This window comes from Monodelphis domestica, chromosome 3, assembly GCF_027887165.1.
Source record: "Monodelphis domestica isolate mMonDom1 chromosome 3, mMonDom1.pri, whole genome shotgun sequence".
NCBI classification, from domain to species: domain Eukaryota; kingdom Metazoa; phylum Chordata; class Mammalia; order Didelphimorphia; family Didelphidae; genus Monodelphis; species Monodelphis domestica.
This window is the reverse complement of record NC_077229.1, coordinates 454876341-454998236: the sequence shown is the minus strand read 5'-3', so window position 1 is coordinate 454998236 and position 121896 is coordinate 454876341. Positions and strand designations below refer to the sequence as shown.

General features: G+C 35.9%; 1 protein-coding gene and 2 long non-coding RNA genes across 3 annotated transcripts; 1 reads left to right on the top strand and 2 right to left on the bottom strand.

The window, feature by feature from the left end:
• Positions 1–389: 389 nt before the first annotated feature.
• Positions 390–40135, top strand: EMB (embigin). Its single transcript, XM_007487385.3, has 9 exons — positions 390–637; positions 12742–12864; positions 22806–22992; positions 23171–23259; positions 28896–29023; positions 33816–34095; positions 34711–34744; positions 37107–37199; positions 37934–40135. Exons 1-8 carry the CDS (start codon positions 544–546, stop codon positions 37195–37197), a joined length of 1026 nt encoding a protein of 341 aa, XP_007487447.1. The 5' UTR covers positions 390–543; the 3' UTR covers positions 37198–37199; positions 37934–40135.
• A 7720-nt stretch (positions 40136–47855) lies between these two features.
• Positions 47856–108367, bottom strand: LOC103101453 (uncharacterized). The gene is made up of 4 exons (XR_008917877.1): positions 108147–108367; positions 106200–106392; positions 105408–105463; positions 47856–48000 (listed from the first exon to the last, which is right to left on the bottom strand). It is a non-coding gene; the product is annotated as an uncharacterized LOC103101453 (long non-coding RNA).
• LOC130458510 (uncharacterized) lies at positions 87245–100722 on the bottom strand. The gene is made up of 3 exons (XR_008917878.1): positions 100568–100722; positions 89233–89325; positions 87245–87468 (listed from the first exon to the last, which is right to left on the bottom strand). It is a non-coding gene; the product is annotated as an uncharacterized LOC130458510 (long non-coding RNA).
• Positions 108368–121896: the final 13529 nt, after the last annotated feature.

Here is a 121896-nt window from a genome sequence, read left to right as displayed (position 1 = left end):
ACTCTTGGAGAGAAAGAAAAAAAAAATTCTTCCTCTGGGCGTTATCAAAATAATTAGGTGCAAGTTGTTTAGGCAGCTTTAGCACCTTCCCAGGACTTCGTTTTTTGGACATGTAAGGCCATTTTTGCTTTGCTTAGCCTTAAGTCCTTCTAGCTAAGATCTGCAGAGGAAATGGTTGGGTAAGACGTTGAAGCAGCGTAGCCACAGATCGCCGCCAAAGATAAGCCAGCTTGAGCAGCAGAGATGAATAATTGATAGAGGCAACATGTACTATTCAAAACTGTCCTGGGGTTAGGGGGTGGGGGTGGGAAAGGAGGTTTTTCTGGAGGAGGAGGAAATTGCCCCTCCCATCTAGCTTTTCTCTAAGCTACTCCCTCTCCCCACCCACATCTACACTTCCTCCTTAGTCAAACTGCGGAGTCCGTCCCGTAGGTGGGTACCCGGGCACTAGCGAGCGACAACCTTCTGTCCAGTAGGACCTGCTGAAGTGAACAGTGCCTTCAGGGCTCATCGAGGGTACTCTGCAGTGAGTTAACCAGCACCATGCGCTCCTCTCCGGAGGTTCTCTGGGCCCCTCTGTCTCTCAGTTTCCTCCTGTACGTGGCTGGTCCGTGCTTTTCTGAAGGCACTACCACAGGTAAAAAAAAAAAAAGACATCTTCTCTGCAGCATCTTTGAGGTTCTTGTTTTTCCCCAGGGTGGAGACAGCCTGAGAAAGTCAAGGTAGGGTAGAAATAATAGGGAGTGCTGCGTTGCTGACCAGAAACGCAGCTCGTCTGTTCCGCTTAGCATCCCCAGAGGGAAGTAAGCGCCCAGTCCAGGAAAGGAAGAAAGTTGTGGGGAAGAAAGCGGGAGTGGAAATCGGGGATGCCCAGGCCAAGGTGGGTGGAGAACTAGGATTTACGTCGCTTTCCTATTGGCTCGTGAGTCGGTTACTGAGTTGAAGGAGAAAATGGGAAAACATGGTGTCTCAGCTCTGGTATCGCCACATCCTTTCCTTGGTAAATCCAGAACTCTTTTTGAAGTCTGGGTTTTAAGTAGGTTTATCTTTGTTTTAAGGACCCACGTGCGGGTGGAGACGCCTAGGGAAATTGAAAGCAGTGATAACCTCTGAGAGCTCCTTTCCCCTCAGGTCGCCTCCCTCTCTCGCTATTGATTAGAGGACTTAAATAACAGCTCCTTTCTTCTTCCTGGCAGGTGCACCTGCTTGAGGAAGGTGCTTCCACTGTCTTTTCAGAGTTGAATTTTAGACTCCAGAAAAGGGAGACTCATGAGTTCCCAAGAAACACTGGCCTATGCTTTTCCCTTTCTGGGTTAAAAAAATTGTTTTTTCTTTGGGTGTCCTGGAAACTTGGAGAGAGCAGGCATTTGTACATGTAAAGGTGTCCTGTCCAAATCCAACATTTGTTTTTTTAAATAATCTTAACATCACCCGATACTATTACGTTAAAATGAGCAGGCAATAAGTTCCTGGTTTTGGTATCCCCAGAGTCTTGAAAAAAAAAAAGTATACCTAATAGAAGAATATTTTTATATAAAGAACAAAACTATTACAAAATTGTAAATACTACAGAACCAAAGACCTCTTTAAAAAAGAAATCTTAGCATATTCTATATTTGTAACAAGCATTAGAGTATGTTTAATCTTTTTGGCCACAAAACATTAAATAACTAGCATCCATTTGAATTTGGGTCCCACTTTTAGTTTAGGTGTGTTTTTACTATGCCTTTGTTACCAATCCCATTCTTCTACCCTCTTTCTTGTACCCCATTTTGATTGTTAACAGTTTGAAGTTTTTATCCCCTCCTCCCCCAAAATATCCTCTGTCATCCCCTTTCCAGAATAATAACTTTTAGTTCTGAGTGTGACAAACTACCCCCTGGAATCAGTCAAAAGAATGTATCTAATCACCATTTTATTGAAAATTTAAACTAAAGTAAATGTCTAGGGAAACAATGGAGGAAAGGAAATACCCAGTGTAGGGAAGTTGCAGGGCTGAGACCCTTGGCTCTATGAAACTATCCCCTTGACTTCCCTCTCCTACCTTATAGGTGAAATTAAAGTAGAATAAAAGAAAGGCTTGAAGAAAAATAGAATTACAATATGACAATAATAACCCTAGTAGAACTGTGGAGTTTGGGGGGATACTGGATCCACTGCTCCTTTCTTTGAACTGAGAGAGAGAGAGAGAGAGTTACCAACACTTTCAGGTCTCTTTTTCTATTTCCTCCTTGGTTGAAGACCCTAAAAAAAGGGACTGGGGTGGTTTGCGATAAATTAATCATATTTCTGATTTCATAGTGGATACTTGGGGATTATTGGCTTGATAAGAACAAGGAACATATAGTTAGAAGATTTCATATTGCTTCATGCTTTATTTTCTTCAGTCATCAGTTTCCTTATTCATAAAAGAAGTAATGAAGTTGATTTCAGTATTGCCTCTGAAAATATTCTTATGTTTCTGATAGGCAAAGACAAGGAGGGAATAATAAGAAGGTAGATAAGAATGGGGAAAAAAGGAAGTGGAAGAAGAAAATTTTTACATTTGAAATAAATAAAGGTTTTTGATAAGAAAATATTTGCAGATGTTAAAAATTTGCCCTAGAAGAGCAATGGTCAGTGACTGGGAATATTAAATGTTCCATGGATCTTTGCTGAGGTAGTGCTGTTACAATCCTAAAGATAGATGGGATGGGCATCTTTGTACCATAAGTGTTCTCTGTCATACAGTAGGCACTTACTAAATAATCGTTGCCTACTTTTCTTGGGATTAGGTTTTCTTGCCTAGGTTATTTTTTTAAGACCTTCTGCCACTCAGCTCTCTGAGCCCAATAACCTTTCCTAAATTCCCATTCTATTTTTTTTAAACCCTTGATCCCAAGGCAGAAGAGCAGTAAGAGCTAGGCAATGAGGATTAAGTGACTTGCTCAGGTTCACACAGCTAGGAAGTATCTCAGGCTAGATTTAAACCCAGGACTTCCCATCTCTAGGGTTGGTTGTCTATCCCCTGAGCCACCTACCTGCCCAGTTCCCATTGTATTTTAATAGTGGTCTGTCCCACAGAAGAACTGAATATGGGTTTTGACCCAGTTGGGAACTTCTGAAGCTTTCTGTGTTGTCAGTTCAACCACTTGCCAATTTATTTTTGCCACTAAGCTAGCTGCCTTTTTTCTTGGTCTTATTTCAGGCATTCTAAATAGCTTCTCAAGATCTCCAGGGTACTACTTAAGTTCCATGTGTGAATTGTGTGCTGAGATACTGGGATAAGACAGTGAGTGGCAGGCCAGTGCAGAGTGACCGCTTTGTTATCAGAAATATACTTTAGACTGAATTAGAGGCAGTTGATAAAGGTAGCTTGTGCAGTGGCTAGTTTACTAGGTGTGAAGTCAGGAAGATTCATACATGGCATCAGGCACTTACTGGTTGGGTGACCTCAGCAAGTTTGTCTGAATCAGTTTCCTCATCTGCAAAAAGGAATAACAATAGCATCTGCCTCTTGGTATAAGGAAAACAAATTCTTAAAAGAAAATGTGCAAAGCTGATTTCTATAGAAATTCACAGGCCAATGGGAAAATATTTATAATTTCAGTACAGTTTTTTATTTATTTCTGTGTTATACAGTAAGCATTTGCTAAATATCATTGTCTATCATTGGGATTAGGTTTTCTCATGTAAGCTGCTTTTTCTTCTGAAAATGAGCAAATGAGCAAAATTTGTAAAGTGCTTAGAATGGGTATCTTACACATAGATATTTAATTAATTAAAATGCTTCTTCTAGCTTGAGTATTATATCTGATAATATATATATATATTATATATGTGAGTTCAATTGAACATGGTCAGACTTCAAGGTTTGCCATCCACAGGAGATATAACACACACATAATTTATTGCTTTCTGAGAGGAAAATAAAACCCATTTTAGGAAGAAAGATCCAAGATTTTATCTACAGATACTAGGTGAGTAGCCTTTCCCCTCTTTAGTCTTTGTAATATACCATCTCATCCTACATCAATCAGTATCTAATGTGGCAATTAGGTGTTGAAGTTGATAAAGTAGTAGGCCCTATTATGAAGACTTGAATTCAAATTTGACCATAGACACTCACTAGTTAGTAGTGACCCTAGACAAGTGAATTAATTTCTGTTTGCCTCAGTTTCCTCAATTGTAAAATTGGGATAATCATAGCACCTCCTAGGGTTGTTGTGAGGATCAAATGAGATCATATTTTAAAAGTGCTTAACACTGGCTCTCAATGCTCATTTCCTTCCTTCCTTCCTTCTCATCAGCCTTCCTTCTCATCATTCATAAAGAATATCAGATCTTTAAAGTTTGGCCACCTCTGGCCAAACATCATCTTTGATGATTTCAAAACCAACCTTTGGAACAACATTCTGTTAATTCACTATTGCTATACTCAGGAAGTGTTTCCAGTTAATTTTGCTTTAAGAAAACGAATGCATGGGGGTCTAGGTGGCTGGGTGGATAGAGAGCCAGGCCCAGAGACAGGAGGTCCTGGGTTCAAATCTCACCGCAGACACTTCCTAGCTTTGTGACTCTGGGTAAATCGCTTAACTCCAATTGCCAACCCTTACTATTCTTCTGCCTTGGAACCAATACTTGGTATGGAATCTAATATTCAAGGTAAGAACTTTAAAAAAAAAGAGAAAACAGAACAAAAAACTTACCTGTGATTTCATTGGCATTACATTTTTTCAGTGAGGCATTTTCTCTTAGTTTATTTGAATACATTCCTACAAATTATAGCCTTAGATAGTTGCCTAGAGGTTAATTTGACTTGCCCATTGACTCACCAGCCTGAAGGTACTAGTTTCCTGTCCACTACTCCACACTGCCTGTACTTAATGATTTAAATAATAAAAATGCTATATGGGAGAATTGAGTTATCCTCTCACTTGTTGGAACTTATTTGGACCCTCAAGGCATAACTGCTTTGGCAGCTTCCCTATGGGGACTAAGAGAGAAGTCAAAATGAAAGAGTTTTGAAAGTGAGTCAGAGAGGAGACACCTGGGAAAACATTCCCAAAATGAACTAAACTTGCCCTTGGTATTGCTTACTCTTTCCAACTTAAACCAAAGGCATTGTCAACTTTCTGGCAAGTCTAGATACTCACATAGTGGAAAATTCTTGTCTTCCCTCATGGCTTTAACCATAAGTGCTATTTTCCCCACCAATGTGCTTCAGTTCTCTCTCCTGCTATTATTGTCAACCCTAAAGTTCTCTCTTTTTTTCCAAAGTAAATTTTATTGATAACTTCTACTATAGTAGTTATTTCTGGAAATATTCCTCTTTCTTCAATACCCACCAAAGTAAATTGTCTGTGGTAATAATAGAAAACAATCACAGTTAATGATTCAATAACTAGCTGATATTTTACACATCATTTGACCTACTATTTCCTCTCCTTTGCTCTATGAGGAAAGAAGTTTGCTTGGCCATCTATCCTCTGATATGGCACTGATCTTTTAGAAATTTAAGAGTTGGGCTTCCTTCTAGAGATCTCATTTGTATTATTGTAGTCATTGTGTTTATTCTTTCTTCCCTTTTATTTCACTCTGCCTCTATTCATGCAAATGTTCCTATATTTCTCTGACTCTCTCATTCATTTTTTCTTCCTAAATAATTGTATATTCCATCATATTCATATATTTGACAGCATTTTCTGCCATTACTCATTTGCTGAGCATCTATTTTATTTCTTTGTTACCACAAAGAATTTTACATTTTCTTTTGAAATAGGAAAATTACATTTTCTTTGTATTCACAAAGAAATAACTGGAACAATTTCTTAAAAAGATGTTTTTAAAGTTTAGAAAGATGCTAAGGGAGAAAAATTGTTTAATATAATGACTTAAACTTCTACATCAACAGCAAGCATATTCAACTTCAGTTCCTTCTATTTCTAGAATACATAGAAAAGTTGGATAAGACATTTCCTCTACGAATGGGGTTTATTTTCCTTTTAAATGCATTTCTCAAGGTCACACATTACTTGCTTTTGTAATTATTAAAAGGCTATAGTTTCTTTATATGCCATACTCAAATGTAGCAATACTAGCATTCTCCAATGTCTTTTATATGTGAAGATAATAAAATGATTTAGATCTAGAAGGGACCTTAAAGTTCATTTAATCCTTTTCTTTATGAAGGAGGAGGTCTGAAGAGGTTAAGGTGACTTGTTCAGTATTAAGAAACATGAGGTCCTCAAGGACAGAGACTAATTCATTTTTTATTTGTGTCCTCAATACCTAGCATCAGCTGTGGGACAGTAGCATAAATGCTTGCTATTTGATAGATAGAATTAGGAAGAAGAGTGTTATAGTAGAAATATGAATGAAAAGTTAAACTATAGGAGAATAATCTCAAGATATAACTTCATGTATAGAAAGAAACAGCCTCTCCAAATCTTGTATTTTTTTTCTATAAAGGTAAGAAAATATTACCTTCACTGTCTACCATAATAGCCCCAGAAAGATTAACTGTAATAATGTATGTAAAATTGACCCTGCTAACCTGTAAAGAACCATATAGATACAGTATAAGGGATTTTTTTTTTTGAGGGGATGGGACAGAGGAGTCTGGAAGCCAGGCTCTCTAGTTGGGAGCTATCCAACGTGAAAGCACCAACTGAAGTATAAGGATGAATCATTCTTACTTTCTTATTCAGTGCTTTACATACCCAATGACTTGCAAGATGATGATAATGGTTTAAGTGAAACTTGAAACTTCTTTTTGTGTGTTTACTTAGGTAGCAATTGATAGCAAAGATCATACACTGAAAGAATCTTCTCAGAATTGCGACATATAGCAGAAATTCAAGTCAGTAAAGGCATGATTTAAGCTTTTGATATTTTCCCTAAAGCAATAAACATATCAAATGAGTTTTTCCATTAATTAAGAATCTAAACACAGGAGTGATTAGTTCATATTCACAAAACATCCATCCTGGCACACAAAAAAAGATGTTTTAGGAACACAAAATATTTGGTAAATATTAAGCATAGTGAAATCTAAATGGGAAAATTTTGATATACATTAATGGTAATTAAAAAAAAAACTTCTCCAATGTCTGTCAAAAGGTCAGATTAATGCATTAAAATATCTAGAAAACTCTTACTTGGTCTTTTGTGTAGAGATTTTACAAAAAAGTGTTGGAACACAAAATCTAGGACATACCTAATTTATAAGGAAAAAACATGATTTGTGAATTTACTTATTTTATTGGGGGCTATTAGGGATGGAAAACTAGGCTTATGTTTTCAAAATTACCCCACCTTATTTCGTCCTGATATATTGTTTAAGTGAAAACACATCTCAGTTATTTACTAGGTATTAGGACAGCCTAGAATTCCCTCTAGATATGATGGGAAATATCTTTGCATTGGCTGAGGGAGTTAGTCCTATTGTATGGAGCTTTAAAAAACAAGCAAGTCTGGCAAAAGGCAGGAAGGTGTGGACACATTTTATGAGCTGAGTCAGAAAGGATTAGTACCACAAGGGAAACTTGAGAAATGAGAAAGAAAAAATAGGACTGAGCTGTGGTAGAGGAGGTAATGATTGAGGATGGCCAGGTCATAACCCCAATAAAAATCTAAAAGCAGAATATTTAGGCTGATACCACCAGTTATCCCCATCTCATCAAGGATTGAGAGAAATTCCAAGAATAGGTCTACTCTCTCCACAGATTTCCCCTTCTTAATATCTGTCTATTAAAAGATATAATAGTTTATGTTTCTTTCCACATGTTTCTGGTAACATGAATTTTGACTCAATATTAAAGGTCATAGAGGTTAAACTAAAGGTGGATATAAGTGTAAATTATGTCAAAGAGCCCAGTTACCCTTCAAATTGTGGAGATTCAACACTTACCTACACCCCTTTTTAGGCCCCCAAGACATCCTTTGGATATTAAAGGTGAAAAGTTTAATCTTAAGACTGAAACTACAACATGCTTCTTTTTCACCTTCCCCCATTAGGATGGAGACAAATTCTTTATCTGTGAACATGCCTCTTAAAATAATGTAGCAGAGAAAAGTGGACATACCCACTGTGAGCCATTCTAAACATCTCTTTACTCCTGGTGTCCTGCCTCTTATCCAGAGTAAGGTCAGGATGTTTTAATCAATGAGGCTTGAGAAAGGGACCTCAGAAAGAGCATAAATTGGAGTACAGGAAGGAAGTAAGGACCTTTTCCTTGCAATCCCAGATTAAATAGCTGTACAGTCATAGTCTGGCCAACTTTGGGGATTGGTGGGGAAATGGGGGAGGGATGAGGAGGAGGAGAGGTGAAGCTGAAGGTCACATGGTGTCTGATGTCTCCTTTTACTTTGGCCCACTTTTTATCATTTAATAAATAATTATGAATTAAGTTATGGTCTCCAGGGCATTTAAAGCATAACAAAATGTTACTGATTTTCCTAACTGGGGGCTCAGAGCAATTGTTAATTGTTCTCAATTTTTCACTTAAAAACATCCCTAAAGCAGCCATGGGTGGAATATTATGGACCTAGAAGATATAAAACAAGCTAGTTATTGTATCACTGTTACTTTAGTTAGTTTTTGGGGGGGTTTTTTTTGGTGTGCTTTCATTGTTGCCCTTTAAAAGATTTACCATGCCCAGACTTTCCAGCCAAGAGTTTTTTTTCTCTTAAAGTGAAAATGAGGTCTCAAAGGATTGATTTCTAATCCAATAAGTGTGATCATTAGACAGGAACTAAAGTAATCTTCCCTGAGTTCTAAAGTTTCTTTTTTTTAAAATATAATTTAGTTTATTGAACAATGTTGAAGGACTAAACTAGGCACAACCTCTTTGAAAAATCAAAATAGCTAAGTTTTTTAAATTAACGTTTATTTATTTAATTAATTCATAATATTTTTTCATGCCTACATGATTCATGTTCTTTCCTACCCTCTTCCCATCCCCTCCTTTAGCCAATGAGCAATTCCACTGGGTTTTACCTGTATCATTGATCAAGACCTATTTCCATATTATTAATCAAAATAGCTAGTTTTTGGCAGAGTTAGTGTAAGGATTTAATAATACCTACCTTGTCATTTTGAAATATTTAACTCAGCTAGAGTTTCTTGGTAGTCAGCTTACATCTGCTTGATTCCCTTACCAATTTCTGTTAATGTCAGCATCAGCATCAGCCAAGGTCTTTCATGAAGCAACCTTATGCCAATTGTAGTCTCTTTAAAAGGAATAATGTTTACTTTATCATTAATTTGAAGAAATATTCACATTTGTGGATTATGTTCATAAAGTATTTAAAATTTCATAAACACAATGGTTATCTTTGAATTCTCTCATTTTAACATTATAGCAGCTTTCCTATAAGGCAAATTACAGTTCTTACAAAAATTGAGCTCAGGTGAAATTGTCACTCTCTTTGAACTGTTGCTGAAGATGAGGATGAAGATGAATTTTCTTCCTTTTCCTACTCCTGCTTTTTGGGTACACTATTTCTAGTGAGTCAGTTTTCTTTTGGTTTTCAGGAATGCCATTTTGCCACACAGTTCTAAGTACATCCTAAATTGTCATAGCAAAGAAAACCTTGGACCAGGAACTTCTCAGTCATTGCTTTTTTTTTTAATGGGTTTATTCATACCATTCTTTTAAAAAAATCACCCTATCTCCCTTATGTGCCCCCTTCTACCTAACAGAGGACCATCCCATATAAGAAATTATATTTTGAAAGAAAATAAAAGAAAATAGAAAGGAGACCAAAAAAGCAACAAAACAAATACATTGAAAAAATTAAAAAAATATATATTCATTGTGCAACACCAATGTACCTCTCACCTTCTCTAGTGGGGAGGGAGGGGAAAGTGGAAGATACCTGGGAATTTTAATGTAGCAAACAAATAAATTTAAAGATTTTTTTTAAAAAAAGAGGTGGGTTGAGACTGTCCTCTCATCTTTTCAAGTCATACTTGATCTTTATAATTTTTCTATATTCATTTTTTATTTGGCGTGGTAGTATGTATTCTTTCCATTTACATTATTATAGTAATTGTTTATATTATATTGTTTGCTGTGCTTATTTCACTCTGTATTAAATGATAGACCATTTTTTTTCTGTATTCATCACATGCATCATTTGTGCCAAAATTGTATTTTCTCTGAAGCTTTGTTTCCACATCCTTTGTATTTCAATCTCTTCTCCTGGGTTTGTGTCTTGAGCTTCCCTGCCACCATGATAACTGTTTATAGGGAATTTTTTGTTGTTGTTATTCATTCTTCAAGTCTACTTCTTGACTTCTGACTTCATATTAAGCCTAGGCTTTGCATCATTTCTGGTGGGAAGGACAAGGTTGGCCCTCTTGCATCTTTCTTGGGCATTGAATATCGTATTATTCAAAGATTTATTTCAGACTAGCTTGCTTTTCTTGGACTGAATTTTGCCATACTGTAAGAAAATTTTCCCATAAAGATAACTCATCCTGGGAGATTGCATCAGCATTGATATTTCCAACTCATAAGCATTTTCAGTATTCTCTAATTAGGGAACTAGAGGATGGAACAAAGAACTCCACCCAGAACCTTCATTTAAAGAAGGCTCCCAAGCTTGCCATCTCTTTGTTTATGATCAGTTCATACCCCTTAGACTTGAGTCTATTATTCTCTTCTTTCCTACTGTTTCTCTCCACTCTTAATTTGTGTTTTATCTTCCTCCATCAGAGTGAATGATTCTTGAGGTCAGGGACTTTTTTCTTTTTTTAAATTTGTATTCCTAGCATTTAGCACATATTAGCTTAGCACACAGTAGATACATACATATTTATTGCTAGCTGATGGGTCTTCAGGGACAGACTGGAGACCTTTAAATGTTCAGTGCTTCTGATCTGATTCAGGACAATATCTGATTGTTGTTTTTTGTGGTTGAGTTCTTCATTACAGTTTCTGATCTGAGTTTTGGTCTGAGCAAGAGTAAACTATTGGTAGACTGTTATCCTGTCAGCCAAAAAGCTGAAAAGCTCTCTTGGTTCAGAATAGGAGAATTGTATACTCCCTTTTGGTTTTGGATTCCTCCTCTGGTAATGTGTATCTTTTAAATGTCAGAACAAATTCACAATTCTACCTCTTCCTTCCCCCTTCTTCTTCTGGTTCATTGTTCTTCCTTCCCTCTTCATTTTTTGGGGATCATTCCAACATAATCGACTCACATCCATACTCTATTTAAAAACTCCTTTTAACTGTTCAACTGTTAAGGGTAAATTTGGGTTGAGACTGAATATAAATTTAGTTGGTTGCCAGGGATTTAATTTCTAAATCCCAATGAAGCACTCACGTCAGAATGGAATTTTATGGTGGCTTATTTACAATAGAAGGAAGAAATTGAGAGAGAGAGAGAGAGAGAGAGAGAGAGAGAGAGAGAGAGAGAGAGAGAGAGAGAGAGAGAGAGAGAGAGAGAGAGAGAGAGAGAGAGAGAGAGAGAGAGAGAGAGAGAGAGAGAGAGAGAGAGAGAGAGAGAGAGAGAGAGAGAGAGAGAGAAAAGAATTTAAACTGCTCCAGCTCAGGCTAAGCCAAGCAGGAGTTCAAAGGCTTTGGCCAAAGGGACCTCCCCAGAAAGTCAAGGGAAAGGGGAGTCAGTCTTATCACTCACCACGTGACTGACTCAAGGAAGCTGTCTGAGTTGCTCCTCAAAGCTCAAGTTCCAGGGTCAACTGGCGCCCAACTCTCCCCACAGGAAGTGACATGAAATACAAAGGCGGTTCTCTACATCACTTCCCGCATCTCACATGTGCCAATGGTGGCTCAAGCTTGGCTTAGGACAGCCCAAAGGACAGTCAGTTGTTTCTGATTTGTCACTTGCTAGCACATGCCAGTGTGGTATGGATGTATACATTCCTGGGTGATAGACCAAGCAAAATGGAGAAAATCTAAAATTCACAATAATAATGATAAAATTCTTAGGAATTACATGTACCTTCCTACATAGGAATATAAACAATTTAACCTTGTTCAGTCTCTTATAATTACTCTTTCATAGTTACCTTTTTATGCTTCTTTTCCGTCTTGAGTTTGAATGCCAAATTTTCTATTCTACTGGTCTTTTCATCAGGAATGTTTGGAAGTCTTCTATTTTGTTAAAATTAAAGTGTTCTATTAAGTATTCTTTTTTCCTCCCTAAAGGATTACACTTAGTTTTATAGGTGATTCTTGGTTACAATCCTAGTTCCTTTGCCTTCCAGAGAACCATATGGCAAGCCCAAGGCAACTGTTAAATTTTTGGTTTGAGAATTTGCACCTGGGAAATAGGCAAATGCAACAAATCTCAGCTTGGTACACTTTTTTGTTGGTTGTCTAGACTTCAGAAAGTGATGAAGAAAATGTTAATAAAGATCAAACTTAAAAGTAAATGAATTTTTTAAAAAAGTTTCAGTTGTTAAACATTTACCACTAAAGCCTTAGTGAAAATAAAAGAAATAGTTACTTGGAGTTCTAGGAAAAAAGTATTTAGGGGTCTAATTTAATATAAGCTGCATACCATTTTTAAAGGAAAATAATTCATTTAAAATATTAATTTTAAGCATAAATTAGACCAAAAACCCAGCCAGAAAAACATTTATTTTTTATCATTATGTCTTCATTTTCATAGCGTATTAAATAATATCTTGTATATTGTGTTACAAATCAGTTTTTCATAGAATTAGCTGGTGCATGCTAACAAGATATATAAAAATTAACAAAATTACATTTTTCATTTTTCTAATAGATGCAGATTTCACAACTGAAATTCCCACTGAAGAAACCATAAGCATGGACAAGGAAAATGTGACAAGTTCAACTGGATTTTACCCAGAACTGATCTCTATGGAGGCAAGCCTCCTTGTAATGGGTAAATATATATAGTGTTTAATCCACTTGGAATTGGTCAAATGAAATACACATCTAAATTATTTTCTAATCTTGCTGAATTTATATTTTTCAACATCCTTAGTATCCATTGTGACATTATACTTTTTTTTCTTATAAAATTCTTAAGTTTATTTACAGGTGAGGTTTTTATAATTGTTCATAATCTTAAGTGGAGAGGAAAAGAAATTTAGTTATTTTCAATTAAAACTCTAAGTGTCTTGTATCCTTCCATGAAGACCTTCACTATTACAAGGAAATTAACCTTTGCAATAATAACTGGCCCCATGTTTTTCTAGAGGAAATGACTAAAATTATGAGCCATATTTTTACCCTGGCAAAATGGTTGTATTTTGTCCAAGTGCATTTTTGCAAAGTTGATTTTCTGTTCTATACACATGACCACATGAATTTTATAAATCCATCGAAGCATTCCGTGAATAGATTGGCAAAAAATCATAATAACAACCAGAATTTATATAATGCTTTAATTTTGTAAATAACTTTCTATAGAGGATGTCCCAAAAGCCTTGTATTATTTTTCTTAATTAATTACAATCTTAAATTATTTATTTAACTAAATATTTAATTAATATATTATTATAAAAGATGTATTTAAACTATTAAAGATAGGTTAAAATTGCCCTTAGACTTTTGGGATACTATATTAACTCATTTGGTTCTCATGACAAAGTAGTTTCTATTATTGCTCCCATTTTACAGATAAGAAAACTAAGGCACAGATAAAATTAATTGACTTGACTAGGAGTCACACCATTAGTAAGTGTCTGTGGCAGGATTTTAAAGTTACATTGTTCTTATTCAAGTCCATGCATTGTACCATATAAAGAGTTTAGAGAATCCAGAGAGTAAACTTTGGAACTTTAAAAGACTCTTTCAACCTTCAGAATCCTCCCTCACATCCTCCCTCCCTTCCTCCTGCTATGTCTACCATCTTATTATAAGTCTTTTATAAAAGCTTGTTGACTTAATTGTTCAGGAATAATTCTTATAATAGCATTTCTTAGTTCTTGAACCGTAAGAATAATTATGATTTAAGAGATCTTAGTACATTAAAAATAGCCATTTTTAATATCTGATACATTCAAATAGTATGATACATTTTTGTTTTGTTTGTTTTGTTTTGAAGTTACTTCCAGTTGATTTAAGACTATATAGTTAGGCACATTTTCAAACTCTTTATTATACTTTTGTTTGAATGTATTTAATAGGCATTGGAGACTTTTTTTCTGATATTACTGGTATTTTTACTCTGGTTTCTCGATGTCATATGTACAATACTATTAGATAAGAGCTACTTATTCTAAATTTCCTATCTTGGCATTTGGTCCAACCATTTCTTTGCTTTTCTACCTGTTTGATAAACTTTTAGTGTCTACTTATCACTTTCAGGATGAATTCTACAAATCTAAAACTGGGAAGCCCTTTTATAACCTGCTGCCTATCCATCTTTCCAGTATTTTTACATTTAATACCTACTCCAGACTTTGCATTCCAATGACACTAACCTTCTTGCTGTTCTTCACAAGGCACTCTATCTCTGGTTTCTAGCATTTTCACTGGTTGTACCTTACATCTAAAACACTTCCTTCTCATCTCTACTTCCTGACTTCTGTGATTTCTTTCAAGTCTCAGTTAAACTTCCACCTTGAAAAGAATCCTTTCCTGAGCCAGCTTAATCCTAGTGCCTTCTTCTCTTGATTATCTCCAGTATACCTGTATATAACTTCTTTGCCTATTGCTGTATGCACACAATTGTTTGCATGCTTTTTCCCCTCCCCATTAGACTGAGAATTCCTTTCTTAGTGCCTAATAAGGTACCTGACACACAACCGATTCTTGGTTAATATTTATTGCTTGGCCATTGTTTGTTGTATGATAGTCCTTTACTTTAAAGTTGTTTTGCTTTTACTTTATCTCCCCTCCTTTCCCTCTTTTACCTTTCTGGCCATTTGTCAGTTGGTCCTTTAGGCCAAAACATTTTTGAGAGTTTCAGACAAATATATCAACCTTCAGAATTTTTGATCCCCAAAAGCGGTACTAGCTCTTTCCACACTTCACCTATTGATATAACTAGTGCATCAAATTGAGACTGAAGTGTCAAATGGATGGGATATGCCAGATCCAGAATTCAGCCAGTCTGACAGGCCTGATAAATTAAGTAGCCCTGAGGTACCTATGGTACTCTGTATCTAAGCAAGCAAAGGGTCAAGTCCAACAATGTCAGGGAGAGTCCATTGTAGATCTAAGCAAGCTAGAGATCTGGCAGCCAGATAGTTAAGGTAACAGTGTTCAGGGATCAAGGAGCCACTTGAAATAATCTAGCCAACAAGAGATTAGGAGATAGGTAAGGGTCTAAATTACAGGAATGTTAGAGCTATAGATGAAATAGAGCTTGAGAGTGAATGAACAAAGAGCTTCGTGAAGCAAAGATGCCTTTTGTACTTCCTCTCCCCTGCCAGAACTAGAGTCACAGTGGTGTGAGTAGAGCCTTCAGATAGAGGCAGGCACATGCATCCTATCTGGAATAGGGGAATGAGGAGCAGGGAACAAAGCAGCTAGCAAAGAAAATTACAGCTGCAGTTTAAGCAAGTTTGTGTTGAGGATTATGAATTCATAGGTCTCCTTTCTCTTTATTACTATTACTATTTTTAAACCTTTACTTCTGTTTTAGAATCTGCACTGTATATTGGTTCCAAGGCAGAAGAGTGGTAAGGGCTAGGCAATGGAAGTTTGCCCAGAGCCACACAGCTAGGAAGTGTCTGAGGTCAGATCTGAACCCAAGACTTCCCATCCCTAGGCTTGATTCTCAGTCTCCTCAGCCACCTAGTTTTCTCCATTATTATTTTTTAATTGGTCCATACCTTGATTTGAATGCCCTAAGACCAGTGGCTTCTATAATCTGTATATGCATGTATTGATTCAATCAATATTTGTCAAATGACAATGAATAGATGTATGAATCTGTACATGGGATAAAATCCATGCCACTTAGTTTATCCCCACTTCTAGTAGAAGCTACTAGGCTCTTCTGACACTGACTCCTGTGGCTCAATCCTTTTTGTGTTTATGAGGGGAATATGATCATCAACATCAAGAACCACTAGACAGTATCCACATAGTTTTCTGTCAGAATTCCAGTAGAAGAACAAAGATTAAAGAAAAGACATGATGTGATGATGAGATGAGAGAGTCAAGAGAAAAATAATTATAGGCTATTTAGATCCTGGTCAAATGAAAGTGGGTGCTCTGTTGATATTCAGTACCCTTTATTCATTTGTCCTGAGAAAAGAGGTTGAATTTAAAAAGGTAGGGCTTCTGTGGGAAAAGGCAGGAGCGGACAGTGCCCAAACTCAACTTAATGTACACTACACAGTTTAAACACTGGAGTGTGTTAGTGGGGTGATTTTTGTATCAGTTTAGTGTACCTTTCAGTTCATAAAATCATTTGAAAACAGTAGTGGCATGCCTACATCATGGCCAAGGCAATGTGTCTAACAAAAGCAGCAGCTTCCCTTTAACTGATGATACCGTAGGATTTGAAATACTATTCTATTCCATTCTTTTTGTTTTGGAACAATGATTGTGCAAGAATTGGGCTATTATTCATTGCCATTTGCTAACAATTACTATTCAACTGTTGAAAATAAGAGTAGAAATATATTATTAAAACATAAGTCGACACGTTTACCACTTTGTCTGTCCCCAAGATGACAAAACACTTGCATCTGAAATCAATTTTCAAAATGGAGAAATAACAGAGTAAATGTTTTAAATCTATTACATGTATAAATGGAGGAAAACAGTGAGCCAAGAGCCTTCTCTTAGCAGGAACTAAGGCTTAAAACTTCACTTGAATAGTTATAAGGCAACCAGATTTTCTCAATATTTACTAAATGCCTCTGAAAAGTTCCCATTTTGCAAATGTAGTTTCAATCACTTAAAGCCCTCCAGATTTTCTTTCATTGTTAAAGCTAAATGGATGCCTGCTTGAAAAAAGACTGTCTTTCTACTATGTTTCCTTTGCTATTATTTCCATGCATTCTAGGCACATATTATAAATAGATGCTTCTGTAAATATCATATTTATGTGCTTTGATAACACACAGATTATACATATATACACAACACATATCTTAATACTTACACATGTACCAATATGGAGGTAATGTGCCTCCAATTTATTTTTTTTGGTCATCTCTCCCAGAAAATAAATATTTCAGGTTCATGGTGCTTGATGGGTCCATACTTCTGAAATTATAGCTTTCAAGCCTTCACTGATTTGTTTAATAATAACAAGCATATTAAGGTTTACAATACACCTTACAAATATCCCATTTTTCTCTTCACAGTGAACTTGGGAGATAAGTGCTACTATCCTTCTCACTTTTCACATAAGGAAACTGAAGCATAGTCACATTAAGTGAATTGCTCAGATTTCTACAGCTAGTAACCTGAGGCTTGATTTGAACTCAGGTTTTCCTCTCTCCACAGCTGGTATTGTTCAACCTAGTTGCTTCATATGAGATTGGGACCATTTTTCTTTTTCATATAACTACAAGGCTAATTTTGTCAAGCCAATCATTAGACTTTAGAAGTGTCCCATCAGCTGACTCCATTCATTGATGAATGCTCTCTTATTCCATCAAATGAAGGAAGAATTACTTCAATTTGATTAGCAACCAATATTGACCCCCACTATTATGTTATCAAGTTAGTCAGGAAACTCATATTCTCTAAGGAACATTTTGTCTTGTTTTGTTTTTGTTTTAGGAAAACTCAAATTGGTTGGAGACTTCCTCTGATCCATCTCCTTTGCATACATATATTACAAGTCATGGATATGTGTATTTGCAAGTATGTAAACACATGCATATGTATGCCCTTACTGTATTAGTTTGATTAGCCAAATCTACACTATGTTGATGGATGATGAAGTTCTGGTGAAGATAAGACATTTTCCACTCCATGCAGCTGCCCAGCCTTGGTGATTAAAGCTGCAGAATAGTGGATCATAACAAATCAAGCCAAGTCAAGGAGCATTTATTAAGTGCCAGGCACTGTGCATTAAAAAAAAGACAAGATACCATCACTTCTCTGAAGGAGTGCTTGTCTAGGGGGAACAGAATTCAAAACACTATGTACAAACAAGGTAAATTGGAGCTAATATTAGAGGGAAGATATTTGGATTTAAGTGAATCAGGAAAGTCTTCTTATAGAAGATAAGCCTTTAGCTAAGACGTAAGGGAAGCCAGGGAAGTGAGAAGGTCCAAGCGTTCTGGGTATAAGGGTTAGACAGTGAAAAAATATGGAGTCAGAAGATAGAGTATCATGATATAAAACTATTATCACTGGGACCAGTGTGCCTGCATCACAGAGTATGTAGAAAGGAGTTAAAGTATAAGAAAACTGGAAAAGTAGAAGAGTACCAGGTTGTGAAGTTTGTGTTAAAAGATGAAAGTGGATTTAATATTTGATCCTGGAAAAAATAAGAAGCCATTGGTTTTTATGGATTTGGTTGAGGAGGGAAGGGAAACATGGTCAGACCTATGATTTAGGAAGGTAAAATTGACAATTTAGTGGAGGACATACTGGAGTAGGGAGAGACTTGAATCAGGAATAACAACTTAAAGGCTATTGTAGAAGTTTAGTCATGAGGCAATGATGGCCAATATCAGTGTAGTGACAGTATGCAGAGAAGGAAGGGGGTATATATATATAATAGATGCTACAAAGATGAAAAGAGTAGGATTTATCATCTGATTGGATAAGGAGTGAGAATATATATAATTTAAATATTTTGTATCTGAGGCAGGAAGGAATTACAGTTTTGCTTATCATTATTAATATCAAAGATTTACATTTCTTCTGAAAAATCTTTTTTCTAAACTTAAATTCTAACTCAAATGGACATTTTCATAGACGTTGTAAAACAGAAAAAAGCACATGAAATTGCAGATTGTTTGGGTATATTTTACTTTTATTTTAAAGCATATAATTTAATAGGAAAGCTTTAAAAGATGCTCTGCTTATATGTCCCTCAACTTCTCACTAAATTAAAAACGGAGCAAAACAAAACCTTTTCCACAGTTTTTCATTATCAAACAAAACAAATGCCTGTATTGACCATGTTCCAAAATGTGTATCTGTGTTATTCTGCATCTTAAGTCCAAAATCTCACTGTCAGGAGAAACATAGCATGCTTCATCACTGGTACTCTGGAACTGTGGCTGTTTGTTGCATTGGTAATATTTCTAAGTATTTAGAAGTTTTTTTGTCTTTATGCTATTTTTGTTATTAATGTGAATTGTTTTTCTGGTTCTGCTCTCTAATTCTGCATCAGTTCATAAAAGTCTTCCAGGTTTGCTTCTCTTCATTTCTTATTATACTATAATATACCATTATATTCATAAATCATATTTAGTTTAGTCTTTCTACAGCCATTCCAAGCCCTTTTTCTTATTGATTCATTGGGTTTTTTATTTCCAAATTTTACAAATAACCATTCCTAATCATAGAACCTTTTCTTCTTTCAGTCTTAGATTCATACTTCTTGAATGTTTGATTTCCTTGTCACACTAATAACCTTGTTTTTCCAGGGGTGCTTGACTGAGTATTGCATTATGCAGAATAATGTAATTCCTTTAAAGAGGATGGACATGATCAGAGTTAGAATGTTCCAGATACAGGGAAATTGTTGTTGGAGAAAAATTAGAAGTATATTTTTTAATCTTCCTTCAGAATATCACCCAAAAGTTAATTTCCTAGTGGAATAAATAAAGGAGAGAATTTGGAAAGGAAGCTTGAGAAGAGAGATGATGGTGGAATCAATGTTTTTTTAACTTGCTGGCATCCCCTTTCCTATTGCTTTTGATGAACAGATGTTTAGTGTTCTATTTAATTTTTTGCAAGTTGCCTAATAGCAGTGCCTTCTATGCCTCTAGAAAAAATGTATCCTTTACCTTGAATTCTGCCCCCAACTTTTACTTTTCTAAATTCTATTCATCCTTCAAGGCTCAGCTTAAATCCCATATCCTAGGGGGTCAAGTCTGTGCTCATTATTCTCTCAGAATTATTATAGCAACACTGATAGCAATAATAGCTGACATATTTTATGCACATTATCCAAATGGATCCTCAGAATGACATGGTAAGGTAAGACATTGATGTATCGTCAGCCCCATTTTACATGCAAGGAAACTAAGCTTCCAGGAGGTTCTGAAATTTGTCCAAGGTTTCCTAGTCATCATGAAACTGAAGCAGGATTTAAAACTGTCTTTTCACTTCAATATAGGACTTTTTATTGCATCACACACTTCTTTTTTAGAAGTGATTTACCTTTTTCAGCTCTTATATGATTTTGTGGCTAATTTGTAGTACTAAATTTAACATAATTATAATTTAAATTATTCAATAATTCAGGTTTCATAGTTTTATTTTTCAGCTAGATTGTAAAATTTTTTAAGGTATTTCCATTTATATCCATAACCCAATACTTAGCACAGAGTAAATGTTCAAAATTTTCTTTGGCTTGTATTCCTGCTAGGCAGAAGTCAGATGAATTGATTTTTTGCATCCTTCAGATTATTCAAACCTTCCTTTAAGACAGGTTAAGTGCCAGTTCCTCTAAGCAGCCTTTGCCAATTCATGCAGTTGTTAATGTGCTCTTCTTGAAATAACTTTGTATTATTCTATATATATTTTGTCCATATATATTGATTATTTCCCAGTGACGTGTAAGCTACTTGAAAACAAGACTAGTATCATTTTTCCTCCCTCCCATCCCCATATCCAATTATCAGGTCTTAACTTTAATGTTGGTTAAATTTAATCGAGACCATAAATGATGGATGGCAATACAAAAAGGAGCAAAGGATATTGCAGGTGTCCTGAAATATTTAATGGTATTCAAAATTATTTCAACCTGTACTGCATTCAAACAAACAAACAAACAAACAAACAAAAACAAACCTTTATCTTCCAGGGCAGTGGGGCTCAGTGTATTAAGAGTCAGGCCTGAAGATGAGAGATCCTGGGTTCAAATCTGGCCTCAGATACTTCCTAACTGTGTGACCCTGGGCAAGTCACTTAACTCCCATTGCCTAACCCTTAATACCCTTCTGAGTTGGAACCAATACTTAGTATTCCCAAAAGGGAGCAAAGGATATTTCAGGTGTCCTAGAATATTTAATGGTATAAAAAACCATTTCTACCTGAACTACATTTTTTTAAACCCTTAACTTCCTTCTTAGAATCAATTCTAAGTATTGGTTCTAATGCAGAAGAGCAATAAGAAGCAGGCAATTGGGGTTAAGTGCCTTGCCCAGGGTCACACAGTTAGGAAGTATTTGAAATCATGTTTGAACTCAGGACCTCCTGTCTCTTGGCCTGGCTCTTTACTCGTTGAGCCATTTAGCAGCACCCCCTGCACTACATTTTCAGTTGATCATAATTTTATAAAACTTTTCCTTAGTTTTTGAAAATTTCTAGACTCCATTATTCTATATTCAAAGGCTTTCTGCTTTAAATCAGGAAATTTAACTCAGCTGTTTTTGAATTGTACAAGCAATTATTTCAAGCATTTGCCCACAAAGCATTTCAGACTATAGTGCATATTTTTTTCAAACTTTACACCTGGTTGCTTCTCAGAAAAGCATTTTTTTTACTTTCAAAAATTTTAAATGTAATTACAAGTGATGGCATAATAAACCATTGGACAAAAGTTAGTTGCTGTTGAGCTTTTTCATACATCTTGCCGTTGTTTGTTAATTTGTTGGGGGGGGGAATCAAAAGTGTTTTAGAGTATTGAGGCTCTTATAGATAATTATGGGAAGTCTCAGGAAGCTATGTAAGAACAAGTTATGTCATTGCTAGTAGGATACCCTTTGGACCTGACTTTTACAATAAGGATGGGAATTTAATGAATAATAGGAACTCTTGGTTGAGGACACTCCATTATCCAGTTGACAAGTCAGCTGTCTTGCTAGGTGTCCACACTCTGTCATAGAAGGACTTTAAACCCTGATCTTCCTAATTCTGAGGGAAACTTTCCAATTACTCCTCCATCCATCTTCTCTTTAGTAATAGTGACCATAAAAATGAATTCTTATATAGCTCCATTTAAGCTTTCTGTTTCAAACTTCAGAGTATAAAGTAATAACTGACTTTTTAAAAAATCACATTTACAAAGCACTTTTCATATATTATTTCACTTAAGTTTCCCAACAACTCTATTAAGGTGTTAAAGGGGGTATTATTATCTTCATTTTACAAATAAAATTAATAAATATTATAAAAATAGACTTCTTTAACTTCTAAAGCACTACTTTATACTAAAATGTTTATGCTACTCTATTAACAAATTTTGAAACCACTCTTCTACAATCAGAGATATTTATCAGAACACCTTATGTTTGTTAAATATTAAGCTATGGATATGAATATAAATACAATAAATACAAATACAAATAACAGGAATACAAAGCAGGGGCAGCCACGTGGCACAATGGATAGTGTACAAATTTATTTCCAGATACTTAGTAACTCTGTGACCCTGAGCAAGTAATTTAGCCCCATTCACCACAATTTCCTCTTCTCTAAAATGAGCTAGAGAAAATGTCATATCACTTTAGTATCTCTGCCAGGAAAACCAATCAGAAATGATTGAAAATGACTGAACAAGGATGACAACAAAAAATCATAGTCCTTATCTTCAAAGAGCTTATCACCTACTTGAGAATGCATAAGTACAATTGAATTATGTAATATATCTATGTATTCTATTAATATTTTCCTTTGGATTTGACAAAATAAAGTGAATCAAACAAAATTATACTAAATATTTTGAACCTACTACAAATGTTTAATTCTTAATATTTAGTCTTCATCTCTTTTAATTAATAGGAACATCTGATGTACCAGTGGAAAAAAATGTGACTGTAGGAAACCCTGCTAACATAGAACTAAAATGTAACTTCAGTACCACCCAGAAACCACATTCAATGTATGCGGTTTGGAAAAAAGGAAATGACGTGATCAATAGAACAAGTAACGTCCAAGTAATTGACAATGTCTTGCAAACTTACATCAGGTAAGCAATGCATAAATTTGACTTTTTATTCCTATGAGCATGAGTTAGTTGAATATTAATTCTTTCCTTAGAGTATTTTTATATTGATCAAGATTGTTTTATTCAGTGCCTAAATCTTTTCATTTTTCATTCTTAAAATATATAAATGCACAAACATAATAACTTAAATTCTTTCTAGGTTGATGATCACTGAGAGAATGCATTTGGGAAGCTACTCTTGTATTATTGAAGAAGCAAATGTACAAAAGGGCATATTTAACCTTGAAGGTCAGTACTGAGAACTTAACAATGTCAATATTATGGTTTCTGAATTATAAGTTGCATTTCTAATGAATAAACACTGCAATCAACAATTTGACATATAAACAAAACATTTATATATGTATCTACATGTATAAGCAAATATTTGGGTATAGATCACAAATAATGCATTTATATATGAATATCTATCTACCATGTAGGGTATGAGTATGACACAAACTGACTAAAGGGCTTGCCTTGGAGTCTAGATTACCTAGATTCAACTTCCATTTTTGACATATCCTGTCTATATAAAAATAGACAAGTCATTAAGCTTCTTAGAACACTAAGAACTTTTGATCTATTATTAAATTTGAACACTTGTATTGATGGAATTTTCACACCAATAATTCTTTATAGCAAGTATATTTTTGTATCTTTTTTTCAAAAAATGTGCAACGTAGGAAAATTGAGATCTTGCTCATCCAACAGCTCTCAGGCAAGCCCATTTCTAGAGCCTCCAGACCTCATGAACATTTTCCCTATTTCTACAATACTTGTTAAAATAAGAATCACTTGTCAAAGGAAGTTTCTGAGATATAGAATTTTCCTGGTAAAAATAAGTATTATGAGTGATGTATTTTCATAACTAGACCATAATATCATGAAAATAACATTGTCTAGGTTAGACTAGCTATAAAAAAAGCCTTAACTAGTAAAGGCTTTTGTTTCATTTTCAGTTACATAGCAAATTGAGAGAGAATTTCTTTCCATTTCCTTCAAGTTCTGAGTAAGTAACCACAACTCATTGCTTTTTGATGATCATGACTAAAAATAGAGCTCTACTATACTCATTTCTCTTTATCATCCTACCACCTACACATTCAGGCTGTTTTTCATTTTATACTTGTTAGTAGCCTACTTTTAAGTACTCTAAATTAATTTGTGTAGAGTATATCTCCAAGTACCCAAATTCTTACCTTCAATTTTTTTCCCTTTTCCCTTCCACTTTTACCCTTCTCCTTCCATTTAGAATTTTGTTAGACACACAGCATGTTTCCAATACATAGATGTTTTTTGATGGATATACTAACTTGGATCACTTGTTCAAATCACACATTTCATGGATTAAACAATAAGTTCAAGTCAAGAGATAAATAAAACAAAGGCTTAGAAAGTATTTAGAAACAATCTATTTTTTCTTATTTAGGCTTGTTCTAATGAAAGAGTCCCATTTTTCAAAGAAGAAATATTGCTTTGACAGTGCTACTTTCTAACTCATGATGTAACATAATTCAAGGCAATATTTTTCTTAATTGCTAATTCATTCCCCTTTAAATCTTTCATTTTCTCCTTCTAGTACTTTCATTATTATGTTTTTCTACAAGTTTTGTGTATTCATATATTTCTTTATATATGTATATGTTTGTATATATGTATATAGGAATACATATTTGTATGTGTGTATGAATCAGTAGGTACCATTTAATTAATTTTCAACTTTGATTTGCAAATTTTTTGGGGGGGATAAAAGGATACCTGAGTTTTAGCAATGTTCCTTTTTTTCCTTTCTAGAATTTAGATGGAGACATTTCAAATGGACTTATTCATTTTTAATATGCTTTTAACTTGAATACAACTTTAAGCATACCCTTTATCCTGGAGGTATTTGTGAATTTAATAAAAGTGTTCTCTAGCTCTTCTTTCCTAAGAGAGAATTCTGCCCTACAATTCATTTGAAAATGAATATTGCCTGAAGAAACAGTTAATTTCATCAGAATACAATTTAAAAGCTTTCACAGAATGATCCATATTGCAGTTATTTAAGCAGACCTTCAAGGCAAAAATATTTTATAATTACTCAGTCTTCCCATTACTTCACACTCATTAGATGTGGTTCTTCATTTCTCTGAAGAAGAGGTCGTAATGTCTTTTGCTGGAAGAGTTGGGCTTGGGACATAGCTGAAAGTCTACTTAAGCTTTGGTTTTAAATAGGACAAAGGAAGTCTCTACTGAGTGCTAAGTCCAATACCAGTGCACAAGGCTGAACCCTTGGAGCAATTCAGCAACAATGTCATTGTCTCTGTGTGCAAGACAGAGATGATTTATTATTATGAGATTACAAAATGGCCTCTTTGTAGCTGATGAGTATGATGCCAAAAAAGTTGCTGCCTTTTGGCATTTGGCTGTCAGCAGAGTATTTGGATGCCAGAAAGTGAACGATAACCAAAGTGTACATTCTGAACCTGCAGCTGCTAATGAGTCAAGGGATGACTTTTAGATCAAAAGGTGCCATGTACTTTCTGGATGAGGATGTAGGCTCCCCTGTACACCCTATTCAAAAACAGGGAGCATTGTGACCCAACACTTTTATCTCCATTAAATACATCATAATTGCAGATGCTTTGAGATTCATCCTGATGCTGGCCTTATGCATACTTGACCTTTAAATACCTAGTCTTGGTTTCTTAAAAATAAATTAAAACCTACTACTTTGACCCATAGTCTCTAGAGAATTTCATTGCCAGTTCCAGATCAGCCACATTGTTCACTTGGATCATGAAGCTGCTTCCAGGGTTAGTTTGACAGGTTGCCCCCATCTTCAAGACTAATCATTTCTTTTTAGCTGATGGACAGTCAATTGCAGAAGAAAATTAAGCTGAGCCTACACAAATACCTTTCTCATAAGTGAGTCAGGGCAATTATGTAAGAGAAATATCTTTCTCCATTGCATGCCACAATATGTTCCCTTTTAATTAAATAAAATTTAGCCTTCATAGAAGGTACATGTTGCTCTTCTTTGTTTTTTTTTTTTTGGTCATGAGAGATGTTCAAAATTGGTCTATATTGGGTTTTTTTCTTGTTCTATGGTCGTATTGAGACCCACTCAGCTTTTGTCATGCTGACTCCCTTTTATTGCAATGGACCTGTCATGTATGGAGTGCCTTGATTTGGAAAGGTCTCATTTAAAGTGGAAACATACTAGCTATTGTGAAAATGTCACCAGAATAAGCTTTTTTCAGCCAACTTCTTGTTCAGCCTCCTGTATAGAGAATGTTCAATAAATCCAGATTAACAAATGAGTTTTTCTTGTCTGCTAAATAATTAATTGTCATGGCAATCTTTTTGGATTCACTTCCTAATCCTGATGTTATTGTGGAAAGAGCATTGGATTTGGAGGCAAAGGACCTGTATTAGATTCCTGGCCCCACTAATTACTCTCTCTCTGACCTTGGGCAAGTCACTTAGCTTCTCTGGGTCTCATTTTCCTTAACTGAAAAATGAGAGTATTGCACTGAATGTCCTCAAATGTTTTTTTACATGTTGAAAAGATTTTAAATAATTGTTTTCTGACATTTTGCAATCTATGTTTTCTTCCCTTCCCAAGATGGTAATTCAATATGTCATACAGGTGTTATCATGTAATATATATTTCCGTGTTCATCATGTTATGAAAGAAGTCACATATTGCTTACCTGAGAGAAAAAATTCATGGTGGAAATAAGGTGAAGAATGGTATACTTTAATTTGTATTCAGGTTCCATTAGTTCCTTCTTTGGTAGTGGATTTCAAAAGTCTCTTACAGATCCTCCTAAGTCTCTGATCCTATGATGTTATGATTGATTCTTTTCATTGCTCCCTGAACTGAAAGTGCAAGCTCAGCACTCAGTTCTGGGCCCTCCGGTCTGTGATTTTCTTCCCTTCTTTCACATTAGGATCTTCACTGAGATGGATGTGCACATTGGCTTTTTTACACTAAATCTTATTTCTTCTGTTCTGTGACACAGAAAGTTGCTCTAAATGCCTCTTTACTTTGGTAAGAAAAACATTGTGACAAGAGAGCTAATAAAGTCCTTTTTACCCTAAATACTGCTTGATTCATTTCAGTTTCGTATCTCGAGCCACCAGTGTTTTGTGTTTTTCTTCTAATATGGATCCTTCCAGAAGAAAGAGAGAAAGAGAGAGAGAGAGAGAGAAAAAGAGAGAGAGAGAGAGAGAGAGAGAGAGAGAGAAAAAGAGAGAGAGAAAAAGAGAGAGAGAGAGAGAGAGAGAGAGAGAGAGAGAGAGAGAGAGAGAGAGAGAGAGAGAGAGAGAGAGAGAGAGAGAGATTCTTAAAAATTATACCTTCATACCTTCTGGGAACTAACAAAACCAAATTATATGGTGTGGTCACATCAGGGTTCCACATTCTTGATATAGGCACATTAAAGAATAGGGAATTATATTAGAAGGAACTATCATAGTTATAGTTGTTTCTTCTTTGTGAAACCCTATCACTAGCTATTTCCTCTGTATTCCTTAAAAACCATTGTACAACCCACTACATAAATCTCATCCTAGTGGGACACATAAATACAGACACATTGTGAAGACTACTGACTCCTTAGAGTCCTGCTGATTTCATCTGGCTATTTATTCTCTATCTAGTAGTATGCTGGAGTCATTTCATCTTGAGGGTCAGGTGTTTACATTTTCATTGTGATCCTTTACACCTTCAAAATAGATAGTTGCTACAAATCAAGGCTTGATTTATTGTTTTGCTGATTTCTTGAACTTATGAAAATGATAGAGGAGATGTTAACAGTGGAAATTAAACATAAAAGAGTTTTCTAGTTATTGTCACCCTCCCCGTAAAGGCAACTGTCAACATCCCTGTTTCAGACTTGTTATCAGACAGCTTGGAGGTATTAGGGATGGATTTAGAAACCTTGGTTGCATTGTAATCTGATCATTTTGAAAAATTCCTAATGTACAAACTCTTGACTCTCCATTTCTTTCATTTTTTAAATTTTTAAAAAAATTACCATTAATTTGACACAAGCACTTGCCTATTCAAAGAATATAAAAAGGAGTGTTTTGTATATTTCAAATTTAATCCAGTAGATCTAAGTCTCTGTGACCTCTTCTGGACTTCCCTTTTCTCCCTTCTGTGTATTTCTGATGATTCACATAAGTTCTTTTCCTTCTTACTCTTTTTTACCATCTTATTATAAATTTACCTCTGTTCCCTCCCAATTCTTTCTCCACCCAAAAATCTTATGTTAAAACAAGTAAGGATAGTTATGCATACATACAATCTTCACGTGGTTTTATAAATTTATGCCTCATTCTGCACCAGCACCTTTTAGTTAAAAAATAGGAAGCATTATCATCAGATTAAAAGTGTTTGGCCACTTCATTAGTCATTGTTCTTAAATTTCCATTATTTTTGATATACAGTGCTTACTAATGTTGTTGCAGAATTGGGTTTTATTGAGTCTTTTTTTTTAAGACAATGGGGGGTAAGTGACTTGCCCAGGGTCACACAGCTAGGAAGTGTCAGAGGCTGAATTTGAATCCAGAACCTCCCATCTCTGAGCCTGACTCTCAATTCATTGAGCCACCCAGCTGCCCCCTATTGAGTCTTTTCTGATCAACATTGATGAGATTTATGAACTTAACTGAAATATTCAGTTAAACTGAAATAGATGAGCATTTTATCTCTTCTGACATTGTGCTACTAACTGCAGGGAAATAAATAGCAACTAATATCACATTATAAATCATTACTCAATTAGAAATGTGAGGAAATAACTTTTTAAAGAAATATTTTAAAATACTTAAATTTGTATTTTATTTAAATTTATTTTTATTAATTGTGCATTTCTCTTATTTTTCCTTAGTTCCTGTAGTTTATACAAAAGAAAAACCATTGGTGAATTATGAACGGGATTCTGTTGTTTTGTACTGTAACACTAAAACATATGTCCCTTCAGAGTGGATCTGGTATTCTAGTAATGGAAGTGAAAAGGTAAGATTTAATTTTTCTAATGAAAGAAAAAAATAAATGAAAGTTTTTATTGCATTGATAATAATAAACCCAAGACTTTAGGTTCATTCAAACTCCTGAAAGTGTCCTGTTATTCACTGTTAGTATCCTTAGAAAACACAAATGGTATTGAGGATAAATATGCTGTCATCTGCCTAGTCATAATTCAGAAATCACTCTTAATAAGGCATAAAACTGACTTTAAAATTAGTGATTTATTTAATCTCTTAGAAAGGAGAGCACAATTCATTTTCTTTTGCATTTTTAATTGATGATCTGGAGAAATATTTCCTTGAGGAAAGAGTCCTTATTCCCAAGTTGATAAGGTAGTGTGCATAGTGGATACAAAATTAGCCTCTAAATCAAGAAGACCCGTATTCAGGTCCTCTCTCTGACTCATATTGGCTCTGGGAGGTTGGATAAGTGATCCCTCAGTGCAGCAGGTATTCACAGATCTAACACAATGAGATCTAGAGCTGTGACACATCTTCATTGAGAGAGAGAGATTCCTCAATGAGAGTTCCCAACTACAACAAAATACAGTTCAAAATAAATCAACCTTTGAAAGGAAACACTTACTCTGTGAAGATTGGATTTAGCTATCTCCTGATTATAACAATGAAGATACTTAGCTCTTCCTTTATAGTGAAGCTAGAATTGTAATCCACAATCTGTTTTTAGATTTTAATCCCCAAAAGGTGATAACTCAGTATTTTAAGTACATCTACCCATTTTAACTACAAAAAGGTGTTAAGTAACTACAAAAGGTGAACTAACAAAAAAAAGGTGTTAAGTAACCCAAAAAGGGATAATATAACCAAAGGAGGTGTGAACTAAAGAGTGGGCAGTTCTGGAGAAAAGCGTCTGCTGTGATTGGTAGATGTGAAATTTAAGGGAGGTGACATAAGAGAAAAAGATTTTTAAAAAGAGTACCAGAGGCCAGAAGAATATATATTCTATTTGAGGAGATCAAAGAGCTCTCTGACTCGGAGGAGAGACTGGAAGACAGACACTTGAGGAGTGACCAGTGACTGGAAGACAGGCACCCAGACTTCTTTCCATTTAGAGGGTCAGCCTTGGTGAGTGAAAGGCTGATTTAGTAACCCCACCTTTCTGGAGGCATGAAGCCTCCAGGAAAGGCCCATTATCTTGAAACTCTCTTCCCCTGGCTGGGACTTAGAAATTTTAACTGATGTCAGTGGAAGCCAGAGCTCTATCTCTCCCCTTTTCTCTCTTCCTTAATATTTCCCTCTATTGTAAACAAACTACCACAAATTCCATTTACTTTAGTAATTCATTTTGGGATTTAGAAATTAAATTCCTGGTGACCACCTATATAAGTATTCAGAGTCCAACCACAATTAAATGTAACAAGACTTTTCCTTTTCCCTGGCTCACTATCATTGTAGTATAGGGGAATGAGGTAGGGAGGGAATAAGTGCTTACTATGAGCCAGTATTGTGCCAAGTAACTCTTGTGATCTTCACAAGCTTGGGAGAGAGGTACTATTATTAACTCCACTCTTTGGATAAAGAAACCGACAGACACACATTAGTATATATTTGAGGATAGATTTTAACTATGGTCTTTTTTTCCTCTTTATTTCATTAAAATTTTCCCAATGTCATGTAGATAAAATTTTTAAGAATCATTTTTTGAAATTTTGCAAATGATATTCTCTTCCTTCTCCCTTCTCCTCTCCCTTCTCTGAGATGACAGGCAATATAATATAGATTAACTAAGGCTGACTTGATATCACTCAGATTGGTTGGAAAAGAAAAACATCAGATTTTCATAAATTGTTTTAAATTTAATCTACACATGCATTTTATCTGCTTAAGTCAGATGTGTAGACTTTACTAGCCAAATAGGGCTAGATGTTCTAGGGGTGGCAGGTGTCCAAGGGAAGACAAAGAAAATCAATTCCCAGTAACTGAGAAGCAATCCAGAAGAGTGAATTGTCCCAATTGCTGAATATAAAGACAGATAATTAATAAGATTCATCAAAGCATCGCCACATTGTTTCATAATAGCAGTAAAGTAGATTATGTCACCATTGTGTTCTCTTTCCTCTGTTGCTGTAACACCTAACTGAGGAGTGAGAATAAATTTCTGTCAAAGGCAAGTGGATTTGTCAGATCATAATATTGCCTTACAGCTGTGCTGAGTTTCCACATCAACCCAAGCAAGACTGATCCTGCTTCAGGTCCTTGAGGGTGAGAGATGGGACTCCAATCTATTAGAAGAGAAAGTGCTCAGTGACAAATTGAAAATTTGGTACCAATACAATTATTTTGGTAGAGTGCTTTAGGTGTGAATTTAGGGTATCATATCTCCTTAACTTTGCTACTAATGCACCAAAATAGAAAAGTAACAACCATAAAATATTTACATCAATAAACATTTATTTGAATGATTTTGATTGAATGACAGGGTTTCCCTAACATTTAAACTGTTATGATCAAGTTCCCAGGTATTTGTACACATGATATGAAAGAGAGATGGACATTGCCTGGTGCCTAATATATACATGTATTCTTTCTAGATAATGGCTTTTTCTATTGTGGTTTCAATATATTGTAGATCAGCATAAGAAATTAAATAGGAATTTTTGGGGAGCTCTGCAGAAGCCGCAGACAACAAATGAAGGCCAGTAGATGACATAGAAAAAGTTTTGAACCTCAGAAATGCATAAAATATATGTAAAGTATTGCCTAATATCAACATATTTAATGTTTTGACACCAGTGATATACAAATTTTATTTTTTCTAGTTAAAATAAGTAAATCTCAAAATTTGCACAAAGAACATAAAAGCCAAATACTAGAAATGTTATCATTGACCTACATATAGCCTATGACAAAATACTTAATTCAAATTTTACAATAAAGTTCCCCCATAAAAGAAAAAGAAAAATTCAGACTTCATCTCTAGTAAAATGGGAGAGGCAAAAATTTTTACATGGATTTTCCAGATCATAGGGGCATCACACCCCTGACACCCATGATTTGAAAGGGATATCTTTACTTTAAAAATTATTGTTTGAATGTAAAGCAAAGAGTAATATAAAGCAATTATATTGTGTTTTTAATATGATCAAGAATATACTTATAGTTCTATCTAGTTCCAAGACAAGCCTTCTTGGAGAGTCCCTCAGATGACTCATGGCTGACAAGAGGGCATGAGTTTGAGTAATCTGTTCTCAGATCATACAGAGCAGGCCATTTTGTCTTAATCAGATCTTAAGAAAATATTTTTAATTGAGATTTCAATTTAAGTCATGACATATAGTAAGATAAAAGTTGTCAGTAAAATAATTTATATTATATTAAGTAAATGGCTTAGATAATATCTGAATATGAGATCCCTTAAGAAACTAAACAGAACATAGGGAATATTAAGAAATTAATAATCATTAAAAATCTAGAAAAAGGAAAGGATCAGATTTAAGTGCACCAACATACTGATTCTCAAGATGATATCCCATCTCCTTTCTGTTCCCACTCTACCAGTGAATGCTAAAGAAATCGCATTTACTTGCTGAAGGAGAGTTCTTCTATTAGGAGAGGCAGTGGATTTTCCCCTTTCAGAAGCATACTTAGAGGGACTGACCAAAAGTTTTCAGATGCTGCTCTTGTGTGCTAGGATCACATTTTTCTATTTTAAAAATACTAAAGAGCATAGACCTGCTTCTAAATTCTACAACATTTCCATTTTCCCATAATAATCATAGGATCCTAAATTTTAAAATTGTCTACTACGAAGGGTTTTAAATGTGTGATCTCTGAAGTTTATGTATGTATATGTATATATATATATTTCACTACAATTAGTTTTTTTGGTAATATTTTCATATTTTGTTTTATCCACTTGAAATATTCATTCTGAAAAGAGGTTCATAGGCATCATCAAGCTGATGAAGGAATCCATAATAAAAATCAGATTAGGAATCTCTGATCTAATCCAAACTCTTATTTTACACTATAGAAATAGAAGGTGAAAGATGAGATCTCCTTGTTGATGCTTCAAAACCCAAGAGACCATTGTCTATAGCAATGAAGTATTAAGTGCCTACCATGTTCAGTGCACTGTACTAGGAATTTGTTTTATTCTAGAGGTGATAGGAAGCCACCTAACATGATCAGATCTGTACTTGAGCAAAATTACTTTGGCAGCAGGATGAATGAAGAGGGATGACACAGGACAATCCAATGGTGAGGCTATTGCAGTAGTCGAGTTGTGATGTGGGTCAGAACTAAGGTGATAGTTTGATGAATGGAGAGAAGGGGTCAGATACAAAGGATATTTTGAAGATAGAAAGTATAAGACTTAATGATTAATTAGACATATGGGTGAAGAGAGAATTTGAAGTCCAGAACAATGCCTAAATTGTGAATCTGTGAAACTTCCTTCAACAGTATCATTTTTTAAAACTTTTTCTATGACACATTTTCTTTAAGAATACCTTGCTTATATAGCATATAAATAGATATATTTCTTTAGAGACATTGTGACAAAAGTGATAGAGCTGAATTTGGAATCAGGAGGATTTGTATGCTATTGGATCTGTCCACTTAGCTCCCAAGGTCCTAGACCAATCTCTAAATCAATAAGTGCAGAGCAGGTACCTATCTGCTTTGGTAGAGGAAGTTCACCACTGGAAATCCCTTCACAAAGATGAAATTGTGGGTCCAATTTAAAAACAATCATCCAAACCAAAAAATTCCAACCACATAATTTTTATACATGTGATTTTAATGTCTTCTCATCTTAGGTTCCCATTGACATTGATGTGAAAGACAAATATGAAATCCTACCATCTACACTTAATGAAACAAAGATAAAGATAAAGCATCTTAAAGCGACAGAGAGTGGATTGTACTGGTGCCATGCCATATTCCCTCTAGGAGAAAGTGAAGGAAAGCAGTTCCTAAAAGTGCTAACCTACCTGGTGCCACTCAAACCATTTCTTGCCGTAACTGCTGAAGTTATAATTTTAGTAACTGGCATTTTTCTCTATGAGCATTACACCAAAAAGAAACAGATGCCCTCAGGTAAGAATGTTATTCCAAAATTCTTCATTATGATGCAATAGCACAGTTCCATACTAGCAGTTACTGGTATTCCCTACCAATAAAGTTGATGCTCATCTTTTGTCCATATTAACCTGTTTAGTATACATTAGTTTTGTAGCATACTTTCTTTTCCTTAGGTGGCCCTGCTTTTCCTTAGGTGAGCTCCATTCATCATATGATATATAAAAATATATTCAATAGAATATTAATGAATTCTGTAATAATCCTTAGTATAATGTTTCAAAACAAAAATAATCATTCTTCAGTCTACTGATGTTACATATTTTTGATTAAATAAGACTAAGAAGAATCAAGAATTTTCATGTCATGTTTCCTTTTTAGATGTAGCATATAATCATGAATCTAAAGAGTTAATGAGAAACAAAATTTTGAATATCAAATGTTTTACTACTTTTTGTTGGAAAATAAAAAAAGATCACATCAGAACTCTTTATTAAATTTGTAAATTGAAAAATTAACTGTTAACTCTCCTTACTTTCTTTGAGGGAAATGCATTAAGAGAAAACTGATCATGCATTATCATTAAAAAATCAGTAAAATAATCTTGATTAAAATTATCCTTTTTCAACACAGAAGATGGAAAAGATTTTGAACAATCCGAGCGTCTGTAAGTATTTCTTTGTTTTGCTAATTTATACTTGCATAGTTTAATATGAAATTATAAGAAAAGATGTAATTTAGAAAAAGTGTGAATATTTAATGTGACTTTTCTTCACAAGAATTTCTTCACCAAAAGTTTAACCTATAAGTGACATATTGAAATTATTAGTCAGGTCAACTCATGAAACAAATAAGAATGCAAAATAGACATGAACAGAACCATAGGTCCAAATATTTACTCATACTCCTTTTCTTAATAAACAAAGAAATTTTCATATGTGCTAGTTCATTTTTACTTTACAAATTTTAGTCAATATAAGTAAAAGGTCCACAACAACTCTAAAATTGTAAAAATTATATCAAGGGGTATAAAATCTAAGAATCAAGAAAAGATTGAATTTGAATCATTCTTTTAAGAATGATTCAGATGATAGCATTATAATATTATATTAGTAATTTTCCTGTTTTTCTCAAAATAATTGTTTTAGTGAATCTGTAGACATTAAGTTCATACTGGCCATTACATATCATTAGTAACATAGTAAATGTTTATCGTTTGTACCAAAGATGTCTTCACAACACTATAATGTCTAGTTGATTCAATCAATTCAAATTGATGTGTTTTGAGTTGCCTGGAGTTAATCTACTTAACTCCAAGATGTTCATACTTATTTAGTAGTTATGCCTATTAACTCATCATCTAGTCTAGCTATGGCAAACCTTTTGAGAGTTTGAGTGCTCAGAGGGCAATTTTTTTTTCAATTCTTAACTCAATTGCTTGCTATTTTTTAATTGAAAAACTTTAAATTTTATTTAATTAATTTAGAATATTTTTCCATGGTTACATGATTCATGTTCTTTCCTTCCCCTCTTCCACTCCAACCCATAGCCGATGCGCAATTCCACTGGATTTTATATGTATCATTGATCAAGACCTATTTCCATATTATTGATAATTGCACTGTGTTGATCCTTTAGAGGCTACATCCCCAATCATATCCCCATCAACCCATGTGATCAAGCAGTTGTTTTTCTTCTGTGTTTCTACTCCCACAGTTCTTCCTTTAGATATGGATAGTGTTCTTTCTCATAAGTCCCTCAGAATTGTCCTGGGTCATTGCATTGCTGCTAGTAGAGAAGTCCATTACATCCAATATACCACAGTGTATCAGTCTCTGTGTACAATGTTCTCCTGGTTCTGCTCCTTTCACTCTGCATCAATTCCTGGAGTTCACATGGAATTCCTCCAGTTCATTATTTCTTTTAGTATAATATTATTCCATCACCAACAGATATCACAATTTGTTCAGCCATTCCCCAATTGAAGGGTATCCCTTCATTTCCAATTTTTTGCCACCACAAATAGCATGACTATAAATATTTTTGTACAAGTCTTTTTCCTTATGACCCAGAAGGCAAATTTAAGCTGTCTGTGAGCCCCCACATTACCTGAGAGAGCTGCTTTGGGCAGCTGGACAGAGGGGTGGGTCATGCAAAAAATGGCCTTGGGTTCTGGGAAGAGGGGGAGGAAGGGGAATAGAACAGTTCCCAGAGTGCAGGCTCTGCGTGTGCCATGTCTTTGCAAGCTGATCTAGATAGTATTTTTTTGGGAAAATTTCATTTAATTAATTAATTAATTAAGAATATTTTTCTCTAGACAGTCTTAAGGAACTCATCTCCTCCATACTTAGGAGAGAGCATTAATTATAGTTATATTCTTATCCTCAGAATGGACATAGGATAAACATCTCCAGAAAATCCCTGCTACTTTTTCCTATTGTATATACTAGCTTTGAAAGATAAATAATTTCCACTTGCAGGAATTCTGAGGCTACATAGTGTTTGGAGTATATTTTACTTCATAAGTGAGGATATCAAACTTACTGGAATAACCCCAAATACATATCTGTTGGTTTCTCCACTGATATACCCATAACATACTTCTTTCTTGATGATATTTAATCTATGGCACTTTGGAAAACAATTCCACTCTGAGACTAAGAGAGGAGGGCCATTGAGAACAACTTCTCTATATGTGCTTCATAAAATTGAATAACTTCATGGTAGTCATTGGACAGAAACAAAATGTTCTGTTTCATTTGGCCAAATGAATTACATTGAATACTACCCTTCTGATATTGAGCATCACTATGAACTTAATCTGGTCCTCAGTAAACAAAAAAGTCAATAAGCTATTACAAGAAGCTTCTTCTATTCCATGGTAGAAGCAGTAGTTTTTGGAAATATCAGTTATGCTTTAATGATATCTATAGGTTATTTAAAAATATCCTGATGTGATAATTAATCCTACTATACTTAGAGTAAGCACATGGTGATTGTCTTTCTTTTTGTGTTTATATATCATACAGAAAATCTGAAGATCACAATGGGGTACAAAAAGATGAGCACAGAACCAGACACAGAAAGAGTGAAGCCAGTGTGAATTTCTGCTCCAATTAAAGGTACAATAAGCTTCTATCTATACCATGGTTAGTGTGGACATATGAGTCTTTTTTGCCTCATAAAAAAAGCCTAGAATTTTATAATATACTTTTGTATTTTTGACACAAATTATAGAGGGGAAACAAATTTTAGACAAAAATCTAAATAAATAAAGATTCCTATTTTCATAGAAGAGAATATAGCTCTTCCTGAAAAATGAATTATGGCCTAGCTCTGTGATTCTGGACCACTCACTTATCCTTAATCGCCTAGTCCTTTACTGTTCTTCCTTAGAATGGACACCGAGTATTTATTCTAGGATAGAAGGTATGGTTTAAAATTTTAAAAAGTGAATCAAAGTGTGTTACAATGCTGACATTGTTCTGCAATCTTTTCAGATTAATCTTCTTATGCTCCAATTTTTCTGTTGCTTTTTCAAGTTGTGACACATTCACATTCTCTGTAATATAAACTTCTTTTTCCTCTTTATAAATTTTTTTTGGTATTGGGAGCAATGCAAAATTCATTTTGAAAACTTTTTTTCACCACTTTTTCTCTAGTTTCTTTACTGATTATATTCTGCTTATATTTTCTTTCATATGTGAATTTAGTCTAGGAATTTCATTTGGGCAAATTTCTTGGCTTCTAGCATCTTAAAGCACTGTATAATCAATGTTATAGAATCATTGTAGTAACACTACTTGTCAAAGAAAATGTCATATTAATCATACTTAAAATGCTTTATTTAATTCAGGAAATTTCAAGCCAACAAAAGAAAAATTATTTAATAATGAAGAATCCTGGGAAGCTGTGTTCACAGATGCACATTCCAAGTTTGTTTATGCTTTCTCTCAAGGTTATACGGTTTTTCTTGTTGTTGCTTTAAAAAATTAGATACTATGCAATAGAAAAATGACACCATCCCTGTGTTTGATAAATTATTTTATAAATAGTGTATACTTATTCCAGAGTTGCAGACATTTTCATGCTGTGATTATTTCACATTATTAGTGAAAAGCAAAAGTATTATTACTCTTTGGATTTGCACGTATTAACACTTTTTAAAAAAATAATGTTGGTCAGCAGGGTTTCCCTCAGCCTTATGAAAATCTTGGCTTTTTGCTCGTTTTCAAAGAACACATAGAACAGATACCAGCAAAAATCTTTAATATATATTTGTGCATTAAATAAATAAAAAACCAAAGATATCATTAAAGGGAATGCCTTTGCCATGTATCTTAATAAAATTTTTAAATATTTTGAAAAGATAATAAAATATAGAATGCCTATTTAGAAAAATATGATTTAAAGGGTCACACAATGAAAATTTATTTTCAGTTGAGAAAAAGAGGCAGCATGTCATATTGGACAGAAAACTAACCTTGAAGCCAGGACAGGGTTCAACTCTGATGAAGAGTGTCTCTGGGATCCAAGTTCCCCAACTTCTCAGTGGTTGAGGCAACATTTTAAGGCCAAAAGTTGCATAGAAAGTGCCAACATCCATTGGTAGAGTTTAGTTAATTGAGAGTTTTCTATGCTAGTGAAATCACATGGTCCCTATTCCCTTCCCTAACTGGGAAAGCAATGCTTTCTTCTTTCTAAAAGATCATAGACTATTTCCTTTTAAAAATACCTTTTTACCTGTAATCTTAGTACAAACAAATATGGAAACAAATCAATTAAATGTCTATCATGTCACTCTAAAATTAAGGTCAATATCTGTCATTTTCCGTCTCTCACCTTCTCACTTTGGATCACATTGTTCCCAAGTTTTAATGTGGAGGCATTTGAAACTCAAAGACCATCATTTTGGACCTACTAGAACCATTTAGACCCAGAGATTTTGGACTTCATATGTGACTAGCCTGGACTGCTCTTTGGATAGATATTAGATTTGTTATGTAGCATCTCTATCAGAGATGACTGCTCCGATATATCTTTTAATATGTGATTTCCCCACATCCCTGACTTGCTCCAAAGGACTGAGACTGTACACATTGTATGTATTTGCTACATCTCACACAGTGGAATATCGGGCTAGTTCCCCAGGTATTATTTTTTTTCCCCAGCCTACATGAGCTTTAAAATTTCAGTTACTAATCTAAATAGTTATTCAGTCTATCAATAAACATTTATTAAGTGCCTCCTTTGTTCTAGACACTGTGTTAATACAAAGATAAGAGACAAAAGTCTCTGCCCCCAAGGAGCTAAGAAAATATTTGTTATATATTCAATATACCTCTGTACAGTTCCTTTGGCTGACAGATGTTATGGCATCCATAGTGAACCAGTGTACTTTTAAGGGCATAAAGTAGTTCATTTCTTTGCTTCCTTAAAAAGAATTCTTCTTTTAAAAGTGCTTCCTTAAAAAAACAAAACAAAACTTTTTGTTGTTTTTTTGTTGGTTGACATGTTTTTGTTAAAGATATTATTGGTATTGTTTTACATATATATCTCCAAATATTTACCTATTCTATATACTCCAAATCAAACGGAAGATGAATTTACATGTCATTAATATAAGGGTCTTTGATTTTAATATGTTATGTTTGAGTAACATTTCATTTTGCTTATTTTTTACTCTTTGTATGTTACATATGTCTTGTCTAGTTGTTTCTGACAACAAAAATGTCAGTTCCTCTCTTTTTAAATGTATTGTAGTTAAAACATTATAATTCTTAGACCTTCATAGCAATACAGTTTGGATTTTGTTCTGTTATTTAGCCTTAAACACTCTTAAAACTAAAATAATTCTCCAGAGACAGTCTTTTATCAGTCACTCAATAAGTATCAGTTAATGATTGCACATGTAAAATCTATATCAAATTCCTACTGTCTCAGGAAGGGGAGAAAGGCGGGAGGGAGGGGAAGAAGTTGGCAAAATGTTAGAAAACAAATGTGGAAAATAGTTTTTACATGTAATTGGAAAAAATAAAATCTAACTGAAAGAAAAAAATTGTCAAATGCTTACTGTGTGCTGGGTAAATAACTTGAATCTGTTAAGCAGGAGGAGAATACTTCTTCTACTTAGTTTATTTAGCTCCCAAATGGTGGCATGCATACATTTCATCTATTCCTGGCAATATGTTTAACATGACAAAGAAAGAAGGGAAGGTATATATCTGACCTTGACTTTGTCATGGCCACAACTCTTTTCTCCTCTTTGGTTTCTCCCAAATATGAGCACTGCAAAGCTGAATTAGGAGCTCAAAGGAGCTCTTTGGTGATGATGGCAGAGGTACTAAGTATTTTATTCTGCCATTGTAGAATGAGGGAGGTGGACAGCAGACATGGATAATTCCACCCATCACTCAGACCCTCTATACCAGCTTGAAAATGTATCAAATGTTGCTTTGGTTGACTTCAACTGGCAAAACTACTTTAGTGTAATGTTTGCCGGAAGACTAATATATTTTGTATGTCTCATTGCTACCTTGCTTGATCCTAATGTTTCTTTTAAATGAGAATATAGTACATGAAAATTACCTAGATGAAATCCAAGGCAAGATATTTTGTAATCATAATAGCCACTTGTATTTTTGTAGCACCATAAGGTTTGCAAAGCATTTTCCTCACAATATCCCCATGAGGTCATAGAGCAAGAATTATCATCCCCATTTTACAACTAAGGAATTGAGACTCTGATACTTCTCATGATAATGAATGGGAAGTGAATGGGAAGCAAAATTTGAATCCAAGCCTCATTTAAATTGCTATCCATGCTGAAACATAAATTCTTTAGAATAAATGTGTTTAAAGATCCTGAATATTTGACCTCCTCGTACCTCAATGCTGGTAGTATTGTCATATTAGAAGGTCAGCAATTTACAAAAACATGCATAGATACACACAAATGCCAATATTAATTTCTAGGGAAAAATAGAGGAAATGGTGATGTTTTGGTAATCAAATTGTGGAAATTATTAATGAATACACATAGACTAAATCAATGTTTTTAAAAGTTTATTTATATTAGTGAACAAAGAAATCGTGACAGTCCTGACTCGAAATGCTTGTTCATTATAGTCATACATGGCAGATGAACATTGTGGGATGAAAGTGCCACCTCTCTACAATGCTCCACTTCCCAACCCGGAGCCTCACAGCCAAAGGCACTGCATTTATGTGGTTTGGAAGTACCGTGGTGCTGAATAGACTTGGTTTTCTTCCAACACAACTGATCAGTTGTATCCGTTTTGTTCAAAGAACCTATCAATTGTTATTTCACAGCAAAAACTTAGGCGAGCTAGCTGTTTGAATGGACTACTTCATTAAGTCCAAGTGAGTGATGTGTTTAGTAGTCATACGATGATATAGTTTAGAACATTTTTGGCTCTGCAAGTTAATAACTGGTGTGCACTCTCTCATTTGTTTATGCTGTGCTCTTCCCTTATTCCTTTTACTTATATCTATTTCGTGTGAAATAATTTGCAAGGAAGAAAAATTGCTGTTCTATAGAGTCTAAAATATTCATCCAGTAAATTGATTTTTAAAAAGTAGCATTGCTTTGTATAACTTCCTTCCTCTCCTGGAAAAAGCTCTTTGGTTAAATTCATGGATTAATAGAACACATTTTTTGAATAATAAAGCAAAGTTTGCAGGTTTTTTCAGAGTGCTCAGACAGGCTACATTTTAAGGACAACAGAAATGATCTTAACTGGCCAAGCTCTTGGACAAGCTAAATGGATTGACTAATGAGGGACTGAGCTAGCCAAATGATTCTAGTGTTTAAGCTGCTCTATGACGTTGTTATACACTTGGGAAAAATACATGAAATTTGTCATGCTAACAGTGGACTGTCTCAATGAAATAAATAAAGCCTCATTAAGTTTGTCAGTGGCATGCTTCCTAAAATCTCTAAAGGCATTCATTTTTAGGGTAATATACAAATTCAATGGAGACTCATTGATTTCTCTTAATTGGAAGGGATCTCTGTGAGATTTAGAGAAAAGTCTGAACTACAAAATATTTTCAAAGAGAAATGCTGGTTGTACTACTTATAAGAATGAATACATAATGAAAATTAGTAATTAAGCAGAACTCCTACAAACTTCCTTTAATGACCACATAAGAATTCTTCCTGATTGGCCCTTTGTATATGTGGATAGTCCAAAGTGTTTAAAAGAGTTGAGGCATCCTATTATCCTTTCCTAAATCTCTTTAATCTCTTCATTTATTTCAGAATCCCATTTTTTCCCTCGCAGAGAATGCAAACATTAACTTCTGGCTGAATCATGTTTTAATTATTACAAGTTCCCAATCTGTTTCACTTAGTGAGACTTGTGTAGACTGTGTACAGTGGTATTGTGTGTTCAAATAGGTAGTGTCGTGATCAATTTTGTGCTTGGGCCTTGGCTTAAGACACAATACAGATGGCTACTTTTGAAAATTTGGACTTAGAGAAAATTAGAATAAGCTAGTAGAATTTTCTGTTCTTGGTCAAACTCCTTAAAAATATAAACAAGATACCCAACTCTCAGTTCTCTTGGCAGATTCTGGTTCTTCATTTGAGAGTCACTGTGTGTGTATTTCCATGTAGATATTTACTGTCCAATTCTCTTATTTTTATTCATAGGATGATGAATAATTCTTTTATTAAATAATCAAGCAAAGAACCACTTATCTCAAAAGGGAAGCAGACACATTAATTGTAATAATTTCATGGCATAGTATCTTGTGAAGAGTAGGAACACAATAAGCATTTTTCCAAGGACTTGGACCTGGAAGAGACTATACCAATCCCAGCAGTCTGATTTTACAGTTTGGGTAACTTAAGATGTAAGACATTTACCCAAAGCCACAGAAAGCAAGTACCTGAACCTGAATGAGAATTCACATCTTCTTAATACCAAATTCAGCACAGAATTTTACCTGAATGAATACGTTTTTCTGTCACCATTAAGCCATGCCACTTAATATCTTTGTGATGGTAAGTGTGGAAGAGGCATAAAGAAAGAGAAGATTTACAAGACAAGCTAAGCTTGCAACACAAGAGTAAAGGACCTCAATTGTCAATCAAGGTGAAGATTCCAAAAACAGAATGTTCCCAGGAAAGGCAGTTAGAGCCTAGGCAGAGCAGATGAACTGAAAAACTTCTTCCCTGGGGTTTTCTGACAAAGGGAGTGACTGGGGTGGCTCTGATGGAGTGGTGGAGAAGAAGCTGGGATTTCTAGCTTTGAACTATTTCTCTTGGTTTTGGAGAGAGACTTCCTTGGCTTCTGGCTGAAGGGGGAAGAAACTGAGAACTGATCCCTGTTAGCTTCTGTCCCAGGCTGAAGGACCTTTGGGGGGGGAGGGCTTCTGGAATTAATCTGAGAAGAAATTAACTTTTGTTGGTGGCTTTGTGTAATTGGAAGAAGAAAGAAGATTTAACAGTTGTCTTCCATCTCTCCGACTGTCTCTGAGTCACAGCTGTGACAGGACTGACATTTTCCATAATCCTCCTAATTCTCCTTGTAGATTAGGGACAAACTTCATCCCTCTCACCTCAATCCCCATCCTGTTGTTCCCAATAAACTCCCTTACTTGAGAAAGGAAGAGTGAAGAACATTTCTCTGAAATCTCAGTTCCCCTGAGTTACTTAGAAGGTGGCTGACTAAGACTGGGGGAGGAGTAAGGGAGGCAGAAGGGTGTGGGTGGAAACTGGGAGGTGAAGGGTGGTATCTAGGGAGGAGGAGGTTAGGAAAAATATTGATCTATTAGCCATCAGCAGTGATCAATAGGCAACCCCAGAGTAACCCCTCTAGCAGCATCTCTCTCTCTATCTCTCAGAAGTACTTCTATCTCCATTTACAACTAGGCACCCTCAGGTTCCCCTAGCTACTCTCTAATCTCAAGCCAGAGTATAGCATTTACTGCAACCAGAAATAGTTCTACACAGATTATCTTTCTATTACATGAGCCATATAATGTTTTTAAGCCTAAACTTTCTAATCTCTAAAGTGAGGGTATTCCAGCTCTGAATCTATGATTTATTGTTATGAAACATTAAAGGAAATTATTAGTTCCCTTTTGAATCTTTTCTCCTGAATCATAATGAAACAGTTATCAATACGGGCATTTGGAATGATAAAGGGATCCATTCTTAACAGCTTTTATAAAGTGGCTAATTACCAAGATACTGCCAAATGTGGCTGTTACCTGTCTTGTGGGTTTTTGTTGAGTGACCTAAGGATTTGAATTTAAATATAAAATAAGCCAATATGTACTATTTGAAGTAATCTAAAAGGCAGGAACTATTTAATATATGACTTTCCTTTAGGAATATTAACAAGTTAGTATTTGCAATGCATTTAACCACATTGCAAGAATCCTGGGTCATCTTTATATTTTCATATCTCTTTGGCATGGAAACAGTATGAAATAGTTTACAGAATGATTAACATTTAAAAACTTGCTTGCTCATTCTGGAGAGGCAGACCATGGAAATGAACAGCCATATATATTTTTTTCTTTTAATACTCTGTATCACAAGCTAAAAATCCTAACAAATGGTTAGTAAAAATAAATTCTAGTAGTCTCCCACTGCATAATAAGACACTGGTTTCTGTTTCCTTCTTTGCTTTAAGTTTTAACCAAGCCTTGTCAGCTCTGGGAAGGGGGAGGGAAAAGAAGAGGGAAAGAAAACGAATCATGTAAATATGGAAAAATATTAAAAAAAATAAAAATTTTAAATGAAAAAAGTTTCACCAAGTCAAAGACTAGTCAAGAAAATATCATTTTAAAAATTACCTTCAGCAAACAACAAGAAGACTCACTTTTTTCCTGTCTAAAAGCCAAAGGGAAAGTAATAAAAATATGTTTAAGGCTTTTGTGAAAAAACAGTTGTTTAGAGTGTTATATGTTATATTTATTATTTGTAAGCCTTTTTATGACTATGGAAGTTTTAAAATATTTCCTCAAATGTGATGAAACTGATGATGTATGTAATTTATATCCAAATGCTTACTGACTGGGGGGGGGGAGGTAGAATTTGGAGCCCAAAATTAAAAAAGATAATAAAAGTCAAGAATTGTTTTTACATGTAATTGAAAGAAAATAAAATATTTTAAAAAGAAAAAAAATGTGTTGCAACTCAGAATAATTGCCTTTATCTTCTCTGACTTGCCGCCATGTACATATGCAATAGTTCATCAACTCCTTACTGTATTGTAAAAAGAGCACAGACTATAGCAGTATCAATATTTATCTTTTTCAATAACATTTAATAAAATTAATATGCATAAAGTAGAAAATGGAGAAATCAAATTAATAATTACATTAAATAAAACTTTAGTACCATATATCCACTATTTAGTGAAATTTAAATTTGTTTATGTTTTGGAATATATTCATGATTTTTTCCCCTAAATTTTTATTCTTCATGAATGCTCAAGAGTGGATGTAGAAATTCAATGGCAAACCACATTGTTATTTTGTTCCAAAAATGTGTTGTATAATTTCTTTGATACAAGCATACATTCTAATTTCTACCAATTCCTTCTCCCCCCAAGATTTCATCCTAGAATTCTTAGAAATAATCCTAAAAGGTACAGAGTTTACTTAATGGTTATAACATATACCCATAAATAAACTGTGAAATAGTCTCCATAAGATGAGGCTACTTAGATATAGAAAATTCATTGTAAAATTAAAGATGCATAATTTTTCTCTCTTCAAAGCTTTTATGTAAGGAATCACAAAACTTGGGAGTTTTATAAAATTACCTAAAATTAATTTATATTTCAGAGAATTTTCTTTGGTGATCCAGGTAGACATGTTCTTGGTAACTATGAAAATGAATAACAGAAAATGGATTACATTTTGTCCTGTTTTAATTTTTGTCTTTAATTTTTAAATTTTTTTAAAAAATGGAACTTTTTTCATACTGAGTGATTTTTTTATGTCAAAGGTTTTTTGTAAATAATTTGGATTTTCTTGATAAAAGTGAAAACTTTCTTTGTTACGTAGAAATCATTCTCTACATTACCTATGTAAAACCATCAGAGCTTCAGAATAGATGTTACTGAAAGAGAATATTTTATTCTTGAAAGAGTAATATTAAAGCATGTGCCTTACAAGAAGGTTTTTTAGCAGAATTATGGTGAACTATGTAATTGGCTTACTTTTATCCATTCCCTCTTCCTCAAAAATAATTGTTAAAGTTTGTAGATCAGTGGCAGTCAGCTTTACATTTCATCCAGAAGGTCATGACGTTTTGGTTGGTCTGATGTCAAGGGGATCCATTCCCTCATCATAGACTAAACTGTCCCCAAGTGGTGATCGTCAGCAACAGATTAACCTAAGGAGCAAACAGAATCACTTGTCCCACAGAGGCTTTGTTATAAGTTTGTTTCTGATCACAAAGGAAATAAGACCATAATCTGATCATTTAATTGGCCAGCCCAGAGATCAAGCTAATGATTTGACTTTTCCTATGCTGTCTTTGCTTTGTGTCAACTGTCTGTGACAAAACTGGCTTAGAAAGAGGTGGGTTTTTTGGGGGGGGGGGTGTCGGTTGTTTTGTTTTTAAGTTTGGGGACTTGATAATCTAAAGCTTTCAGAAATAAGCAAACATCAAAATTTAAATAGAAATTAATAAAAATTTAAACCCTTAAATTTTGCTCACCACATACATTTATGACTACACATATTCAATTAGACAATTAAATGCAATTTAATACATAAAAGTTTATTTCATTGATTAGATACCTTATTCTTGTTCTTCTGATCATATGCTGTTCAATATCTCCAACACTGAAATTTAATTCAAAAGCATATGATATACAAGGTACTGTGTTAGAATTTGGCAATGAAAAGATAAAGAGACAGCTCCTCCCCTCAAGGAGCTTATGCTGTTTTGAAGGCAAACACATGCAGAAGCAATTAAAAGATATGTACAAAGTAATTTATTTGAGAAAGACACGAGTGTGTAGTATAAAGGACAGTTTTAAAACTTTGTGTTTCAGATTGAGCAATAGTATATTGAGGTAGAATGGGGGAGAGAGCACAAAGGGTATACTAGTGCCAGAAAAAAATGATTGCAAAATAAGGTAACCATATCTCAGAATTCACACGGATTTTGAGAGGATTCCCAAGGGAAATACACTGTTAGGTCCTTCTCAGTAGCAATGGCAATTATTTGATTATCAAATCCTTATTGAGAATTGGAAAGTGGATGAAGATTTTGAAGCAGGTGAGGTATTATATCTCCATTTCTTCCTGATCAGAGTCCTGAGGTGTTGAAGTAGTCCCAAAAGGGGAAGATAGTAAAATTGAAACAGATAAAGCAGATAAATCCCTGCCAGCATTTTTAGGGAACAGACCTGGCTTCCCTCCCCCCAGGAGGTCCAGCTATTTATGCAGGCAGCAGACCAGACTCTGCTTAGCTTGGGGATACAAAGGAATTTCAGGAATATCAAAGAGGTCTCCATGGAATGTAAGATAACACTTAGTAAACTAGGGATAAGTGTATTACTGTACCAGTAAACGTTAACAACCCTTGGATAATCTAAATATTGTCTAACTACACATACCTGTGTTTTGTGATAAGGTTTGTTTGATTGTCAAACGGAACCTCTTTATGAAAGAGATTAACTTTGTATCTTGTAATCTATTTAAGTTATCCTATAATGTCAGTCTGATGCAGCTTCCACTAGGGAAGTCTGTCCCAGCTGGTAGATTCTTCATTTGTTCTTTATTAATAAATCACGGTTCCAATAATTGAAATTCTGGGTGCTTGGACTCACTTTGTGAAGTGCACAACTTCAGTGTGGTGGTCAATTTTCAACCCGACCAGTTTTGCTCTGGGGTCCTTCCACGGTACTTTCATTGTAGTCTTCTCTAAGTTAATTTAAAAAAAAAATAGGGAGAGAATACTGTATAAAAAGGATTACTGTATTTTAAAATCCATTAAGAGCTAGCAGCTATGTGAAAGATTGATCCAAATCACTAATAATAAGAAAAAAGCAAAGGAAAATAACTTTCGAGGTTCCACATAATTTTTAGTATACTGGCCAGGGTCTAAAAAGTTAGATATAGTCAGTGTTGGAGAGGTTGTGGTAAGGTAGGGGGTTAGGGGTGTGAAATGAGTTCAACCATTCTAGAAATCAATTTGGAATTGTGCTAAGAAAAAGACAAACTTGTCCATTACTGTACTTTTCTTCTGATTAGTTATACTGGCAGGTATGTAAACCAAATAGCTCAGCGATGAAAAGGTTCACTATGCACCTAAGTATTCACAGTAGCATTTTCTACAGCAGCAAGGAAGTAAAAACAATAGATGTCTGATGATTGGGAAACTGCAAAACACACTATGGACATATATATATATATAATATAATATTATTGCATTATATATTATATGAGTTACATATATGAAAAATATGAATACAGAGAAATTGATGTCATGAATAGATGCAAAAATATAGTAAACAAAAATGTACACAATGATTATCACAAGGTAATTGGAACAAAAATTGAAGTATGTAATTATAATGATCAAACTTGTCCCAGAAGGAGAGATGAGAAAATATATGTTCCTTACTTTTTTTGTGAGGTAAGGGGACTACATACAGAAGGGGAATATTGTATGTATTGTCAGTCTTGGTTGATGTATTGATGATTGCCTTTAAAAAAACTTTGCCACTCTTTCTTAGTTTCTTCCTTCCTTCCTTCCTTCCTTCCTTCCTTCCTTCCTTCCTTCCTTCCTTCCTTCCTTCCTTCCTTCCTTCCTTCCTTCCTTCCTTCCTTCCTTCCTTCCTTCCTTCCTTCCTTCCTTCCTTCCTTCCTTCCTTCCTTTCTTCTATTTTTAAACAAAGGATGGCTCTCTGAAGATAGGAGATGAATATATATATATATATATATACATACATATGTATATATATATATATGAGAAGTGAAAAAAGAAATATAGGTAAAAGTGAAAAGTCTCAATAATAATATCTAGTATCTGTCAGGACACAATAAATGTCAGATTAAGAGAAATAAAATTACACTATAAAAATAAAGGATATTGTATCATTTATTTGAGGTATAACATTATTACATAGAGAAGATGAAAACACTGAAGGAAGTGGATTTTTGTAATACACTAGAGAGCTTAGAAGAAATAAGTCTTCATAGATGTGCAGGGAAACTGAATTAGGAAATAGCGCATTAGTATTTTTTTTCTAATAGGACAGCAGAAATGGCTGTAGAATTTTTTTCTCCCTCTCATTAAGTGAAGAAGACATCAGTGAAAGATATGTAGCTAAAATCACAGTTTTAGAAATTCAAAAGAAATTTTAAAATCTTAAATCCCCAAATCTGTGTAGGTTCAGGTTGAAAGGTATAGGTGAAATGAGTCTGAAGAGGGAGAAACAAGAGAAGCAGGGTGGTTGACTATGGCAGGTGTATCTATATATGAAAATAAACATCCACATGTTATACATATTCTTGTCTTTCCTTTTGTAGCTAGTGGTTTCTAAATGGAGAAGTAAATATTGGTGTGAATCTGAGCCAGCATCTTCCCCAAATTCAGACCACTGATGTATTTAGTGTCTATAATTCATTTATTAACCTACAACACAAAACCCAATATAGATGTAGCTTTAATTTAGAATGTTTTTATAAATTAAATACATATTCATGTATTTGCATATAAAATGTACATGTACACAACACAAATTGGATTATTTAATACATATAACATTTATACAGATACATTCATTGTCGAGTGTAGAAGATATGGTCTATTAATCAAGGGGTAAGTTAATTTTTTGCAGGAGAAGAAGGTATCTAGATATATTTATGTGATCTAGTATCATGTTTTGCTTATAATAGACTTAGCCAGATGACAGGCATCTCAATTAAAAAAAAACCTTATTATATGTTATTTTTTCCAACATTTATGATCAGGTTTCTTGAGCAGGGCCATTTCTTTAGTTATAGTCTTCAGGGAATTAATTCAAGGAATTAATACAAATTTTCTACTGTTGCTTCTGCAACAAGAGATATGATATCTATTTTTATGGAGAATTAAGAATGAATATCACAGTGCAATGGAGAGACACAGTGGATGTGAGCTGCTGAAAAACATTTATTGAATGAGAAACATTAAAGATATGAAGAAATTAAATGACTTGAAAGAAGATCAGTTGGTCACTTGAGGAAAGTTTAAGACATCTGGTGAACTCCATTTGTAGTGTATTGATAGGAGACAAGTGTTTTAGGTGACTAAGGGAAGGGTTGTGATTTATATCACTAGAGAAAAAAGGCTCAAAACTGAGATCACAATTGAAATTACATTTTAAAAATTAATGTAGCATTTATTTAATGTCTTCTGAATGCAAGGAACTATGGATTCAAAGTCAAAAATAAAAGACCCCCACCTTGAAGGAGCTTACATAGTCTTAGAGATTTTTCTATAGCTCAAAGATGATTTTGAAAGATTATGTGATCTGTTTTGGATTATTTTTTACCACATATACAAGCTTACCAATGGGGAAAAATAAATAAAAATGGTCCAATTGATAATATGCCTCAATGACATTTTGCATAAGTGAATATTGATTCCAACAACTTTCTTTAAAGTAAATGTTGATTAAAATTCAAAATTCTGGCCTGAAAATGAGCTACTCCCTCAAGGTTTCTGTATGAAATGGCTGATTTCTGAATAATACCAGTGGTCCTACATTAAGTCTTTACCTGGGGTTTCTTTCTTTCCTTTACAAGTTCATAATTGCCAACAATACTGATTTGACTCCTACTGAGTAAAGTCAAAATGAAGATTGGATAGAAATATATTAAACAGGGGGCAAGTAGGTGGCTCAATGGATTGAGAGTCATACCTACAGACAGAGGTCCTGGGTTCCAATTTGACCTCAGATACTTCCTAGCTAGATGACCCTGGGCAAGTCACTTAACCCCTATTGCCTACATATCTGTTACTGCTCTTCTGCCTTAGAACCAATACATGGTATTGGTTCTAAGACAGAAGGTAAAGGTGTTTTTAAGGAATATATTAAACTTGTAGAGAGCAATGAAAATGTGTTAATATTGTCTTTATTGTGATAAAAGATGCTTTTAAAATATCTAGTTTTTAGTGATGCTATACTAAGCCCAATATAAAAGATGTCAGTTATTAGACCCAGACCTACTCTCTCTTTAAGTAGGTAAAGAGAAGAAAGTCAAAAACATTCATTTTTAAATTCCTCCTGGGAGATTAAATCCTCTTTTCCTTCCTATCCTTTCTCTGCTCTCTCTTTCCTCTTCCTCTGGCAGTCCCTCCCTTTAGGATTAAATGGACATCAGAGAATTTGACTTTAAATCCTCCTACCCTCCCTGATAACTACATTGTGACCCTGAACAAACCATTTAGCCTCCTTAAGTCTTCGTTTTCTCATCTCCAAAATGAGGCAGCTGGATGGTATGGCTTCTTTATCCTATCCAAATCACTGATCTTGTGGTGACTCAAAGGTGGCACTCCATCTGCTATGGAAGACCTCTCTTCCAAAGACTGTTTTCCTTGCCAAAATTATATGTCCATGAGATTTTAATGAGCACATGGGCACTAAAGACCCTTATTTGGTGTACAGGAAGAAGGAATGTCCATTTCAATGACTGACAGCTGTCAGAGTGAGATGACTCAAATTACAAACAGTAAAAGACAAGAATGATATCAAGTTACTGAAAGATATGTGGACACACACACACTCACACATATATAGACATCAGATATGTATGCATATATATATATATACACACACATATACAAATTCTGCTTTTTTCTTTGCTTAATTCCCTGCCATTAGCAATTACTTTGGTTTCCCTTCTGAATATATGTATATATGCACATATACAGCACAAATTGGTATAGCACATATATATGCATGTATTTGTAGACATGTGCACACACACACACATATATCTATGACAGATAAATAGATAAAACACAATGAGTTAAGTACCATACATACACAAAGGATCAGGAGCTGCCCCATCACTTCTACTCACTTTCCTAGTTTCTTCAGTGATGGGTTGATACCTGCAAAGTTGCCCTCCCCTGCAATCAGGTTCTGCCCTTGAGCCAGAAGGGTAGCCCTGTCCTTGGAGAATCAAGGATCATCTGCTGGTATCTACCTGACAGGAGCTGACCAACTGGCTTAGCTTGTTTGCCACAGCTGAGGTCTCTCATAAAATCATGGAACTGGGAAGGTAATCACCAATCAGGAGGGGATGGTTTCAGGCAGAGGAGTCAATGAGCTGGTGAAGAGGAGAATCTGGAGAGAGAATCCAAGGGGGAATGAGGTGCTCACTCACAAACTCCTTCCAATGATCACAGTGGCCCCTTTCTTTTTAGATAATGTTCCTTAGACCCTTCAGATGAATCGCCATTCCAACAAGTTGCCACTTTGGCCACTCATCTAATTTCAAAAGATCTGAAGTTTGCTCATCTTTCCTGTCCCTTCCCTTAACTGCAGGGCTTTCTCTGAAAGTGCTCATTCTTTTTTATTTGTGTCCCTACCATTGTGCCCATGGAGTGTGCTTTAATTAATACAATGATAGGTTTCAAAAGATTCATCAGAACTCTCTCAGGATAGCTCTCACTGAACACTTCTCAGCCCAAATGATAGTTATTAAAAAGGCAGACCATCCCAGTGTAACTGCTTTCAGCTCCTATGATGGCTGTTAAAAGCATGAGTGACAACATAGCAGAATGGTTATTGCGAAAACCAAGATGATGTTTCAAAATTTCCTCTTTTCATGAACTTAAAAACCCTGTGTTTATGATGTTCTTTTAAATTTGTTTTTCATCTGACTTTCTCAGGTAAAATGCAGATTGGATTTGGAGTCCAAGGAATTGCATTAAAATTCCATAACTCTCAGCGACTATGTATATGAATTTGGGCATGCATTTTTACTTCTATGGGGCTCAGTTTCCTCAATCAAAATGAGGAGGTTGAACTAGATGACTTATAAAGTCTCTGGAAGCTCAGCCTGATTCTGTGATATCTGACAGCTATCAGCAGGGTAAGTATTACACAAAATTGTATTTGGGGAATGTTTTCCTTCTGATAATTTCAGTCATGTTGTCCATTATTTTTCATCATTTTTATTTTCCATTCACTTCTAATTTTATTTTCACTGTGTTCAAAGAAAAAGACGAGACTTAAGATTAAAATGCCAAAATAAGAGTGCTTTTGGCCAAAACACTCAGGAAATTTGGCCTCACTGTGTGGCCTTAAAATTTATTTTGGATCTCCCTTCCCATCTTTCATCCCATAGAAGACATAGTTCAAAAGTATGTGTTCTTAAGGAGTGTTTAGGTGCTAACCAAGAGCGATAGACTGCATTTATCTCCTCTCCAATGATCAGGGTACATGGAACCAGCCTTTGTGCATCAGCACACAAACTCTTGATTGGTGCCCACAGCACCACTTTTGGCATCAAGCAACCCCCATCAGACAGCTCCTGGGCATAATTCCAGTTATAGTAGAGGAGCAGAGTATGGCAGAAGGAGGCAATTACTCACTCTGTGTCTAGTAAGCTATATTTGCTAGTGCCTTCTTGGAAATAGAGGAAGAAAATCAATCTCAAATGAAGCTTTTTATTCAAGTTTTTTTTTAAGTTGCTCTTTCTCTTGCAGACCACCAAGACCCAGTGTAATTTTCTGGGTTGAGTATTTTAGCAAATACTCACAATACTTAGTACTAAGTACTAAGTAACTATTCTGTGCTAGAGACTTTGCTGGAGTTTGTGTGGAAAATAAAGCACTAACAAAGAGTAAGTGTAAAATATGTAGGGGATCAATACTAAGCAATTTGGTGGAAGCATTTGGGATACATGGAAAGATTTAATGTAGAAGAAGGCCCTTTATCAATCAATCAATCATATTTATTAAGTATTTATGATATATCAAGAACTGTGCTGAGCCCTGAGAATGCAAAGAACAAATAAGAGTTCCTGACCTCCAGAAGCATACATCCAAATGAAGGAGATAACTTGTATCTAAATATGTACAATATGGCACTCATAGAATAGTTGGGATATAGCCTGAGAGGAGAAAGTACTAGAAACTATGGGGAATTGGGAGGAATTGGGAAAGATTTCCTACAGAAATCTGCATTTGAGCTGAGCACTAAAGGAAGGAAGTGATTCTATGAGGCAAACGAGAGCAAGGAGTCTTCCAAACATTAACTAAGACAAAAAACACCAAATGGGAAATGGACATTCATTATGTATGAGTAATAGCAAATAGGCCATTATAGAAGAATGATAGAATAGCATGGAAGGGCGTAATATATAAGAAGATTGAGGAGCTAGGGAGGAGCCAGGTTATGAAGTTTTCAGTGTCAAACAGAGGAGTTTGTACTTAATCCTAGAGGTAATAGGAGTGAATTTCCTGAAAAGAAGCATAATCACATAGGTAGATGTGTAGACGGTGGTCTGCAATGGAGAGAAACTTGTGTAATGGAGTCCAGCTTTGAAGGGAAGTAGGGATACTAAGAGATAAAGACAGTACTTTCTAGTCATGGGAAATAGCCTGCATGGAGGGAAGGAATGAGAGAGGGAATATTATCTCTGAGGGACCTGGAATGGCAGGCTGTGAAGGGATCTAAATGCCAAAGAATTCTTAACTTTATCCACGCTATTCTTATAATTCTTAACAGTATCCTAGATTCCCTATTGGGAATCCTAAGAATTCTTTAAGCTGAGTTATAGCATGGTAATACCTGTGATTAATGAAATACCAATAGGATATCTTTTGAGAAATGGCCAAGAGGAAGTTAGTAATGTGAGAGTGAAGCTAAGGAGAGAGATCAGAACTGGATATATATAGATCTGTAAATTGAAAGCTGTCTTAAATTCTCTTAGAAGTAAATACTTTTTGGGGGGATGGACAAGAGATGCTCATTTATAAGGTCTTTGTTTTACACTTTTTGTAAATTAGAGTGTCAAAGGAGAGGCATGGTGATGTAGTAGACAGAGCATTATCCTTTGGTCCAGGAAATCTGGATTTAAGTTTTACTCCTGTCAAAAGTTAGCCATGTAAACTTGGGCAAATTATTTAACTTTTGAATACTAAAGGAAACTTTAAATTAACAACAAAAGGGAGATAAAGTTTCCATGCATTGGGAGAGGAAGTTTCCTCACCTGGGCATTCCCTAAACCTAAACTGGACATTACAGGTCCAGTGTCTATTGCTATAGTGTCAAATGTGAATCAGATATTTAGATATATGTTTCCTATTTTATTTTCTGAAAAGAAATGTTTCTTCTGGGAACTGTAAGACTTTGGACTAAAATAGAATTTCCAATATTAGACCTGAATGAGCCAATTATATTACTCATCCAAAATGTCCTTACATATTCTATCTTTCTGCCTTTGCTTAGTCAATTTTCCATGCCTATGATATACTTGGACTTTTTCACCTTCTGGAATTCTAGCCATCCTTCAAGGTCCTGCACAAATGTTATTTATTCCTTGAAGTCTTCCTTGACCTTTCCTTCACTACATCAGAAGATACCTTCTTTCAATTCCCTATGAGCATATCCCCTCTCTTGTGGCACGTAACTGAAGGTAGACATTTCCATCTTTGGGGGCAGTCTCAAGAGTATAAAAGGTTTAGAGATGCTGGGTCCTTGAGTTAGAAATAAGTGGCAGCAGGAAGAGTGTTTTCCAACTATACTCTTCTTGGTGAAAATGAACATTTGTATGAGGATAAACCTGCATTGCAAAGAGAGTTGGGTCTACAGAGGATTTTTAGACAGTGCAGAACTAATATAAAGCTGAAATATCAATTCAGCATTCTCACAAACTACTTTATTTTTGATTATTTTAATTCTCAACTTTTACAAGTTGTATAACAGTAGTTTTTAAGTTTCCAGGTCTTGTTTTGAGTCTTTGCTAATGTGAGATTTGAATTTCTTGTATCGGTCTTTTATTTTAGGTGAAGAAAATAAATTGCTGTTCTGTCGCTATTCTATATTGTACATTTAATGTTTCTATGTCCCTTCTCTCATTTGGGAAAGAAACTAGACGTGATAAAACTAAGCTTTAATTTGGTGGCATCCCATTGCTGGGATTTGAACATAGACCTTCTGACTCCAAAGCTAACTCTCACTGTCTCTCTCTGTCTCTGTTTCTCTCTAAGTCTGTCTCTCTGTCTCTCTGTGTCTTTCTCTCTGTGTCTATCTCTCTGTCTCTGTCTCTCAACCCCTTACCTTTCATCTTAGAATTGATATTAATTATCAGTTCTAAGGCAGAAGAGTGGTAGGGACTCAGCAATTGGTGTTAAGGGTCACATAGCTAGGAAGACAAATCTTTTTTGGAAAAACTTTGGGAATCCATAAGGTTGTGATTGAGGCATTCTGTAGAAGCTCTGAGGGTGGGCCAAAGGATGAGCTGGTATTCTTGTGTTCCAAGAAATCGCCTACTTAAATGTATACAATTTTGCCATGAGAAAGTTACCCACCAGTTGGTGAATCTTTTTGGCCATAGAAGCTCATGAAAACTATCTAATGTGTATGGTAGTAGAGGGAGAGATAACACAAATAAGGAACCATGAACCCTGATAGTAGGGCCTATGGGCCATGACATTTTTTTTAAAGCACTTCAATTGCATTAAAAATATACTTCTGGGGGCAGCTGGGTGGCCCAGTGGATTGAGAGTCAGACCTTAGAGACAGGAGGTTTTGAGTTCAAATCTGGCTCAGCCACTTATTAGTTGTGTGACTTTGGGCAAGTCACTTAACCCCCTTTGCCTAACCCTTACCATTTTTCTGCATTAAAAGTGGAAGATAAGCTTTAAAAAACAACAACAAGAACAACAACAACAACAACACAGAACCATATTTCCACCTTGTCTTCAAAGACAAATTCCTTTAGGAGAGATGCTTCCTTTGCAGCTTAACAACCCATTTTGCAAAAATCACCTCCTACCAATTTACTTGTTTGCATATTCAGAGGGCAATAAATATTTGTTTTATATAAACGGATTCCAAATCCAATAAACACTCCAGGCAAGTCCTTCTGTGCCCAAGAACAATAGGCTTTTATCTTGATGAGGTTGTAGTGTTCCCTAAAGCTCATTAAAAGTAAGTCTATCTGTTCATCATATCTATGGAGCTATGCACACTCAGGCCATGGAAACTCACTGACTAATCTCTGTCCTCATTAGTCACTGTCAGAGGAATTACTGATGCCATGTAATATTCACTGCTTTAATGCAGACTCTGGGCAAAGCTTTCCTCCATCAAACAGCAAGGGAAGCTGGGCTCCCTCTTAGAAATGGGGTTTCTACTTATTTAGTACAAATCTCTGTCCAGTGAGAGGCCAGGATATGGCACAGAAAGGAACAAGAACTGACAGTCACCCTCAGAAAGAGGACTCCAGGAGAGGGAGGGGGGTGTGGAAGCATTCCCTGGGGTAGGACTAGCTTCCTTGTAGTTTTCAGATTAATCATTATGACCCCACACATTCTTGACATTATGTGGTTCTTTTTCAACTGGAAGGGGCACATTATGCTGGGTCTCTGGGCAGATTTTAAGATCAAAATTCAGGAGAGGTGACTGAGGAAGAGAGGAAAAGAAGGCAACCAAATGATTTCTGATGGACTAAAGTGCTAGCAGAGGATTGTTTTTCATTTTTCATTTATTTTTCTATTTAACAAAAATTCCCATCTCCCCCATTGTAAAGAGAGAAAGAAAAAGACATTTCTAATAAGTGTGCATACACAATGAAAATAATGTTTGACATTGGCCATGCCAAAAAAAAATCTCAGTCTCAACCCTGAATCGATCACGGATCACCTCTCTGTATGGAAGTTGGTAGCCTATTTATTGATGAGTCCTCTGAAATCAGCGCTGGTCATCCCATTCATTGATCCATGCTCTTAAGTCTTTCAGAATTGTTTGTCTTTACAATATTCTTTTCCTTCTTCTTTTCGTTCTGTTCATTTCACTCGGTAGTGGTTCATCCAAGTCTTCCCAGGTCTCTATGAAAATGTCCACTCCATAATTTCTCACCTCACAATAGTATTTCATTATATTTGTAGCTGGCATAGAATTTCCAAACTGATGTCATATGCTTAGTATCAAGTTCAAGTCTGTGAACTTTAAAATTATTCCACACTATTTAGACAGTAGGGGAAGATAAAGTTATAATCTCCTGATTGAACAATGAAGGTACCTAGTTCTCACCTTATAGTGAAGCTAGAACTCTAAGCTAAGTCTATTTTTAGACCTTAATACAAAAAGATGTTAAGTACCTATAAAGGTTAAATTAATCACAAAAAGGTCAAGTAACTAATAAAAGGTGAACTTAACAAAGAAGTGTGAAGTAAGTCAAAAATCTAATCAAAGAAGGTGAGAACTAAAGAATGGGCAGTCCTGGAGAAAAGCATCTGCTGTGATTGGTAGACGTGAAAATTTAGGGGAGGTGACACAAGAGAAAAGATCTTTAAAAAGAGGTCTATATGAGCAGCCTGGGGTTTCAGTTCAGGTGTGGAACTCAGCCTGGAGGAGCTCCCTCAGACAGCTTCCTTTAGACAGTCTTGTTGTGACTTGGGTAAGACTGATTTCCTTTCCCTTGGACTCAGGGAGGCTGGTCAAGGCTTTTAACTCCTGCCTGGCTGAGCCAGAGCAGTTTAAATTAACTCTTTCCTCTTTCTCTCTCTTCTCCTTAATTCCTTCTCTCTCTGTTAATTAAAATCACCATAATTTCCAGCTGACTTGGGTATTTTATTATTTGGGATTTTCCCTGGTGACCAAATTAATTTAGATTTTTAAGTCACAATGTTAAAATTATTTTTACAAGTCAATGAATGGATAGAGAAGATTGCACAGTTACTTGGGCAGAGATGTGCTGGAGACAGATAAATGTGTTTGCTGAAGTCAATTGATTTTTTTTAATTGTGAGCATTTAGATCATAATTCAAGAAATGCTACAAATCAAGTATGGATTTATTGTTTTATTGGTTGCCTAAATTTGAGAAATCATGGGGGAAATTTTAATGTATATTAAACTTAAAAATAGGTCATGATTACATTTTCTCAGTTAATTGTCAAACATTTACCAGTACTTTCTTGCATGTGAGGTGTGATTTGAGAGATATGAGGAATATTCCTTTATCTGAGGTGACTGTATTACTTTATAGAGTGCTAAGAGTCAGGAAGATCTGAGTTCAAATCTAGCTTCACAAACTTACTAGTTGTGCCACTTAACCTCTGTTTTGGTTTCTTCAGTTGTTAAATGGAGTAACAACATCTCCTACCACTGAGGTTCTTGGGGGTTCTTAATGATAATCAGATTGCATTATATTTGTAAAGTACTATAGTGTGTGGCCTGAAGCAGAAAATGAATATTTGCTTGTTTCATTCCTTCCTCTATCATCTTCCCCTAAATTGTCATCCTATCTAATTTAATAAATGTTAATTAACTGAATCATGGGGAAGAGAAAACACATTGGATTTAGTCCCCACACTAACATTATGTAACCATAGACAGGGAGATTCACTCTCTGAATCTTCAGTTTATTCATCTGCAAAATGAGAAGCTTGGATTACTATAAGATTTCTGAATACTCAGAGAATTTTTGGCCTTCAGCTTTGCAAGCATTGGAGATACCTGAGGTTTTTCTTGATGTTTTCTGTCCCAAAGTTCCAAGATTCTAATTCACTGACTGCTGATCTATACAACTCCATGAATCTGAAGAATCCAAGTTGAACCTATTACTGAGGGAACCCTTCCAAGCAACTAGGAATCAGAGAAATTAATCTCTTAGGAGGACCATCTCTCCAGAGCTGGCCTGAAAACAAGCCTCATTTCAGAATCTCTAAGGGAATGCTTCCAAGCTATATGGCTAAACTAGGACTCAAGATAAAATTTACTAATTAAATGGGTATTTGGAGGAGGTTACTGAGAACAAGGAAACTTTGTGTTATTTAATTGCTGTGCATTATTCTATTACTCTTATTTTAGTGTTTCCTGGTAGTTATATTTGCCTGTAAGAGGTATATGCCCAAATTCCTTTCATTTATTTTTCAAGGAATAGGGACATTCTTCTTAAAACTTTTGATAAAATAAATGCCCATCTTGTGGTAGCATTAACCTTGTAAAGATTAAAATTAATATTCAATAACTAAGTATTATTTTTTAAAGTTTTAATAATAATAACTAAAGTAAAAGAAATGCCTAAAACAAGCTGGTCTCAAAAGAAGAGAGAAAGAGAGGGAGGAGCCACAGAATTTATAACCAATACATGAAGACACAACCATGGACAAAGGGGAAAGGATTCTAGGCAACACAGAAAGGAATTTGGGGTAATGTAGTTTTAGGGGTTCAAGAATTTCTAACTATACAACCTCATCTGACCAAACTCAACATCACAGAATGATAATGTTAAGAGAAGATTGTGGGACCTTCCTCCTGGTAGGATTAGTTATTTGTTATCTCCCCCAGCTAACTGTACATGGGAGGATTTCCCTGATGTCCTTTTCTTGATATCTGTGTGAAACATGTGAAACATAAAGCTCCTCACTCAATCAGTACATTATGAACTCTCTCATGTCCTTTAATATGTAACTGAATGTATTATCTGTAGTCTCTTTAATGAAGTTTGAGCTCCTTTGGGGATGTATGAGATTATGACTGCTTAACGAAGTTTATGCAACTTTTATGACATTGAAGGAATCCCAGTATTATGAATCTTTCTTCTTCTTCTTCTTTCTCCTTCTTCTCCTTCTTCTTCTCCTCCTCCTCCTCCTTCTTCTTCTTCTTCTTCTTCTTCTTCTTCTTCTTCTTCTTCTTCTTCTTCTTCTTCTTCTTCTTCTTCTTCTTCTTCTTCTTCTTCTTCTCTAATTCTTCTTCTTCTAATTCTTCTAATTCTTCTTCTTCTAATTCTTCTTCTTCTAATTCTTCTTCTTCTAATTCTTCTTCTTCTTCTTCTAATTCTTCTTCTTCTTCTTCTTCCTCCTCCTCCTCCTCCTCCTCCTCCTCTTCCTCCTTCCTCCTCCTCTTCCTCCTTCCTCCTCCTCCTCCTCCTTCTTCTTCTTCTTCCTTCTTCTTCTTCTTCTTCTTCTTCTTCTTCTTCTTCTTCTTCTTCTTCTTCTTCTTCTTCTTCTTCTTCTTCTTCTTCTAATTCTTCTAATTCTTCTTCTTCTTCTAATTCTTCTTCTTCTTCTTCTTCTTCTTCTTCTTCTTCTTCTTCTTCTTCTTCTTCTTCTTCTTCTTCTTCTAATTCTTCTTCTTCTTCTTCTTCTAATTCTTCTTCTTCTTCTTCTTCTTCTTCTTCCTTCTTCTTCTTCTTCTTCTTCTTCTTCTTCTTCTTCTTCTTCTTCTGCTTCTGCTTCTGCTTCTTCTTTTTTGGTGATACTCATGGCAATATACATTATTTTCTGCAGTTTCCAATGCCTGGGAAATATTGTATTGTGGAGTACATTTGTTTCCAGGTAAAAGTCTAAGTCCCTTGATTTATAATCCCAAATGTTTACTCACTTGGATTTCTCTGACTGTGAGTCACTGAGAGATGTTTGTCACTCATTTGACCTTAAGAAATTCTGTCAAGCTTTAGATAAGTAATGAGGAGCACAACTCAGTTCACTCATTTTTTTTAAATGAATTTCCTTTTAAACTCAATTCAGCTCTGTTTCTGTAATTGTGCTTCTACTATGACAACATTGGGCTGTAAAAGCCTATATGAGGAGAATAGTTAGGACAGCATTTTAGTTTTTATTATATTATTCAAATCTAGCTTTTTATGACCCGATATTGCTTAATCCAGTATGTGAAATGGGGGGTCACATAGATCCACAGAGCCAGAGATTGCTGAAAGGAATGTTTGAATCTCAGCTGGTTTTTTTGAGGGTACACTTTTTTGGAGGGTTTGGTAAATAGCTTGTATTTTGGCTTTGTCCAAATGTTATTGAGTATTTATACTTAATTGCTCATGTATATATGTCTGGCAACATCTACAAACCACCTTTTTGGCCCATGTTTAGATCTCTTAGTTTGAAGCCTTCTTTGAACTCTATATAATGTGAGATTTAACAGAGATTTATTTGAAGGGAGCCACACTTTTTCTGGTTCTCCCTTTGCCAGATCCAGGTCCTTGACCAGTATGTATCAATGGTGATTTTTTTTGTCTTTCATTGAACCATAAAGCAATTTGTAGAATTACTAATTAGGCATTTTTGTATTTCATGTTGGTTGGATTCTGATCAAGTGATCAAGTCCTGGTATATTTCTGCTGGTAGAATGAAACAGGTGTGAGTCAATCCACTTTCCACTCTATTCTTTCTGATATGATGGCCTCATCTGCATGTCAGCTCCAATTTTAGATTTCTGGACCTTTTAATAGACAAGGTCACTTCTCATCCCAGATATGTCTGTTTTTGGGTGTTTCTTTGCTTAAGACCAAACAAGAGCAAGAAAGGAAGAGCAAATATGGCTAGGGTCATTGAGTGTAAACCATGCTGGATGGTGGGTAGCTATGAAATAGAGGAAAGAAGAATCCATTTTTCTCCACTTGTCCCTGGAGTTACATCATTCCACGTGCAAAGTCATAGACTAGAAGATGCCAAGGGATGGAAGGGCATAATGGCCCTTTTGTATATCCACTGATATGTATCATTAGGTGCTCTAACATAGCATTAATTAGTAAACTACCACTTTAAAGGGCAATTCCTTTAGTCTTGAATCATACACAACCAGAACTAGTAAGAACAATTATGACCACACAAGGTGAGACTGGGAAAATAGCTCTTTATCGCATAAGGTTCCCTGGGGCTGGGAGAATGGTCACCTATCAGATCTGGTTCTGGTGTCAGATAAGGGATCAGAATTCAAGAGATTAAATGATAATTGTCTGAAACTTAATATAAAGGGATTTAAAGCAATGAAAATGTCCTGGGCATCACTTTTATAACAAATAAAATGGACTGCTTTAAGGAAACCATAGCAGACATTCCAGAGAAAAATATCACTTATAGCAAAAAAACAAAAACAAAAACAAACAAACTTATGGCTATACAGGAAGTAAATCAAAGAAGTCAGAATTAAATCCAAGATTTATAACCCTAAATCCCATGCTCTTTCCATTGTGACACCCATTATGCCCTAGTGACAAGAGGAAAACTAAGAGGGAGTAAATCTATTAGGGTCCTGCTGTTCTTGGAGCTTCAGACTCTTTGTTTCCCTGACAAGATACAGATTCATTTTTTTCCATCACTAGGTGAGTCATCCTTTAAATACTAAACACTCCTTTTCATTGGCCCCAGTGCCAACAATATGCATCATCTTCACCATGTACTGAGCCTAATTAATCTAATGCTACCTGAGCTCTTAGGAATTGAATATCAAACATAATGTGTCCTTTCCACACCAGATCTCCTGGACATTTCTCTTCCCTTTCATCCTTTCCCCATAAAAAGACCCCAAGGTAAATTTTAGGACTAACAATACTATCATTGTTATGGCAATACCAAACCAGAAGGATCTAGCTCCCCTTCCTCTTCATAAGCCATTGTTAAAACAAATAAAGGTAACTAAATTTACAAAATAAAAAATGTGAAATTATTAATGAGAAAGTCTATACAGGACCATATAACTCAATTTTTGATGTCTTCAACAGCATAAGTGCCAATCAAAATCTTTCTGAAGAACATTCATAAATTTAATTATTTTACAGAACCCAGAGGATTTCCATACCTCTTTGTATCTTTAAAATGATATTGGGAAAGAAAATGGATATTGTGATGTCAAGATTCTAAATTGCTTCCCTAGAAAGAGGTCACTGTACTCTACAAAAGATACCTAGTAAGAAATGAAGTTTAATGGTTCACAGATAATTAATTTTATTGACTTAATTCCTTCTTAAGAACTTTGCTAGTTAAAAAATGAAATGTTTTTATTTTAAGCCTTCAAAATGATCTTGTCTACTTAATTAAGGCCACCAAAAATTACCTGTAGAAACAAGGATTGATTATGGCTATTAGATTTAGACGTTCTCAGTCTGATAGCTCATTTTTTTTTTACCTTTTAGGCTCTATCTCTTCTTCCCCATTCATGATTAACTTCTATGCTAGAAATAATCTTCAACTTACCCCAATTGATCCTTTCCCCTCAAAATTGAGCACACCTTTCTACATGTCTTTCATTAACCACCAAGAATTATATATTTGTAAAGTTGGATCTTAGAGCTCATTTCATCTAACCCATACATTTTCTTGGTGTGTGTGTGTGTGTGTGTGTGTGTGTGTGTGTGTGTGTGTGTGTGTGTGTATGAGTATATAAGCTCATAGGACACAAAGTAAAGTTTGGGGAAGGGGTAGCTAGGTGGTGCAGTGAATTGAGAATCAAGTCTGGATACAGAAAGTTCTAGGTTTAAATTTGACCCCAAACCCTCCTAGCTGTGTGACCCTCATTACCAAGCTCTTACCACAATTCTGCCTTGAAGCTAATACTTAGTATTGATTCTAAGACTTAAGGTAAAGGTTTTTTTTTTTTAAGTTTGAGGTAGGTTTCAACCAAATCACTGACTTAAACATACAGATGAAATGAAAAATTCAGTCAGTTATGCAGATATTCTAAATACTTTATGCTGAGGCTTAACCAACCATTAAAATATCTTAATGTTTAATGATTATTTATCTTGGGCATGTCATTTATTCTCTAGGAAGTACTTTAGGACTTATGTAGAGTACCTTTCCATCATTAGAAAAGAGAAAAGCTAGAGATTATATAACATAATGCTATATTTAACTAGGTACATGATATTGTACTATTTGCTGGAAATACAAAGATACAGAAACTTCCTGTTGCTACAAAAATAAGGAAAACACCAAAATTGAAGCAATTACTAGTGTGGGATATCCCAGTGAAGAGACAGATGAATCAATTCAAAGTCAGGTGGAGTAATCTAGATTTACTACAACTTCATCAGTGCTATATGAAATCTTATTTTATTCTCAGGTAATTCCGGCTCCTAAGAAAAAATAAATTGAATCAAGGCAAAACACTGTTTGTTATATGGAAACCAAGACAGTTAATTCATTAAGCAAACAAACAAATGAATGAACCAATAAATGGAGGAAAATGTCAACATAATGAAATTTGCATTTATCTTTTTGAAGTGCTATCCTTATGCCTATATTGACTCGAATGATTCACATGATCACGTGACCACATGACTACATAAAAAAATGAATACCCAAAGCTGTGACAATTGTTAAGACTCGACACCTGGTTGCTAAGAAGGAAAAAGTAGAAAAAGAACAAAGAGGATGCAAGAGGAGAAACCAGAGACTAAGAGAAAGGAGGGGCAATTATAGAAGTGGCATTTGAAATGTATTGGAAAGAGCCAGGCTTAAAAAGGGATAGTGCCCAGGACTGAGAGTCTACTCAAAAGTATGGAGGAGGGGAATGGGATATTATATAAGGGTAACTTCAGTTAAGCCTGTTTAGCTGGAATGTACATACTACTTTAAAAAAATTTATTTAAATATTTTCCATGGTTAGATGATTCATGTACTTTCCCTCCCTCTTTCTCCTCCCTCCTCCCAGAGTCCACAAGCAATTCTACTGGATAATGCACGTATTATCACCCAATACCTATTTCCATATAAATTATATCTGTAATAATCTTTTAAAAATCCAAACCCCACATCCTATAGCCATATAAACAAGTGAAAAATCAAATGTTTGCCTTCTGAGTTTCTCCTCCCACAGTTTTTTCTCTGGATGTGGATAGCATTCCTTCTCATAAGTCCCTCAGGATCATTACATTGCTTTCAGTAGAAAAGTCAATTACTCCTTATTTCATTCATGAGTTGACATTGGATTGGTGATTTCTTCAGAAGAGAGAAGTCTTGGGTGAAGGATTTTTTTTAAACCAATGCAGATGGTTATCTTCCCCCCCCCCCCAATTTATAGTCTTAGAGAGGATTGCCTGGAACACTAAGAGGGCAATATGCTTGGGGTTATGCAGCTCATATTTGTCAGACTGGGCTTAAATCCAAGTCTTGTTGACTTCAAAGCTGTCTCTGTCTACTACTCAACTGAGTCTCCAGCATCCTAAGAATGGAGAAATTATTGAAAGCAAAGATATATGGTTAGAAAAGAAGACTGAGAATCTACAGGATTTACTTAATGATCAGGGAAAAAATTACTGATTGGAAGGTTATTAGGAGTCAATAAGCTCTCAAGGATATTGTCCCCTAAAAATAAATATATTTAAACACCAGACAAGATACATGATAGGGAGTTTCCTATACGGAGTCATTTTTACAAATGTTTATAATTTGTTTTTAAGTGCTTTATTCTGTACCCTGGGGATTTCAAGGTTGTCCAGATTATTTCCCTTTGCTTTTCTGTTTGTTAGGTAATAATCCTTTTGCTTAAAATTTTCTCAGGGATATCACATTGACATTAATCACAAGTCAACAATGAGAGATAAATGATATGGGAAATCATGTGCCCAGTTTAGAAATTCAGCTGTTTACATGAGGAATTATCTGCCTGCCCCTCTAGCAAGGTTGAGACCTAGTCTTTCACAAGCCCAGGACCTGACCAGCTTCAACAGTGATTGTCATATTCAGATATGCATTCTCATCCCCTCTTAGAAGAGGACATCTAACCTGATAAATATTCCCAGTTCCTGCAGATAGTTAATCCATTAAATCTGGGAAGCTCTCCTCATTGTTGGAGCTGCTTTGACTGGTGAGTGAACTATATAGCCCACTACATAGAGGAAGAACTTATTTCCTATGCAGTCATATACTGGTACATATACTGCATAACCCTGGGCAAGTCACTTAGTATTATCAGTGCTCTCGGCAACTTTCAGTGCCTATAAATTATAAAAAAAGGTATGTCTTTCCATTGAGAGTGGGAAATTCTATACCTAAGAGTGCTCAGTACAAATAAAATCACAGCTAAACCCCAAACCTTTTAGGTTTTTGTAACTTGTAGATGAAATAAATGAAATGAAGTAGCTTCTCTTTTAAATTCTAGTCAAACAGCTTACTTGATGTTGCGCATACACAACATTCTATTCCCCTCCTCCATACCATTGTACAGGCAGTCCTTGGCCCTGGAGTGCTCCCCTTTCCCAATACTCTCCCTCCCTCTCTCTCTCTCTCTCTCTCTCTCTCTCTCTCTCTCTCTCTCTCTCTCTCTCTCTCTCTCTCTTTCTCTCCCTCTCTCTCCCTCCCTCCCTCCCTCTCTCTCTCTCTCTCTCTCTCTCTCTCTCTCTCTTTCTCTCCTCTCTCTCTCCCTCCCTCCCTCCCTCTCTCTCTCTCTCTCTCTCTCTCTCTCTCTCTCTCTCTCTCTCTCTCCTCTCTCTCTCCTCTCTCTCTCTCTCTCTCTCTCTCTCTCTCTCTCTCTCTCTCTCTCTCTCTCTCTCTCTCTCTCTCTCTCTCTCTCTCTCTCTCTCTCTCTCTCTCTCTCTCCCCCCTCCTTACCTTTTTCCTTCCCTCTCTCTCACTCTCTTCCTTCCCTTTCCTGTTTTTTTAATCCTTTATATCTCTTAGTAACAACTCTAAGACTGAAGGGCAAGGGCTAGGCAAACAGTTAAGTGACTTGCCCAGAGTCACATAGCTGGTAAATGTCTGAGGCTTGATTTGTACCCAGTTCCAAATCTGGCACTCTATCTGCTGTGCCACCTTTGTGTCCCACCCTATACTATTTCTTTTGACTTCAGTTCAAATGCCAATTCCTATAATCACTCTTCCCCTCCTCCATCCTTTTAGTCTCCAGTTTCTTCACTGTGTCCCGTTTATTCTGTTGACCTGCTCTGGATAGATAGAGTGGTTTATATATTAGACTGTCCAATCAAGTCAGCTTTTACCAGGGTAAGAATAATAGAAATAAGTGTAGTAGCTTTCTCAGAACTGGGAGCATTTATCAGTTTGGAGATACTGTTGTAGGTAGGGAGCCATATCAGGGAGTATTGGCACATGGTTTTAGTGGATGGTTAGACAGGATGTGAAGAGACCAAAAACAGATTCAATTTTTGTTATTATTCAGTCATGTCTGATTCTTTGTGATCCCATTTGGGATTTTTCTTGGCAAAGATTTTGTAATAGTTTGCCATTCTCCAGATAATTTTATAAATGAAAGACTTAGGTAAATTGATTTAAGAGACTTCTCCAGGGTCACACAGCTAGTAAGTGTCTGAGGCCAGATTTGAACTCATGAAGATGAGTCTTCCTTACTCAAGGCCTGATATCTCACAACTGCCTTATAAAGAGTCAAAGACAAGTCCTAGATATCAATTCTGAGTGCTTAGAAATATGGAGATATAAAAGTCTGTAGCAGTCCACCCCTAGCTATGGGCAAGGGAAACAGTTAGTATATACAGAGTGGCTTAGAAGAGAGCATGCTCAGTCTGGCGCATGGCTAGGAAAGCCTCTGACCTTTGACTCCAGCTTCCCCCAGGTGAGGCGGGAAAACAGGTTTCTTTGTGCTCACCTGGCTAAGAGAAACCACACCTATACCTTGTTGTTAACCAATGATAATCATCCCTATGTATTGTGTATATTTGCATATCAAAGACATTAAAAGCAAGGGCCACAGCAAGCTCTGCCCTCTTCCTCTCTTGGATCTTAGCTCTCACTGATGTCTGTCCTGCTCCATCTTTAATTCCTTTCCTTCTCTACCTCTCCCACCTGGGACCTAGCTTTTGGCCAGGCACTCTCTTTTCTCTATCATATCTCCGACCTGTGTGGTATTAATTGTGGATCTCAGGATGGATCATGCCTCTGTGACATCCTAAGATCGGGGTTCTGCTGTGGTCCCATTATAAATTAGGCCTGGTTTCTGACTCATTTCTGCCACCTCATATCTATAACTTGGCTCCACCACGCCCCTCGGGGTATCCAAAACTTCTATCCTTTTTCTATCTTTCTACCTTGTGGCTTCTCGCGGGTTTGGAAAGTCTCAAAGTCAAAAATGGAAATCAGGTAGAGAACAAGCTTTGGGCATGAATAGGGATAATTTGTTCACTTTGGGACATTTTGAGTTTGAGGCAATGGTATAATATCTCCACAAATGGGAGTGTGTACTATATACATTGATGAGTATGGATGAGTTTGGAATTATAGAATAATGAATATGAAAAAAAATGTGGGTTTAATTGTTTAGACTGCATAAAAAGAGATATAACATGTAACTGAATATATCTGGGATATTAAGATCACTTGCCATATTGTAACAAGAAAATCGATGAGATGGAATTCATCTAAAAAGGAGTAAGCAGAATAGAGAAGGGTCTTGAGATCATACCAAATGAGACCTGGTTAAAAGAACTGGTAATTTTAGCCTAGAAAAGATATGACTCAGAGGGAATAATAGCTGTCTGTAAAGAGCTGTCATTTAGAAAAGGAATTAATTTTAAATAATAGTACTTGGCCCAAGAGGGCAAACCTAGGACTATGAGTAGAAGATACAAAGATCTTGATTTAAGCTCCATGTAAGTGGATTCTCTTTCATTGTTCATTTACAAGAGGCAACTGTATTAGCATTTGTTGGGTATATTGCAGAAAGGATTCTTGGTCAGGTATGATTTTGTCCTGATGGCATCAGAGGTTCCTGCCAAGGCTGAGGATCTGTGACTAGTCAAAGTCAAAGTCAAAGTTTGGTGGTGGATTAATGTGATGATTTATTACTACATTATAAGAGTTTAAATAAGAGGTGACTTGGGTCTTAACATGATGTTAACATGAGTCATTGTAGTGTGGGAGAGACAGAGAGAGAGAGAGACAGAGACAGAGACAGAGACAGAGACAGAGAGACAGAGACAGAGACACAGAGACACAGAGACACAGAGAGATGTAGTTTGTGGAGATAGAATTAACATGAATTGGCAACTGATTAGATATGCGAGGGTGGACGAAAGGCTCTGAGGTTTAAAGCTTACAAGGTTGGTATTGCCATCAGAAATTGGGAAGTTGGAAAGAAGAAAAATCTCAGTTTTAGACATGTTGAGATTGAGGTTCCAGCAAGGCATTCAAGAAGAGCTGTCCATCAGGCATGTATGTACAGGTGTGATCCTGTAACTTAGGAGATAAATTGAGACATGTTATAAGCACTCAGTATGGTTACAATATGTCATTGATGCATGGGGAAGGTAGGATTTCAAGGTTTTTGAACAGTAATTCACTAATTATATGGTCTACACTTCTCTTTATCCTTTCTTGATTTAGATATTAGAACTATATTTGTCTTATAAAAGGAATCTGGAAGAATACTTTCTTAACATTTAAAATGTTAAAAATTTATATTGAATAGGTATTAAGAATGCCTTGGAAGTATGATAGACTTCTGTATATCCATGAGGACCAGAAGGTATTTGTTTTACTTTTTTCTTTGGTAATTCATTTAAAAGTTTTATTTCATATCCTGAGATTGTATTATTTACACACTCTGGTAATCTAAAGCTGGTGTTAGGTTAGGTATATTATATTTTTTGAAGGTTGTCTTTTATTTCTTTTTTTGTGTTCAAAGTTTTATTGCTACATGTAGTTGGTGTAGATAATTATTTTTTAAAATTATTTGTTTACTTGTTGCTTTAAAATGCTCAATTAAATTCTTCCCTCTGTCATGTTTCTCCTTCCATTAGAGAAGGTATCATTTGACAGAAAATATGTGTATATATAGATATGGATATAAATTAAAAAATAAAAAAAACTACATCTTTCGTGAGTCCATTTATCAGTTCTTTAAACATTCTTCTGGTTTTGTTGTGATGTTATCTTGTTAATTTTTAATTGATTTTTAAAAAAATTATATTTGCTAAGGGTTCATACTTTTTAAAAAGTTTTTTTTTTATCAAAGAGCTAACTTTTAATTATTGATCAATTCTGTAGTCATTCCCAGGGTTAGTTAAAACCAGAAGTTAGAATCAATTCAACAAGTGGAGAGAGAAAGGTCAAGGAATAAAGACTTGTGGAATGTTCCTAGTTAGGAAAATCCAGGAAGATTAGCCAACAAAAAGAGTTTCAAAAGGAGCAGTGTTCCAACCCTAGTTAGCTATCGTTGGAATGCATTCTATGTGCCACAGGTCCCATAATCTGTCAGATGGTATTGTTAATTTTATAAAATAGTGATCCCTGAAAGCCCAGGAACTAACTTGCAAAAACAAGGAAGATGACAAGATTTTAAATTAGTAGAAAGAAGCTGCTATATCAAATAATCCCTTTATGACATAAAAATTAGTACTTTGTACCAGAAAGGAAGAAACATGATAGGAATACAAATGAGGCCAAACCTCAGGATGACCTTTAAAAGACAATTCAATGAATTCAGCAAACAAATGTTAAAAGGAATTCATCTCATGGTGGGACAGTTAAAAGACACGTGGAGCTGGAGAATGATAAGTTTAAGTCTGAGAGAGCTGGCAGAATAGAATTGAAAGATGAGCTGCCACACACAAGCAGATCAAGAGTTTAGGGGGAGGTTTCTCCAGCCAATGAGGCACAATGCATGTTGGAACAGAAGCTGTGTTGCTGAAGCCCCATTTCACCCCATTACTCACCCAAGGCTGTAACCTAGTGCTTCCATTCTCCCCCGGATATAATTCCTGGAAGTCAGCTGACTTTTCCTCTAGGTATGGGGAAAGTCTGTTTAATCTTTGTTTTAAATACTTATTAAAGAGTGTTAACTACTAGACTTTGTTAGTCAGGGTATATTTCTTGGTAATAAAGTTTGGAGGATTTGGCAAAAAAGATCAGAGAACTTCAAGAGAGTAATTTCAGCAGTGATTGGAGCACAAGCCAAATGAAGGATGCTGAGGTGGACAAGAGTGAGCATGATTATAAAGAAGCAGAATCAAGAAAATTTGTATTAAAATCCTGCTTCTGATATTACTAGCTGTGTAACCCTGAACAAATCACGGAATCTCTACATGTCTGAGGCAATTGCCTAGGACTTAGATATTGTTATTATTCTCTTGTCTTGGTTATGTCAGACTCTTTCTGATACCATATGGAGTTTTGTTGGCAAAGATACTTGATTGGTTTACCATTTCCTTCTCCAGCTCATTTTACAGATGAGGAAACTGAGGCAAACAAGGTTAAATGTCTTGCCCAGGGTCAGACAGGTAATAAATATCTGAGGTCATATTTGAACTTAGGTCTTCCTGACACTAGATCTAGTGCTTTATTTACTTCTTCATTTAGCTGCCCCAGTAATTATGTACTAAGTCACAAATAGGTTTCAATGTCTGTTATTGATGAAAGTACCTGCCCAAGAGTTTTCTTATGCTCTAGTAATCGTGATTCTTTTGCATATTCACATAAGTGAGTAAGAGACTGTAGTAAGTGTCCATCCTGTACTGGTTTATGTATATATTGTCTGTCACATTCAAATATAAGCTTTTTGAGTATGAGGACAGTTTTGACTGTTCCTTTGTATTCCAAGCATAACTCAAGCCCTGGCACATGGTAAATTTCTTAATTCTTAGTTTTAATTTAAAAAATTGATTGATAGATCGGTTGAGAAGTTTGTCAGTGGAAGAAAAATAGCTAAATAGCATCATAGCAAGTACCATTCCTTGATGGAGAAAAAAATATTTCATCTTAAACATCCCCTACAATGCCTAACACAATGTTTCTCAAGATTGATATCAGATACTTGCTGATTGCTTGAAGGTAAAATAGTTCCTGTGGCTAAGGAGGGCTCCCAGAAAAAAAAATACTTCCATGACTTCTGGCCTGCCCCTCCCCCCAAATGCTAAACACATTATTGATTTATTTATTTATAAATTTTTCCAGTGTTACATGATTTTTGTTGTCTCCCTTCCTTCTTCTCTCCTGGAGATGACAAGCAATTCTTTTGGGTTATACGTGTATTATCTCTCGATACCTATTTCCATATTATTCTTTTTTGTAATAGAGTCATGTTTTAAAACCAAATCTCCAAATCCTGAACCCATATAAGCAAATGATAGATCCTATGTTTTCTTCTGGTCTATCCTGATTTTTGTCATATCTACACAAATGCATGACCTATGAATGTATGTTGAGGTCTTGTTGGTCTCTTGATCAAACTAGGCACAACGAACCCCACCCCCAAAGCAAAGCAAAACCAAACCTAGCTTAGTAACACTGTGATGTTACAAACCACATCTTTTATTTTGTACATGTTAATACAATTGATAATTGTTTTCTGACATTTTGTGATCCATATTCTCGCCTTCCCTCCTTTCCCTTCCCCCTCCCTGAGCCAGTCGGTAAAACAGTATATGTTATACATGTGCTATCTATCCTGTATTACATACTTCCATGTTCATCATACTGTGAAAAATGTATTTTTCAAATAGGTGAGCAGTTACAATGCTGACTCTAGTCACTGAGGAGACAGGAGCACTTTTTACTAGCCTTGTGTGTATGTGCTAAGGTCCAGCTGGGAAATCGTCTCTCTCTTTTTTGTTGTTGTTGTTGTTCCTTTATTTCATTTTTTCCTTTTTAAATTTAGAATATTTTTCCATGGTTTCATGATTCATGATCCCCCCCCCCCCCAATCCTGCTCTTTCCTCTTCCCTCCCGAATCTGGGAAATTGTCTTGATAAATTTTCTTTTAATTATTGCCTGCCTCATAATGGATCAAAGCTCATCAGATTAGATCTGATTGGATGTTACCCTGTTTGCAAAAGCAATAAATCAAATGAAAAGAAAATTGTGAACTCTCTAGAAAATTACATAATTATATCCAGTGGTCTAATATGAATGCTTATACCCTGATACTGATAGCCATGCAAGATGTGGTACACTGTTGTATGAAGAAAGCAGAATTGTAATTATTGAATGACTAGAAATTTATCAGAGGCGGTTTGCTGTTAGCTTCTGCTCTGACTCTGCTTGAATTACAGTGTTATAGAATCGTCCAAGTATCTGGCTCTGTACTCTGACTCTGCTACTTATAACCTATGATTTACTACAAGTTCCTTGCCTTCTCTGAACCTCAGTTTCCCCATCTGTAAAATGAGGATGTTAGAAGAAATGAATTCTAAGTCCTCTTTTGGCCTTAAACATTCCCTCATCCTTTAGATTAGGAAGCAATTAGGCTTCCCTTTTTGCTTATGTTATTTTGTGACACTGCAGTATCTGTGCACAGATCAGGAGTGCATTCTTTCACACTGGAGGGAAGATCAGAGAGAGATTGCAGTAACATGATTTATAACTAATACATAGCCTACTCTTTCAAAGTGAATTAGACTTCATAGTCTCAAATAGTATCTCAAAATCAAGTAGATTTTTTTCTTTGCCAATTCTTCTGGCATAATTTCTCATTACTTGACATTGACCCATTCTTTAAGAGCTTAATATTAAAAAGTGTTTATTGAATTTCATTTTATTTAACTTCTGTTAAAGTTATCTTACTATGCTAATTTTGCCCTTTGAGGAAATTAATTTTCCTGTGACAATTTCATACTTCATTCAATTAGGCATCATTTTTTAAAAAGCATTAAAGCCTTACCTTCTGGCTGGGAATCAATGCCAAGTATGAGTTCTTAGGCAACAGAGAGGTAGAGGCTAGGCAACTGGGGTCAAGTGGCTTGCACAGAATCACACAGCTGGGAAGTGTCTGAGGACAGATTTGAACCCAGGCTCTCCACTCTATGGGCCTGACTCTCAATTCACTGAGCCACCTAGCTACCTCTAGTTCAATGATTTAATTTTTAAGATTATTTTTTCTTTTCCAGATTATATATATGTAGATGCAATTTAAAAAAAGAATCTTCTTTGAAGTTTTGTCTTTCCAGAGGCTAGCAATAGCTTCACTGTTTCCAGTCTCATGCAGGCAGATTCTGAAAATCTTACTTTTGCACAAAAAACTGGTCTCCAAATTCCTCATTCTCATATTTTCCCATGATTAATGGCATTAAATTACTAATGAAAGAATGAGAATTTTGATTCTTATAATATTAATGCATTTCTCGCCCTTGCTCTACTTCTGTTTTTATCTTTATACTTTTTGCATCTAAATTTCAGGGATAAAAATAAAAAAAAAATAAAAGATAAATAAATAAATTTCAGTGATGTCAAAATTTGGGAATAGTTTATGACAAGGTCTCTCTGGGAAGACAGACTAGTTAGATTGGTGGAATTATGACTTGGTCTTATTGTTTTACTAAATAGAAGAATAGGACAAACAATTGTATTTGAACTAAGTATGTCTGTCCCAAAGGTGACATAATTGTGAGGGCACTGAGAAATCAATATTTGTGGTATCTGATGGGGGGGAATATCAAAGGTATGGAAAAATTCTTGGACTTAGAATTAATATGAAAATGACTAAAGAGAGAACATTAATATTTTTCCATCTTTAAAACCTATTTATGAATGTTTGTTTATATAGAAATCAAATATAACTTTGATAAAAGAATTAAGAGGAAACAAACAGATTTTCAAGAGCATTACTTAAAGGTCTATCAGATTTTCAACTGGAATTTTGCTTTATCTTATTTCAAGGGAGGAGAAAGAGAGAGAATGTTCAATGTCTATTATGTAATATATACTTGGATAGACAAATCATGGAATTTGTCCACCAGAATAAATTTTGGAGATTGTACAAAAAATAGGAATTGGACCTAAATTTGAACAGAATAGAGAGAGAGAGAGAGGATTTGATTACCTTTGGGAAATTGTGAAGCTCCTTTAGTGATATCCAGCTTCTATAAAAGAAAGGTCCATCTTTTTTGACTGCTTGTAGACATCTGGTTTTCATCTTCAGTAGTCAGCAGCTAGATAAAGGTACTTACTTGAATTTTTCTTTGGATTTCTTTATGTTTTCTATATTACTAGAAAGAGTTCTAAGTGGTTCTGCTCCAATTCATGCTGCCATATTAGTTGGGAGTCCCTCATATGGCAGCGAGACAGAATAGAACAATCTTTCAAGAATTAAAAATGAATATCATGCAGAGAGAAATGGAGAGAAATGTGATAAGTGCGATCAGGCTGCAGCATGTAGCCAGAGAGAATTCTAATATATAATAAATGAGAAACTCTGAAAAATACAAGTAGTGATTTTAGAGAATTATATTCTAAAACAACATGAGCTGGTCACATGATCCATGTTCTATTGATACTGTTGAGATTTCAGGAGAAAGCTAAGAAAATATCCAGAATGTTAGGTGGACCTTCTGCAGTAAACTCCTGGGGAGGCATGGACAAACAATACACAGTTGAGTAAGCATGGATGGGGTTTGACTTGTACTGAACTAGGGAACTTCAAAGTCAATGATATTATAGATCTATTGGAGTATTTTCACAAGATGATTTAATTTCCCTTCTGAACCCTTCTGGATATTCTTGGAGTGGCTCCATTATCATTTCAAAGGACCTTGCAAATCCTTTGTACTATTTTTTTCTTTCTTCAGGAGATTTAACTTGTTTCCTTTGTGGCAAAGTACTTATTCATCGAGATGGCTCTTTCATCATTTTTTTTATCATTCTTCTTTGGTCAGCTTTCATGTGTCTTTATTATATGCTACTGATTTTTTAAAAATAGTGTCCTTGTCAATGTGCATCTTGCCTCCATCTTTTTTTCTTTTGGTACACTAAATGTTGCTGCTGTGCCATTTTCCCATTCCCTGTTGCTTATTTTCTCAATTTTTAAACTTTCTAGAAAGTATTTTATTTGTTTCAATCAGTCAAGAATTGCCTTTTCCCTTGGGGAGGGGTTACTGTGATTTTTCTGCAATTGGAAAATTAGAAAAAATACCATTTTAAAATTGCTTTCTAGTGAGAACTCAAGGCCAGGGAGGCTTTGGAACTTGGTAGAGAGAATTTGAATTATATTTAAACTGTAAATTTGATCCCACTTCCCCTTCTCAGAGTCTGAAGTGGCAGTCAAGTGGAATATGTTCCCTCCATAGTTTGGGGAGAATGTATGTATATGTATGTGTTTTTGTTATGTCTTGGAAATAAATATTCCGTTGTTAAAGCTATTTGTAATCTGATTGTTAAGTAGTAAAACCAAGCTGGAGTGCAAAAGACCTGCTAACACTGGGAGAACATCATTGGTGGGAACTGGGGTTAACCACAGAGAATGGAAACCCTTATCCCTCTAAGGGTATCAGAGAACTTTGAGAATGGAGGAGTAAAATGTGATCTACCTGGCCTTCAGACAGTCTGGGTCAAGGTAGTCAATCACATACTTCTTTACAGCAGGACCTTCTGTAAAGAGTTTCCAGTTACTTCCACAACATTCTTTCAGCTCTCATCCACATCTCTGTGCTACTTTGCCTCCTTCCCCCTGCTGGGTACTCTGGGTCTGATAGGTGAGTTTTTACCTTATCTTTCTTGTGACCCAGTCTTTGTGTCATTTCATCCCAATTTTCATTTTCTTCTCAACCTGACAGTTTTCAATACCCCTTTATGTGTGATCTTCCTCAATTAAATGTAAGCTTCTTGAGGCAAAGGATTGTTTTGTTTCCTTGTGTAATATCCCTATCATTTAGGTCAACATCTGGCACGTAAGACAGAAAAAATAAATGCTTTGTCTATTTTTTGGAATATGTTTACCTGCCTGCCTGCTTGTCTGTGTGTGTGTTTGTGTGTATACCCATGTATCTATTTTTAATTTTTAATCATTCATCTGCCTATATATCTACCCTTCTATCTGAATATGTGAATATCTCCCAACACATTTACTAATGAACTAAGACTTCTTAAAAGGAAAAATGGAACATAGACTTTCATTTGCTGTTTCTTTACATCCATGAAACAAATCACATAGGGAAATTTCAGGCCTTTCTTTCTCCTCTGGCTCCCCTAGAATTTTATTGGTAACTGCCATATAAGACTTTATATTATGTCCAAACTGGACATTTTCCATTATCCATAAATTTCTTGAAATTGTTTATCTGACATTGCTCCCTGTGGATGGAAAGTCCTCTTACATCTTAACCTTTTGAATGCCTACGTGACCTTTAAAACTCTATTTAAATTCCATTTATTGTAGGAAGCTTTTCCTGATTGCCTTCCAGTTGATAATGAACTCTTCCTGCTTTTTACAACTCTTTTGCCCTCATTTTGTTCAGTGATTTAAATTATTCTTTGTAATATTTTATATAATAGTGATTCCTATCCATGGACACTCTCTTTCATCATGTTTACCAGTGACACAGAGCTTGCTGTGCCTGTGTAGCTTTTATGCAACTCTTTCATAGATCTAACATATCATCCCATTTCCTGCCCACTCCCGACACATCTTTCCCTAAATCTATCCTAAATGTCACCAAATTTTTAGTCTCAGTTGCCCTATCTCTCATGTTGCTTACTTCCACTTCAGTAGCCTTTCACACAATTAATATGAACCTCCCAGATGGTGAGGAGTGGTGTTGGTGGTCAGTTACTATGGTAACAAATCTACTACAATCAATTGTAAAGTACTTCAATTCATTGTCTTGTTATTTTGATCTGGTGGATGCTATTTCTGTATTCTTCTGTTGTTTTATGGCTAGATCTTCTTCCTATTAGTCTCTGGTGAATCATGTATTTCCCAAAGAGAATTATTAAAACTAATCTCCCAAATATGCTCCTCTAACCTGGGGAATTTTGACACATGTTTGTTATCTCATTGGGCCTCTTTTGACCTAGAACCAAGTGAGAAAGAATTAGGCTAAGCAGATGTAGAGACTTTATAGCTAGAAACGGGCCTTGACAAAAAGGAATAGTGGATGTGCTTTTTTTAACTTTTTGAATTTTGGGGTACCCATTTAGATTCAGAGAGCACTAAAACGGTGGGAGGAGGGAAAGCCAGAGCAGCCTTGACAGATGGAGGCCCTGTGGATACAAGGCAACAATTATATTATGATCATTTGCCATTGACAATCTAATAAAAACTTTACATCTTGCTTAATAATTAGACTGGTCAGTTGGTAAAACATTTTTATCTGAATTCTTTTGTTGCAGAGGGTTGGAAAAAGCTCATTCTTTTTCCTTATTCACTATTAATGTATATTTATTAGCTTTTCTGTTCCCCCTTTCTGCCAACTTCTTCTCCCCCAAAAGACCAGAGGAATGGAGAAAAGAAAAGAAAAAAGAAAAGATGATCATGTTTATCACCTTTTGGGACAAAGTTTGTCTTTATTTAAATTTTATCTGCATATTTTAGAACCGGATTGATTGTATGCTTCATATTTATTTGCTGGGTCCTGAGGAAAGAGATACTGAGAGACAGTGGATAATTCAAAGATGAATGGGAAAGAATCAAATACGAACAATTGTGATATTTAAATATTGCTATTTCATCATGGATTGACTATTGCTTGGATAAAAATGGAAAGAGGGCATGGTGGGTCTGAGTAGACAATACCATATACTACATGAAAAGGAAATAGAATATTTCTTTAAGAAATAGATATGATTGAAAAAGATGACCAGGGCACACAAAAGGCAAGATATTAATGACAATTTGATTTTTTTCTCCATTCTTGTCCATTTCATGTTAGAACACAAAAGAATGCCTGCAGCATGTAGTAACAACAGTGATAATAAACTAGAATTTATATAATGTCGGAAGTTTGGCAAAGTGTTTTATATATGCTTTCCCCTTTGATCCTTCTAGCATCCTTGAGTAGGAGGTGCATTATTATCCCCATAATATAGAGGAGAAAACAAATACTCTGAAAAATGGTGTCTTCCCCAGGGTCACATAGCTAAGTAAGTGTGTGAGGAAGGGTTTGAACTCAAATCTTCCTGACTGTAAGTACTACACTCTATCTATTGCACTACTTAGTTCTTGGGGAGCCATGTTGATAAGACTTGTGTAGGATGGGAAGCCATAGATAGGTGGTGTGACAGAGGCTGACACTAGAGAAAAAGTGCCAGACTGAAGAGTATGTGAAATTGATCACCTCAACGGGGAAGGGGCCCCAGGAGTGAATTTCTGGAGGAGAGAATACTCTGGCTAGAGAACAGGGAGGGTCTCCCGGTCTTGAGACCTCTAAGAGAGAAGGTGGATAAAGACTTTCTCCTTAGGGTTACCCACTTTTCCTGCTGGTGACTGAAAAGCCTTCCCTCCCAACATTTCCCAATTGAAGGGACTTTCTGAAGAGAAACCTGAGCAGACTTTACCTCAGGCTCCTGTTGCCCAGGGGTGAGTCCACCTGACTTTTTCTCGGGGGCCTCAGGCTGTGAAGTCCTGAGTTCCCCCCAAACTCAAGGAGGGAGGAAAAGGGTTTAGATAGAGACAGGGACCCCCTTTTCCCACTTTCCTTTTCCCATTCTTCCCTGTTCATTATCCCTTTTGTATTACCCGATTGAGTTGACATTAAAAGTTACCTGTTCCCCAAGCTGAGTGTGAGTGAATGGAATCATCCCCAAGCTGAGTGTGAGTGAATGGATCAAAGGGAGACTTTTTTGTCTCAAGGGGGGACAAGAGGGACAAGAGTGTATTGGGGAGAGCAGCTTTAGCTAAGGAGGGAAGGCAGAAGGGGGAAGATCTTTAAACCCCCTCTCCTGTCTCTGAGCCAACCCATTACAGCTGCTGTCTCCCTTGAACCCCACTTTATGGAATAGGGAGTTCTCTTCTCCTTCCCCCTCTCCATACCTCGGGGTACAAGCCTCCCCTATAGACTACATCCCTTCCTTTTTTTATATCTTTTTTTTAAACAGTTGGGATGAGCATTTTTGGAAGGATCACTTACAATTATTTAATCACAGGTATATTTAACTATTTGTGCAATATTTCATATCCTAAGCTTGGATCTGGTGAGCAACTTTTTGCACAAGTGGTAGAAAACAAAACTTTTGAAAAGGAAAGGGTAAAAGTCATCCCTGCCATTCAGAGGAAAAAGCAGTTCTGTCTTTGAACATCCTAGTCTTCCAAGATGAAGTAAAGGCAGGGAGAAAAGCTTGAGTATTGCACCACCTGGTGGCTGATCAGTCTTAACAGAGAATAGTACCACAATTGAACTGGAACACAGCCTCTGTCTAATGGAGAAGGGAGTGTAGATCTAACAGGAACCAATACTCTTCACTCCCTTCCATCCCTGACTTTAAGAAGGAACTGTGGCTAGGTAGTCTCCTACCTCTTCTAACCTAGAAACCTAAGGACACTCAACACCCCTAGCCTTGGGGATTTGGCAATAGTTCAAGGGGCATGGGATAGAGTAAAGAGTGAAGAGGCAAATCATAGGCAAGTGACTGATCACTCAAGAAAAAGCCTGAAAGACAAAAAATCTACAACACAAAACCTGAACACTCCTTCACTCTCTTAAGGGAAATTAGACACTGGTTCCTCCCAGAAATGCAAAAGAAAGAGTGCAACTAGAGGGAAGGCAGTGAAAAAAGACACAGAAAGCATAGAATTAACACAGATCACAGCAAATAACCACAGGGACCGAGGATTTTAAAAGTTTCCCAGTTTAGAAAAAGAGACCTGGAAATATCTGGGGTCAATTCTCTCCTCCACTATGTCAGGTATTTTATTCTGGTAAAGGTTCTCAGTTGACCCCATACAACACTGCAGGCTGAGGACAACCAACCTTGGTGGAGGCAGTAGGAATGGAAGCAAAGAGTAGAAATCCAGAAGAAAACACGATTTATCATTTGTTTACATGGGTATGTGATTTGGGGTTTTGGTTTTAAAAGATTACTAAAAAAATGAGTAATTATGGAAATAGGATTTGAGTGATAATATATGTATAGCCCAGTGAAATTACTAGTCAACTCTGGGAGTGGGGAGGGAGACACCTAGAATTGTGTAACCATGGAAAAAAATTAAAAATTAATTAAAAATTAAAAAAAAAAAACAAAAAAAGTGATGACACAAATCAGAGACAAGTCATCGGAGGAATATAGGCAGAAGTCTGAAAGGAAAAGATCTGAGGAAATATTAAAAATATTCTTTGGAGGAAAATGAAACAAAATTCCTTGATAAAAAAGGATCCTTCAGATTTCCCCAGAGATCCTGGAACAACAACAAGAAATGATAGAATGGTTCATAATGGAAATGAAAGTGTTGTAACTCAGCTTTCACTCAGACACTCCCCTCCCCCCCAGCTGTGTTCTGCTTCATATTCAGAGACACCTTATTTGAGTACATGTCATAAAAGAACAACTTCAGGTATTTCTAGACTTTCTTAGTAGAGGAACCAAGACAAAGGACTTCTTGAGAAGCTGTAGAAAGTTGAGGTCTATTTACTAGTACTATTTGTAAAGCTTTTGTGTAACTAGTGGTGAAGAAGGTGGAAAAGGCTAAAACTGCTAAGTTTAACACCCCACCCTTAATGGTGATCAAGAAGCAGATTTCCCTCTGAATTCATATTCATTCCTCTATACCAGAGACATTTAAGGTAGCAGCAGAGAGAGATTTGTTATGGCTGTCTCGTACATTGGTTTTCCATTTCCCTCAGCCATCATGCTGGTGATACAGGTACTCTCGTTCTTCTATTTGCTGCAAATGTGAGCAGTACCTCAGATGCTGTCTATCCATATCAAGTCTACCTCTAAATATTTAGATGTCTCATCCCCCACCTCCCATAATACACATATCTTTCATTGCTGAAAGAATTTGGCAATGACATTGTGAGAAAGTAGAACTCTCCAAGCAGATTTTGTAAATTCCAACAATAGAGAAGGAGATCCTGAACTGGCAATGTAGAATTTCTCAAAGATGTGGAGGCTATGAGAGATAAGAGCAGATTTTGAAAAGAATCATTGTGAAGTAACCGAGGATTTGAAAGAAAAGTAAAAGGCTGCAATGTTATAAAGAAAAATGAATTCTGTACAAGCAAAAACTACTAACCTTGAAGACTACCTACTGAGAAATAACTCAAGAGTTTTAGGTCTCTTGAAAAAACCAAGGCAAATAAGTTTAAAACAAAAACACATTTAATATCATACTGCAATAAATGATTCATGGAAACTGAATAGAATTTTAAAATGGAGAATCCAACACATTGACTCATCGGACTCACAGATTGCCACCTCCAAGACAACAAGACTTGCCTCAAACTCAAAGGAATGTAGTAGTTCATTTTCACAATCATCAATTAGAAAACAAAACTTTTTTTAGCATTGGAAAAAGGATGTAATGTCTGAATTAAGCACGAGGTGGTGCAATAGTAAAAAACCAAAATGGAAAGGGAAGACAATTTTAATAAGCCAGGATTATTCTGCAGTTGTGAAAAACAAAAAGGAGATTGTAAAGACATATTTCACCATCTTCCCACGCCTATCTCCACAATCAGGGCCTTGTCTTTCCTGCCAACATGAGTATAAATTTCTGTCTGGCACAGCCTGACAGTACTCAGATCAGTGCCCACGGCCCAATAGTCCTGTTTCCATAAGTTTTTGTCTAATAGCAGGCTCTTGTTCAAATAATTTATAACTGAAAATTTTGAGACACAGGGTTTTAAGTTCAATTTTAAACATTCTTTTTTATTTAGTCTTGATTCATTGATACTTTCTAGTTTTAAGCAATAACCCATAGTCTTACTGGTTAGTTTTTTAATAATGTAATTGTAAGTATGGAATTGTTATTCTCTGCCTTCCTATTTTTTCTTCTTCTGTTCAGATTCAATATGTTTTATTACTCCAAATGATTTAATATTTATTTACCTTTATTAATTACCTCCTTTGTCATCTGATTGGCAAACCAATCAGCAAAAACCTGTATGGTAAGTTAATTTAGGTTATATCCTATTGATAGGCACTAAATATGATAATTAATATTATTGCCATTATTCTTTATTTTGTTAGAATTTTGAGGGTAAATTCATTGATATAAAAGCTTGAGTAAGTCTTTATACATTGTATCTGAGGAATTTATGGATTCTATAGTTACTTTAATGGCAATTTCTCATTTTTAATTTCTTCCTAGACTTTATTAAAGAAAATAATGATAATTTCTGTAAAATTATTTTTTACCCTACTACATTACTGAAACTATTGCATTTCTTTGCTGATTACCTGGATATATACGTATATATACACACGTTTTTGTCACTGATCTAGATGGTATTTGGAAAAGGAAAGTAATACTGGATTTGATATTAGAAAACTTGGGGTTGATTGAGTTATTTATTCTCTCTTTGGCCTTGAACATATCACTTGATCTCCTTAGGACTCAGGTTCATCATCTGTAAAATGAAGGGTGTAATAGTAGAGTTATAGAGATAAGTGTAAGTTGTAAGAGAAGTTGAAGCTTGTCTTTAAGGGGTTAGCATGGGTACATGCTAGGAACTCTAGAAAGAGGATTTTTGGAATGCAGGGGGCAGAGGGGGAAGAGTTTTCAAAATGCAATTGACACTTCTTCCTGTCTCAGGCTGGGGAGAGGAAGGAGGAACTCTACTTGGCTACCTTGATCTAACCTGTTTTGGAGAAGTTTGGAGGTTTCTGATAAACCGAAATACATCCTAAGAAGATATAACTTTACCTGCTGTGTTTTAACATCTTACCCTAAAGGTTTTGCTTGGAAAATCTTGTCTGTGGGCTTTGAGGTTTTAGCTTAGGGTTCAGACCCACTTTGGGTGGACTTAGCCAATTTGAATCCACTTTTAGCAGATTGGAGACAACTTCTAAGAAAGATAACCAAATCAATGACTGAGGGTTAAAAGTCAGGTAGAGCAGTGAGGATTTTTGTGGGAATATCTAAAACAGGGAGCTGGTAGAGTAGATTTAAAGAAAAGAAGACTTTCCTGTGAGGGAAATTTAGACTCTTTGGGTTGAAGAGCTAGTTTCCCTTAGTGTCAGGGCCACTTTGTTTAATCCTCAGCCTTTACCTCACTCTATAAATAAAAATAGTTAATGTTTTTCATACAACAGTCTTAAAGACTTCTTTACATACTGACCCAGAGAAGGGAAGTGAACAGCTTCCCAGGTGGTTATCATCATCAGTCCACTTTATTCCTCCTCTTAATATCAATATATCCATATATTTTTTAGGGGTTTGGACTAAATTGTCTCCATTTTCCTTTCCTGCTTCTGGATGGGATAAGTAAATATTTAGTTTGACATTGCCTTGGGAATTATTGGATTAATTATTTTATACATGATGAAAACTAATTTTGAGTTTTAGCTAGTCTTAGTTAATCAATATTCTACTTTCAAATCAGATTGATAATGACATTTTTGCAGCCAAAATATGGATTTTGTGGAAATTTCCTTTTTTTGGGGGGGGGGGAGGTGGCTAGAGGTCTTTTCTTTCACAGAAACATTAATTTTAGTCATAATTCTAGTTTTGTGAACTAATTTGATTCTTTTCTCAACATGGAATGTACTCTAGTTGCCATAACACTCACCCAAAGTTAGGATTTAAATAAATATATTGAATAAATAAATGATCATTCAGTAGAGAAGTGGTGGTTATGTGCCAACTTGATTTTGACCAGCAGGTGTCAGCCTCACACCGTTATTTATAATATCGATAAAGTAAGCTGATTTATTCATACTTGTGACATGGTAAAAATTAAAATAAGCCCAGTGAACAAAGGATAGAAATAAGTGCTGGGGCAAAAGCTGTTATATCAAATCTTCAGCAGGAATCATGGAACAAAGAAACATTTAACCCAAAGCATTTGTAAACTCACTTATGAAATTATTTTAAAAAATGCGTTTCTACATTAATTTTACTTTGCTCAGGTGAATTGCCTCTTGTAGCATAGGAATTTAAGGAGAAAGTCATAAGCTTGCGGAGGCGGCTGGGAATTTCTTCTTTGTGTATATAAGAGCTATCTTGAGAGTTAAAAAATTTGACTTGATTTGAGCTTTGCTCTTCAATTTTTATGTGAAGTTTCACTGGACTTTTTTGCTCTTGTACCTCATTTCCTCCGATGATTATCAATACCATCATCATCATCATTTCTAAAAATAGTAATAGGATAAGGTACAACACAGTGATTTCATTGGTACAGGGAACTCGTGATGAGAAAACTTTTAGTCATATGACGATGCCTTTTCTGCAAGTCAGGGTTTTAGAGACTGGCCATGATTTTTGAGGAGTTAAGTGAAATGTCCAAGGTCACACAGCCACTATATGTCAGATTAAGAACTTGAATTCAGGTCCTCCTTCCTTTTAGGCTATCTCATTAATTATTATATCTTGTTGCCTAATCACAGTGGAAGAAGGAAGAAAAGATGGAGAACAAGAAATGTATGTACCAATATTCTAAGATCACTGTTTAGAATAAGTTACAATTCTTTTCCTCTGTGCAGGTGTTTAGAATTGTTTGTGGAAAAGTATGATAACCTGCTCTCAGAAGCTTTCTACAATGTATATCTATGTAGAATATCCTTTTTACATCCCTATGTGGGACCTGCTAGTATTCATGGATCTCCAACTTTGTCTTATGGATTATGTGAAGTCTTTGCTCAAAAGGAATGACCCAGTATTGATGGCTGTATGCCACGAGTTGCTATTTTTAATTTTGTTTACCAACAATTCTAGGGCTCTGAGCAATTGATGTTCTTGAAGTTTGCTTTCTAGTTTGATGTGAGCTTGCTTCTTTCCTGTGTAACACTTAGCTGTTGCCCTGATCTACTGCTGTGATATTTTTTATCCATGTCACATCCATGGTATTGTATTTTAGGTGAAATTTTTCCCATATTGATGCACTAGCCGCATTCTGAAACTTTGTCAGGGACCCTACATCCCCATGAAATATTAAGTATCATTTGAATGTGGGTTTGGTAAAACATCATTAGAAATTGGTGAATCTTCAATAGTAGGCTGTGAGGGCAGAAAAAAATAAGTTTGCCTGGTATTCTTCTTTCTACATACATCCAAAAGAAACTCCCATTGTGTAATCTTTCTCCACCAATGTAGATTGTGACAAATCCATGATTTAGATGCATCATAAGAATATAGGTGAGCACTGCAGAGCCCTTCTAGTAAAACCTCAAATTTTTCAGATGAGAAACTGAGGCCCCAAGAGGTTGGATGATTGCCCAAACTCACATAGTTGTTGAGTAACACAACCAGCATTTGAATCCAGGTACTTGGAATTTAAATCTAGAGTTCTTTCCACTGTATTACAATGTGACTGGAAATTGCCTGAGCTATATAGAAATTAAGAGAATTAAGCATGATTCCAAAGTTGGTAAGAATCCGAAGCAGTATCTGAACCCAAGTCTTTCTAATTCCATTGTACCCCTGCCCTATTACCTATGAAATGTTATTACTCACAAAATCTAAGCCATTAAGAATGAGCTCAAATACTGAGCCTAGAGGTCAACGGGATATTGTGGAGTAAAAGGTATCTTTATTACAAAAGCTGCTATTCCTTTAGTCATTCTTCCTTACAATGTGTCCACCTCCATGGTTATTCAGTTCATGGCCATATTCTGTCTGCTACAGGGTTCCACTGCCTATTTCCTGGCACTGGTATTGATAAAGACATGAGCATTATGTGGTTTGACATGACTTAGTTTTCATTTGGAATAGGGAATTATAATAGGGAATTAGAGTGGGATAATATAATTATATAATAGATTATGAACAATTATACAATATGACATAATGTTAAATAAAATATTCAGAGATCATCTACTTTAACCTACTCACTCTGCAGAAGATAAAATGGAGACTGATGATTTGAAATGGCTTTTTATGCTTCCCTAATGATACATCCTAAACCACCTACAAAGATAGCACAGGAGGCAGAGATAGAGGGAGTTAAAGGGCTGTGCAAATTGCTTTATGATTAATCTGTGAAAAAAGAAGTCCAATTATTTGATGTTGGAAATTTGTACCAGAGAAATTTGGCTTAATCTGCCATATTTTATTGAGTCACACACTTCTCTGTTAGGTCATTACAGTATAACTTGATAAAACTTTTGTAAAGTCCAGATTCTTATGCAAAATACCAAATCTGATTCCTGCCATCAATAATAATTAATGGGCACTTAATTAGAGTAGTTATTTTCCTCCAAGCCTGGAAGCATTGGCACCATTTCACTGATCCAAAAGCATCTCTTAATGGTGAATATGGTAGAGACTTGTTTTATCATCTAGGTGAAGTAGATAGAGCACTGGGTTTCAAGGCAGGAAGACCTGAGTTCAAATTTGAACCTCAGATACTAACTAGTTGTGTGATCCCAGTCAAATTACTTAAATTTGCCTCAGTTTCCTCATTTATAAAATGAGCTAGAGAAGAACTGGTAAACTCCTCCAAGATATTTGTCAAGAAAACCCCAAATGGGGTCACAATGATTTAGAGGCAACTGAAAAACAATATCATTTCCAAAAGTCATGAGGATGTCTCCTTAGGTAGTCTTGCTGTTTGTCTCCTACTATTCAACGAGGTAGAGTAAGCTGTAGGCAACAGACTCCAAGAAAACATAAGAAATGCATTTAAAATATTTTTTTCTTTTTCCTTTGATGATCTCTCCAAGACTTTTTACATAGCCCAAGTTTTTTTTTTTTTTAATGAAGATTCTTTTCAAATCATGGACATACAATTTAATAGAAGACAAATTCTAGATGCTCTGTATAGAAATGTTGAAATTAGTTAAATTGTTTCCCAACAGAATTTATGTTGACTTGAAGTGTAGTATCAGTAGCCCTCTGAGTAGCTTTTATTTGATAAAATTGCCCAAAAACTATGTTTTTGAGACTCCTCTGAGCCTTGAGAGTAGGAGTCATTGTTAAGTAGCCCTGCAGCCAGGAGAGGGAGCTGATGACTGCTTAGAAACTAAAAGAAATCATTTGCTCAGTTCTAAGGCTCACAAAAACTTGCAAACTACTGATTGATTCAAGCCTATGCATGAAAGCTCACAGAACAAATGGTCTCCTGGGCTCAAAAGCCACATAAAATGCAGCTTATCTGCATGGTGTTTAGGGGAAGAAGTCTTTTCTATGCACACTCCTGTCCCTGTGGATTTTCTCTTTGTAAATGAGGGCAGGGATGGAGGAGAATATGACAGCCAGTAAAACTGCCCTGTAGTCTATGGTTCAGAATTTCAGGCCCTCCAGTATCTCTGCATCACCTTGTCTGAGATACATGGTGCACTCAGACCTGGCCTGATTAGAGTAGATTTGGGTTGGGGTACTAGGGATGAAATGGATGACAAAAGTAGTCAGTTTCTTGACCTGAAAATGGCCTTGTGCCTCAAAAGTTTCCAAATATAGAGAAGGAAATTCCACCTTATCAAAGGCTGTCCAGCAAGATTCTTTGCAGTTCCATCTTAATCAGTCATTCAACCCACAAGCATTTATTAAGTGCCATGTGGCGGATGCCTTAAAAAAATAAAAGAAATATACATGATTCATCTTTTGAAAGAAATTAAAGGGATTTGCCAATCCTATAAATAGAAGAGTATTAAAAACATTAACAACAATTAAGAAATCTGCTCCTCTTAATTTAGTTATTTCTATTGATTATATTACTATTCTATTAGACACTTAGATTTTTCTTCAGAATACTATTTCCCACTAAGTCTTAGTAACAACTTTAAGATGAAAGGGCAAGGGCTAGGCAAACAGGTCCAGGGTCCTACAGCTAGGAAGTATCTGAGATCAGATTTGATTCCAGTTCCTCCTGACTCTACACATGGTGCTCTATCCATTGTGCCACCTAATTGCAGCCCTCTCTCCCTGTCCCCCCCCCCCAATACTTTTGACTCTCCCTTCTCTCTCAGAGAGAAACTTGGAGTCATGATTCTGTTTGGATATGAAGGTTCAAATTGCCAAGGGCTGAATAATCCATTAGCACAGTCTTTCTTTTATTGGTCTCCTCCTTTCAACTTCTATTCTATGAACCATTTTCAGGTCCTCCATTGCTTCTTGCTTGTTCTATCAAAATCTATCCTAAGCAGCCCCTATGCTTTTAGTCTCTTCCCCTTCTCCATTTCAGCCTTTACTATGCTTTCAGAATAATCTTCTGAATACACAGGTCTGGCCTAATCATTACCTTGCTCTAAAACATTAACATGCCCACCATTTCTTATGCAATAACATACAAATTTCTCGATTTGTCATTCATTGTTCTTTATAATCTGGCTTCAACCTATCCCACAGCAATTTCTTTCTCTTTATTTACTATTTTGGTTCAATTAGACTCTTTTTTATATTTCTTGATCTCATCCTACCTATTTCTTCATGCAATGTAATCTACAAAGAAACAAATGAAATAAAATAGGTCACATGAAATGCTGCGGCTCAATGAGCATTTTTCTTCCCCTATTCTCTGACAGAAAAGCCATAGTTAATGAGAGCCCTTATATGCATGGGCATATATGGAACCCCACCGACCCTCTTTACAGCCTCCTTTCCAGTGAAACTTTTGCTGTCCTTATACATTTCCTGAGGTATTCGTAAGCACATATAATAGATGTCAATATTTATGCTGTAAAATCATTCTAGGCATTTCAACCACTTACTGTATGCCTAAAATGCCACGTATAGATGTAAAACATGACATGCACATAAGAATTGCATGTAGCAAGCAATAACACACACAATAATCATAGTAAAACATAAAAGAATCAATAAAGATGATGATACAATGTTATATACACAATATAACATATATGATGTCTGTTACATAAAACATATTATACATCTTTTATGAAACAACTCATATCATCCTAAAACAGTTGCAGCACAATTTCTGGATGACATGTGAAGGCATAATACTTGCACTCATAGTAATAGCCCATCCATACTTGTATATCGGCATAATAATGTATAAAAAGAGATATAATAATATCAAAGGAAAAAGCACAATGAACACAGAGCCATGTAAAATACTTTGCAATATATGTGGTGTTTGCAAGCATAATGGATGGCAAATGGCCAGAAGGGGGACTTCTCCCATTACTTATGGCTGTATACGTCACACATACATATGCATACAGCACTTTGGCATCTACACATGCACACACATATGTGTATGGAGCCATTGACTAAATGATCTCTGGACTTCTATTGCTGCTATATGCTCTGGCACCCTTACCCTTGATTTCCCTAATCGTACTGGTCTGTAGTCCTTTTGCTGAGCTTGTAGAGGGCCCAGGTCAAATCCACAAGTGTAGACAGCCTCTTTCCTAAGGACCTTGAGGGCTAGAGTGTTAGGTGGGGCAGAACTCAGCCTCTGGGTTCAGCCCTTCCCAGTGACTAGGCAGAGACACCTCTATAGGCAGTGTTAGCTTATATTGACTTTCATGTTCCTCTGGAAAGGACTAACTTCTCCAACAGCCTTGTCCAAATCAATATATGACTTTTCCCTTGGGTATGTACAAGTATGTTTAATAGCCAATTCTCTGGGACAGGGAAAACATACATAATAGACTTTTAGGCTTCATCTGCATTTTTAGGATTTCTCCATCAATTTATTAAGCCTAGACAATCAATAAACAACAAATCAATTTGTAACCTGTGCTAATTAATGAGGTGTAAATGGTTACAGTGAAAATTTAATAATTTGCACTTCTAAGCTAGTAAAAATTGCCCCCAGAGGACCTACTGCAAGGGAACCATTGACTAGCTCCAATACTGTTTTTTAAACCCTTGCCTTTCCTCTTAGAATCAATACTGTATGTATTGATTTCAATGCAGGAGAGTGGTAAGGGCTAGGCAATGGGGGTTAGGTGACTTGCCCAGGGTCACACAGCTTGTGTAATATTTATTGGGAAAGGGAATGGGATTGGGAAAAAGGGAGATAAAAGGAGGTTTGTATGGGTATGGAGTAGTTGAGGGGAGTAGTTGAGGAGAGAGAGGGTATATTGAGATCAAATTTGAACCCAGAACCTTCCATATCTAGTATTGTTTTTTTTTTTAATCCTGTAAACTACCTAGCCCCACCCAATGATACATTTTAAATTTAATTGATAGATGAGTTTTCCCTAGAACTTTTCTAGTTGCCCCTCAGTCTCTTTTCTCTTGCCCAGTGGGAGGTCCAGTTAATCCCCTAATTGGCAAATTCTGCTAGGAAGTCTTCATTGGTATACAGTGAAAAGCACATGAGCTTTTAGACTGGTAGCAAGCCATCCATTACCAAGTAATGAAAAAATGAGCCAGCTTTCCAATCTACAAAATATCTCCAGAGGCTGTTGAGGAGATGTTATATCCCAATTTCTCTGTCACATGAAATAGAATTAAAATAACTGCTCTATACTTGTATCCAATTGTGGCATCGACTCCATTTGCATCAGCTCTAACTAGTTAATAAATACAAATAACAGTGGATGATTTATCTATTATATTTTATATAAAATTGTTATATCCACACTATTTTATGTGTCTGTTTTTAATTCCTTAGTATTCTGAAGCAGTTAGATTACCATAAAATAAAAACCAGATCTAGAGCAGGAAAACAAACCATTCTTGGCAGGTAGTTGATTCAAGTCTGTACATGAAACCTGACATCACGAGAGCTCCCTTGGGCCACAGGGTTACTGGAGGTCATATAACAGGCAGGTTGAACACAGCCTTCTGGGCAGAGGCCAGTTATCAGAGCATGGTGCTGTGCAGCTCTGTCCCTTATCACTGACTCAGGTAGACCCTGAGGTATACCCAGAGATGAGTCCGTGACTTTCTATCTCTTCTCTTTCCTCAGTTCTTATGAGCTCTCCTTAAGGGGAGCTGCTTTCAAATGGCCCAGTTCCTCCTTGTTTGGGACATACAGAGCTGATTCTCTCATGGCCCCTCGGATGGAAAAGAAGCCAGAAGAAACAAGACATGTCTGTCATTTATAATACATTAACTAACACTAGAGGATACCTTCTGAATCAGGCTTTACTTCCTATTTTTCCTACTCCACCACAGGCTTTTGCCTCTTTTTTTTTTTGTATCCTTAACCCCCAGAATAGTAATGGGCACATAGTAGGCAATAATAAATGTTTATTGACCGACTATTATCATAAACTGGGGACTTTGCCCATTCTACACAAAAGAGACTTAATATGATAGTAGATTATTTCTGGAATTATCCTCTATCAACCATACTATCCAAAACAGAACAAAATATAACATGAAAAATACATACCATATTAATATTAGGCTTTGATGGAAGAAAATATTTAAAACAAAAATGTTCCTCTACATGTGATTTTATCCAGATTGGAGATGAATAGCTTAGAAAAAGATTCTTAAACTTTTTTGTGCGGGTTATAATGAAGCCCATTACGATTGTGGTTTATTGCTTATGTACATAATCAGAGAAAAAGAAAATTTCGGGGAAAGGGCAATGAAAAAGACATACTTTTTTATCCCATCCAAATTCCCAGACCCCTGAAATTGGTCCATAAGAAACCAGTTTAATAACTTCTGCAATACAGGTTCTGAAGGGAAAAAAAAGCAAATTGTAACTCCTTAAAGAAGGACCCTTCAGCAAATAGTATGCTGGAACGTCATTTCTCTTTGCAGTGGTCGTACCTGTTTAGAGATTTTTGACAAAGCTCACTAAGATGCTCAGTTCAGTTCCCACAAATTGTTTATTTTCTTGCTTACGGGGTGATTTTTTGGTCTTATGTCTCTAAACCGCATAGATCTCTCCCAAGATATCTCTGACTAGAGACATATATCATTCTGTTCTGGGGAGGGCAGATGAAAGAGCATGAACACTTATGTAATATTTCAAATGTGCCTTATTTTTCTCTCCTCCAAAAAATGAGTCTGGCAAGTTGGGAGAAAGGAGCTGATTCTATACATATTGGACTCAAAGCAGGAAGACAAAAGAAGAGAGAAGTCAAGGGAATAGACGAGAAAGTTTGAAACACTGTAACCTAGACCTAATTTTAGCCAATATACAAACCAGACTTGCATTGTAAGACATTTTTGTAGAAAAAAAAGCCTTATGTAACATACATTTCAGAGGAATCTGGTGATATAATGTGAGAGGGACTATTGCAATTCCCTTTAGAACAATATGAAGCCAAAACTGGGAGGAAATGTAAGAAGGAATCTAACTCCCTGTGTTAAGATCAGCTCAATTCTGGCTGCTACAGTGTGTACTGTGTTTGTTACAATTCCATAAGAGCTGCAGCTGCTAAATGCCAGGAAAAGAAAGTTCTAATCATTGGATCTATGATCCTTGTCAAATTGTTCAAATCAGAAACTGATGAGGTTTTATTAATGAAAATGACACTAAAGAAACTGCACTACCATTGCTTTGCCACTGTGTCCTCTGACTTGTAGCTAAACCCTCCTATGTGTCTTCTCTCCGTATTAAAACGTGAGCTCCTCAAGAGCTGACACTCTTATTTTCCAATTTCAGCACTTAGTAGAGCTCTTGGCACATAGTTTTGTCATGCATTCATTCCCTCAATCATAATGACTGGTTTGCGCCTATTACACAACTTTTCATAATACATGTGACTATATTATCAATTTAGAGTTTAAAACTGCAAATGCCATCCTTCTCTTTGTGAATATAAGCAAATTCGGATTATTTTCTAGGGAATGTCTACTTGTATATCCATATATAAGGATATCAACAAATTGAGGTCCCCTTCTCCCTAATGTTAGGGCCCTCTTGAATCTAGGTTTACATTCATTTTTTTTAAACCCTTACCTTCCGTCTTGGTCAATACTGTGTATTGGCTCCAAGGCAGAAGAGTGGTAAGGGTTAGACAATGGGGGTCAAGTGACTTGCCCAGGGTCACACAGCTGGGAAGTGTCTGAGGCCAGATTTGAACCTAGGACCTCCCATCTCTAGGCCTGGCTCTCAATCCACTGAGCCACCCAAGCTGCCCCCAGTTTACATTCATTTACAAAAATTTCAAAGGCAAATTGAAACATCTTAAAGGAAAGGTCCTTTCAGCAAAGAGTAGGTCTGAATGCCATTTTCCTTAGCAGTGGTCATATCTATTTAGAGATTTTTTTTTTTAAAGCTTATTTAAAGATGCTCTGTTAGTTCGATTCCCACTAATGGTTTAATTTCTTTCTTACATCTGTGATTTATTTTTTGTCTTATGTCTCTAAAGTGCATAGATATCTCCCTCTTTCTGAAAATTATGATTATGTTGATTTTTAAATTTTTGTTGTTTTGTAGCATCATAGTTTGTATAGATACCAGATTTCAACACCAACAACAAAGATAAGAAAGATAAGCATTCTAGCTTTATGCCTGCCATTACAATTTAGGATCCCTAAGAACTGGAAAACAGAATCATTTCCAAAAAGTATAGAAGATGAAACCGTGTGTGTGTGTGTGTGTGTGTGTGTGTGTGTGTGTGTGTGTGTAAAACTCCTTATCAGCAAAGGAGCTGATTAGAAGTGTATTTTTCTTTAAGAGAGTCATGGAAGGCAGCAGAGGGTACATGGGATGGATGGAAAGAACTCAGACACTCTGGACTCTTGCAGGGCAAGTTCATGCTAGGACAGATGAGAGCTGATTTGCAAGGGAAGGGTGCTGATTTCCTGTAATGAATATAATCATCAGCTCTTGGAAACATGTCTAGCTCACTGACATACTTAAGGAGAGAAGTGGCTAGATAAAATTTATTGCCATGCTGGGATCTGGTGAATTTCTCCTGCCTCTATATTCTCCACTTATTTCTTGTCCTCTCTCTTACCACTGTCTTTTGAAAAGGTATCCTTTGGAAATTTTCTGATGTCCTTAGATATTGTCTGCATTTTTATGATGGATTCTATTTCCAGAAAAAGATAAGCTCATCTTATTTTATTGTGAATGAGTATTTCTTCCCATAACATTTATTCTTTTAGTCCTGAAGAAGCTCCTAAAGGGAGACCCATGTCACCATAGTAGGGAGAGTACTTTTTTTTTCATAGCTGTGTTTTGAGCCTGAAGATTTTCACAGAACATTTTAAAGTCAGTCCCCTTTCTGATTTTTATTTCTTTATCTCTGAGGAGGAGCTATAATTCTGTTTGCCATTATTATCATTTAACTAGACCTCTTTCTCCTTCATCATGATTGTTCATCCTTCATTTTTGAAGTGGATTAATGATACCAAAGAATGATGTTCTTGATTTGTGCATGAATTGGATTTAAATGAGGCAGAGTTGCACAAACGCGTCAGCTTTACTCTCTTCCATAGTCAATGAAGTCCAGTGACGGGACAAAAGTCACGATGACTGGTCATGGTTTGGGATGCAGTGGATGACTTTAGCATCTTCAAAGTCTAACCAATCTCTAAGTGTTCCACGGTGTTTGCTTCAGCTACCTTCATGGCTACTGGAACAAATTGTTCTGATTTGCCCATTGCACAGAGTGGAGGTGAGGGGCAGGAAGTCTTCACAAGCCTTCAAACTCATTGACAGGCTTGTGGCCCTTTGATTAACCTCATCTTGGTTAAGGCATCTGCTCAGATGGCTTATAAGGGTATGGCCACTGTGCATGTTACAGCTTCTGGGGGCCACACGTGAAAGTACCAGGTGGACATCAGACTTAGATGAGCAAAGCTGGAAAGGGCTTGGCAAGCCCTTGTTAACAATCCTCCTTGAACACACATGCAACTCTCCTTCATTAAGGGAGAATTAGGAAACTACTTAAACATGTTTATTCTTTGCTATATATAATTGACAAAACTAATAACTCTTTTAACATTAATTTCAGGTTAAGGCACAGTGTTAGTTATTTACTTTTAATTTAGGAAAAATGAATCATTATTTGAAATAACGTCAATGTGGCCCTGTCTTCAGTGAATGAGGAAGGACTATATAAAGCAAATGGATTATTACTGGGATGGCTGCAAGCTAGAATTGAATTTTATTTTAAATATTATTGCCAGAACTATGAGCAATATATTAAGAGAGAAAAAAAAGATGTATATGTGTTTATATGTGAGTATAAGTGATGTTACATGGAAACAAAAAAAGGCTGTATTTGATTTTTAAATTTTTAAATTAAATTTTTAAAATTTAAGTTTTGATTAAAAAAACTAGGTGAGATACTGGAAAAAATTGTTTTTAAAAACCTGTACCTTCTATCAATACTAGAAAAATAGATGAGAGTTAAGAGCTATAAAATTGGAGTTAAATGACTTGCTCAAGGTCACACAGCTAGGAAGGGTCTGAGGGCAGATTCTCCAGCCTCCAGACCTGGAGCTCATTCCACTGTTATCTAGCTTCTCCTGAAATGATTCTTGAGAAAAAATTATTAGAAGCACCTGTAGTTTGTAGTCTTTGCTAGTTCTTTCATCTCTAGGGAAATCCTGGGGCCCAGAAAATGATATTCAGAGAGAAGGAGAATGACAAAACCATTTCTGATTCTTCTAGTATAGGAAATTGATGACTTCTATTATAGTTTCAATTATCTTTTTTTTTTTATTGTGGGGTGGGGCATTAGTGCTGTGATAGGATATGATGCTGTGTTCTGTACTTTGCATATGTTCTTTCTTTTAGTTCCCTCTCTTTTTATAACTTTGTAGATGGGCTTTCCTCTGAGATGACAGTGCTAGAAACAGAGATGGGAGCAGCAATCAGAAACAGATTTTGGAGCAAATATGGAAAACAGGAACTGTGAGTAGAAAGAAATCCAGAGTTGCTGAGAACTGCCAACTATTATGAATCCCATTTGGCTGGTAAACATGGGTAAAATGCTTTCCCTTTGTAGTCCATAAGGCTGAGACAAAGCCCCTTCCAAATATTGCTTCTCCATGAGCTGCAGGTGTGGGTGAAGGATTTCCTCATCCACAGATCCAGGAGGTTTTATGGAAGAGCATTTCTTCTCATTTCTTTTTGCTTTATTCGATGCACAGTAAACCATGTGATCCATGCATTCTGTTTTAATTATTAATTAGGTGGGCAGTGACTTGAAAGAGAGGAGAGTTCAGCATTAGCTAGAGATAGTAAATGTCATATTTTAATATTTTGAGCAATAGTCGATTTCCTCCCAGAAAGAGACTATTAAAGTTGATTTAGATAGTAACGGCAATGTTGAGGGCTGGGGTTACCTGGTCACGTTCCGGATGAGCACCCTCTAGTGGCTGGAAACAATATTGAGGTCTGCAGAATGTACACTAAGCCAAAAAGCCTGTGTAACAGATGACACAGATGGTGAGGGCACTGGAGACCATGTTATGAGTTGAGAATGTTATTCGTGCAAAAGAAAAGACTTAAGGAGCAACATGACTGCCGTCTGCAAACTTTGGAAGGGCCATTAAGAAGGATTAGACTTGTTCACATGGCCACAGAGGGTATAAATGAGAATAATTAGTGAAACCGGCTAAGAGGCAGGTTTTAGCTCAATTCAAGGACGCCCCCCCCCCCCTTCCTTGTTAATATAAAGGTAGAATGGGCTTCCAGGAGAGGTCAGGTGACAACCTTCCTTTGGATGCTGTACAACACACCAAATGAGCTAAAGTTTATGAAGCGCTTTGCAAGCCTGAATGTGCTCTAAAAATGCACTTGCTGTTGTTGGGGGTGCTGTTGCTATTCCTGCATTTAGGAACAGGTTGTTGATATTCAGTAGAGAATATGACACTGGGATTTTACAATACTCTTTAACAGTCTGTTAAATATTAGAACAACAGAATTTAGGCAGGGGAGCCCAGCACTCAGACTACCTGATTTCTCATCTCTGTAGAGCCACTAACTAGATAGATAAACTTGAAGGTTATTTAATATTTCTGAACCTCAGATTCTCCACCAAAAAAAGCAGGCTTAACTTAGCTCCCCTCCAGATTCTATGCATCGTTGTGGTTATTATTGTTGTGTCATTTTTTGTCTGTCTTATTCTTTGTGACTCCATTTGGGGTTTCTTTGGCAAACATTATGGAGTGGTTTGCCATTTTCTTCTCCAATTTATTTTAATGATGAGGAAATGGAGGCAAACAGGGTTTAATGACTTGCCCAGAGTCACTAAGCTATTTGTAATGAGTTTAATCATTGAATTGAGAAGCATAACATTGTAGGGCTAGAAAGACTGCCTTGTTATTAAGACTTTGAGTTCCATCTCTGAAAAATCTTGGCTGTGTGACCCCAGGCAAGTCATTTAAGCTCTCAGTGTTCTAGGTAACTCTTGACAATTCTTAAGTGTTGAGAAGGTGCTGTCCTTTACATGTTGAGGTTTCCTTATCTGTTTATAACAAGGATGCACATTATTATTCTAGTTCTAGTCTCTATTTCTCTAATCACTACTCAATCAAAACTACTGAATTTTTATTGTATTCGTTCATTTGTTGTTGCAGTAAACTTAGTATTTGCCAGAAAATTTTAAAAGATTCAATATCTCAGATGAGAATGTGAAATGTAAGAATGTTTCCTCCTCCTCAGGGCATAGTTTTCTTTGCTTAAAAGGTGTTGCTTCTTTATATAATCCACCAAGTAAAGCATTGATGAAGGAGAAATCGGTAGAGTCTTGTGGAAATATACACAGGGACATGATAGAACAGTGAAGTGAGGGTTAGCAAATTGGGAAACTTGAAAAAATTTATGGTGAACTTAAATGCCCCCAAAGAACATTTCCATATACTCTAAATTAAACTAGGAATCTACATTTTACACTGCTTATTTTAAATATATTTTATATATGTTATATTTATATATTACATATTTGTATATTTATATGTATTTTAATATATATTTTATATGTATCGTTTGCATGCTAATTTCAAAATTGTCCTTCTTGTTTGTGCTTCCTTCTGAAATTTCTTTTATTCTCCTCTGCATATTTTTCCTTAATTTTCTTAATTCTGAAAATTCATTAAACATTTTAAATTCCAAATTCTTTGTCTTCATCCAGTCTATTACTTACCCATTAAGAAGGCAAACAACATGATATCAATTATACATGTGAAATCATGCAAAACATATTTCCATATTAGCCATGTTTCAAAAAAAGCAAGAAAAATGAAGTGAAAAAATATATTTCACTTTGCACTCTAGCATTTTTTTTTCATCATGAGTCCTTTGAAACTGTCTATTATTGAACTGATCATAGTAGCTAAGCTTTTCTCAGTTGATCATTGTCATAGTATTGTTATTACTGTATACAATGATCTCCTGGTTCTGCTCACTTCACTCTGAGTTAATTCATGTAGCTCTTTCCAGGTTTTTCTGAACCCATCCCACTTAACATGTTTTATAGCACAATAGTGTACCATTACAATCAAATATCACAACTTGTTCAACCATTTGCCAATTGATTTATGTCATTTCCCTTTTTGTTTGACCTCTTTGGGAAACATACCTAGTAGTGACACTATCGGGTCAAAAGAAGTTTAAATGGTTTCCCAGAATGATTAAACCAGTTTGCAACTCCAGCAACAGTGCATTAGTGTCCCAATATTTCCATATCCTTCTAAAATCTTTCATTTCCCTTTTCTGTTATTGTCATGTTAGTAAATATTATAGGTATGAGGTGGTACCTTATAGTAAACATGGAGACTTAATAGGCTTTGATAAGCTCTAGAATGTTAGCCTATTGATATGCTTATCACTTTAAGTGAATAATGCAATTTAGAAGCCAGAAATTTCCTAAACACTTTAAGTCACAGTAAAAGCCTGGCTAAATTGTGTAGGGTTTTTATAATGTGGGCTTTCTCTCACAAACTATCTTTTTATGACCATACTCACTCTCTCATGTGCTGGTGATGGTAACCTCGAGGACATACATTTACAGAAAGTCCATGGCACTTAGTCAGTTGCTATGGTGATGGTTTGGGATATGATTCTTTTCTGTTGTGAATGACATCACAGAGGAAACCTACTCACCTGGGGATGGAGGCATATTTTGGTTCATGTATCTGAAGCTCATTCCCTAGTGCCTTCCCAAGTTACTCCTATCCCTTCACCTTATATTTATGAGGTCAATTTTTAAGCTGAGTCTTAAAAAGACAAATCCCCCAAGACATTTGGAGAAAAAAGGATTCTATTTCAGGATCAATTATCTCAAACCATATTTGCTCAGATATAGGCCACATGTTTCCTTCAAATCTATGTTGTAAGAAAACCCAAGTGCAGCCTATAATTGATGTTACTTTTCAGTATAGAGCTACTTTTTTTTTCTTTTAGGGTATGACCTACATTCAGGGCAATCTATATTTGGAATAATTCAGTATTGTTTCAAGTCTTAAAGGAAGAGAAAAAAATATTTATCTTCAAAGGTAAAGTTAGTTTCTGTAATGCATTAAGGAAGGAGATTACAAAAATTCTGTTTCATTATTTAATTTTAATGGTCCTGTGATTTTAAATTCCCTTAAATACCAAGTCAATTAATTACATGAAAAGTATTGTTGGAGGATGCTTGAAGCTAAGAGAAGACAAAAAGGAGTGCTCCTTTCTTTTTTTTCAGAAGTGGTATTCACTGTCTCTAGCTTCAGATAAATCCCTCCATATGCTGCTATCTCATCTCTAAAGAAAGTATAAGATCCATCCCTAAGAGGACTGGTGAGTCAAATAAAAATGCTTAGAGTAACTGCTTCTTCTGCTCCCCAAGGAGAAAGTAACTAACCATGAGTCAGAGATTGTACCAATCTGGGAGCAGCTGCGACAGCATGTAGTTTCACAGTTTACGTTCGATTTATCTACACCCTGCTCAGTGGAGCTTAGCAAAGTTTTTTTTTTCTTTTTAACTTCACATTAGGTGAGCAAGATCCCTTATTAAGGTACAGCTAAAGAAAAGTTCCTTATGCCACTTCTAATTCTAATTCTTCAGTGCAAACCTACCATCAGGCAGTGTTTGAAAATCTGATACTGCTTTTTTGACACCATCTTGAACAGAAATAAAACCTGTATTCATCCTAGGGATTTAGCAAACAAAAACATGGGAAACTACAGAATGCCAGGAGGTGCTAGACATCGAGAAGCTGAGATCAGCAAAAGTTTTAAAGAACAGAATGTGCACATACTAAATCTCTTTTCTGTTTTGCAATTCTAGTTGTGGCATGAAAATAAAATCAAAATCAGACATAGACAAAAGTCATATAAAAATGCCCCAAACCTCCCCCCCCCCCGGTTATTTTGGAATGATGGGGGGATATTTTACCATTGCTTTCTTCTTCCTTTCCTGTTGACGGTACTTGGCTGGAGAATTTAGTTAGAAGTAGGGAGGTAGAAGAGTGAATTAGGATACTTTTGACTAAAACCATTGCTCAGGGTAGTTGGAAAAAAAAGTGTGAAACAAAGGTTAAATTAAAGAGTGTGAGACCACTTCCAGAAGGCACTTTCTGTCAGGGTCAAAACAAATTGGATCACCAAACAGCCAAGGGAGCCATGCAGTATCTATTTGGCCACAATTATTGGAACCAAGGTCTTTGAAGATTGATTTTGTTGTAAGGACCCTCAGCTTATGGTCCAATTACTACTTTGCTTATCCTCAAGGGTTAGTCGAGTTGCCTGCCAAACTGATGGCAGGCAATAAAAGAAAATGAAAGCAGGCTGGATTCTTTCCTTTGCTAGTTTCTGTATACCCTAACACTGTGATGGTGAACCTATGGCATGAGTGCAAAAGATGGCATGCAGAGTGCTCTCTGTGGGCACCCAAGCCCCTCCCCCTGATCAGTGTTTATTATTAGAAAGGCAGAGGGACAAAGATGGAGCTTCTCCCTTCCCCCTCTCCACTGTGCCTGATGACATTTTTTCCTATCATCTGCCCCTCTGCCCAGCAGCCCAAAGGGAGCAATTCCTTCTTCCCCTGTGTGGGATGGGATTCATCCAGCACTCAATGGGGTGAGGGGAAGCATGGCACATGGTCTGGGGGGACATGGCATGTGGTCTCCAGGGTGGGACATGGCACAGGTTTACCATCACTGTTCTAACCTGTCAGCTTATTGATGTCACTCACAGACAATTGTTATATGAACTGGCTTCAATCTGGGTGATAGTTGCCATAACTCATTATTCCTTTGTCACACTTTGTCCCAACTCAGATTCTTCTGGGAATTTCATATAGTTTTAAAATAACGCATGGGCGGCTCTCCAATGATGTGAGTAGAAAAGTTCCCAGCACCCATGTAAGCACTCAAGGTAACAATGAATATTGCGTATAAGCTAACCATTATTTAGTCATAGTTATAAAAACACAGGTCTGATCACATTATTCCTTTTACTCAATAAACTGCAGTAACTCCCTATGAATTCTAGGATCAAATAGATAATGTTCTGTTTGGTGTACAAACGATAGCGGGCACTCCCTTAGCATTTCAGTGTGTTTGTGCCTTATACCATCTCTCTTCTCCATGTACTTTTTGATACAGTGACCACTGGTCTTGCTGTTCTTCAAAGAAGATACTCCATCTTCTAACTCTGGATATTTTCATTGACTGTCCCTCATGCCTGAAATATTCTAACTTCTTTAACTCTGGACTTCCCTGGTTTCCTTTAAGGTCTAGCTGAAATCTTGCCTCATACAGAAGCCTTTCCTGACTCTCCTTAATTCTAAAACCTTGTTTCTATTGATTTCCAATTTAACCTGTCTAAATATCATTTGTACATAGTTGTTTTTTTTTAAACCTTTACCTTCTGTCTTATCAATTCTAAGGCCAAAGAGCTATAAGGATTAGGCAACTGGGGTTAAGTGACTTACCCAAGGACACAGAGATCAGAAGGTTCTGAGGATAAATTTGAACCCAGGTCCTTCTGCTTCAAAGGCTGTTACTCTCTCCACTGTACTACCTGGCTGTCCCTACATAATTTTTACATGTTGTCTCCTCGACTGTGGGACCTTGAGAACCAGAACTGTCTTTTGCCTTCCTTTATATATCGAGTGTTTGAAGGCATAATGTATAGCATATAGCAGGTACTTAATAAGTGTTATTTGACTGACACAGAAAAAGGCCAAACATACATACATGGTATACAGTAGCTTATACAAAATTGATGGAATTCATTGTCTTCAACTGTGAAACAAGTTTAGAGTTAGGGAATACAATCTTCTCTTTAGTGCTTTATAGTAAGTACAATCTTCTCCTAGGAACCTATCTGGTCCTCGACTCAATATATCACCATATAGTTTGGACTTCCATCAAATAGTAAATAAAACTGAAATTGTATAAAAGGGGGCCTCCCGGTATTCTGCTAAATACCATCTTTACCACAAGAACATGTAATGATACTCAGATTTATATTACTATCTGTAGTGACACCAAGCTTGGGGTTACTACTTTACATATTATTTTTTTAAACACTTACCTTCTGTCTAAAAATCAAAACTAAGTATTGGTTTCAAGGCAGAAGAGCAATAAGGGCTAGGCAATTGGAGTTAAATGACTTGTCCAGGATCACACATGTAGGGAGTGCCTGAGGCTAAACTGGAACTTAGAACCTCCCATGTGCAGCCCTGGTCCTCTAGCCACTGAGCCACATAGCTACCCTTATATAGTATTTTAAGGTTTACAAATTAATTTTGGTTTGCAAAGCATTGATTTTGCTATTTTTTGATCCTCATAATTACCTGTTGAAGTAGATACTCTTTTTATCTCCATTTCACAGATTAGGAAATAGATTAAGTTAGATTAAGTGGCTTGCTCATAATCACACAGCTAGTTTCTGAGGCAGGATTTGAATTCCTGCCTTCCTGACTACTTTGCTCCATATCTTACCTACTTTCCACTATGACCCTTAAGTTCCTCTACTAGAGAGGCAATATCTTTTGCATCAAATATGCATTGTCCAAATAATTTATAGTAGTAGCAGAGGAAAAAGTCTGGGTGAATTACTTTTTAAAATTATGACTTACTCACTTGTTCCTTCCTCAACTTGAGGGAGGGAGAGAGAGGTCTCCATTTTTCTACAAAAGTTTAGAAATGCTCAAGTGCTGCTTCTTGTTGGCTAGAAGGCTGGGTTCTAGAACCATGGGATTTATATTTGCTAGAGAAAAATCCTTATTGGTGACACTGACCAGGAATTTATTCATATCCATATGGAAGACATTTCTCTATGGAGTGTCATTGAATATCCTATGTATTTTTCAGGAAATCCTATCCTTGATATCCAGGACAATGAATCTCAAAACTTTTAAGATTTAGCCATGTGGTTCCCTTCTCCACATCTGTTATCGTTTGGCCTGAGAAGATCATACTACAACTTCTCCATAAATAGAAGTGACCTTGGTGTTATGAACTAGGGGTGTAAGTTCTACAAGTAAATAAAACATTTTTAATATGATGTAGCCATTGACAGCTTTTTGTGTAGTGGCATAATTATACATTTTTAGGTTGCTTTCCATCCTTGTCTTTCCACCTCCAAATGTCCATACCTATCCCAGGGATTCAGGTGTGCTCTTTTTTTCCCCCCTTTAACTCTTACTTTCTGTCTTAAAATCAACACTGTAAATTGGTTGCAAGGCAGAAGACTGATAAGGACTAGGAAATGGGGTTGTGACCCCAGGGTAAGTAGCTAAGAATTGTCTGAGACCAGATTTGAACCTAGAACATCCCATCTCTTGGTATGGCTCTCAATCTATTGAGCCACCTACCTGCCTCCATCAAGTCCAGTCTTACACATTGGTTCTTAAGCTGCTATGTTCAGAATCTGTAAAAAAGAATAATAGAAGAATTTTCAATAAGCTACCTTTTATGGTACCAGTACAAAGGCCCAGTTCTGATATGAAATAGCACCATCCACTTCATCTCAGTAAATCAGACTTAAGGAGATGTTTACAGCCTTATTGACATGTTACTGGGTATGCCCTAGAATAGTGATGGTGAACCTTTTAAAACCTTTTAGGGGCCATGTGCCGTGCCTTGCCTTCAGATTATATGCATTGCTCTGCTCCCCACAGACTATATGCAGTACCCCACTCCCCTTGAGACCAAGTGCCTCCCTTATCCCTTCTCACCCCTACTGAGTGTTCCACTTAGGGCAGGGTGTTAACACAGAAGAGGTGGGGCGATGCATGGAAAAGAGGAAGGGAGCAACTCCTCCAGAGTCCCTCTGATTTTCTAGTAATTAATTCTGCTGGGGTTGGCTCCTATTCCCACAAAAAAGCCTCTGCATGCCATCATTGGCAAATGTGCCATAGGTTTGGCATCATGGCCCTAGAGGATATCTCCCGATCTTTTAGATTCAATTTTCAAATTGACATATTTACATTTACCATCAGAAAATACAACATTCCAAACAAATGCTCCCTATCCTTTAAACTCATACACTTGAACTATGAATCATCCACCTACAATGAAATTATCTAGTCTTTAAATACTAAATCTGGGCTGTGACTTCAGGGTAATTGGTTAGACTAGAGGATCTCTAAATGTGGGTGACTTACCTTCTTTCTTCTTCTTTGTTTGAATTCTCTAGCTGGTCCAGAGTTAAGCTCCTCACTGAATGGCTTAAGGCAGATTTGTTTTTCCATATCCCTTGGAGAATAAGATATGAGGTGGTGCTGCCTTAGTTTAAATGTACTTTCAGGGCATAGTTTTCATTTGAAAATATTCTATTTCAGAAGTCCTTAAAAAGAGCTGTGATAAGGCAAAAGGAAAATCAATTAATTCCAATACTCTTCTATGAAATATGAGCTTATTTATTTCTTGCCAAAGTATTGATTTATCATCAAATAGATCTATGCATAACATTCTTTTGGTTATGAAATAAAATGAAATAAAATAATTCCCATGTGAAATGTAACTTCTAGGCTATAAGCTGCATATGTAGGAACAATTGGGATGAGAATTTGAAATAATTGCCTTAATGAGGAAAAATTAATGTCCATTAAAACTAGCACTCTGTGTACAAATTTCAATTGATAATATTGTGGTAGCAAGGGGAAAAAACCAAAAATTCTTGTTCATACTATTATCTATCAGAAATTATATATTTATAACATGCTATAAATAGGTAGTTTAGTAATTTAGTAAATATTTTTATAATTGGCATTAATGTATACTCAGTTGATCCTGGCTTGTATTTTATATTGAGTAATTAGATTTATTTATGAATTTGCATGAGTTTACATGGAAGCAAAAAAAAATTGTCAGAGCACCAAATATGTATGTAATGGGCATGAAATTCTTTAAAATGCAGTCAGTTCTGGAATGAAATAATTTTGGCAAATTCATGCATTCAGTCTTATGGCAAGTAGTGGTGCTTTCAGGCAAAATTAAAATATTTACTTGATCCAGGCTTGAGTCACTAACTTTTTCAGAAAAAGATGACCTTTTTCAATTCTATGAAGCCTTTGGACTGGAGGTGCAGGGGTGCTTGAGCATGAAATTCCTAGAGAGAGGGAAGAAGGTGAGGGGCTTCTCATTTGCATTTTCATCCTAAATGAAAATCTCAACAGCTGGAGGACAGTGGGGAATAGTGTTGAATTTTATCAGGTAAGACTTCATGTTAGGCTGGGAAAATCTAAAATAGACTGTTTGGCGATTCCTCATGTAGGGAGAGATGGAAGATAATCTGTCTGTACTTAAACCATTGGAACTATTTTAACATGGGTCACTTATTTGAGCTGTCTGTTTAGTAATCAGACAATTAATTAAAATGGTCACTCAAATTAGCACATGCAGTCAAAGCCAGTGATGCTGATCTTTCATTATATATATTCTTCCCAAACATTTTCAACAGCATCAAAGACAGATATTTGAAGTTGATGTAAATGAAAGTATTAACTTCTATACCTTCTTCCTTTTGTGGAATTTCCCTTCATTTCAAATCAGCAAAAAACCTTATCATCTCTGTCCCTCAATATTTTTGTTACACACTCTACAAACAACACAAATGAATGATTTTTCGAAAATTAGTGAGATACTATGGTGCATTGGAAAGAGTAATATTGACCTTGGAATCAGAAGACCCGGGGTCTGAATCCTAGTTCTGTGTCTTCCTCTTTGCATGACCTGAGGCAAAACTTTATTGGTCTTACCTTCTTCAATTGTGAAAAAAGGGAGCAGTTGGGCTTTCTGACCTCTGGCATCAATTCCAGTGTTAAATCTATAATGCTAAAACTCAAATTCCTTAGCCTGGCATTAGCGATCTTTCATGATTTTGTTCTAATCTATGATTCTAAGTTTATTCCCCACTCTTCTTTTATAAATGACATGCCAAAATAAAACCACTGTTTTCTAAATATAAACAATAATTTCTTGTCTATATTTCTTTGCTCACCATATTTCCTCTTTCTAGCATGTCCTGGCAAAACTCTATTACTTCTTTCAGGCCCAGTTCAAATGTCAAACATTTCATGAAAACTTTTTGAATCCCCTCAGATACATACCTGATATCCTTTTATCTAAACTCCCATGACACTTTGTTTATCTCCTTTATCACTCAGATTCTGTCAATATGTATTGAAGCTTGTTTTTCACCCTCTAAGCTCTTACTAACCTAGTTGATCTTACATACTATAGAGTCAGAGATAACATGGAGAATCATGGTAGACAGAGTTTTGGCTCAAGGCTCTCATTACTGAGACCAAACCTACCCTTGCTACAGCAACCATCATTTTCTTGGCACTATGACCTCATAGCATGCCTTCCTTAATATCTATGAAGGTGAGGCTGGTGTGACTGTTCTAGACCAACACCCTCTACTCTCATCAAACTTCTTCTCCCCCACTTGAAAAAAAATAGTGATAGGTCTATGTAGTCCTACCAAATTTGCCTTCCAAATTCAGAGCTGATCTCAATCCTCTATTAAAAATCCTTCAATATATTTTCACTGATCACTGAAAAAAATTCAAACTCCTTAACTTATATTTAAGATGCTCTACCCTTTGATTCCACTTTTCCAGTTTTACCTTTTTCATACTCTATGCTACTATCAAAATGAACTAATTGCTGTCCTTTGAGTTCATATCATTCCTGCCTATTTGCACACAATAATATCTTTAAATGCCTGCCCAACTCCTTTTACCTGTTAAAATTCTTTGCATCCTCCCAATTTCTGGATGAAGTAATCTCTTCTTCTCTCTTCTATCAGTTCACTTTCTATACTTTGATCATTCACAGCATTTGGTTTATACTTTTCCTTTATAGCTCAGCCCAAACAATATGAGTGCTGCAATTGGAGTTAGGAAGAACTGAGTTCAAGTCTTGCCTCAGATACTTACTAGCTGTGTATCTCTGAGGAAGTAACAACTTCTCTCAGCTTCAGTTTCCTCATCTGTAATATAAGGATAATAATATTAGCTAGCTCACAGGGATGTTGTGAGGAACAAATGAGATATTGTATGTATAGCACTTGGAAAACTTAAAAATCCTTTGTAAATGACAGTTTTGTTATTATTATCACCATTATATTTATATTCTATATCATATATGTATAATATTTTGTTGGGCTGCAATGACTCAAGGTAACTGTCACCTAATGGAAAGTCTTCTAGTCATCAGCCTTCCCACATTTAGCTTTACTTAGACAGCAATGAATTAGTCAACAAGCATTATTAAGTAGACAATACTGTGTCCCGCACTGTATTAAATGCTAAAAATATGAAGGCAAAAGCTATTGCTCTCAAAAAGCTTGCATTTATAAAGGGAAAAAGCATTTATTATGTACTTAATTCTGTGTTAGGAGCTAGTTCATCATGGAAGCAGGTAATATTTAGACCAACACATAGACCAGGCAAAAGCAATTTACAGAATATAGTACAATAGTTCAGGTTCTCTTCCATATCACATTCAGATGCTACAGTTTAATCAGTTATTCCTAAGTTGTTGGACATCCTCTTACTTTTCAGAGATTTCTTTTGCCACCACAAAAATAGATTTTTTGTATTGTACATAATAGACATTTTCCTCCATCTATTATCTCTTTTCAGAAAGGCCAAGGGGGGGGGTAATGCTAGGTCTAAGAGCATTACTATATAGTAATTTTTGTATACAGTTACAAAATGCTTCCAAAATGATTTTATGTCCTCATAGGTCCACCAACAATACATCGATTTGCTTATTTTTTGTACAATCTTGCCAATGTTTATCATTGTGTTTTTGTCATCTTTGCCCCTCTAATTGTATGAGAGGGAATCTCAGAATTGTTTTATTTTAAAATTGTCTAATTAGTAGTGATTTGGAGCAATATTTTTCCTTATGTCTATAAAGATCCTTTGTCACTTCCTTTGAGAATTGACTTTTCATATCTTTAGACCACTAGAGTCTATTACCTTGGCCATTATAATCTCATAGTATTCAAATTTATATATATATATATATATATATATATATATATATTTGTTGTTGTTGCTAGTATTCAAATTAATATATATATATATATTTGTTGTTGCTGCCTTGGTTCTTTCCATTTATATAATTACAGGAATTATGTATATTGTTTTCCTGGTTTAGCTTAGATCACTTTGTATTATCAGTCCATGTAAGACTTTGGTGGCAACCACAAATTGGAAACTGAAGGGATGTCCCTCATTTGGGGAAAGGCTGGACAAATTATGGCATGTGGTTATAATGGAATACTATTGTGCCATAAGAAATGGCAAATTGGGTGATTTTAGAAAAAAAAAAAAACTTGTCAAGCCTTATGTGAACTGATGCGAAGTGAAGTGAGCAAAACCAAGAGAACATTGTGCACAACAGCAAAAATATTGTAGGGTGATCAACTGTGAAGGACTAAACTTTTATCACAATGCAAAGACCCAAGATAACCCCAAAAGATTCATGATGAAAAATGCTATTCACAGCCATAGAGGGAATTGTCAGCTTTTGAATGAAGACTGAATCATATCATTTCTTGCCTTTCTTCCTTTATTAATTATGTCTTACATATGTGGCATGACACGAGGAATAAGAAAATTTGTATTTCATGGCAACATTGGAATAACCTATATCAGATTGTTTACTATCTGGAGAGGAAGAGAGAAAGTAAATTTGAATTTCAAAAGATCAGAAATAAAATTATTTCTCCATGTAATTAAAAATAAAAATAAAAGAAAGTACTTAAAAAATAAACCAGTACTTTCTGTCTTGCAATTGATAGAAGAATGGTAAGGGCTAGGCATTTGGGATTATTGTCTTATTCAGAGTCCAAGGCCAGATTTGAACCCAAATTCTTCTGACTCCTGGACTGATATTCTACCCATCTACCCATCTAACTGCCCTCTCAGATTGATATCCACTATAGTACTGAGCAAGGTGTGAAGACCATAGTAGTTTTTTGATAAATATTAATTGAATACATAAATCTTAAGGCTAATTAATGCAGCAAATTTAGATAGGTTTGCCTTGTAGGTAGACAAATTCTACAACTAATTATTATCCTGATAATTAAATTATTTAATATGTGCATAATTATATTAAGGTGCAAACTAAAATTTATGTAATTGAAAATCTAAGAAAATAAGTAGTAAGTTTAACATACTTTAATAAATTATAATTTTATTTCCTAAGTAGTCCCCTCTCCAGTGACAGATTTATACCTGATTAAGTATTTAATGAAATATTATAATTAAATAACCTCTTTAAAATAAGTAAATGAAAAATTTACAACTCAAATTCAGGATTTTGGATCATTGGCAGAGCTGTGGCTTTTCCTTGTGTGGAAACTAATTTTTAGTTATCTTGGAAATGATGATCTTTGACCAATATTAATGACTCATAAAGCTATATGATTTATTGGACATAAAATAATTTTTATTTATTAGAAAGATTGTAATAAAGGCAAGGGAGAGTACCAAGAGACATTGTAAAATAACGTTCCTTGGTCCTACTCAAAGCTTCATTTCTGTATCCATGCCTCCTTTGGTTTTGTGTCTAGGATAATGAATATGCATTGAAAAACTGCATGCTTTGATGGAGGCAATAAGAGACTAATTTCCTACATTGTATGTGCCTCTAAAACTTGGTCCATGGGGGCAGCTGGGTGACTCAGTGAATTGAGAGTCAGGCCTAGAAATGGGAGGTCCTGGGTTCAAATATGGCCTCAGACACTTCCTAGCTGTGTGACCCTGGACAAGTCACTTAACCCCCATTGCCTAGTCCTTACCACTATTCTGGCTTAGAACCAATACACAGTATTGATTTTAAGATGGAAGATGAGGGTTTAAAAAAAAATCTTGTTCCATATATTCATTTCCATTTCATCTACATGGAGAAACAGAACCAAGCTTGATAATGAAAGTCATTGATCTTATATCTGAGAGTTTCAAGGGTCCTTGGTGTGTATCTGCTCCCACCTTCTCATTTTACAGATATGAAAATCAGGCTCCAAAGGGGTTAGTTGTTTGTTCAATGTTACACAACTAATAGCCAATGGTCGAATTTGAACTCAGGTTTTCTGATATCAAATCCAGTGATCTTTCTACTCTACCAAGTCTAAGTACACTAAACTTTCTGTTATCCACTGAGAATATGGATATTCTGGCTAATTTAAAATTCTGATTAGTAGAGAGTTTTTCTATGAACACATGGCCTATCAATTGCTAAAGATAAAATATTCTGAATAAAAGCAACATTAAAAGCGAGCTTTTTCTTGAGTAAAACAGAAGACTTTTAGGTTCAGGGGCCATCAGTAGGAATATTTCCATTGTGACATAGATATAGGAAATGCTAGATAAAAGAGTCTCAGTTGACAGCATATTCTGCATAAACATGTTCTAATGTATTCCTAATTTCTTTCCTCAACTTGCTTCCTTTAAATCTTTCCTATAAATTCTTTATAATGACATTTCTAGGTAATACAGCCTGCATGGTTATTTCCATCACATCAAATTTTAAAAAAGGCAGTCTTGATTACTAATACAATCCAAGGTGATATAATGCAACCTGACATATCATCTGAAAAATGTTTTTGAAATTTTTGATGGACTGGATGGCTAAATAGACATCAGGTATATTTACTCATAGGCTTCTCCACCAAACTGTTTACTGGGGAACATAACCTTATTCAAATCCTCCTTTCCTTAAGGAATCTACTCTGAATAAACAGAAGGAAGATTTGCCTTAGACTTAGATTCAACAACACATTATTATCCTTGTCAAAGAGAAATGTGTATCCACATTCACATTTATATACCACTTTGATCTTCATTAATGTGAGATAGTTCCCCAAATCTGGAGTCTTTGTGTTTCTCTGAGATGCATAAGACTCAATCGAACCAGTCTTCCTCTGCTTTGGAAACCAGGCATGCTTCTTCTTCCTATCTAACACTACTTCCTTATTCTTTCCTAGAAACGTCACTATCCAGTGGTCATAGTCCTTGATTGTTTGAACTGGGTCCCTGGCTTTAGCTAACCCTTGGCATCTTCATGTTTATGATACTAGAGATGAAAAAAAATGCTATGTCTAGACAAGATTCTATCCTAACCAAAAAGTCAGGACCTTTCACTTTTCCAATAATCTCTCTGTAATGAAGATGCCTGTAAGCCAGATATATTATCCTGCCTATGAAAAAGTTATACAGAACTCAGCAGAGGCAGATATCCAAGGGCAGGCTCTCCATAGTGCCATCTCCCAACTCTCTTATTCTTCCTTCTGTGGACTAACGACCAATTCACCCGAGCTTCTAGTAACCCCCTGATGGGGTTATTTATTTCACATCTAATTTTAAAAATAATGGAAATTACTGATACAACTCAAGGAAACATGATGCTTCTTCATTTCCTGCCCCGGGTGTTTTATTTTAGGCTTGGTGGCACTTTTTGAGATGAAATGCAGCAGAATAATAGGTCTATTGATTTATGTATATGTATGTACAGGTCTGTCTTCTTTAATTAAACCTTCTTATAAGTGCTCTTCAGGATGCAAATAATCCAGGAGCCAATACATAGGGTATATATATGTGTGTGTGTGTGTGTGTGTGTGTGTGTGTGTGTGTGTGTGTGCAAATATAAACACATATATGTGTACACACACACACACTCATATATATATATATGTTAATATATATATTCTACTCCTAGTTTCTCTTTAAAACAAATGTCTGAGTTTTTGACATCAATATTTGTCTGGTGATGTTTTATGCCATTGCATCATGGAACACTAAAGTCAATAGAAAATCAAGTTGTGGGTAAAGTGTAATAGAGAATGATGGTGAGTTCCAGCAGATTTCAACATGTTCTAGACAAGGAAATAGATTTTACAAGTGGTCTAAAAAGGATCATGAGAGGAACATTTGAATAAAAAAAGATGAGCATATCACATGTTAATAGTGAAAGATAATTAATGTGCTATAATATTATCTATGCAATGTGAAGAGAATTTTAGTGAGGCACTAAAACATGTTGGGTAGATATTCTGGGATGAATTTTTGGAAAGAAATAGATGACAGCTATATATGTGATAAAGCCTTGATGAATTAGGATCCGTATTGTTGGGATAATTGCATATATTGATAAATTCACGAATCAGTGGAGTTTGCGAATATTAGGAAATTTTGGAGGTGATACATTTATACCTGAACACAGCCTTAAAGATCATATAGTGCCTTTCTTTTATTTTATACATAAGAATCTGAAGTTCAGAAACCATAAATGACTCTCTCCATGTCATACGATTATTAAACATCAGACTTGTGTCCTCTGACCCTAAATTCATATCCAGGAGGGTAAAGGATATGCCTTTTATCAACAGATTTCCACAATTAGTTAATAAGAAGAGTTAATGTTTGAGGGTTCTATAGAGATTCTCTAGTTTAATGTTCTCATTTTAAGACAGGGGAAATGAAGTCCAAATTGGTGATATGACAATTAAAATGTAAAATACACCAACTAGACTTGTATAAATGATATAAACATATTGGTTTAAAGGGCAGAGCCAAGATGTTGGAATAGGAGCACCAAAAGCTGGAACTGCTCTGGGAATCCTCTCCAACCAACCTTAAAATACCTTCTCAAAATGAAAATTAGAGTCATGGAAAACCAACAAGGGGATGGAAGGAAGTAACTCTCTTGTAGAAAACAACTTGAAAGATAGGCAGAGAGAGTCTATTTCATAGGTGTGAAGGGATCAGAAAATAAAGTATGCACAGAGGAATGCAAGCTGTTCCATCCCTCTCCCCATTCCCTCACCTACTGCACCAGGTTCAAGATTCTGGGACTCTGCCTAAGCCTACACCAGAGCACCCCTGGCCCATCCTTTGAATTCCCAAGCCCTGATACAATCCTGAAGTGAGGACCCAAGTCTGAGACCCTTGGCTTCTTCAAGACTGTGGTCAATACTCTTGCCCCAGGTCAAAGTAGCTCACAGTTCTCTAAGTCCTGAAAGCCATCAATAGTCCCTACAGGATACTGAATCAGCAGGAGGAGCTGGCTTCCAGACCTCCCAACTTACAGGCCAGCCTAACACCTTGGAAAGACTGAAACTTGCAGAAAACCAAAACTAGAGGAGAGGATAGCATCCAGGAAAAACTTAAGTTTAGAGAAAGCCCTCTCTACCCTTAGAACATATGTCACTTTTGAGATAAAAGTAAAAGTAAAGGAAAAAAAGGCTAGAAATGTGAGCAAACAGAAAATGAAACACCTAACCAAAGATAAATTTTATGGCATCAAAGAAGAGTAAGCTGGACTTCTGGTCAAGATGGTGGCTTAGAAGCAGCAAAAGTTCAGACCTCTGAAAACCCTTCCTTACCGATCACAAACTGAATGCTCCTAGGGGACTAAAATTCAAACTTGACAATAGGACAGAGCCAGGGAACCCTCCTTCTGGACTCAAATCAAAAGGTAGGCCCCTCAAAAGCGAGAGTCCTAGAACACTCACGTCTAAGGGGAAGGCAGAAGGAAGGTCCCAGGACCCATCCACCCCAAACCCAGAGCACTGAGCCTCCAGCAGCAGCGGAAAACTCAGGGCCGGCAAAAGTGCTGTTCTGATGGGCACACCTTGAAAGCAACCTGGGCCAGTCTTAGAGCGTCTGATACAGATGGCAGGGAAGCAGCCTGAGAGAGACAGGGGGAGCCTGTAGCCCTATGGCTAGGTCCTTCCATCAGAGTATCACTGGAAGTTTTTTGCCTCTGGGCAAATCCAGACCAACCCAGCTGAACCTAATCCCATCAGGAGCCCTCAGAGCTCAGGGAGGCCAGGACCCCTCCTCCCCCAGGGTGCAGGGCCTCTGAAAGAACAGGAATCTTGGGGCGGGCAAAGGCCCTGGGGTACCTTGTGGACAGTGCTGTGTCAGGCTCAGAGCATGGAAGTAAGGCATCAAACAGTGGCAAAGATGGCAAACAGTGCAGAGGTGCAATAGCCTCCAAACACCAAGAAAAGCAAGAAGAAGGGGGTGACTTTGGAAACATTTTATGGAACAAAAATACAAAATACAGGGGAGATAGAAGAGGAAACACAAACAAATGCTCCAAAACCTTCCAAAAGATATGACAATTCTCCACAAACTCTTGAAGAATTTAAATTGGAAATTATCAAAAAGATGGAAGTCTTCTCGTGGGAAAAATGGGAAACAATGCAAAAGGAATTCAGCAATATGAGAGACCAAAATATGCAAATGCAGAAACAGCTCAAAGCCTCAAAAAACAAGTCAGGCCAAACAGAAAAGGAAAAACCAGTATTTAAAGATCAGAATCAGGCTACTGGAAGACAATAATCTTGCAAACGAGCAAGAATTAATAAACCAAAGACAAAAGACTAAAGAATTAGAAGACAACATAAAATATCTCACTGACAAGATGACAGACCTGGAAAACAGAGGAAGGAGAGACAATCTGAGAATCATTGGTCTACCAGAAAAGCCAGAAATATACAGTAATCTTGATATCATAATACATGATATCATCAAAGAAAACTGCCCAGAGATTCTAGAACAAGGGGACAAAATATGGATTGAAAGAGTTCACAGAATACTCTCTACACTAAATCCCCAAAAGACAACTCCCAGGAATGTAATTGCCAAATTCCAAAGCTTCCAAGCAAAAGAAAAAATCTTACAAGAAGCCAGAAAAAGACAATATAAATATAAAGGATCAACAATCAGGGTCACACAGGACCTATCAATTTCCACTCTGAACGATCGTAAGGCATGGAACATGATATTCAGAAAAGCAAGAGAGCTGGGTCTTCAATCGAAAATTAGCTATCCATCAAAACTGACTAAATACTTCCAGGGGAAAGTATGGGCATTCAATAAAATACAAGATTTCCAAGCATTTGTAAAGAAAAGACCAGAGCTCTGTGGAAAGTTTTATATCCAAACACAAAGATCAAGAGAAACATGAAAAGTTAAATATGAAGGAAAGGAAAAGGAGAAAAATGTTATCTTTTTCTTTTATTCAAATTCTCTTCTATAAGGACTATATTTATATCAAATTATATATATATATATATATTAATATGTGGGGAAAATGTAATGTGTAACTCTTAAAAATTGTATGCATCATTAGAGTAGTAAGAAGAATCACGCATAGGGAAAGTTTGGGGCATCAAGATGATATGGAGAAAGGGGGGGATAGAAAGAAAAAGGGAGGGGGGGAATCATTGATGGTACTAAGATATACTCCAAGAAATAGGGAAAAAATCTAAATAGAATAATCTTTCTCACACAAAGATATACATGGGAAGGGGAGGGGAAGAATTCTATAAGAAGGATAGGAATAGGGTTTTTACTTAAACTTTTGACTACATCAAATTAAAAAGTTTTTGTACAAATAAAACCAATGTAAGTAAAATCTGAAGGGAAGCAACAAATTGGGAAACAAGCTTCATAAAAACCTCTTACAAAGATTTAATTACTCAAATTTACAACGAGCTAAATCAATTGTACAAAAAAAAAGCCATTCTCCAATTGGTAAATGGGCAAGGACATGAATAGGCATTTTTCAGATAATGAAATCAAAACTATTAATAAGCACATGAAAAAGTATTCTAAATCTCTTATAATTAGAGAAATACAAATCAAAAGAACTCTGAGGTATCACCTCACACCTAGCAGAATGGCTTCCATGACAGTAAAGGAAAGTAATGAATGCTGGATGGAATGTTGCAAATTAGGGACATTAATTCATTGCTGGTGAGGTTATGAATTGATCCAACCATTCTGGAGGGCAATTTGGAACTATGCCCAAATGGTGATAAAAGACTGTCTGCCCTTTGATCCAGTCATAGCACTGTTGGATTTGTGTCCCAAAGAGATAATAAGGAAAAAGACTCATACAGAATATTCATAGCTGCGCTCTTTGTGGTGGCCAAAAATTGGAAAATGAGGGGATGCCCTTCAATTGGAGAATGGCTGAACAAATTGTGGTATATGTTGGTGATGGAATACTATTGTGCTAAAAGGAATAATAAAGTGGAGGAATTCCATGGAGACTAGAACAACCTCCAGGAAGTGATGCAGAGCTAAAGGAGCAGAACCAGGAAAACATCGTACACAGAGACTAGGACACTGGTACAATCGAACATAATGGACTTCTCCATTAGTGTCAATGCAATGTCCGTGAACATTCTGTAGGGATTTAGGAGAAAAAACATTATCCACAAACAGAGGACAGACTGTGGGAGTAAAAACACCAAGGAAAAGCAATTGCTTGACTACAGGGGATGAAGGAATATGACTGAGGAGAGACTCTAAATGAACACTCTAATGCAAATACCAACAACATGGAAATGGGTTCGAATCAAGAACACATGTGATACCCAACGGTATCGCATTTCGGCTATGGGAGAGGTGGGGGGGGTGGAAAGGAAAAGAAAATGATCTCTGTCTCCAATGAATAATGTTTGGAAATGACCAAATAAAATAATGTAAAAAAAAAAAAGAAGAGCAAGTCACAGACATGGAAGGAGAGCATGAGATCAAAGTAGGCAAAGTGAAACTTCAAAGAAAAATGGGAATTCATCTCGGGATTTGGGAGAGCTCAAAAAGGAATTTAAAAACCATATAAGAGAGGTGGAAGAAAAATGGAGAATAGAAATGAATATGATGCAAAAAAATTATAGCTTAAAAGCATAATTGGTCAGAAAAATCCTATGAAGAAAAGATTTCAGTGAAAAGTAAAATGAACTAAATGGAAAAGGAGGTTCAAAAAGTCTTGGAACAAAATCACTTTTTAAAAATTAAAATTGGGCAAAATAGAAGCATAGGAATAAATGGGCCTTTACTTAAAATAAGTAGTATCTAATTAAAATAATCAGCAAGTATCATCTGCAATGGAGATAACTTACAAGCCTTCCCAATTAGATCAATAGTTAAGCAAAGATGCTTAATATTACCACTACTATTTAATATTATACGTATAACGTTAGCTTTAACAATAAGAAGAAAAAAATTGAAGGAGTTAAAATAGGCAATAAGAAAATTAACTATCATTCTTTGCAGAGGGTATGATGGTAAAGTTAGAAAATTCTAGAGAATGAACTAAAAAACTAGTTGAAATAATTAATAACTTTGGCAAATTTGCAGGATAATAAAACAAACCCACATAAATCATCAACATTGCTATATATTTCCAACAAAGTCCAGCAGCAAGAATTAGACAGAAAAATTCCAATTAAAATCACTGTAGACCAGCGGTTCTCAACCTCTCAATTTGTAGCAATGAGAATACATAATGAATATCAGGTAATTACATTCTGAATCATAACTGTAGCAAAATTACAGTTTTGAAGTAGCCACCAAAATAATTTTTTGTTTTGGGGTCACTGCAACATGAGGAACTATATTGCGGGGTCACGGCATCAGAAAGGTTGAGAACCACTGCTGTAGACATTATAAAATATTTGGGCATCTATTTGCCAAGACAAACACAAGAATTATATGAACCCAATTACAAAACACTTGTCATGCAAATAAAGTTAGATCAAGACAATTGGAAAAATGTTAATTGCTCATGGGTATTCTGAGCTAATATAATAAAAATGACAATCCTACCTAAATTAATTTACTTATTCAGTGCCATACCAATGAAACTACCAAAAATATTTCATAAAACTAGAAGAAATAATACAAAATTCATCTGGAAGAACAAAACATCAAGAATATCAAGGCACTTAATGAAAAAAATGTGAATGATGATAGCCTAGTAGTACCAGATCTGAAACACATAAAGCAGTAATCATCCAAATAATATGGTGCTGACTAAGAAATAGAATGGTGCATCAATGTAATAGATTAGGGGTAAATGACCTTAGCAATCTAGTGCTTGATAAACCCAAAGATCCTGGTTTTTGGAATAAGAACCCACTATATGACAAAAACTTCTGGGAAAACTAGAAAACAGTATAGCAAAAATTACATCTAGAACGATATCTCACACTGTAATAAATATGGTTATCTGTGTGGAACTGTATCTTGTTGCTGTAACTAATGTACTCTGACTTGAGACTAGAGGGCTGCTACTAGTAGGGGACACACCTGAGGGCTGCCTAGTTAAAATGGGGATAGATGTACTTGAGAGACACTGAGAGTTACTCCTTGAGATAGAGGGATGCTGCTACAGGGGAATGCTTTGGGGTCTGCCTACTGATCACTATTGATGACTAGTAGATATATTCCTAACCTTCCTCTCTTCACTCCCAGATCCCACACACTCCCTCACCTCCCTCCCTTCTTCCAGTTTCTCCCTCCCAATTTCTTCTTGAAGCTTGTGGCTTCACCCCTCCCTCCTGAGTGGACTATGAAGATATTCTTGTTTTCTTTCTCAGGTAACGGAAAACAACAGGATAGAGATATTGGAAAAGAACAGGATAGAGAACTGAGGAAAGAGGGATGAGGGTTTCCCTAAACTCTAAGGAGAATTTGAGGGTTTGGGAAATCAGTCCAGTCACAACTGTGACAGAGGGACAGTCAGAGAATTGGAGGACAACTGTTTTCTTCTTTTCTTCTCCACAAAGCCACCAATTTCAGCCTAATTTCAGAAGCCCCCCTCAAGGGTCCTTCAGCCTGGGACAAAAACTAAATAATACTTCTCAGCTTCTTCCCCCTACAGCCAGGCTTGCCTCTTTTCTTGGTCAGTCAACCACAGAGAGAGAGAGAGAGAGAGAGAAAGAGAGAGAGAGAGAGAGAGAGAGAGAGAGAGAGAGAGAGAGAGAGAGAGAGAGAGAGAGAGAGAGAGAGAGAGAGAGAGAGAGAGAGAGAGAGAGAGAGAGAGAATATCAGATCCTTCCCCTGGCCAGCTCAACTGCCTCCTCCAGGAACATTCCGTTTGGAGACTTCTCCTTGATTGACAGACTAGGGTCTGCATGCACACTTGTCCTGTTTTCCTTGATTTTGCAGATCAGGTCCCCAGCCTTGGTTTGTCAGTCTGAAGTTCTCTCTTTCTGGCTTGCCTCTATCACAACACCCTATAAAAAGATAATGTAAAATGGGAATGTGATTTAGATATAAAGGTTGATACTGTAAGTAAATTAAGGGAGCATAGAATAATTTGCCTGTCAAAGTTGTAGAAAAGGAAAGAATTTAAGACCAAATGAGATAGAGAATGTTACAAAATATAAAATGAATAATTTTGACTATATTAAATTAGAAAGATTTTCTATAAACAAAACCAATGTAACCAAGATTAGAAGGAAAAGAACAAACTATAGAAAATTTTTTATAACAAATTTCTCTGCTGTCTCATTTCTCAAATATATAAAGTACTATGTCAATTTTATAAGAATACAAGTCATTCCCCAATTGACAAATGGTCAAAGACTCGAATCACATTAGGTAGATACCCCATTGTCAACTTATGGGAGGAAATGGACAAGGGTTATCTAGGATGAAAAGGCATGAAAAGATTGAAATCCATCTTTTCCCCCTTATTCTTCCTGAACTCTGCAGCATTTGGCATTGTAGACAATCACATTCTTCTGAATGATCTGGGTTTTTACATCATTGACTTCTTTTGGTCCTCTCTTGTCTGAATGCTCTGAGTTCACAGACTACTGACTCATTTCTGTCTTTCATTCTCATTTTTGCTCTCTTTTAACCTAATCTTTCAGTGATTTCAACTTCCAGGGATTCAATTTTTTCTTTCTCTAAGAAGATTCCTTCTTAATGTATGTAGTCAATTCTAGTGTCCTGAGATCTAATCCTGGATAATGAACTCTGTGTCTATTATACTATTCCAGTCCCATAGACAACTCAAACTTGTCTA

Excerpts from the sequence above, each read along its gene's own strand:
- EMB (XM_007487385.3), top strand. The coding sequence starts at position 544 with ATGCGCTCCTCTCCGGAGGTTCTCTGGGCCCCTCTGTCTCTCAGTTTC. Across the intron at positions 22,993-23,170 it reads GTCTTGCAAACTTACATCAG|GTTGATGATCACTGAGAGAA; the intron begins GTAAGCAATGCA and ends AATTCTTTCTAG. Across the intron at positions 34,745-37,106 it reads TTTGAACAATCCGAGCGTCT|AAAATCTGAAGATCACAATG; the intron begins GTAAGTATTTCT and ends TATATCATACAG.